General features: G+C 38.0%; 10 protein-coding genes and 4 long non-coding RNA genes across 31 annotated transcripts in view; 7 read left to right on the top strand and 7 right to left on the bottom strand.

The window, feature by feature from the left end:
* Positions 1–7,859, top strand: part of LOC113666912 (dihydropyrimidinase) — a 15,374-nt gene extending 7,515 nt beyond the window's left edge. For both annotated transcript variants that reach the window (XM_027182715.2, XM_089201322.1), the window contains exons 8-19: positions 231–311; positions 636–749; positions 1,151–1,313; positions 1,534–1,603; positions 2,286–2,386; positions 2,757–2,797; positions 3,184–3,267; positions 3,757–3,843; positions 4,112–4,204; positions 4,391–4,477; positions 4,875–5,046; positions 6,484–7,859. In XM_027182715.2, the coding sequence (XP_027038516.2) occupies positions 231–311; positions 636–749; positions 1,151–1,313; positions 1,534–1,603; positions 2,286–2,386; positions 2,757–2,797; positions 3,184–3,267; positions 3,757–3,843; positions 4,112–4,204; positions 4,391–4,477; positions 4,875–5,046; positions 6,484–6,572 (1,182 nt within the window). In that variant the 3' untranslated portion in view covers positions 6,573–7,859. The remainder of the gene's footprint in view (positions 1–230; positions 312–635; positions 750–1,150; positions 1,314–1,533; positions 1,604–2,285; positions 2,387–2,756; positions 2,798–3,183; positions 3,268–3,756; positions 3,844–4,111; positions 4,205–4,390; positions 4,478–4,874; positions 5,047–6,483) is intronic.
* A 256-nt stretch (positions 7,860–8,115) lies between these two features.
* LOC149048631 (uncharacterized) lies at positions 8,116–8,484 on the bottom strand. Its single transcript, XR_016185153.1, has 2 exons — positions 8,346–8,484; positions 8,116–8,232 (listed from the first exon to the last, which is right to left on the bottom strand). It is a non-coding gene; the product is annotated as an uncharacterized LOC149048631 (long non-coding RNA).
* A 3,011-nt stretch (positions 8,485–11,495) lies between these two features.
* On the bottom strand, positions 11,496–20,371 carry LOC113666940 (carbonic anhydrase 3). The gene is made up of 8 exons (XM_027182740.2): positions 20,106–20,371; positions 15,614–15,671; positions 14,820–15,115; positions 14,626–14,721; positions 13,881–13,962; positions 13,504–13,670; positions 12,750–12,809; positions 11,496–12,122 (listed from the first exon to the last, which is right to left on the bottom strand). The coding sequence occupies exons 1-7, from the start codon at positions 20,295–20,297 to the stop codon at positions 12,756–12,758; spliced, it is 945 nt and encodes a 314-aa protein (XP_027038541.2). The 5' UTR covers positions 20,298–20,371; the 3' UTR covers positions 11,496–12,122; positions 12,750–12,755.
* A 12,375-nt stretch (positions 20,372–32,746) lies between these two features.
* Positions 32,747–45,677, top strand: LOC113666911 (neuralized-like protein 4). Of its 2 annotated transcripts, none has more exons than XM_027182714.2 (15): positions 32,747–32,854; positions 35,701–35,943; positions 36,383–36,665; positions 37,214–37,347; positions 38,100–38,349; positions 38,452–38,719; positions 39,378–39,531; positions 39,824–40,254; positions 40,678–40,890; positions 41,885–42,272; positions 42,753–42,833; positions 42,970–43,108; positions 43,629–43,744; positions 44,167–44,314; positions 44,796–45,677. In XM_027182714.2, exons 2-15 carry the CDS (start codon positions 35,703–35,705, stop codon positions 45,007–45,009), a joined length of 3,060 nt encoding a protein of 1,019 aa, XP_027038515.2. In that variant the 5' UTR covers positions 32,747–32,854; positions 35,701–35,702; the 3' UTR covers positions 45,010–45,677. The 2 variants fall into 2 exon arrangements, with proteins under 2 accessions (XP_027038515.2, XP_089057447.1); XM_089201321.1 differs by having other exon boundaries at positions 32,774–32,885.
* Positions 45,678–48,668: 2,991 nt separating this feature from the next.
* Positions 48,669–51,505, top strand: LOC149048630 (uncharacterized). Its single transcript, XR_016185418.1, has 2 exons — positions 48,669–48,902; positions 49,219–51,505. It is a non-coding gene; the product is annotated as an uncharacterized LOC149048630 (long non-coding RNA).
* A 12,599-nt stretch (positions 51,506–64,104) lies between these two features.
* On the top strand, positions 64,105–74,116 carry LOC113666943 (adenosine receptor A2a). 5 transcript variants are annotated; one of them, XM_089202223.1, is made up of 3 exons: positions 64,105–64,517; positions 70,833–70,975; positions 72,328–74,116. In XM_089202223.1, exon 3 carries the CDS (start codon positions 72,383–72,385, stop codon positions 73,238–73,240), a length of 858 nt encoding a protein of 285 aa, XP_089058349.1. In that variant the 5' UTR covers positions 64,105–64,517; positions 70,833–70,975; positions 72,328–72,382; the 3' UTR covers positions 73,241–74,116. The 5 variants fall into 5 exon arrangements, with proteins under 5 accessions (XP_089058349.1, XP_089058348.1, XP_089058351.1 ...); XM_089202222.1 differs by having other exon boundaries at positions 64,105–64,526; XM_089202225.1 differs by lacking the exon at positions 64,105–64,517 and adding an exon at positions 65,842–66,086 and having other exon boundaries at positions 70,833–70,970.
* A 551-nt stretch (positions 74,117–74,667) lies between these two features.
* LOC113666913 (trace amine-associated receptor 5) lies at positions 74,668–84,063 on the top strand. 5 transcript variants are annotated; one of them, XM_089202217.1, is made up of 3 exons: positions 74,796–76,822; positions 77,463–78,092; positions 78,497–84,063. In XM_089202217.1, exons 2-3 carry the CDS (start codon positions 78,045–78,047, stop codon positions 79,376–79,378), a joined length of 930 nt encoding a protein of 309 aa, XP_089058343.1. In that variant the 5' UTR covers positions 74,796–76,822; positions 77,463–78,044; the 3' UTR covers positions 79,379–84,063. The 5 variants fall into 5 exon arrangements, with proteins under 5 accessions (XP_089058345.1, XP_089058343.1, XP_089058342.1 ...); XM_089202219.1 differs by lacking the exons at positions 74,796–76,822; positions 77,463–78,092 and adding an exon at positions 74,668–74,778; XM_089202216.1 differs by having other exon boundaries at positions 74,796–78,092.
* Positions 84,064–86,112: 2,049 nt separating this feature from the next.
* On the bottom strand, positions 86,113–99,004 carry LOC113666931 (uncharacterized). Of its 3 annotated transcripts, XM_089202213.1 has the most exons (9): positions 98,911–99,004; positions 98,171–98,231; positions 97,551–97,730; positions 96,674–97,059; positions 96,090–96,293; positions 91,450–95,390; positions 90,734–91,104; positions 89,502–89,634; positions 86,113–88,590 (listed from the first exon to the last, which is right to left on the bottom strand). In XM_089202213.1, the coding sequence occupies exons 3-6, from the start codon at positions 97,726–97,728 to the stop codon at positions 95,052–95,054; spliced, it is 1,107 nt and encodes a 368-aa protein (XP_089058339.1). In that variant the 5' UTR covers positions 97,729–97,730; positions 98,171–98,231; positions 98,911–99,004; the 3' UTR covers positions 86,113–88,590; positions 89,502–89,634; positions 90,734–91,104; positions 91,450–95,051. The 3 variants fall into 3 exon arrangements, with proteins under 3 accessions (XP_089058339.1, XP_089058340.1, XP_089058341.1); XM_089202214.1 differs by lacking the exon at positions 98,171–98,231 and having other exon boundaries at positions 98,911–98,978; XM_089202215.1 differs by lacking the exons at positions 98,171–98,231; positions 98,911–99,004 and adding an exon at positions 97,900–98,010.
* Positions 86,998–94,715, top strand: LOC113666933 (uncharacterized). Its single transcript, XM_027182733.2, has 4 exons — positions 86,998–87,163; positions 91,351–91,745; positions 92,845–93,027; positions 93,508–94,715. Exons 1-4 carry the CDS (start codon positions 86,998–87,000, stop codon positions 93,808–93,810), a joined length of 1,047 nt encoding a protein of 348 aa, XP_027038534.2. The 3' UTR covers positions 93,811–94,715.
* Positions 99,005–100,215: 1,211 nt separating the features above from the next.
* Positions 100,216–114,871, bottom strand: LOC113666929 (uncharacterized). 4 transcript variants are annotated; one of them, XM_089202211.1, is made up of 11 exons: positions 114,654–114,871; positions 114,387–114,538; positions 113,608–113,694; positions 112,809–113,051; positions 111,680–111,719; positions 111,080–111,279; positions 107,984–109,975; positions 107,033–107,575; positions 105,356–106,312; positions 103,823–104,392; positions 100,216–100,855 (listed from the first exon to the last, which is right to left on the bottom strand). In XM_089202211.1, exons 2-11 carry the CDS (start codon positions 114,463–114,465, stop codon positions 100,788–100,790), a joined length of 4,779 nt encoding a protein of 1,592 aa, XP_089058337.1. In that variant the 5' UTR covers positions 114,466–114,538; positions 114,654–114,871; the 3' UTR covers positions 100,216–100,787. The 4 variants fall into 4 exon arrangements, with proteins under 4 accessions (XP_089058337.1, XP_027038532.2, XP_089058335.1 ...); XM_027182731.2 differs by having other exon boundaries at positions 114,387–114,534; XM_089202209.1 differs by lacking the exon at positions 100,216–100,855 and adding an exon at positions 101,528–102,909.
* Positions 114,872–116,291: 1,420 nt separating this feature from the next.
* LOC113666903 (uncharacterized) lies at positions 116,292–121,552 on the bottom strand. The gene is made up of 8 exons (XM_027182707.2): positions 121,332–121,552; positions 119,617–119,916; positions 119,075–119,326; positions 118,396–118,569; positions 117,999–118,100; positions 117,651–117,814; positions 117,003–117,350; positions 116,292–116,712 (listed from the first exon to the last, which is right to left on the bottom strand). The coding sequence occupies exons 1-8, from the start codon at positions 121,372–121,374 to the stop codon at positions 116,485–116,487; spliced, it is 1,611 nt and encodes a 536-aa protein (XP_027038508.2). The 5' UTR covers positions 121,375–121,552; the 3' UTR covers positions 116,292–116,484.
* Positions 121,553–123,379: 1,827 nt separating this feature from the next.
* Positions 123,380–124,802, bottom strand: LOC149048629 (uncharacterized). Its single transcript, XR_016185152.1, has 3 exons — positions 124,671–124,802; positions 124,493–124,579; positions 123,380–123,519 (listed from the first exon to the last, which is right to left on the bottom strand). It is a non-coding gene; the product is annotated as an uncharacterized LOC149048629 (long non-coding RNA).
* A 1,105-nt stretch (positions 124,803–125,907) lies between these two features.
* LOC149048628 (uncharacterized) lies at positions 125,908–127,969 on the top strand. 3 transcript variants are annotated; one of them, XR_016184997.1, is made up of 3 exons: positions 125,908–125,993; positions 126,432–126,561; positions 127,802–127,969. It is a non-coding gene; the product is annotated as an uncharacterized LOC149048628 (long non-coding RNA). The 3 variants fall into 3 exon arrangements; XR_016184999.1 differs by lacking the exons at positions 125,908–125,993; positions 126,432–126,561 and adding an exon at positions 127,499–127,710 and having other exon boundaries at positions 127,783–127,969; XR_016184998.1 differs by lacking the exons at positions 125,908–125,993; positions 126,432–126,561 and adding an exon at positions 127,505–127,710.
* A 10,074-nt stretch (positions 127,970–138,043) lies between these two features.
* LOC113666901 (splicing factor 3A subunit 1) overlaps positions 138,044–141,164 on the bottom strand; it is a 34,079-nt gene continuing 30,958 nt past the window's right edge. Inside the window, exon 18 of the mRNA XM_089201890.1 lies at positions 138,044–138,131. Within this exon, the coding sequence (XP_089058016.1) occupies positions 138,093–138,131 (39 nt within the window). The 3' untranslated portion in view covers positions 138,044–138,092. The remainder of the gene's footprint in view (positions 138,132–141,164) is intronic.

The following is a 141,164-nucleotide window of genomic DNA, read 5'->3' as shown; positions in this document are numbered from 1 at the left end:
TAAATTTAAAGCATTTGTTTTGAAGTTTAAAGCATTTGTTTCATTTGTCCTCGAATGTAGGTGACAAAATCTCTAAATTTTTAAGGTGCAACCTTATCTCACATACATGTACTTTTTACAAAACACAAACTTACATCTTTGTTTCCCCTATGATCTGAGATTTGAGTTAAAATATCCTTTTCCTGTTATTAAGATATGTTTCTCATGTTTGTGCTTTTTCACTGGTACAGATGTATCACTGTTACAGCAAATGCAAAGATATTGGAGCCATTGCACAAGTTCATGCTGAGAATGGAACTCTCATTGCTGAGGTGATTTATTTGTACATGTAATTGACACAGTACATCTTGGTTACACAGTAAAAGAAAATTTGGGGATTTTGATTTTTGATTTTGGAGCATTTTTGGAAACATATTTTATTAAAAGTCTGCCAAGAAACCACACTATGCTTGATGCTGCGTCTCCAGTGTAGTATGCTCTAGTCTTAACAAAACTGTTTATTTGATGCCATCAAGATATACATGTGTATTCTGAAAAGGTAGTTTGTTTTCATTTAATTTTGGGATACAATCCATAATTTCAGACTTTCATTGATGGAATCTTTGAAGGTAAGCTGTTATCCCGATCTCTTGCAGAATGCAAAGAAGGTGCTTGCTCAAGGAATCACTGGTCCGGAGGGACATGAACTCTGTCGCACAGAAGAAGTAGAAACAGAGGCTTGTCTGCGAGCCATCACCATAGCCAATCAGGTGAGTTGGTAAATAAATTCCTTGATACAATTTTGTATTTTGCAACAGTATCACAACAATTTGTCATAAAATATTTATTCATTACAAGTTTGAAAGAGAAGAAGAACCCTCTAAAATTTTCCTTTCTCTCAACATATGGCTTTGTTCTTGTTGCTCAGTTAGTAGTAGTGCTCAACTAGTGTCTGTGAGGCACAGGAGTGAATCCTGTCAAAGCCTAAATTTTTTTCAGGCTTTTCTGTAATTGCTAAAATTGCAGTCCACTTTCAAAGATCATTTCTTTACTTAAAAGTGTTATAAATTGACAATGGATAATGGCAACTAAAATATTCACCTTGACAATTGTGAGCTGGTGAATGATTTTCACACAGTGTGTTGTATTTTTCTTCAACTTTCTGCTACAGCTAAACTGCCCCCTGTACATTGTTCATGTCATGAGTAAGAGTTCAGCTGATGCTATTTGTGATGCTCGGCGAAGAGGCTGTGTTGTTGTAGGGGAACCAATTGCTGCAAGTTTAGGAACTGATGGATCAAATTATTACCACAAGTGCTGGAGACACGCAGCAGGTACATAAATAAATCATTCCACTCCTATGAACTAAATGTAAAATCTCAGCTTTGTCTTAAGATATTCATTGTGTATATGTAGTCTTCAAGTTATCACTTGTTGCAAGGGTTTTTTTTATTTATTTTGGCCAACTGTTCATTCCGAAAATCATTTTAAGGGCTGCTCCTTTTTTAGGGCTTTTGGTATTTTTAAGATAGCATACATAATTTTTTATTTCAGGTTATGTGATGGGGCCTCCTTTGAGACCAGACCCAACCACGCCTGGTTACCTCATGGATCTTCTTGCAAAGTAAGTTTCAAACTTTTAGTTGTGCTCCTTACACACATGTTTGCCATGTAAGCTTAGGTAAAGAAAGAGACTTTTGGGTTGATTATTGGCAGGTTATGTTAAGGTGTGACCCAGACTTGACCAAGCAGCTGTGCAATTCCTTGATAATTGGTCAAAAAAGTTTGGTTTTATATCAAAGTGACATTTCCCAGGTGTTAAGTTATATTTGTCATTGCATGTACTTGTGTGCTGAATTATGTTTTGATAATGGATGGGGAAGATACTACTCAGTCACTTTTGAGTGCCAAAGGTTTGAGAGATTTCAACCCACTCAGAGTCCACACAAGATAATTCATAGCTACCATTTGCCATCATAGTGGATTTGGTATCTGATCTATGTGACAATTTGACCCTATAATCCCCAGATGTGATTAACATGTTACTTCTCCTTATAATTTCCATGCATTATCCAGCAAAGTTAGTGAAAATACTAAAACTTATTAGATAGAAGTTGCTATCTTGATCTAACACCAAATTCTTGTGACTTATTTACAAGGAAATGAGTAGCAGTTAGAGAGGAGAATTGACAATCATATCTCAGGAGTTAAAGTTTTAAAAGTTTTGGATATACATCCTCCACTTAACAACTATATACCCTATGTATTTGTGCTTTTTATAGTTATGTTTCTGTTTATTGTCACAGTGATGACCTTCAGTTGACCGGAACAGACAACTGTACCTTTAGTGCAAATCAGAAAGCTCTTGGAAAAAATGATTTCCGAAAGATTCCAAATGGAGTTAATGGTAAAAATGAAAACATAGTTACTACACTCAAAAATGAATTGATGTGATCATGTGATACATCATTACATGCAACTGCAATTGAGAAATGTGAAACCAATGTTATTAGTGTAGCTTATCAAATGATTTCAAATGCCAGGGAAAATTATAGTCTGAATTTCAAACTTATGAATTGGTCCCAATTGTATGATGGTATATTGTATACTGGTATATTGTATACTGGTATATTGTATACTGGTATATTGTATACTGGTATATTGAGGAAGTTGCTTTGGTTTTCTCGTTTTTTTTCTCATTTGTCCATATGTATCATCAATGTATCAATCTAAAGTTTAAAATTGTTTTATATTTTCATTGTCCTTCCTTGAAACAGGAGTGGAAGACAGAATGTCTGTAATTTGGGAGAAAGGAGTGGTGAGTATGTGGGGCGCACCAACCATATTTTGTTCAGCACTTGACAAAATAATGCTCCTGCGCTAACTCTACAGAGTTATGTAAATCCTCTTGGTGTTCACTACTTGAATCACTTTTCAACACGCTGGAACATCATTTTCGACAATTGTGAGACAAACAGGATGGATTTTTTTCGTGGCATTTAAGTTAACAACTGTTCTTGATCTTCAAAGCTCTGATTCTGAGAAGTGTCCGAGCGAGTGCAAATCTGGAAATCTCGTATTGCACTCGATAAGTTACTTATGTTTGGGGCATTGTCCAATCAAGAAAAAGATATCTCGTTAAGTTAAAAAAAAAATTGGAGTATAATGTGAATCACACTTATTTTAATCTTCCTCTCCTTACAGGCATCGGGAAAAATGGACCCATGTCGGTTTGTTGCAGTTACCAGCACAACAGCCGCCAAGGTATTCAACATCTATCCAAAAAAGGTAAATGAATTACCCTTTATGTGCTGTTCATCAGCCTATTCCGGGTGCTCAATTGGTAATCGGAGAGCCATCTTGGCGTAGAGCGAAGAAAAGGAGGAAGGTGTGAGTTCGGGCGCTATCCGTCCCCGACCACCCCTCTTGTTTCGCTATGCTCTGTAACTGCGCCTCGTTTTCTTTTCGTCCCGTTAGTTAACTGAACGTCCGCAACAGGCAGTTGTGTGTGGGATTGTGGATCTGTGGAGCAGCTGCTCGGTGCAGCATGGGACATTAGTCAGACTCATTGTCACTGAGCTACATCGTTCTTAGTTCGATTTACTTTATTTTCCAGTCGTAGACAGGAAATTTGCGCGCAGGAGGTTACGTCGAAAAGCTACTTTTTACAATACATGTGCTAGCCAGTAGTCTTTTTGCATGTGCCATTACAGACTAAAAGTTTACAATGATTGTATAATTATTGCGTCTCACTGTGTGAACGTTTTTTTCCACAAGGGCCGTATTGCTGTAGGGTCTGATGCAGATGTCGTTGTGTGGGACCCTGAGGCCACGCGAGTTATATCTGCTAAAACTCATCATCAAGTTAGTGATACTACAAGTCTTAAATTCATTAAGTCCTATGAGGTAGAAATAGTTTTGTTAAACTTGCCTTTGTCAGCCTTCACATCATGGTAGATCTTAATTTCCACAGCAAGGTGTTCCTTCGACAAAGAAGTCTAGAATTGTCTAAGTCAGTAATTGCCATCAATAGGACTTGTTCTTCCTCTCGTTTTGTTCAAAATTAATTGGGAAATAGAGAAATATTTGAAAAATGAATGAAATGCACGTTTTACTTTACTTTAACTGACAGGCGGTAGATTTCAACATCTTTGAAGGAATGGAATGTCACGGTGTAACAGAAGTCACCATCTGTCAAGGAAAAGTGGTTTATGAACATGGAGAGGTTAGCATTTTGCTATGTTTACTCATTTGTAAGAAAATAAACTGTTCTTTCCCTTTTTTTTCCTTTTCTTCATTCGTTATCTCTGTCATCTATCATTCCATCCGCGTGCTTCCCGCGTTTACTGGTGCGAACGCTCGTATTCTTTTTTCGTGCATGTGGTTGTTAACTTTATTTATTTCTTTCCAGCTCAACGTAGTTCGTGGATCGGGACGGTTCATCCCCACCCCACCCTACCCCTCGTATATGTATGGCCGGATCTTGAAAAGAGATGTGGTGAGAATTGTCGATAGTTCTGAAAAGAAAGTATTTATTATCGTAGGGGATGGATGGGGTTAATGGTTATAAAGGATAAACATCTTTTGAATGTTTTGGTTGCAGGAAAAATACTGTAATTCGAGTAAATGAGGAGTCGGTGAGGAACCTAGTTGTGAAAATGATTTCGAGCGAATCCCAGTTAGATCTAGGTCCCATCAAATTCCTTGTAGCATTTGATTGACTCTGTGCTATTTGTTCGTTTTGTATGATATTATTTGGAAGGTTTTCTTTAGTTTCTCCTTTTAGCTTGGCAGTCTCCGGTGTCTTACAATTACTTAACTTTTGCTTGGAGCGAAATCTGTCTCTTGAAGGTGTAAACGAAGAGGCTGATATGAATATTAATCTCTCATTTCAGACTCGTAAACTGGTCAAAGTTGAACGAGAAGCGTACAATGGGCCCGTCATAGAGATACCCTTTGCCGAGCCCATACCTGTTGTTTCCCCGTCGCAACGCAAACAGAAGCAACAGGAGCAGAAGAAAAGTGGTGCCGCGAGAGACCTTCACAAGTCTGGCTTCGAGCTCTCTGGTGAGTGAAAACGAAGGGCTCTCGGGGCACAAGCGTGTGGCTTTATGTTGGTCGTCTCCAAATGCCTCCTTACCGGAACTTGCTGATCAAACGAAGGACATTGTCCCGTGAAACCTCTTGATTTATCTTCGCAAAAGTTGCTTGCTTTCAATATCATTTCGCAGTAATTGGGTGTTGGATAATCATGAAAAAATTAGTTTTTGGAAATTACGGGTATGGATCACGTTTGATGGGTACTGGGAAATATAATAAAGAACGTAAATTAGGCCTTGCATGCGCGTGTTGTCTGCCATTTTCCCTTCGTAACACCGTAGGGTTTTTTCTCCTTGTGTGCTTTGACTACCTTTCTCGAATACCTTTTTTGAGAACTTCAAATTTTCAGATTTCTTTATCGCCATAAGTTCCCACCAATTGTTCACAATTAAAAACGGATTGTAGATTTTGTTAACAGAAAAAAAAATTGGAAAGTTTGAGCGAAATCAAATTGTTAAGAAATAAAGAAACAAGGAAAGAGAGACCTGTTTTCACTTCGTTTAAAGTTCCTCCGCCAATTTAATTTTCTTCAAAAGTCATCGTTATTTCTGAGATATGCAGCGTGTTGACTGCTGTTATAACACAATATTTCCCGTCGTTATGAATATTTTCTTATTTTTTGAATGTTGCGAATATCAAAGAATGCTTAATAATGGTACAGTTCGACAATATTAAAAAAGAGAAACAAATAAGAAAGCAAAAGAGAATGAAACAGAAAACTCCACATCAATTGTATCAAAAGCGTCCTCTTTCAAGACCCCCGCTCAAACCACTGTGCCAGTGGCGGACAACGCGTGTGCGAGGGAAAATTTTAGATTGAAAACCTTGCACCCCATCGAGCAGAAAGTGTCAATCAACACGTTTCATCAACGCTCCGTCTGAAGCCTTTGTCTGTAATGTAAATATTCTGGATTGGCTCATAATTTTATGTAGTGAACTGGAGTATGGAGGGTCTAAAGTTTGCAACTCTTCTTTCGTTGAGGGGAAATGTATGCCGTCTTCTTTACACATGACTAACATCGAAAGCAACCCTGTGGGTTTAATAGTTGCTATTGAAAAAAGTTTGATTGCATCTTTATTTTATGTCATCGCTCTATTGTGTAAGGAATAATTGTGAAACTGGGACTTGATCTTGTGTCTTAATCTAAAAGTTTTCGAGGTCTCAATGTTTGTTGAACTACCTGCTTTTATTTTAATGTCCAAATTATCCTCTGAGGTATTGAACAATGCGAAGTAGGAATCTTAAACAATCGTTAGCGGATATGGTTCCGATAAAAATGACTTCCGGAGCCCGGGACATGCGCAACTTTTTAGGGTAAACGCCCCTTCCGATGCTTGCCTGTTAACTGAAGTTGACTTGTCCATTGTGTTTTGACAGTTTTTGTGGGTCGTTTCTATCATTAGGTAAACAAGATGATGATAATGTGCCTGGGAGATCTTCCACTCGTGTCTGTAAGCCGCCTGGTGGTGGTTCCTCGCTGTCACTGAGCTGAAAAGACTCCGTACTCGACTTCTTCGAAAGCAATTTACCATATAACAACATTTCCAAGGGAAATCACATCTATAACGAGTTCACCAAATAACTAGTATTGCTGAAGTTGGTGCATATTCATGGCTTTGGTGAAACACTGTTGAGAAGTACATATATAAGTTTTTGGTCTTATTTAGAGAGTTGAGCAGTCTTCAGCTAACTTTTGAGTTTTATCTGGATTAGCTCAGTTTACTGAACTTTAACCTTTGATTGGTTTGGAAACTTCAAACACCCTCTTGTCAGCCAGATTTCACGCGCTCGAGTTAGCGCCGAATTCTTCTGATTAGTACATGATGATATATACCTTTTGATTGCTCATTGTAAACTACTTCGCCTTTGCGACACTCGATAGGAAGTCGCTCTTATGCATCGACTGTCAGTAAAGTCAAACTAAACTGTTATTAACATCAGCTCAATGGACTGTCTGGCGCACCCTTTTTTCTTAACATGTTAACCGAATACCTAGAGGAGGGTAACGCAGTTGTCGTAAACCAGTCTAACTCGTTATTACAGATTTGCTTTTGTGGCCAAACGGGTCAAAACTTAATTTTTAATCTGTTGGTTGTCTTCTGTAAATCGCCTTTTAACAACAGGGTGTGACCTAATATTGGAGACATTTCAGAGTAATTTATGTTTTGTTGGTAACTTTGTTAAAAAAATACCGAAATAATTTTTTTCTGCACAATTTGCTTCTCAGATCGGAAGAAGTCGTGGTTACTTTTGCCTCTCCGTAAACATAGAGCGTGTTCTCTTATTGTAAAGAATTGTGGGAGCATCAGGGGTTGTAGGCCTCTTGGTAAAACTTTTTAGAAATCGAGCCAGTTAAGGAACTCAAGAAACAGAAACAGAAATCATTGGGTAATGCATATATATGAATTTGTAGTCAGTTTCTTTTGTTAGTCTTGAGAGAAACCGGGTGGCTTAGTGGGAAGCGCTAGATTCCGGCTTTAGAGGTCTGGATTCGAGCATAGGCCGTCTCAGTTCGTCTCGCCACGATTAGAAGTGGGTACCCGAAGACTGTCAGGAAAGTTCGGGGCGTAAAACCTGGCTTCCCGGATAAACCTCATAGGGTTGAGTTTTCTGGATCGTTTGCGGAAGTAACCTTATTTTAGAGGCAGTACCTCACATTTTGTAAAAAGAGTATCTTCACATTGCCAGTGACATTAGAATACTTGGAGTTTTCTGTTTCTTAGGACATTCTACACTTAACAACGTGTCTAAGTCTTTAAATAAAATTAATTCATGTGAATTTTTCAAATTTGTGTTTAGTTAAAAATTCTTTGCATGAAAATTGTTACAACCTTTGTAAGGTGTGTTAAGCGGGAAACAACGCAGAAAATACCATCGCAATATTTTGCAATGGGTAATGCGCAACTCAAAAAACCTCACTGGAACATGGTTTACGGTAGCTTGGGGGCCTCTTTATGCAACCCCGGGTTGAATCATTGTTGGTATTTAGTTTAAAAAAAATTTAGAAGAAAGTTTGGAAAAAGTGTTTTCATAGCATCACACATGCTGTTTTATGGCTGGTCGAAGGATCACCAGAAGCTTATACTAAGTCTTGACGTCTAAATGCTAAAATCTCCAATCGTTTCTCACGCACTGTGGAGCCTTCAAGAATTCTGTAGAGAAGAAGCAAAATTAAACCAATGATAGAGTGATTGAACGAATGAAGCAATAAATGGATGCTCGATTTAATGCCAAAAAAAAAAAAAAAGATAAAATGATCGTTTACCTGATTGACTGAGATCGTGATTACTTCTTCCATCAAAAAAAACGTCAACACAGTCAACACTGGATAGGTTCCACCAAGTTTCCTCGATACGCATTGTTTTGCGCATGCTTGTGAAACACCGGAACCGCCAACTGCTTGAGTGAGGCAGTTGCTGCCACCGAGTGATCTGAATGAGAGGAAAAACCTTATCGATTTGTGAAACGAGAAGAGAGAATTTTTCTGTCTAGAACTGGGCAAATTGACGAGTTCTGTGATGCGATACAGGAAACCCTTTGTTAACCGGGCGGCCACTTGAGCTTCATAAAAGTTTCAATCATGCTGCATGCACCAAAATTATGGAAATAGACATCATGTGATTAATCTCTCTACCAAGAGCTCTCTATGAAGGAAACGATTTTCCTTTCATTAATGTGGACTTGAATGTGGACTTCTCCAACTGTTCGGCGACTAAGAAGTCCTCATTTTCGACAGGAATACGTTGTTTCTGCTGTCACAACTCAAAATAGGCTGCAATTATGAGTATTGAAGCGCCTTACTCTCACTACGCGAAATGTAGTCCATAAAAGAGCAAAGTTTTCTATTTTAGGGTTGTTCGCCTCTTGTTCATCCCCTGTAACCTATAAAATAGTTAAATGTGAAATTGTGGGTTGTATATTTTTTTTAGAATGAAAGAAAAAGATGATATTTCTTTGGTATGTTCGATTTATTAAGTTTGTTTTATTTAAGCCAAACCACGAAATTGTTTGAAGGCTCTACTGACCTCCAATGGCGATGTTAGATAATGGTCAGTCGGTGCATCCGGCTGACCCGAAGTACGGTTGAAGTGCACGGCATACTCCTCTGTGACCGTGGCTAGGAAAACACGATATTTTGGAAACAGTCTCCTCGGAAAAAAGGGAATAGGCTACTGCAAAATTAGGTTTTTTTATCCGTTCTGTGCCCCAAGGACGAAAATTGGTTTAGAGATTTGGGACCCTGATAATGGCATTTAAAATGAGGCAAGAGTGAAAGACTTCTGTTCTCGCTCTGAACAACAATATTGTCCGTCACCGGACATTTTGGATCGTTTTTGTAACGTACAAAACCTTCAACTGTACTAAAGAGGCCACAAAACTCGATTTCGGTCAGGCTGAGAAATTAACAAAGCAATGCGATAATCCAAGAGAGAACATGGCAGGCTAAAAAAAGTTGATTAAAACGGACTGTGTAAAATGAACCCCAAATTTTGCACTTTTTAGCCTAAAAGTGACAAATTTTCATGATGCACAAACTTCGCGGCAGCTCTGTCAGTGGCCCCTTGTACAGTAGACATGGAAATGAAACTGGTTCATGACATATGGCACTGTTAAAGATCCTCCAGACAATAAAACCGTTTCCTGATCTTTGGCGAGAAGTTTAAATGTTGGTTTGTGATTGTGGAAGTTGAAAAAGTGACCAGATACAGCCCCGTTGCTCTTGTCAATGTGAATTTGAAGTGGGTATTCAGACTTGACGTTAACTGACCTCAGATCTAGATGCATCTCTTCTTCAACTTCGTCATCCACTTCATTTAACAAGGATCATGTAATTATAAGGGGTTAAATACATCAGGATGTTTGCATGATGCTTAAAATTCAGTAAATATTTTCAACCTGGTCACTGTGTTGGAACCAACACAATGACCAGAGCACTGCACCGGTATCGCAGAGGTCATGAGTTCAAATCCCGCACAGGCCTGACTTTTTTTCAGGCCTTCTTTTCACTACTGCTTAAGTAGTGTTCATAACTGCGAAGATCGCTTTCACACCAACTACCTATCCTTTATAGGTTTGGAAACTTGGCGCAGCCAGCGAGTGGTCCCCAGGAAGAGCCGCCCCCACCCCCCTCCCCGCAGAGAGTATATTTTATTCTTCTTCCCTGCCCGTTCCTTTATTTGCGAAGGCAAAAATCGATTTAGCATTTTTTATATAGCATAGCACTGCTTCATGTATTTCTGGTGTTTGCTCGTAAAATGTTATGATTTAGAGGTTAAACTTGGGATTTTGATCAGAGAGAGAGCAAGTCTTCGAAAAAATGTCCGTTCAAGCCTGTACAATTCTTAAACAAAGCTTTTGTCTGAGGGGCAATGTATTTTTTTCGTCATTGTTTTATTTATCTAAGAACTGTTTACATAATGAAGCATGAGGGTTGTTCGGAAATCTTGTCCTAGTCTTTTCCTTCACTTGTACTTCGTCTAGGCAGATGGCTAAAGCTCGAGACATCCACCTCTTATAATTCACTCAGGCGGTCTTTCGACCTTTTGTCAACCTTGAGAAGTTAGTCCGATGGGCGTTTTACTCTCCCACTGGCGTAAAGAAACAGTTTATTCAGAAACATATTAAGTACATTTTCCCTATGATATTATTGTTTTCGCTGTTATTAACAAAGGGCTGTATGCTTCATAAAAGCATGAAGTCTCTAGAAATGTTGTTGTTGTAGTCGTTTTTAAACAAAGGGTTACGTGCTTCATGAAACAGAGAGCCTCTGGATATTTAATATGTCACATTCTCAAGGCCCAATAATCAGTGACCAGATCATCTTATAGAAATATAAAGAGGAGCGTGGCTAGCCTCTCTTTAAGCACTGTTTTCAGAATGTTTCCTGTTTACTTTAAACTGCAATATTGGCGTTGTCAAACTTCAGCAGGTCTCGAAACCGTGCCTCTCCCGACTTTCATTTACTAGAAGGGCACCTCTAACATTTGGGTTACGAAGCCTCATTTAGGGTGAGGTGAAAATTGTTTTTGAAAAAAGGGAAAAGAAACAAAGCGATTCTCGCGAGGTCTGAAAAAGGTCAAGCACCGATCAATAGGTTTTGAACCTGTGTTATTCTTAAATTAGTAAGGGACCACAAGAGATTATATTTTCTTGAGCACCATTACCAACTGAGATACGATAGCAAATTTTGGGAGCGAGTAAAGTTAGGTTTTTTAATTTCTCCAGCTTCGTGTGCACGGCCTGCCATAGAGATGGTGGTTTCCTTCACTGGCGTTGTTTTGGTGTTGAGATGGTAGAGAGTTTATTCGTGCCGCAGATAAATTCCTCATTACTCGCTCAGGTATGCAATCGATGATTTCCCGTCAATGTAAAAAAAATTGTTTTAAGTATGAAGAACCAGAAAAAACATGAACAACATTAAAAACCCACCTTTTTAATTACATAAGCAAAATTCTACATTCAACCTCTCTTCTTATGGTCAGACTCAATACTCAGCCATTCTACCAATTAGTTATGTTACTTTTGTTAAAAAATAAACAATGGAGGTGAAGTGGCAATATGCCATATTTTCAAAGATTTCAAAGACTCACGACTCGACGGACAATTTTCTCCGCAGGAATATGAATGATAAACAATGTTCTAACTTTTTCGGAGGCTTCCCTCATAGCTCGAGTTTTAAATTAAGGGTCGAAAAATTCAAAACTCGACTTAAACTGCATAAAAAAAATCAAGTTTAGTGCTATTTTTTTTCAAGAGGATCTGGGTTGCTAGCTATAAGTTTGGCGCAAAATGAAAAAAATCCTGATCGCACGAAAACGCACGAATGATTTTCACAAGCATCGAGAAAGGTAATGTTAATTTGTTCCATCTCAGCGCCAGGGTTAGAAGTGTCGTTTACTTCAGCTGTGGCATTTCAATGGTCCCCTTTTTTGGTTTTTTGTTTTTGGTATTGGTTTATTCCTTCAGTGTTTCCACCACCTAGTGGTCCAGTCGTTCAGTGTTAAAAAAATTCCAGCAGCTGGATTCGAAAGGTACTCTTAAACTGCGTTAAGAATAGAAGAAAACGATTCAGCGAATTAAAAAAAAATATTCAGATGACATCAAAGAAAAATTTTAATCTGTTCCCTTTCCCCTAACCCCTACCCACACTGTAATGTTAGGTTAGAATTTACAAAACTTGATGGAGGCGTTTTCCGCAAAGGCTTCTTTACTGGATTTTTTTGGTTTCTACAAATTGACCTGAACTTCTTTGAAAGAGAAAACACACACCTGGAAACTGGATTTGTGTTCTGCAGGCGGTGCCCTCTGCTTTCAATCTTTCAAAAAAGCTATACGGCGATTTTTGATTTTACATCAATTCGCCCTTTAGTCTCGGAATTAGCCCAGGATTGGATCGTTTGATTTGGCTATGTGAATGGTTGTGACTGAAAACTCACATGATCTTCTCAACCAATCAGTCGCAAAGCTGTAACACATCGCGACTTGTTCTGTCTGGCGTCCATTATGATCACTTTGGATTTGCTTTTGCGACTTACAGTCCACGAGTCAGAGTGTTGTATACGGGTAATGTATCCTTCAAGTTAAATATTTTAGGCTGGGTTATGGTCAAGAAGTAGGTGTACCAGCTCTAAACGTTACTTCATTCATGTATCATGGTTTCTCGACTTACCAGATCTTAAAACCCCCAGTCATTTTCCTTACAGTGTGGTGCCTTCCTGAATTCAGTCAACTGAGCAAGAAAAGAAGAAGAAAAGAGCACTGGAATAAAAACGAGTGAAAGACCAAACTATGTTAGAGTGTGCTAAACTCTAACGGCTTACGGTACCCGTTTACTGTCGTTCTCACGAAAACGTTTACATTTCATTCCCTTCTGTACGTATTTCTCTCAGAGATGCTTTCATATATCTTTTCTCAGTGGAAATCAAAGCTTGCCTTTTTATTGTTCATGAATAGTTCTGATGTTTCTAGACCTCTCCCTTTCGTACCCTACAGTTAGGAATAATTGTTGAGTGTATCGTGGAATCATTGGTTATGGAGAATATTTTAGACAACAGAAAAAATGACTTATTGAGAAAGAATGATCTTATAATTATAAAAGAATTCCAGCATCCCTGCCTTAGGCTAGTAGAAAATAAGAGAACACTGTTCCATTAATAAGTTTTTAGAAAAAAGTAACAAGGAGGCATCTACAACAATATTTAGACGCCGGCATCCCAGCAACCTTTGCAGTAATTTGTGCGCTCCATAGCTTTGAACTTCGAAGGGACAGAAAGAGCTGAAGGTTTTTAAGGGAGCTCTACTACTCGTCCCCTCGCTCCTTTTGCTTTCATCGAACGCTCGTAGCCGTGAGCTACGCAGCTACCAATAACAATTCAGTCACAGCAAATAGGCGTTAAAAAGTTGCTGTCTAACCGGTATTTTACCTGTTTAACGGACAATTTAAATCGTTCTTTCATCACGAGAACGTCCACACAATCACTGCATTGGATAGGTTCCACTAAGTTTCCTCGGTACGCATCGTACTGCCCATGCTTCTTTAAAACAGGGGCCGCTAACTGTTTGACTGACGCAGTTGTTGGCACCGTGTGATCTAACAAGGAGGAAAAACGTATTCTTAACTAAACGCCTAGTTTGGTCATAAATATCGAACAAGCACATGCCCAGGCTCTAGCTCTCGCTTAAGTATAGTGTTATACGTATGAACACCTTCGTTACAGGGTGGGGGCAGTGGAAAGTGGAATTCTCAAACGTTAGACTACGGTTTCCAACCTAGCAATGACTTTTTCCGAACAATTCTTACTTTCATTTTGTGAAATGTAATCCACATGAGATAAGAAGTGTGCTATCTGATCGCTGTATGTGGTGTTGAAGCCCTCTCCGACCTACAAAGCCAGTTGAAATGAAGAGTTGAAGTTAGAAACGAGTTCCTACACATACTCATTCTTGATTTAGAATCAACGGAAATCGATAGAATCCTTTACGTTTTCCATGACCTCTAAGAAAGCTTGTCACTGTTGCTTTTTCTCTAAGATCTAAGGGCGCTTACCGTTGGTTTGAGGTAATCAGGTAAAAGAAGTTGTTCCCAAAAAAAAAAACCATCCAGGACCGATAAGACAATTCTTAAGTTACACTCGCTTCTGGGAAATTGGAAAATTATCGTTTATAAGAATTTTGAAAATCTCTCCTAAAGGCTTTGCTTTTAACTTGCACCAAGAGCTCATGTTCGTAAACACATAATTTTGCTGTTTTCGCTCCGTGGAGCGAAAATGAAGAAGCATAAAGAAGCGCCTTTATCCTGAGCAACTAACTTTGGTGTCTGGGTGTGGGAGGGGGGGAGTGGAGAAGGAGGAAGAAGTTCTCAACAACTTAAGTTCCATTCGGAGTTAAGATAATTCATGTTTTATTTTGGCTGGTAACTGTAAATGTTTCCAAAGGAAAACTCAGAATATTTTACGGACGTAGTTCATCTTGAATGAGCCAACAATCTTTTGAGATCACAGTCTTAAGAGGAATACAGAAATCATTTTAAGAAAAATACCACCGACCTCCAAGTAAATTGAAATGACGGCAAGCCCATCTTCAAATTTGTGCATAGCCTTGTTATAAGACTGATATTTCTCTCGGAAGAACACTAGGTGTAACTGCAAATAAATGATACAGAGCAGGAATATATGCCTGTTAAAAATGCTCACGACCTCTCAGAGGTTTGGAACAAACTGGTTGAAATGTTTTCGTTTACCTCGCCAGGTACTTGTACCCGATCGAGCGTACTGAGCTCAGCCTCCGCCCTTGTGCAGTAGACATGGAAATGAAATTGATCCATGACGTATGGCGCTGTCAACGACCCACCAGAGAGTGAAATTGATTTCTGGTCATTGGTGTCCAGTTTAAAAGTTGGCTTATGGTTGTAGAAGTTGAAAAAGTGGCCTGATACAATTCCGGCTTCCGATTCAATACTTATTCTAAGCGGGTTCTGAAAATCCGTGTTGACTTGCCTTACATCCAAATGCATCATTCCGACAATGTTTTCATCCACTAGAAATGTAGATGATACAACTTTAACCTTCAACCCTTTTTATTGCTGGTGTACACCCCTAGATCTGCGATGAAACTGCGGCAGAAACTTTCAGATTTAGCAATTGGTACATCTTTGCTCAAAACTTAAAAGAAATTGCCCTAGAGAAATCATCGTTTGGCTTGAGAGTACCATAAATGACTTGAAAGGCTATATCACTAAGGGAGATAAAAGTCTAGTTTTCCCGGATCTCAGTGATTTCAATTTCTGAGCTACCAGCATATTCATTGGGTTCAGTTCCATCATAATTTGTTCAGCAGTGAGTTTAAATTTCACCAAATCGACAGAAGGACGATAAACAAACAAAAGGATATAATGAAGAAATAAGTAAACCAAGTAACAGAGAAATAAGTCACGAAGGTCAATCAGATAAAGAAATAGACATACGAGAAAACGAAACAAAAAATGTAGACAGAAATAAAGAAATTCATGTATTGATCATGCAAAATAGGACTCACTCATTAGGTCTTCCACAAGCCGTATGTCTGCAGAGCTCGAACTAGCAGCAGATTGAATCTAAAAATTCATAAAAACAAATCAGCTAGCATACTAAGATCAGTTTTGATTGAAGCAAAAGTAATGTAGGGGTGCATTCATTGCTTCAGTGCCAAATTCTGAGCTGCACGAGTATGAACAGTAGGACAACAGCTTGATAAGAATTATTTAAGAAAAGGGGAAGTCAGTCTTAAAGATCATCTGAGGTCAATACAGACCTCTTTTTTTTCGAATCAGCAACTCTATACTTGACTTGGTTTTTATGGAAATCGCACTAATATTGGTATGGTCTTGTTTCAATTACCCTCAGAAAGTCTCAAATTATGTAAGATATTTTAATTTTGACCGAATGTTGTTTTCTGCTCTGTAGTTGTAAGGTAAGCAAGATCCCTATTCAGCTTCCGTTCTTTGGAATCGTTTGGATCTGATGCGAGTGGCTTCGCAATGAAATAGAGAAATCCCAACTTAATTCCTATTGTAAAAGGGACACGTCGAGTGATATCTTAGCGTGAACTTTGAAAGCGTCTGGTGCAGATTCTTGTGCAGTAAAGTTAAATATTTACGTACGTGTGATCCCGTGGTAAGGTTGCCATTGACTCAAGTGAGTGTTCGGAGCTACAGTATAGAGGCCCCCTCTACATGTATGCGTTCGCGTTTGAAAGCAGAAATTATTTTCTCCGATTTGGCAAAAAAATCAGTCAATGAAAACGCATCATTTCAAAAACATTCTCCAGAGTGAAGATATTTAAAAACGCTGTTTTGTTGTCCGCGGGTGAACGGATGAAAACTGTTTATTTTTTAACACAATCACGTCACAGTGTTGGGTCAAGTGTTCCCCTTGTTCCCCGCGCACGAGAATTAATCCCGAAATTTCTCGATTAACATTTGGTTTTTTGCAAATGGATGGAGGTTGAGTAAGCACCCCGAACGGGAACAACGACGACTAAATTTAAAGGGGTCTGCCTAAAATTACGTTAGAGAGTTTAGATCCACGTTTGGTGTGTTCACCGCAAATCTAAAACCACGCCATAAGCTGTTTGAGGTTAGAAGTTAGAAGTTTCGAGATTTTCAGCCCTTTGGATCGACGCCTACTTTCACCTAATGACAATCAATATGTGCACCGACATCTTGAATCACAGGCAGGATGGAGTTCCTTCATTTTATACTCTAAACGAGGCTAAAAATTTGGTTCTTTAGCGTCCCAAAAGGATCGGCTAGAAAACAAAGAACTCATCTCACATATATTTATATGACATGCGTTAGACCTTTCGAAAGGGACGAAGAAAAGTGCCGAGAGAGTTGACTTGCCCAAAACTGCCGTGCCCGAAATTAAAACGTGGACCGCAACGGCGAACGTGACCGCTAGAGTCTGGTCACGTGACTCTTAGCAGTCTGCAGTTACACGGACGCGGGGATCGCTTCCATATTCGTTTCTTCAACCGCAGTTCACATATATGATTTTTATATATTTACTTAAAGCAATATATTCTCAAGGGAAAAAAGCGAATATTCCTAAGCGGGCATGATGGGCCCATCCTTCTCCTCTTGAATGGAGAGAGCCAATCGCCCTTTACATCTTTTCTCCACAAGGGATATTATCCATAATTTTTTCTATGCATTTCCTATGTTTTGGACAAGGATAATTTGTCCAACAATGAAGAGCTTGTTACATGAACAAGGAAGAGGTTTAGACATTGGTAAAAAAATTTCGAAAGGACTTACTGACGGGGCTGACTTAATAGTCCAAAAGAAAAGACTATTTCCCTTTTAGCTTTTAAGGCGGGAAAGCGAAAATACCGAAAAATATAATTAAAAGATATGAATGAAGGCTGCCATGCGCCGTTCGCGTGACTGTCATATAGGCTGCACTTACCCACACTCGTCTGAATCAAAGTGCTCTGTGAGCAAACTCGTGAATTGACACATGATTTTTTAGATTATGTTTAATGTTATCTGGTTTAGGGAATTTTGTGGTTGATTGTCATATCTAGAGTACGAGCAGTAGTTCAGTGTTCGCTAATGTAGCAAAGAAACAAAGTAACGTTGGGATAAGAAGGCATTACAATTGAAATGATCATGCTATTACATTTGACAAGGTGGATGATGTCATGTGTTTTAAACGTCTATCATTTTTGTTTCTGGTTCAAAAGAAAAGGTTGGAAGTAAATGTGGGTGAAAAGTGAAATTTACTGTCTTTCGTTGTAAATATTAGAAAATCAAGGCAATACTGTCTTAATGAAAACATTAACGATTCCCTCTTTATCAAATGAGACAAACGGGAACGAGTTTTGAGTGATATAATTAAGCCAAGCCTGCCACCGTCATTTTGGATCTCCGCCTGGGTAGATTTAAGTCACGTGCTAGGCAACGTATAATCAATAACAAGATAGAATTTAATTTCAGGCCTAGTTATCAATTTCGTGGTGTGTAACTTTCGCATTTTAGTACGTTGTATGTATGTTGAATCTTCAAATTGTCTTAAAAACTTAAAAGAAAATTTTTCTTTAAAAATTCACTGAAATCGGTAGCTAAAATTGTTTGTTTAGGTGTTATCTGATTTTCGTGTTAACTTGTTATTTCGTCAGTCGCCGGCATCTTTTGTTGCTTCACACAGGAAAAACACACGCGACGAAACGTAATGATTAATTTTGTCCTCAATCTCACGCTATAACAGAAAAAGCTTTTGAACATCTGTAAACTCCGAGCGCTTCGCAGTAAGTGATATTTTCAATGAATCTTCGGATTGTTTTCAAGTTCAAGGATTGTAAATTACAATTTTATGAAAAACGAAGGTTGTTCTGTTATTTCAGTGTGAATCCTTGCATGCCTGCCAGTCGCTGGCGCCGCTTGTTGAAACTAAAACGAAAAAAAAAAACTCTTTTAAGATTATCATTGGCTTCTTTTTCACCCCACCACTATTCTTAGCAAAAAAGGTCGCCATTTCGTCTGTTTATTGCTCGCCAAAAACTATAAAATGCACTCAAAAGCCTAAAATCTAAAAAAAGTTTACAGGAATCGACCAATCGAGCGAGCGAGCGAGCGAGCGAATTCCATTCCCCACATCGTATCTATAACTCGCTCTTGCGCATGCGCGCAATTCACGAGTTAAAAAAGGAAAATAAAACTCACTCGAACTGTTACTGGATTTTCCTTTCAAGCGAGAAGGGGGTGGAAAGCTGGACGCAAGTTTTGCAACAGAACCAAAATTTAAATCAATTTTTTAGCTAAAAGGCTAAAATACTGTAACAGCTGACGAAAGCCTAAAAGCGTTAATGATCTAACAGGGAGGATTAGGTGCGGCAGGTTGCTGTCAAATAGTTTTTAGTACCTGTCATAATTGCCACTCTTTGAACAGGTATAACTTTTTTCTTTCCATTTTGATGTAGACATATTTTTTATTTATTTTACTTTTTGCAGAGGAGATTTCAGAAGAGTACAAACATATTAAGTACATCCGGTATTAAAATACTGAGCTTCCTTTGATATGAAATAAAAGACAAGTAACGCTACCGCCTTTCCTCACTTCCGGTCTCCTGTCAAGTGTAAAATTGGAAATCCTCACGACTAGACATTTCGTTCGCTTCAAATCCAATCTAGGGGTTCAAAGTAAAAAAAAATGCGAAAATCTCGCCGAACACTGCTCCAATGCCACCTTTACTGGTTTCAACCCCTTCCTATTTTCGCGTTCTTGCTCTCACGTGAAAGAGATATGTCTGCCAAATCACGCGCAGGCAATTCGTGACCATTCTTCCTCTATCACTGAGCAAAAAGTTATCGTGCTTGAAAACGCTATGAGTAGATGTTTTCAAGTAGTTTTAAGTTACTCCTGTATGGAAAAAAGTCCACTTCGCGGAATGTTTTCGCCTGATGAGCACAAAAAATTACGGAATCTTTCTCCGCCAAGAATACTGATATGTCACGCACGTCATCTGCTTAAGATATCGACACAGAAGATGTTTTTACCAGCAAAAGCCATTTTTATGAATTGAATAATATTTGAATGAACATGACGCTTTTTTGAGTTTTGTCCGTATTTCGCTCATATTATTCCTATGATGTTTTGCTTTTCTGTCCCCTTTATATAGCAAACTCGTTTGCAAACTTCACAGGTATTTGTCCTAGCTGGTCGAAACAACAGGGAACGAAGCAAGGTCAACGAGCCAGTTTGAGTCGTATAAATTTTACCCAAGCTGAGCTGCTTCAATTCGTTTTCATGTCTTTCATTGATGCAAAATACTTACACACGGAAAATTTTCATCAATAGAGCGGAATATTGATATGATCAGTAAATGTATCTGTAGGACTAAGCAAAAAAAACGTGTATCTTCGATGTCGAAGTTGGCTAATAAGACATCTGACATCTGCGTGTCTCTAAAGAGATGTATTTTAAAAATTTGCTTTGACTTCAACTCCGCTTTGTAATGGTTCCCAATCTATGAAAAACCGATAACTCACCGGCAAATATGACTCCCGGTCGGGACGCCATCCGTTCGGTGCATTCAAACTCTCTGATCTGTCTGTGCAGCTACAATTCAGAGAGTAGAACCTTTCGAGCCTACTAGTTTGTTGATGAGACATTTTGGCGCTCGTGAAGAATGAAATGTGTCCAAAAATGACCAGGAAACATATTTCGCGAGCACTATGCATTTTGCTTGAGCGCAAGGAAATGGTTGAAAATGAATTTTTTTCTTTTGGTCCACCCAGTATGATATCCGCAAATAACTTCAGTAGCCAATAAGAAGGTCATCATCTATAATTATTTGCGAGGCTATCAATAATTGATTAATTTACTGTGCTTTGATTTGATTCAAATGCCCTGTACTTATCTACAGGGTTGATTTACTGTAGATTTCCTGAAGGGCCCTGCAAATTGGTTATCGAAAGTTTAAAAATGAACATTAAAAAGACCTCAATGCTAATATCTCCAAAAAATAAACCTTCTTGCTTCCATATCGACGTTTCCTTTTACCCTTTGCTTCATGCGGAGAAAAGGAAATATCCCAGGGGAAATCCCTTATTACATGCGTAGACGCGTGTATCCTGCCATACCAAGTATGATCTACAGCGTGTTGAGTATTACAGTCTCTTATGGATTATATTTCTGGACTGGAAGCCCTGAATAAGGAATAATTGGTGACGAAACACAGTCTACACGCATGGTCTGCTTTACGAAATAAATATTCTTTTAGAATATGTTAGACTTGGGTGGATGTGGTCGATAAGCCACACTCCATATAAATTTTTGGTCTATAACGGTTTTCTTGCTATGATTTGTTCCTAGACAGGATTAAGGTTAATGTTCCAATTTGAGTTTTTTTTTCAGTTTTGTTGTTTCCACCCGTTGAAATATTGCAAATCCAAGGCCATCCTTGCTATTCTTTCTTCTCAAGCAAGTACTTTGCTCCAAAGGGAAGGCGGGTTTATGAGTCACATGATTGAAACAATTTCGTGACTTAACTAAGTCAAAGACTTAGAAAATTTCAATTGATGGATCAAGAAACTAGCTTTAATAGTTTCTTTATGGATAAAATAAAGTACATACAAAGAACTTATGTGTAGCTATTTAGAATTATTCAAAACAACTGTTTTCTGCTCCTTGGGCGCACCGAACCATGTTACTACAAAACAGAAAAAGACGGAAATGAGGAAAATGAAGCGCTCTTGCTGATAAAAAGAAGATGTCTGAAAATTAAATATAGCATGAACCTGTGCATAAACATGCTCGGTTTTTGATGTGGTTTATGATGTGAGGTGGCGAGAACTCTGTGTAGTTTGTGGTAAACGCTACATAACATTTCAAGGTCATTACTGATGGAGGTAGTTGTTAAATTTTGCCTCATAAAAACAGGCAACGTCCAAAGGGCTTAGGCTTATGGCGGATTTGACCATGACTGCGTAATTTAGGTCACGGAAGATTTTTTCTTCTTTAAAGTATCGTCTTGATGGAATAAACGGGTGGCAAAATTTATTTAGAGTGGTGGCGATACGAAAGTCGAAAGTAGATCCGCTACCACGCACTCCGCACTTTGAGTTTGTAAATCTTAAATCGTTCAAAAACAAGCCTAGTGGCTATCGGCTTACAAAAATTATTTGTTTTCCGGATTGGCACAAAATTATTTTATTTTCCGGATTGGCACAAAGGCTAAAGTACAGAACTGGTGTCTTTGCGAGTCACAACTCTTTGTTGCACTTGACGTCTGAATACACTTTAAGCAGATTATATCGATGTCTTTCGATTTCGTGAAGATATTTTCCAGACGGAAAGGGAAATGAGGAGACATCTTATCCTCGGAGGCGTTATTGTTGATATTATTTTGCTGTCCAGTTAAAGCTGTTTTGCACAGGCAAGATTTCTTTTAAAGTTCAGTGGATCAATTGCAACTTAGTGTGACTTTTTTGCGTACTAAAAAAAAACCAAAGCGTGGTATGTTGTTTAAATCTAATGTCGACTTAAAATCGATTTATCCGATTTCCTGACTTTTTTCCGCTGTCTAATTATTATGGAGAGTAGAAAAAATACAGTAGCAACCTTCGAAAGCAGTAAAGAAAGTATAACATGAAGAAAAAAATGAGGTGGTGTTTACTTTAAAAGATTGAATTTGTTAACTTGGGAGTGCTCTCTAAATCGAGTCCAAGCTGAGTCCAGAAGTTGAGATCCAAATATAAGAGAACTTACTGATGTTACCTGCATTTCTAGATCAAAAAAATTCTCATTTAAATTTGGCGACTGATATATGTAAAGGGATCATGTTCTACAGACAAACAGAATAATATGAGCGATTAAATGAAAGGCAAGATTTAATTACAGTAGAGAAAACATCATAAAATTTCCAAACTAACAACCTCAACTCGAAGTAACATTCTGGAACATCGGTTTTGGTCGAGTTCTTCGGACATCAATTATCACAGTCAAATTCTTGTTGCTGGTCAAAGTTTTTTAGAAACAAAGCTAAAACTTCAACTGGCAGAAGTAACATCCCTTGGAAGCGTCGCATTTTTTTAAAGTTATCGTCTGCAATGCAGTCCAAATTAACGTTTACTTTACTTTCACATGTTCTTCATGTGACCAATTAAGAAAACAGTTGAGTGGGCTCTCATGGCTCGACACAGCGGTGGTTGCTATGTTTACTAAATTCTTTGTAAAATAAAGGCCCCATTAGTTCTTTGTGTGAGGAAGCTGACACGCAAATGTAAACAGATAGTCGCCGGTGAACCTAGGAGGTGTTCATCAACTATTGGTTCATAAGGCTAGGTAAATTAGCCGCCATAACGAATGTTAGTTCGCTTCATCTATATAGCTTGTCTCTTGTTCGGTCTCCATCTAATCTCTGTTCGAGTTCTATAGCGATTTATTTACCTTTAGAAAACTTGTGTCTATAATTAACTTGTTGTTCAAAAGGATAAGTTTCTAAAGAAACTGTGGTGCTTCGCTCTGACGAAGGGCTAACGCTCGAAACGTCAGCCTTAGAAACTCTTTAAGGTGGCCAATTTGCATTATCAACTCAATTGACAAAAGAAAATGAGCTCATTGCTTACTAGCCCACTGACAGCTTAGTTGTTTCTTTAAAGGTGAAGTATTTCTTTCGTTCGTTAAGGTAAAAAAAAAAAACTAAAAACTGAGCAATTCCAACTACAGAAACAAGCAATAAATTGCTATGAAATAGGTTGTTGTTCATCGTGTTAGTTTGATGATATTATAAGTTTGTTCTGTTGTCTCACGACAAAGTCACTTGATGTGGAACGCAACGTTTCGACAGCTTACTGCAAGTCTTCTTCAGGCGATGTGGTCGACTGGTTGTGGCACGGCATTATGTATCATGGTGGTCTGTTACAATTGGTGTAAATTCCTTTTAGATTAGTTTCCATCCTCGCCTGTTTTTAGTCCTGGTACCGATTGGTGCAGTTGAATTTAGTTGTTATCATCATTCGTTGCCTTCAATGTGACCAAGGCAACAGTAGGCAAAATGCGGTAAGAGGATATAAGCTCTTTATATCCTCTGAAAGGCGGTCGCTGTTAAATTCACATTTTCTTTAATCGTTCTACACCGCTCAAAATTTAGTTCAAAACTCGTCACTTGCACAGGAAGTATACAACTCCTTGTCTTTAGGTTGTTTTTAATGTTAAGTTCATAGCGCCAATTTTAGCTGTGAAATTTTGAATTACAACTAAGCCACGTTTGCAGCTTTATTATCGATGCAAAACATAGGCATACAAAAATCTGCATATCGAAGATGATTTAGAGCCCTTGTTCAGTTACTCTGTTCTGCAACAAGCGAAACCATATATGCCCAACAACACGAAGAAAATGCAAAAAGCCCTGAAAATACCTTGAACAAAATGACTCTAACAGGATCTTACCAGCCGACTAAGCCCGCGCTAGTGTATTTCGAGATGCTGACATCTACTGAGATGAGAACATCGATCGAAATAGTTTCATACCAACTTCCCAACAACTTCCCAACAACTTCCCAAAAACCCATCAGACCCCCTGAACAAAAACTCCCTAACTAGTCGCTCAACCTAAGATGAAGTGGCAACCTGTCGGAAACTACTTACCACAAAATCAGACAAACGGCCACCTAGGATGTACGGAAAGAGTACTCCGGAAAGCGTACTCCGACATCCGTCAGAAGGAGGTCATCTCGGGTAGCTTTCCGATTACGAAATCCGAGCTCGCCCGATGTTGTCTTCGTGATGAAGGCCCAATTTAGCATATTAGACCCGAAAAACAGAGTAGAAACGAACACGTGCTTCGTTTTCGCTCATGACTTCGTATTAGCCGTAAGATATTTGCTTTTTTTTTCCGTTGCTTACATATATTACAGAATCCAAAAAATTGTTGCGATGCCTCCTTTTCACGGATTGCCGATTACAACTACAACATAGTGACACCTCCACGAAATCTGTCAAAAGGAGGATGTTAAAACGCTAGAGGTCATCTCGGGTAGATTTCTGATGACGAAATCCGAGCTCGCCCGATGTCGTCATGAAGGCCCTATTTCGCATTTTAGAGCCGCAAAATAGAGTAGAAAGGAACACTTACTTCGTTTTCGCTCATGACTTTGTATTAGCGTTAAGATATTTGCATTTTTTTCAGTTGCTAACCTATATGACAGATTCCACAAAATACATTTGACGCCTCCTTTTCACGGATGGCCGATCACAACTACAACGTAATGACATCTTCACGAAATCTGTCAAAAGGAGGATTTTAAATTATAAATTCAACGCAGTTAAATTCAGAGTTTAAGCGATATATTGTTATTTCTAATATGGTAATTGATTAAAAAATTGTACATTACCTCGATTGGACGGAGATTAAGTTTGAATATAATGTAGCAGGCGATATTACTTTTGTCGACAAGGATAATCCGTGACTTGTCTCACCTATTACATTTACTCTATCTGCGTTGTGCCATGATCATCATTGGAAATATTCTACGATAATATTTTTTACAATATTTAGATGAGGATTTTCAATTCTAAACGCAAGAGCGTACTTAGGGAAAGATCTACAAGAAACAGATTCTCATGAATACATTTTAAAAATTCGTTTAGCTGACTTCTACATAGATAAAAATTACTACATAGATATATTTCACTTCGACGATTATCTTAATAAACAATTAACGGGAAGTTCTGAGAATCAGTTTTTTTCAGTTTTGACAGATTTCGTGGAGGTGTTACTATGTTGTAGTTGTAATCGGCCATCCGTGAAAAGGAGGCATCGCAGAAATTTTGTGGAATCTGTAATAAAGGTAAGCAACGAAAAAAAAAAAAAAAATATCTCACGGCTAATACGAAGTCATGAGCGAAAACGAAGCACGTGTTCGTTTCTACTCTGTTTTGCGGGTCTAATATGCTAGATAGGGCCTTCATCACGAAGACAACATCGGGCGAGCTCGGATTTCGTAATCGGAAATCTACTCGAGATGACCTCCTTCTGACGGACGTCGGAGTATGCTTTCTTATCAACTCTGCCCACACTCCTTTAAATCGTGACGATGGCGGTTTGCTTCCTGACGGCTATTTACACCTCGTCAGAAAAAAGGCCGCTAATTAGTGATCATATAAAAGGACCTCTTGTTGCAGCGTTTAGATCACCCCTGATGAAGGCACTAGATAGGAGTGACGAAACGTTGGGTCTATGAATTGTAACTTCTTCGGTTACATTCATTAAATCTGCAAACCAGAGTAGCATCAAACTATGTCTGATTGTCCACCTGGTTGCCGTGTGAACTTTAATATAGAACAAAAGAACTTCCCATGACAGTTCCTGAATTGAAAAGTACGGTTTATCTGCTCCCTGAGGTGGCTTGGCCAATCATAACGCAGAATGTAGCTAATACAGGAAATCGCCTGAAGTGTTTTGAGGTGGCCTCCGATGCGCTTGGCTAATTTCGCGCCTTCTTTGGTGTCTTCTTGCAAAAAACTGCTGGACTGTTATATTTATGCAGGACTGTCGTATAATGAGCAGGAGAATCACCGAAATTAAGCTTAACAGATCTCGATTCGTAACATCCATATTGCTCTGTACTTTTCCTGCCAATTTGTCAGGTCAGTGAACTCATATCTAATTATATTTGACCCTGAGGAGAGTCTTTTTCTGTGTAACCGCATCCCTAATTGTAACATGAAACCTGAGCTTAACCAAACCTAAGCCATTTACCCTCCGTAAGGCCCCAAACCCAAGGTGTGTGTAACCACCACTATTTTACATGTAAAATCAATAAAACTTACTCACATCCTGTGTGTCCGTTGTGGTTTCCGGCGTTCTCTGCCCTTTTGAGCTTGCCTTTCCATCATTGTTATTCCTGTCAAACGACGAAGTCAAAGCTGCACACTCCGATTTTGACCGTTGTCCACACAGAGGTGGTTTGCGCCCCGAAAATCCTCCCGTTCGGCATTTTTCTCGCCTGTAGTTTTAGATCTACGATCACTGCACCTTGAGACATGTCTCAATACCAAAACTCCCTGCGTATTTCGCTGGAAACGAGCGTTTTAACCTGCATTTCCAAGTTCGCTTCTCTCTGGCTATGCTCTTGACAATCAGACTGGACACGGCCACGGAAGAGACTTGGGTACGAGGTCAATTTTCTACCTCGAGTCAGACCGCGAGTGGTACGGTCATTTTATCCGTTGTTTATCTGTTTTAGTTTCAGCTCGCTGCCTGATTGGTTGGTCAGGACAATAGATTAAGGCGAGGTTTCTCTGTGGGGATGGGATAAGTATTGTACATGTGATGGAAAAGCAAGCTTAAAACAGCAGAAATCGCCAGAAACTACAACGGACACACAGGATGCGAGTAAGTTTTATTGATTTTACGTGAAAATGTTCGTATTTCGAAATATTTATAATTGTAAGTCGACCATATTTCGTTCCCCATACTATTCCTAATAACGTGTTCAAATTTTCTGCGGTTCCTCTCGTAACTTAACACCGAGTCACACAATGCGTGACGCTTTCATGAAATATCTCGATACGTGAGCTTGGACAGCCTGTGGTTACAAAAAGCTGAGATACCATCGAGACCTAGGGTAAACAGCTTTGCTTACGACCTGTCTGCTTTCTTAGCTGACAACCTGACTCCACCGAAAGATGACGAAATTCAAGGCAACGAAAACATTACTTCCTTTGAGGTAGAATCGCTTTTTACTAACGTGCTGATCTACAGTAACACCTGGACAAATTGCCGTCCTTGCAAATTTCTGTCTGAGATCCATATATTTCAAATGCAACGGATCAATTTACGAGCGCCTGGATGGAACAGTCATCAGCAGCCTCGTCTCCGCGGTTATACTGAGCTAACCTTTACATGGAAGACATTGGGGAACGAGCGATAACAACTGCACCTCACAAACCAAAGATCAGGAGGCGATATGTAGATGAAACTGAACCATCTTAGATCGAAGCAATGTTTACGGCTTATTAATTAAAGCATGTAAACAATCAACAGCCTACCATCCACTTTACTTTGCAACACCACTGATTCCCTTTTTTATTGTTTCGGCCTATATTTGGATAAATACCATAGCTACCAGATAATCTGTATTTTATTGGTTAACACACCCTCGACCACAATCACGTGATTATCCTTATCTATCATTGTAGGTAATTAAGTTCATATATTTTGATAATGCAGTTGTGTAGAGCACTCGGTCTGTCTGATTCACGCAAGAAACACTGCCTTTCTTGACATGTCAGTCACTATAGACGCCGAAGGTTTGCTCACCACCAACGTGTACAGAAAACCTACTCAAAGCGACCAATACTTAGACCATAACTCTTACCACCCTCATTCAGTATTGTTATGCGTATAGACACTCAGGCCAAACACTTCCAAAAAAAAAACATGAACTGTATCTCAAGAGAAGAAACACCATCTAATTTTGTTGCTAGCAGATATCAGCCCTTATTGTGCGAAAGATCACTAAGACGAAAAGATAAACCCACGCCACCTTACGAGTCCACTGCGGCTCTACCCTACCATAAAGATGTCTCAGAGATTCTTCGCCGCTGCTCATGAAGCTAGGCGTTTGTATTGTTTTTAAATCTGACCCGACGCGCACTCCGTGTGACCCAAAGATCTCATCGCGTTAGCAAAACGGAACGGCCTTGCTTGCTAAATCCCTTGTGGATTTTGCAAAATATACATCGGAGAAACAAGAAGAGCAATGTTTGAGAGAGGTAAACAACATGATAGAGATATACGGCTTGTTCGCACTCAGAATTCGGGATTTCAGAACACGCCAATGAAACGGGACACGTTCCTGTTTGGAACCAAGTTAGGTTTATTGATTATGACCCTCACTGGTACGCAAGTGGGGTTCAAGAAGCCATCCTAATAATATCAATAAAACTACCGGAATCGAAATTCCTGAAGCAAGGATACTTACTATCAAAAAGCATAACAACTGATCATAAACAAAGTGGACCTGAGATGGGCTACATCCGATAGTCGGAATGATAATGACGATCGAAATACTCTAATGAAAGCATGCCAAAATTACAACAAACCAATGTACTATAAATGGCGTAAACTTTCGACCTCGTCGCCTAACGAAGACTAGCCCTATAGCGGTTAAAAGGTTGCGATCAATGCAATTTATTAGTCTGCCTACATTGTAAGACAAATTATCAAACTCTTTCACTTATCAATAAACCACGACGAGCAGCAAAATTTTGTATGTCATACCTTCCCACCGACGCTGCACCACAGTTTCTTTAGAAACTTAACCCTTAACCCATTTGATTTTGAAATGAGATATGTTATAGAGCGAGCTCCAAAACTGGTGAATGGTACAGTATTTAGATTACTTCTCGTTCTCGAGTGTTTTTTAGGAAGCCCTACCTTCTTTTAAATGTATAGATCTTCGGAGAACGCTTGAAACCATGTGGCGCTATTGAACAACTCTGTTGCTTTACAGTGCGTCGAAAATGTGTTCACGTTTGTACCTTTTCGCTATAGATTATCGCGTTTGTGAAAATAGCTGTGTATTAATGCAATTTAACGTGAATGTTAATGCAAAGCTTGTTAAAGAAATTCCCTTAACCTAAAGTTTTTGTCAATTTACTGAAGTGTTTCTACAGCACTTTTACTTCAGTTGATTGTTGCGCGTTATTCAAACGGTGCGGATACTTGTGTTTTTAACGCTATTGACGGCTTCTAATTATGCGAAAAGCATTAACGAATCTACTTTTGTGTAAATGAATGATCTTTGGTGTAGGTGAAAACAGTTTGGCGCTTTCAGTCGATCTTTCGCAAAAATGAAAGAATGTTTTTGTAATTAAACAGAGAAAGGAGTACATTGTCTTTAATTCTAGAAAATGTTAATCATGATAAGTGCGCGCGCATCAGAGGCGTTCAAATGATCTAAAACTTAGTGAAGCTAAACAGTGGCAGTTAATCGAGACAAGATGACTGAGAGAAAGGAGAACAAATCGTCTATATTGTGTGTATTTCTAAAGATTCTTCACCTTTTACTGCGATGCGTTGTCGTTCTTGTCGATACAGGACTTCGCTGTTCGCTTTGGTGTTACGGCAATACCAATGATGACACAAAAGCCAGAACTCACATTGAGGAAGAATTGATATCGATCGTAACCCAAATACAAAGGACGTCAACTTTCACCAAAGGAGAACGAAGCAAATCCAGAGGTTATCAGTACTGTTGTCATTCCCAACTCCGACCACCTGTAAACGAACTTAAATTTAAGAAGGATGAAATGTGGAGACACAATCAAAAATCCACGGTGACACACTCGCCGATACAATTGGATCACAGTGCGGGGAAAGGATACTTTCCAGCAGGCTTTAAAAATCATTCTCCAATTTCCTTCAGTCCAGAATGGAAAGAGAGATCATCCAAAATAAGGAACGGAGTTAAGAGGTTACCAAAGCGCAGATCTTGTATCCTATACTCTATTGAAAGCAACGAAGATCTTACAGTAAGCAACAATCCATTCATAAATGCAGAGGTAGAAGTGCTCACTAAAATGATGGAGAAACTAGATATTAATAACGAGAAACATCAAGAATGTTTCAGCCAAAAAAAAGTTGCAGTGAATTTGGTAGACAAAGGAATCCTGCGTAAGCACAAGAAACAAGAAGTTAAAACGGAAAACAAAAGTTGTTACGAACGCATAATGTATTCGGCCAAGAAAAGCGAGAGTCTGGCAAAGAAAAAGTTAACAATGAAACCTTTAAAGAAATCAGTTCGGTTCAAGGGCGTTACAGAAGAATAAGACAGCTATAACACCGCAGGGATTCAGGCGTTACTGCACTTCAATCCTTTATATTATACATTATGCCCCAATCCTGATAGTGACATGGACGAATAAGGGCAGGAAGATTTTTACCAAGATGAAAAGATGCTATAACTGATTACTATTTAATGTAGATACTACTTAACTTTAAAAATGTATTTTGATCATAACATTCCTAATTACGGAAGAGTAGGAAAGAAGTGCTGTTAATCTATATCAGGTAGTGTTTGAGTGAAAAAAGGTGGATTTCTAAACCGCGCAATAGTTTTCTTCCTTAACGTTTTGTTCAATTATATTTTCCGCGGTCAAACTAATTATTATTACTTTCACATGTAATGACTAAGGTTGTAAATATTTCTGTAGGTCAGAGACCTTTTTTCCCCTAATTTATGATACAGTAATTTTACATTCTATTTGGATCGGGCAGAATGCATACTGTTCTAGCGAGATTAACTGCATTGGCGTAAATGTGATAATCTGTAATATTGGAGGCGAAGTGCACACTCGTTGGCTTTAATTGGACACGATTTTTGGCGTTTTACATTTCCACAGGGAATATTGCCGAAGCTCATTTACTTGTTAGGGCAAGTTTAGAAACAAAGGCCTTACTTTTTGCGATTGTTTCATTTAATCATAGTTCAGCCGCGAAATTTGAAAGCTGGCTTTTCACATTGCTAAAGCCTGCAATGGCCGTTTGCGCCCGACCTTCCGCCAAAGGTAATTATATAAAAATAATGTGGCTGAAAATTTTGAAATCAACAAATCCCCTTTGTGTTAAGAAGGTTTTTCTTGGAGCATTGCACCTTCAAAAAACAAATTGATTCATAGCGAGATTTTGCATCTCGCAAATCCAACTAAGGATACCGCTGGAGCTTTAGAAAAATTTCTGGGATTTACCTATTTAATTCTTTTTTTGTATTGTCATTCCGTGTCTTGTACGGAAATAATGTTTCCACGCTTCTATCGCGGCAGTCATGTCCCACCCAGCCCTCCCAAGACTTTTTACTTCCGTCACGCACGGTTCAAGTGAAGTACACTTTGTCGTTATTAACCTGTTATTGATGCATACTTCCGGCAAGTGTGTTTGTTGTTCTGTAGTTTATGGAAAACAAGTCTTTTCTATTGCGATTGTTAGGTAAAGAACATTCTACTGCAAATTTATCCGAAAAAAAGTCGTTCTTGGAAGCCTGCATTTGAAAATCTTAAATTGAACAACATTTTTAGCCAGTGCAACCCAACTGAACAATGGTTTGTAGTTATTAAGACCCTCAAACTTTGTAAATTAACTTAATTTGTCGTTACGGATAGCAGGCGACAGGTTGGGTGACAGGTTTCAGGCGACAGGTTGGGTGACGTCATAACCAGGGGTCGTGAAGCCTTAGAAGTGTTGTCTTCCCAGAGGTACCAATAGGATAGAATGTTATCTTCCAATTTCTAAACAACGAGGTGAAAAAAAAACAAAGCCTTGTTAGCCTACATTTGGATACAAACAAATACCTTAATGGTAATCAGAGCTAAAAAAAAAAAACAAAAAAAAGAAACAGATGTTAGCGCGCCGCCGGAAGCTCTTGTAATGAGGCACACACTTTTACTTTATTGTTTTTTTTCAACCTGCGCTACAAAATTCGCCGAAAAAGAAGGACTGCTCGCATTCTTTTGCTGTTATCGCCGGTTACGCTGAATGAAATCCTGTAGTTTGATCCTGAGATGTTCATACAGATTTGAATAGCTTAAGCTCTCTAAACTCAAATACAAAACAACTCAGACCAATTTTTAAAACGAGTTACTTTTTAGAGCGTGGAGCGATCGCTAATCGAGACAGAATCGTTTGCCAGATGTTAGCCGTTTAAAATGTTTAGAGTATGGTTTGTTCTAGAAGCTCTTTTCTTTTTAAAACGGGTAACATCTACAATTCATGGAGCCATTATTAAAGAACGGTTGGAGTTTACTCAACAGACTACTTTGCGTAATTGTGCTCTCACGCCAGAAAAATGGCAAAAAATTTGAAGTCACCACGGCGAAGGAAATTAATAGGTACGAGATGTTTTGCAGTGTGTTACGAGGAGCGAGCTTGTCAACTTTTGAAATTTTAGATGTCGCATGATTTCAAAAAAGGGCCTTTTGCAACTTTGATTATTGAGAGCTCTCAAATTTTTTTTTAAAAAAAACTCTTCTGACGCGAAATGCCTTGTGCCGCTCTCACAGAGATCGCCACTTAATACTTGTTAATACGTAGTAAAGGGTGCATGATTCTTGGTAGGCAGGGTGTATTTTCCGTTGTCCTCTTAGGAAAACTGCTGGACTTTCAAGCCCATGCCTTTCCTGTTGTAGATGCCTGCAAAGGACTGGGTTCGACAGAACCCACTCCGCATCCCGGAAGCAGCTGAAGTCCGGAGGGACAAGAGCTCTTAAATGATTTAAAATTTTCCTCAAACAGGTCAGTTTATTATCTTAAAGGCATGAAATAGGTGAGTGAGAAGATTGTTTTACTTTGAGGCTGAAGGAAATCGTTACACGACAGAGTGTTTATGTATAACTTTTGTTCTTAAATTGTAACTATCTCGAAGGATCGAATATTGTTGTTTGTGGTCGTTTCATTATTGAAAACAAGTATAAGCTGTGCTCGCTTCTTTAAGTTTCTCTCAGTTTCTTTCAGTGTCCTAGTTGATTACTCGAACGTTTCATTTCTTGAAACTATTCGAATTATTCGTTGAGATACATGCAAATTTCTCGATATTTCTCTCGAAATCAAAACCGAAAGGCAGAGACTCCTAACAATATAAACCTTTACTGTGTATTAATTGGCATTTATAAGGAAGCAAACACGTTAAAGGCTAAACACACGCAGTATCATAGTAATCGAAGATACAGACGTTTCTAGGTATACTACTTTGCTACGACGATAGTCATGAAGATCTGTTTGCTCTTTCAGAGTAGAAACTGTCTTACTCACTACTCGCGTAATTACAACCTTGTACAATTTTATTATAAATGACCGTAACTCTATATTTCGACACAAGTCGACGAGAAAGGAAAATAAAAGGAAAATTCTCAAACAAGGGTACGGAAAATAATTAAAACGATAGAGAAAAAATATTTCAGAATTTGGCTTTCTCGGAAAAACCGGGTGCCAATAAACAATAATTATATTTTATCTTGAATAGCTGAGTCACGCACTCTGTACAAGATCACGTACAAATTCTTTGATGAAAGTGAAATTTTGTCGAGAAATACTGACCTGTTTGTACAAAATAGCTCAGCCACTGATTGAAAGAAACAGTTCATTTGATTTAAAATACAGAACATAGAATTGAATTAAGCAAAGTCTTCTTGTAGGATACAGTCTTCTTAGCATGACCAATCTTCTAGACGAAGACTAGAAGGCTAACCGAACCTGATGTCAATTAATTGGTTCTCTTTTTGCTCGAACAAATGCAATTCTCTGTCGCCGCACACTTTCATCAGCTGGAAACTGGTGAGGGCTAACTCTGTCTGCATTTGCTTTGCTATAAACATCACTGCACAGCGCTTCCCTGGTTTTCGTGCTTTTCGCTGAAAATCCTGTTGTTTTCCGTTCACATTATAAATGTCATTACGGCTAAGAGTGGTACAGTTTTGAATAACTAGAGCTTTGAAAATATATATATATTTTTTTAAAGTTCAGGTCATAACTTGAGAAACATTACGTGCCTGTTAATTCCGTCCCACGATGTGTCGCTGACTCGATTCGTTTTTTTAACCAAGGTACTGCGTTTTATACTGTAGTTATTAGGCAGTCTTATGACATGTGCTTTAATGGATTCCTCTCTCAGACTGTCGGCTTGTTTTATTTACGATAAACGAGCGTGAGGAATTTACTGTTTATTCAGCTGACAGTGGTACATTCTTGAAACGAGTAACCTTGCAGACAAGATGTATTTCATCGTGTTTTCCAGTCGCAAATGAGAAACAACGCTTAAGTGTGGCGCTCATAGTAAGGCGTTTTTTGTAACGTCGGTTTACAACATGTTTCTGTTATTAAATGGTGGCTTGTACTAAAATGAAACAAATCTTTTTTTTCCGCTCGGTACCAGCTGGATAGTGAGGGCGAAGTTGTCACTTTCGGAGTCTGAACATGACCCCACACACGTGTGACGTATCACATCATGTGACCTGGATCGGAACGTTTTCAAAATGGCCATCGATTAAGCGTAAAAATTGGGTTTTTGCACAATATATCGTTCATTTGCTCATTTAGGATTCTTTAGCCTAAGAGGAATGTAAAGGGACAAAGAAAGGAGAAAATGTGCCGTTAGTTACACTTTAAGGCTTATTTTGAGCTTATAAGGTGCTGTGATCAACGTGATATTTCTTAAGAAGCTTTCGACTGACTGAGAAGTCTGGAATTTTTTCTTTTCTGTGTCGCAGCCTTTCCAATGAAACTTCGCCGGATTTGATTAAGCTTCAAAGCACTTCTGTTCATGAATTTCGGCGGTTATTTGTAGGAAAAGCCAATTCAGCAGCTATTAGAATTGCTTTAATTTTTTGGACTGCTGTACCAAGCATTATGAAGCAAATTTGATGAAGTGTGTAAAAAACGAGTGCGAGGATTTGATCGTGGTATCCAAAACAAATGAAACAAATGAAAAGCACGAGGCTGCTTCGGTCGAGTGCTTTTATTTGTTTCTCAATATTTGGATACCACGATCAAACCCGAAGCACGAGTTTTTCAGATTGCTTCTCAAACTGCCTGTATGAATTAGCACCTAAATCATAACACTATTGTTACGTTCTTTTTATTGGTTGGATAATTTTGGACATCATTATCAGCTAAATTCATCTGTTGTCTCTTTGGGGTTTCTTTGGGGAATTCAAAGTGTATGCCAAATTTATGGTAGTTTTGCTCATTTAATTTATAGCTCCGTGGTTAGTCAGAGCTTGATTAAGGCAGAAAGTAATGCAGTTAACCGTTTTCGTGTCCCAAAAAGTTGTGAAGAAGAAAGTAAACTGCTAAAGGAAAGTTTTCCCAAATCGACTGTTAAAGTAGTTTTTCTTATTTGCATTTCATGCTATGCATGAATCTAGATATGCAATTCAGGGGGTATAAACAAAAGGTCACCTAAGCAGGGTTACTCGTATAGAATCTCCCACAACAATAATGCCCGCTAGCCTAATGAAATTTGAGTAAGATTTCCAACTGACCGGTTTTCACCCGAGTTTTAATGATTCATTGGAGTCATTGTGGAAACAGTAAATCTGTTATTTTTGTGTGGTATTTATTTCGCTCGGCTTTCTGCTTCCTAGAAATGGGTAACGAACATTCTATAGCCCTTAATCAGAGGCGTATGCAAAGAAGTCCCATCGACTCTCTGTTTGAGCGCGCAGTTCTTGATGCTCTTCGTGAAGTAGCCGAAGAATCATCGGTGCCATCCGAGCAGATTGAGCATGCGTGGGACCCCGAAGATTGCTCGCCCAGGTTCAGAGTTTTGAGTGACAGGTTGACAGCTAGGAGACTTCCCTCACCTCTTACCACAGATGGCATTAGAGGTACTCAAAATCTAAACATTAACAATGTTATATTTTGTTGAAACTAGTTGATTAATTCAGATTCACCAAGATGTATGATGGTTCTGACCGATTTTCTTCAGTTATCAATATTATTAGCTTTTATTCTTTAACGTTGATTTGAGTGAATCTTTGAGGCAGCATTGTGACCAGCTTTCTCGCGTCTGATCTGCTGACTTTATGGTATGGTTTGTGACTTGATGTCAAATAAACGAGTTTTAAAAATTTCTGAATCAACTAAACTGACACCCGGTCAAAACTGTTTTGCCTAGAAAATAAGGTGGCAAAAACCAGAAAACAAAACGAAACAAAGCTGAAGAGCAAACAAACATAAATAAAAGGGCTTCTTGATTAAGCTCTTAAAAACTTGCTGCAGCTTTAATTTTCTGAAATATCTATGAAACAAATTCCACCATAACAGGAAAAAAGGGATACAGACAAGGTCGACACGTCTGGGAAATAACCTGGGAACGAGACGAACGAGGTTCCCACGCAGTCATCGGAATCGCTCTTCCTCAAGCACCCCTTCAGTGCCTTGGTTACCAACCACTGATAGGATCCAACCCATCTTCGTGGGGATGGAATTTAAGCAAGAAAGTGACATTCCACAACGGACAGGAGGCTGCTTATCCGGCCAATAACCCGGGATTTTTTGTTCCTGATACAGTTTACTGTATACTGGACATGGACAATGTTACTTTAAGGCGAGTGGCAAGACTGCAACCACTTTTACACAATCCGCTCCTTCCTTTTTCTTTTCAAAGTGTTTGTTGTCTCTAGTAAACATTAGGTTGTCTTAAGCTTTATGCTGGCAATAGATAAGAGTACCGTTTACAAAATTCACGGCCATATAATTTACAGCACTTTCGGATTATCCCAGGTTTACTCCTTTCGATTTAAAGCGTATGGACTACAAGTAAATGATCTAACATTTTGCACAGACATCGACTGATGTTGGCTAATAAAACTTCATCTGACTAGAGGTATTATGCTTTGGTGAGTACCCTTGTCCAGTCGGCAGTAAATTAAGAGATAATTTTCAAATGGGGTTTTTGTATTTCCTGCGCGAAAAGCGAGATCTCTTAGTTGTAAATGATGGACGCTGTTAGAATGGATTTATCGTGTAAGTTTGATTTTGAAGATCTCTGCTTTAATTTCAAGGTTTGGTTTTTATGGGTTTTTTTCAAATTCTTGTTACTTCTTGATTGTTTTGAATTCTTTACTAAATTATTGAAACTTGTTTTTGATTCAGTTTTGCAACAGAGAACACTTATCTCGGGGTGGCGTTTCGTAATTTACCTCGTCATCCGCTGAAGCCTCTGTGCCCATGTGCTAGTGCGGTATTCGGCAACTGTGACATCAAAATGAGGTATATGGGAAGGGGAGGTAAGTTCTGTTTCAGGAATAATTCAAGAAAAAATTGATTGTTAAATCAAAGAAACGAATTCTTTCTTACCTATTTTGTTAGTGATATTTTAGTAGCTAAAAGAAATCAATAACCAACAATTTGCTTCCAATATTTTGAAGTCGAGTTACTTGCACTTGCTTTCACGACAAATCGTGAATTTAGTATCAATCTTCAACGACACTTAGTTTAGTTTCGTGAAGTGTAAAGTGGAATTCTTCGTTTGCAAATAAGTTAACTGGGGGATCTTCATATAAGTTTGATTGACCTGGGTAACTTGGTTCCGAGATCTCGCCCCATTATTTTCTTGCGTTTACATGTGAAAGTGAGGCATTCCGAGATCAAGATTAGAAATGCTCTCACTCCAGTTTAGTTCACGTAAATGAATCTGGCAACTGCGCCATTCGTCTCAGTGACGGAGCTAAAATCTACCATAATTACATGAACGTAAGACAAAATTCCTACCGCGAGGTTATAATTATATCAGGTCTTTTCCCCGGGGGCTGTAATCCAGTCACTGTTTTTGGGTGCAATGATAGGATGGTAAAATTAATTATAAAATAGTATGATATAGGTCACAAATCACTAGAATATTTTCCGGGTTGTTACCGTTACTCAAACTGATAAACATTTCAATAATCGCAGTGTGGTTCCCCGGCACTTTGCTAAGCTTCATCGTTTATCTAATATTTCCATCGTGACATTAACAAAAGCTTTTTTGATTTCTTTGAAGACACCTTTATTGCTAAGTTAGAAGCATCCAAAGAGAAAGCCTCGCGCCCGTCTACTTCCCCTGCAGTCAAGTCCCCACCGGAATCCCCTGGACCCAAGTCTCCTCCCCAGTCTTCTAGGACTACCTCTCCAACCCAAGCTCCAACTTTCTCCAATGACTCTGCGAATTCCTCGGAGTCATACAAGTTCGCTCACAATTGTGGAGATAAAATTGCTGTAATGCTTGCGGGGAAGAAAGCGAGGAGGATCGAGTAAGAAAAAGTTTTCGTTCCCTTTTTTTTAAGAACCCTGCATTGAACTTTTCCTACTCGGATGTTATGTTTCCTGGTAGTGACAGCTGTAAATATTTGCAGTGCCCTACAAATTTTCAACCATGGAGTTGTGATGACTGGAAAACCTTTAAAAGATGATGAGCTGTTTGAAGTACGCTTGGACAGTAAAGTGCCAAAGTGGTTTGGCACTCTAGACATTGGGGCCACAACAGTCTCCCCCGAAGGTCTGGAGTTTCCTCCGTCGATGGATCGCTTTGGACAAGGCATAACATTTGCACTCTGTGGAAATAAAATACTAAATAACGGAAATGAAATGACTGAGATATCAAAGGATTTGAATGATTTGACGGTATGTTACCATAATCAGCCACCAAAGACTGGGAACTTTGCAGTTTTTTTTTTGCTTCCTTGTAATATTGCTATTTGCTTCCGCCACCCTACCCCTAATAAAATGTTATGTTTTTCACTTTTGCGACTGCATTGAAACATCTTTAGGGTCTAATAACTGCAGATTCCTCCATAAGACAGACGTTCCCATCGTGGGGGGGGGGGGGGGGGAGGGAGAGGGGCACTTTTGCGTACCATTTTCTCTATTGAGTCATCTTTTCAGCTTGATCACTAGATATTCTTAGTGGCTCAGCCTTCTTTACCTTGGGATATTGAACAAAGTAATGTGATCAGAGTGAGTTGCAATTTTTGTTTTCGTTGAAACTTTCGCGTTTCATTTTGGCAACTCTCATCGCGACAAAGTCATCGTCTTAGCTTGATCACTTGATAGTCTTAATGGCCAGCCATGTTTACCTAAGGGTCTATGTAATACTTCTTTTTAGGGCAGAGTATGCAGCAAATATTTTTTCTCAGAGTAGGTAATGAGCTTATGTAATATTAACTAAAAACCAATAAAACGACGTTGTAGCCCATAGTACTTTTCCCCTCAATTGTAGTTTTCCAAAGCGAATCTAAAACAAATTACTTTTATTGATCTGGGAAACTCTTTGCCTTAACAGGTTGGAGATCGAGTAGGGGTGATGCGCAAGTCAGACAATTCCTTGCATTTTTTCATAAACGGAGTAAATGTTGGCAAGCAGGTCAAAACCCTTCCACGTGTTCTTTACGGAGTTGTGGATGTATTCGGTCAAGCCGAAGAAGTAACCATAACCGGTTCGCATTTTTCCTTTCTTTTGGTTCACTTGCAAGACTTTCAATCACTATTACATTCTAAGGAACCTTTGGCTGAACTCTAGACTTCAGAATTTAGTCATGATGGCAGGGGAGAGCCTGTTTCCACTTATTGCTCGCAAATCAAGTTTCTTGCATGCTTCTGTAGTACATGTCTCTCCAACCTTAGCCGCCTTCCATCTGTTGATTGCTTTTTGTGGTTCTTTACTTCTTGTAGGCCTTTTTGTGAAACACATTGTTTTTCGCACTCAAATGGCGCTTTTTTTCCCTATAGGTGGTACAGCGGAAACTCAAAGCAGTAACCAGGATGAGGTGGACTCTGTCTCCATCATGGTACGCATGCACAACGTCATCAACATCATAAAAGATGGGAAGTTTGACGATATTTTGTCTTTGGTGGGAAAAGTGGCCAAAGATATTCTAGAGCCTTATTCCGAAACAGACAACAGGCAGCTTCGCTTAAAGTATGGTGACCATTTGTCGGATATCAGTGCCCCTCAGTACCTGACCGTGCTTCTTCGCCGGGCGATGGACATGGGGATGGAGACTAAAGCAGGCTGGCTCGGCATGTACGTTATTCGCAAAGTATTTTGGAATTATGCGGACGACAGCTTAAAAATGGCGAGAGATTTGGGACGAAGCGGGTCACTAAAGATTATGTTAAATGATTTGGACACCTTTGGCCCGAACAGTTCCAAAAATGAGGTAAAATCCGGTTGAACTATTCCTTGAGTTGCTCAGCAGGATTAAGTTTAAATAGTCTTCATCATTCCTGGTGATTTGCAAGATTCCTCGCGTATATTTGAGAAAGCTTTTAGAACAAACAATTAAACACCGATGTCGGAGTTACCGTGTGCACCAGGGGACACGAGAAATGACTGTAGGTATCTATATTCCCCATCTGAAATTGATATTGCCTCAATCAATATGCCATCTCAATTGATGTTAACGTCCACGAACTTTTACAGGCCTTGCAAAAATGTCATTATTTTTTTTACATGCTTGTTACGTTGAGTGCATGTATCCTTGTCCAACTAATTTGTTTTCACGCAATAGTGTTTTTATTATGGCATACGATAAATGATAGCTTCGTCATTGCTTACTTTGCATTCAATTTATAAAACACAGAAAAAGAAATTCCTGGTTTTTTCTGCGATGAGTATTTTGCACAACTGTTCTAAAGCTGCAGAAAATCGTCAGATCCTACTTGATCTGAGAGCGATTGAGAGGATTTCGCCATTCCTGAAGGCAGATGATATGGAAATTGTTGTGGCGGCGATATTGACACTAGCATACATATCCTCCGATGACCAGAAAAAACGTTTGGAGGCAGAGAGCAGAGTGAGTATTAGTTATAAGCCTCATTAGCGGCTGGTATTAGATTCTGAATATTGGGATCGGGTCAGTTATAATCAAATGCTGGAGTAGGAACTGAAAAAGCTTGAACGAAGGAGGTACGGGTATACATAAGACTTACTATGAGAACATTGATTGGTCTAGAGCATGCAAACAATATACAATAACGTGCGAGGTTGATATGATAACCCAATGTCTGCAGCAGATATTGGCTTATCATGTGCAATTCAAATTCTGTCTTGTTTCCAAGTCCCTCGTCCGTGAAGTGTTCTCAAACTTTTGCAAACTCATAGAGAAGGGTCTTCTTTTGCAGATTGCGTAAAAAATCTATAATAAAACTATTACTGAGTTCGGGTCTCGTAAAATATCCTGAACTATCAAATCTCGTGTTTGTGTCATCTGGCTCAGCCCTCTACTTTGGCAGATAACACAGACCTCGGCATTATCATATCTCATCCAATAACTTCTTATCATCAACTCAACTGATGAAACCAAATTATAATTTAAAAAAGGGGTTCTATTTCATGGGAAACCAAATTTGTCACTTTTTTTTTCTTGTGTATGGGTTTTTTTCCTTGGAAACCCTTAGTATAAATGTAATTTTCTTCATTTACTCAACCTCAGGAAATACACTGCAATATTTTGGGTCAGTTTTGTGAAGTGTACCTCACTCCAGCTTTTAGGAGACCAAAAAATTTCAGTTTAAATCTTGGCACGTCCAGGTAAAAATTCTGCGATCAGAAATTCTGCGATAGGTACTCAAGGGAGTGGTTGGCCTTTTGATGTGCAGTTTTAAGCAAGATCTGTACATGAGCCTATCTTGATAATTTTTGAACGACTAGTATATTTGTACTAGTCGTTCAAAAATTATCAAAAATTGGAAAACTATTAAAGTTAAACTTCATGTGAGAGAGGAGAAGAATTTGATTGAACTGAGGTATTGTTATGATCCTTACGATTTCGCCTTGTTGTCCATTAGGTAATAAGCTATCTGATTGGTATGTTGCAAAATGCACTGAATCAGTCCGACCTAAGAGGAAGATTGAATGGGAGTGCGTGGTCTGCTCAAGAAATCGCAGATGGTTTGGGTAACTTGGTGGTGAATGAAAAGAACATGGAGGTTATGCTAGAGAGAGATGTTGTTCCATTAATGATATCACTCCTCGAAAAAGGTGGGGATACTGAAAAGGAACGTGCAGCTAACACCCTTTGGATTATCGCAAAGACATCGAAAGGAAAAGCAAAGATAAAGGAAACTGTAGCTGCTACAGAAGAGCTAACTCGCTTAAGCAAAAGTTCCAACCAGTCTGTGCAGGCGGCCGCCAAGAGAGTCCTTCTTGAGCTTGAGGAAACCACCTACACCCAAGGTGAAAGTCCAATTCATTTTCTTTCATTTATAACGTTCAAAACAGTAGAATCATCTGTTGTAATTTAGAGATAGAAAAAAGAAATACTAATTTATTGACAATTTCCAGCAATGCAGAGGATGAATTCCTGCGCTTCAGAATTTACTGTGAATTGCAGATCTTACAAAAAAATCCAAACATTCTGCATCCCAAAAATATGTTTTTTGCCACGCTAAAATGTTTTGCTCGCTGTCTTTCATACTCAGGTGACTACTTATATTAAATACAAGTAAGATAGAATAGATGTGGGTGGCAATGATCGTTGGCATTGAGGGACTGAGCGATAGCGCTTAGCGAGAAAAACGTGACTCCTTGCTCGGGCGGAACGGTCGATCACCGATCCCCGGTTATGTTGAAAGCCCTTAACGTAGCTGGCTGAGAGTGTTTAAAATATTGACGTAGAGAAATTTTCCTGATTCGACCTACTTTCTGGTCTTTCAGGTTCGGCAAATAGACATCTAAGAACACGTTGTGACTATCAAGAGAAATGTCGCACATTCAAGTCAACTCTCAAGCTTTCAGGTAAAGCGCCTCTGTAACTGAATGGACCTCTTTCTAAGATTACTACGTTGTTTTAAGAGAAATTTCTATGATGTTAATAATTTTTTTCAGGTGAGTTTGGCTCTGAGCCCTTTTTACCTACATAATTTTCTTTCAGACGTCTTTTTTGACCCAAAGTTTGACAGATGTTTCTGTACAGAGTGTCACGCTGCCCGAGGCGATAAACTCTATTACACTCGAGGACAACCAGCAAAGGACTACGGGATTCCGATAGGATGGTGTCGCTTTGGACTCAAGTAATTTGACTAGGCTGACCAGTGATCTGTAGTATAGTTGTGTAGTGAAAATTGATCAGTGACAAACATGCATGCAGTTTTTGTTTCTGTTCAAACTATTGTCGCTGTCTTCAACATCATTGTAGCTTGAGTCTTTTGACACATGTATTTTCCTAATTTTTCTATTTTTACTCCTATCACTCGTAAAAGTAGAGTTTTAATAAAAGTTCTTCGAATAACTCAGTCGCTTCCTGAACTTACTTCAACAATTCTAAGAGATATCAACCATTTGAAAATCCTTTCAAGTTTTGTGTGGACGTATTCTTGAGTTTAGTCAACTTCCTAAAAATTCCAAAATGTCTTTTGCTTGAGCCACTTTTCGACGAACGATGTGGGGCGGTGATGGTAATGCTATTGAGTTGTTTCTTTGGCTTTCAAGACGAACACCTTAAAGGGTGGAAGTTTTGGATATCACATTGTTTCGAAGTGATTTAGATGTTACGAGTGATTATGTAAATAACATCGTGTAATTGCTTTTCAGAGTTCATCCTCGAGCTACAGCCCTGGACGTGTTTAACAAATGGCACGTAGCATTCCATGGTACAAAAGTCGAAAGTGTAAACGCGATCCTGGAATGCGGTGATCTTCTCATCCCAGGCATGTAAATGTTGCTTAAGTATAACAAGCTATTATAACAATCAATTGATGACCTCCTTTCAGGACGACAAACGATATGATTTGTTTTTATCAAAACCGATATGCTTCACTGTTTACTTCAATTATAATGTTTATTTTTACAGTTTTAAATCTAGCTAGTTGTAAATTTACCAACGTTTTCTCTAGTGTAGTCTTGAACATGTGTTAAAATGTGTACAGTATTACTGTCCTTACAATACCAGTAACTCCGACAAGAAACCCTCTTCAACGAATGATGTTGGGCGCAAGAGAACGAGTTCCTTTGGGAGAAAAAAATGTTTAACTCATTGTGCAAGTGTTAGTTAAGTATGGATCCCTTTTTGAATTTCAAATCTCGACTTAACCTTTCCGCAAAAATGGTTTGCTTTTTGTTACATCTGTAGGCGATGTTGCACTCGGAGGAAGAAAATTAAGTGAGGAGGAAGGACATTTTAATGACAACAGAAAACCGACAGGGTTTGACACAAAACAGATCTTTGTTTCACCGAGTGTGCGCTATTCGGGACACAACTGTTATGCAAAACCCAAAAGGTGACCATAATGTTCTTATATACGTACTTTACAGATTACCACATGCTTCAAATTTAACAGTCATGTAACTTTATCACAGGAAAACTGTTAGAATTAGCCTTATCTGTTATTAGCTTAGCTTATTAGCTTAGCTGAGTAGACTTTAAAGAAGTATATATCCCTAAGGACCTTGGAGAAGATGCTCACATCTTATCCGAGAGAGGGTTCCTAGTATCTTATATTCTCAACGGGTCTAGAGCTTTTAAAACTCACAATTAAAACTATTCTCGAGTTTCGTCATTCAAAAAAAAAGCCAAAACCTTTTATCAAGGATAGTAATGATGAGAATGTGATGTAAGTTTGTAAACTCTTATTGTTGTCGAACATATTTAAAAAGGCAAAGGTTTGCTGTAGGGTGAAAAGGCGAATTAATGTGAATATCTTCCTCTATGAGTAATTTATATTCGTATCTACTTTATATCATCGTTCTTTCAAATTTTAGTTTTAGCCATCCATCATTACACAAAAGTTACAGCACCAAGGCAGTTCTTCAACTCTGCATCAACCCAGACAGCTACCAGGTTGGACCTCAGACAATCGGTGCTACGTCTGAGATTGACCCAAAGTTTAGTAACCAAGAAATCGAGTGGTCTACTAAGGAACGTGGCTCGATTATTCTTTATGGACTTCTAGTTAAACTAGATGAAGAGAATTAAGTTCATTTTTGCGATTCTTGCACCTGCCATTCATTAAAGGGGCTCGTTTATCAATGGGACATTGTCTAGTTCAGGATATCTCTTAATGAGGTTTCTACTGTGTGATAAACTTCCTTGTTAAGTCAGTCTGTTTCTTTTCAAGAGATTTACTATGTACCGTGTTTATTAAGATGTGTGAGGTAAAACGGTAAAATTACATTGTGAAGCATAGTGGAACGTGTGTCATGAATAAAATAGTCTAAAAGTACACAAAATTGGTGAAAAGTAAACAAAGGGATTGCTTACAAACTGTGAGGCTCCCATTTAGGCTGGTTGGCTTGTTTCTCCATAATGTTTACAATGACTATTGAAGACCGCTGCCAACGTTAAATTTTACTAGAGGCTCATAGATCGCCACCTTTTGCTAGCCCATGAATAAGCTCGTTACAGCAGGTTTAGACGCAGCAGTTGTTTTTGCTAAGAGTAGAGAAAATGGGGCAGAAAACCTCAGTGGTAAATCCATGTTGATCATTGTTAACCTATATTTCAACTCAGTATGTACTTGTCAATGCAATGTGGTCACATAATTCTAGTCAGCGACAGCAATGATCGGTTTAGTTACGGTAAAATCCAAAATGTAATTGTTGTAGTTATTGAGTCCTTTATTAAAAGAAGTTGTTCTCTCTGTCTATTTGTCACTTAGTCTTTAATGTCTGACGGATTCTGCGATAAGCAGAAAAAGGGGTGCAAGACAAACCTACGTTTAAAGGTTGGAAAAACTACAATTCGCCTTCATTCCGTTCCGCCCACGAATTGGTTTTTTTTTCGGCAAGACTTGGTTTTTGCCTGTACAAGATTGTTAATGAGGCTGGGAGGGGTTGGTACAAAAGAAGAACGTAATGTAAAGACGAATGAAATGAATATCTTATAATTTGCGTCTTTCGATCCAAGTGATTCAATCAATATTATCAATTTCGATAGAAAGAGAAAATTAAACATATTGAAATAACCTGACATCAAGTTTTATTGAGCTTCTTTGCTAATTCAGTCAAATCTCCGTGGTTGAACGACAAATATTAGGTAAAGGTTGGAACAATACTTAGCTTTTTGAAACAACATTAAAGATCCATGCTTGTATACGTTTACTACAGTTTGATCCACGCTAGTTTCTTCACTATTGCAATGAAGACTCGTAAAAAATAAGTTGTCCTGAATTATTGGACTGTTAGAATGCATTGCTTCCATGAAAAAAGAAAAATACTTGTATGTTTGATGCTATCAAAATCGGCAAGGAAAAGAAAGTCAAACATGTTTTGAGTGACAATGGTTGAAATTTTCAAAGCGTACGTTATTCTTCAATAACTCAGAGCAAAAAAGGGTAAACGAATCAAGCAAAGTACGCATACAAGAACTACATCCTTCGTGGGAAGGAGTGAAGGACAATCACCTTCCTCCTTATCTTGTTCAAGTTACTGGAGAAGGAAATACTTGTGGTGAAACTTATATCAAAATAGCGACTTCTCCTACCTGCGAACGAAAAAAATCGAGAAAAGAAAGTTTTGTAACCTTCTATACCGATAATTTAACTAGTTCGTCATTTTATTTGTAGCCCCTTATGCCGTGAGTTTAATTTCTTCATTTCATTTAACGCACCCTATGCCGTTACAACTCAAACAACCCAAACCATAAACAAAAAACAAAATAGCTTTACTATTGGGAGGAGGCGGAGGTGGAGGTGTGGTAGTGCCTGTTTGTATTGAAATGACAATAAATGTATTGAAAACATTTTTTGTGGGAACATATCTTTTCTGGCGTCTACTTAATGTCAGTATTTGGAATTAGTTTACAGCTGTCTGCGTATGTTTTTATTTGTTTAGGTCTTTATATTTTCCAAAATATTTGTCGCGTTAAAATATAATAAATAAATATTTAGACTATTTATCCAACTTATTAAGGAGAAAGTTGATAAAATTGAAGGGTGATTCACTCGGGTCCTTGATCTTTGGAATAATGCAGATATATGGTGGGAGTAAAACTGATGACGATTCTACCGTGCGAGCTCATTGTTGATGAGCTATTTCATACTTCTAAAAAAATTTTGTCTTGCTTTTTTTGCTGTAGAACGACTTGATGCTCTTTCTTAGGGTGGTTATTTGACTGAAAGTGTTATTTTTTCAATTTCTTTCTTGTTTTTATTGCCGAAAGTTGCGAAGCGTCGCAACAAATTTAATATTTTATGCTCGAAAGTTTACAGAAATTTCTTTCTTGTTTTTATTGCAGAAAATTGCGAAGCGTCGCAACAAATTTAATATTTTATGCTCGAAAGTTTACAGAAACTTTAATCCTCAGTCTCAGAATTCGAGTTAAAAAAAAAAAAAAAAACTACTTAACGCTGTCACGTCCAATTTTGGTGTTTTATATTATTATAAATTCCTTATGGTTTATCGATATGACTTTTCCTTAGGTAACCGTGGAAAAAATGGGAGAGCTCTTTGTATTTAAGTGAACAGTATTTGGCTCAGCCCGAGCTAGTAAATCAGCGAGTTAAAAAGCACCGTTTACATGTATGGTTCATACTTAAATGCGCTGCTTTCTGATATCGTTATTCGCTTTGTTCGTTTTTTTTTTCTTTGATAAGGTTCATGTGTGGATACTCCGAGAAAGTCGCAGGCGGAGGAGCCATAGAACTTGTGGCGACGGGAGTAATCATTATAGGTAAAGAAATTGAAATATTTTTTAAATGTATTAATTTGTTTTATTGACATGTCCCTCATCGAAAATGTGATGTGATTCATATGTAAGTGCAACAATCAGAGCTTCAGCTCAAACGCACAGCACAGGGATATGTGCTGGTGGATGAGGAGGTGTCATTCGCCTGAGAGCGCGAGACCTACATCGGTATTTTGGTCAACTTGTTGGTTAACAGTCAAGTTTGGTTTGAAAGAGCGCTATGATAAATAGAAACCTGCCAAGTTTGTTACGGGTTTTATTTTGGCCACGCAAGATGGCCGATTCATTTAAAGTTTACACAAAAATAAATCAATTATCAACGAATTTACACCTGATAAGACAGAAAAGATAAGGCAGGAAACAATACAAAATAATACAAAGAATGAGACGGGAAAGAGAAGGAAGGAAAAAGAATGGTCGAATTTTCTGAGTGTGGAAGATCAGGAGACAAGTGGAAGGACCTTGCGAAAAATGCTCTTTCTCATACTGATCACTGAATACTTAGTAATTTTCTATCAAAACTCTTGACTATTGATCAAAGTACCTTCTGTTTTTTATCAGAGTCACCAGACAGTCTTACATCTTGCTCAATGAACTTTGGAAGTTACGGCTCTTCCCCTTCTAGGTTGAATCTTCAGCACTTCCTCAAGCAAACGCAAAAAAAATAGTTGGACTTTACTCCATCTTATCTCATAAGTAGCTTGTTGCCTTTGCTTTTGCCCGTTTCTAATTCTATCCGGGCATTTAGCAGTTTTTAGCAAAAACATCAGTACACTTAACTCACAGGTGGTGATGGGAGAGAAAAGAAAGAGAGACGGTGGAAAAGGAAAAGATGAATTGAATGGAAATGCTGTCTATCCTACGGCTGGCGGAGCAGGAGGGGTCATTCAGATAACAGTACCTGAAGGGCAGATCGCTGCTGAGACTTGTCGATGATAACAATCATCAACAGTGCAGCGTCAAAGCAGAGGATGGCCTTTTTCCTTCTGAAAGGTAACTTAACTAAACTTCGAATAGATCGAGGAATTCGAAGCGAACTACGTTAAATTTGGAAAGCTTTGTTTGCTAAGTGGAAGCGTGTTACAGTTCAACGGGCAGCTTGTTCAACATTCGTCCGTGTCGACGCGTAGATGGAAGCTGGCAGTTTTGATCTGTTTTAAAGCTTAACCTGCTCCTTTATAGGAGTAAGTATGCTTCCCTTTCCAAGATAAAGCAGATGTTGTTTAGTAAATGGTTTTGATCTCTGAAATTCATAAAGATTTCGCCCAGGAAAGATTATGCAAATTCACGCCTGAAATTAAAGCGAACCGTAATTTGAACTTTTGTTTACAGAAGTTTGGGTGATATTTAAAAGTAAAAGTAGGTCTTCTTAAAGCGAAGACGTTGTTCAATGAAGGGAATTTTATGTATGTAAGGGTTGCTTATTTACTGGTCTTTTTCATTTCGATATCGTGTACCGTTTCTCTTGATTTAGAGAACAATTCCATTTTGTTCTTGTAGCCGAACGTTAACAAACGAACTGAATACATTTGGAACCGGGCTGGAATCCCGTGATTTTAACGTTGATGATCACAAAGGACTAAGGACAAAGGACAACCACACTCTGATATAAATCTTCTCCTCAGGCATTCAAAACAGCTTTGTGCTCGACAAAAATCAGCGCAGTAGAGACTTCATTAGGTACGCAGCATTTGTGATATTAGCCATCAGATACCAAGGTACAGAAAACAGTGTTGAACCTCTGCGAAAGCGATTGTTAGGCCCAATTCTACTTCCACCAACTGGACGTATTGGCACTCAAGCACCCATTGTGGCTACTTCTCAGGGACCTAGTGTATCCAATCACGAGACTGAACCAGCTACTCCTACACAAGAAGCACGTCCAGAGACAGCATTTGAACCAGTAACACCTACACGATATTTGATTCAATCAAATGAATTTTCTACACCAGCAAGCCGTCATCGCCCTACAAAACAGCTTGCAGAAGGGAAAAACAAGAGAAGGAGTTTGTAGGACGGTGGAAGACAATTTGTTTCCAGACCACTTGTTCAGAGGCTCAAACAACAAAACAGCAGTTTTTTGGTGGGTATTTCTCTAGCTGCATCTTCTCGGCGTAAAAGCAGTAGCGATACTTCTGATTTATGGGATGGATCGTTAACTCCTCAAGATACCATCACATTAACCAAATTAACCCGTGACAGCAGTACTAAGAAGTCTGTTTATGAAACTCTAACCACTGACCATACTACAGAACTCAATCACATCTCCAGCCTAGAAATTGTGCAAATGTAGGATTCAGTAAGTCAGAAGGAAATATTTAGAAATTTGAGGAGAAAACTTCCTGGATATTTTGCTTCAGAAAGGCAAACAGAAAGGTTAAGAAACAAACGGCATAAAGAATTTGACATTGTTCTTCAACCATCAAGGACCACAACTGGATGGCGTATTAACCCCAAAAGACTCTATCAATGTGTCTCCATCGCTCATCCTTGGATGAGGGAACTAGATAGTGAGTGGTGGCGCCTGTATGGGGATACTCGCAACTTTGGAGGGCAGAAATCAGTGCTGATATCTTTGACAAGCATAAACAATGAGGCCATGTTCGATGGCTACAGCTTTCACAGCCCCGAAGAAAACTGCTGGCCTGTGCACATCTTCTATAGTCCAGACTCACGTCTAAATCTTCAACTTCTTACAAGTTATTCTTGTTTTCTCGTCGCCATATTCCCACCAATAGCGTAGCTCCATTTTCTGCATATAGACCCACACACAACCCACAATTCCTTCAATCGCTCAGACGAAGGTCTAACGCTCGAAAGGTCAGCCTTTTAACTCCTTACGGCGGCCAATATAAGTTTCCAAGTCAGAATAGTCACATTTGATCGCAAAGGTAAGAGCCTTTATTTGAAAGTGGTGGCTCTTTTATACAACTTAAGAGAGGATGTCAGCATCCATCGAACAAATTTAAAATATTGTGGCAAGTCGCCCAAAATTCGTTTCTCTCCTACTTTCATATTTTGCTGCCCAATATGTTCTAATAATTGTGGTGTAGTTTTTTTTGTGAAAATATACTTTAGTTTTCGAGAAAAAAATTTTTTTCGTTCGACCGCTCAAATATGCAAATTTTCACCGTGAATATTACCCGAGTTGTGTGACCTTATGTATCGAATGTACGAGACCTACGGTATTTCTGTGAACATAATCCTTTGTTTTATCATCTAAACTTAATCCCCTGTCGTTATTGAAGCTGCCAAAGAAATATTTATTTTTTGGTGAATATTTTTGTCCGACATACTTTTCCTATGTCGAAAAGTAGCATCAAAACAAAGACAGTTTTAACAATGACCGATATGACACAATCTACTGAGCTTTGAGCTTTTAAAAGACCAAAGGATGGCTATAAAGTTACTGTAAAAATTTCCTTGTGTATTTGTGCTGTTCTATTATGAGACGAACTCAAAGTCCGGCAAAATTTACTTGATAGCGACTATGAAATGTACATGGTGCGCCTACTTGTCGCCATCGTTAATTGACATAAATTACTACAATTTGTAAAAAAGGCCAACATAATACTCTTACCTTGTTTATTTATGATTTTATTAGCCATTTAGATTATTATAATACGCCTGGGTATTACTTTTTGACAGGAGCTCAGGTTTTGCGTTGTGTTTTCCCCTTCCTAATTTATATCATAAACTAGTCACGCAATAGTTGATACTGACACAAGTGAATATTTACCATTTATAAAGATTTTCGTTTACGTTGAATTAAAAATATTAAAATATGTGCTTTCTTCACTAATCGTTGTTTCAGCGGTAGCGAAGCAGTTAAGAGCGGGTTGTTGCTTAAACGCTACTGAAATTTTTAGTATTCAGACAGGCGAGCAAAGCGTGATGCTCTGGGAATAAAAACTTTAAGGGGCCTTTTACATGATATCCGAATGAGTTTTGTACAAGAACGAGTTCATACCAGTTGCCACATAATAACCAGCGTAACATTTATTCGAAATGAGTCATTTCTGAGGTAGTTTATTGGGGTTTTCATCACAGAACGAAACACTCATTCTGGACGACCTTTTCTACCTGTACAATGTAAACGCGGCACGGCTCTCATATTTGTATGAATCCTCTGTAGGAGCGAGGGAAGCATTGAAAAAGACAGAAAAGGACATAAAGACTTGTTTTTACAGGCTAATTGTTGCCACTCCCACACGGATAAGACTTAAGCACCTTTTATAATTTTATAGCGGTCGTTTTCGAAATTCCAGGCGCGCATCCCCGCCCTCTTATGTATAGGGGTTCCCCGGGGGTGCTAATACGTGCAGCATACCGGTACTTGACATTTAGCAAGGACAAATTCTGATGTGATTTTGGCGAAGAGAAACATGTTTTGTCTGCGTCTAGTCGCTAGTGCAGAAGGGCCCTTTACCACCGTGTGCATAATTACGCGTCCCCCCAGACGGCGGAAGACGGCGGAACAAAGTGTTCTGACATTACTTCAGAAAACTCCGCCTCTGTCTGAATTTTTGGTAGCCTATTGACCAGTTCCCAATCGAAACTTAACTCTGACGTCACGCGTAATTTTGCTCACGGTGGTAAGTAGCCTACTTACCGAAGCCAGATTGTATGAATTTTCCAGACATCTTAAGTACTATCTGTGATACACGCTTGCTAATTCCCCTATCAGCTTTTGGAATCGACTTAACCCTACCTTTACCATGGCCGGACATTTCTTTTGGCACCCTAAATCTACTATTGGAACCACGATTCCACCCAACACCGAGATTTGATCTGTGAGTGGGGCAATTTGTAAAATCATCGATATCTTTTGGCGTCTCGAAGATGCCGGTGTCCCAGCGTCTATCTAGGGGGTCCAAATCCGCCAGCGGATATGGACCCCCGGTCCAAATCCGCTAGCGGATATGGACCCCCCTCCGCAAATTTGGACCCCGCAAGATGCCGGTGTCCCAGCGTCTATCTAGGGGGTTCAAATCTGGGTCCTCTAGATTTGGACCCCCTGGTCCAAATCCGCTAGCGGATATGGAACCCCCCCGGTCCAAATCCGCTAGCGGATTTGGACCCCCCTCCGCAAATTTGAACCCCGCAACAAAACTGAGTGAAAACATCATCCTTAACGTTCTAGTCAAAATGGATGATACTTTACGTTTCAGTGCGTACTAAAGTATGTTTTTAATTCAAAACATGCGTGTCGTTAATGCATACGAACTGGCATCCCGTCGGATGTTTTTTTTGACCAAGGGAAAATGGGCAAGAATTTAGTTTAATGTCTGGAGTGAGGTCGTTTTTTAACCTTTTACACGATAGTCGAACACCGCTAGATTCAATAAGAGACAAACTTGTGACACTAATTTATTTTGCCATTGTTCAATGCCAGAGTGTTGGGACGACATGGTACAGTGCGAGTTGTGCGAAGAAAGGTTACACATGAGCTGCGAGGGATTTAAGACTGCCCCGGAGGGCAAGTGGCTCTGCATTGTCTGCAGACTCTAGACGTCTTCGTAATTGTTAAGGTGTTATTTCGCATCCCTCAACAGTTAATAATCGTTAAAATTAGAAAATAAGATTGAGTTCGATGTAATAGTCTCCACTTTTGTTAGGACGTTAACATTAATGTTGATTTGCATCTGAAAATAAGCTTAGAGTTCCAATAGTTCAGAAAAGAAACATTTTTACTTATCATAGGCTTTACGAGCGACTTGTTATACGAGTGGTTTCTTCGTTCTTCTTCAAAAACTGTTTAATGTTATTATTTTAGAAAACCAGACTGAGTTATTTTTGTGACTGGACGCAATAGTCTCCACTATTGTTATGACGTTTCGTACCAATGTTGATTCGCATCAGAAGAAGCAAAGATTTATTGTAACAATTTCAATAGTTCGAATGGAGTAGTTTGTTCACATCTAATTCTTGCGTTTACTGTATGACTCGCTATAATGAATGCGGTAGAATTGGAACGAAATGGCTGGTTTTTTTTGTTTACTTTTATTGAGGAAATGTTGTGTTGTGATTGAAAAGAACATCGAGAAAAAAGCTTGCAAATAGAATCAGGTACCAAATATGATACAAAGGATGCTTAAAAGGAAAGTTTGATAACTTAACCCACAAGTTCCACCGGCGAACGATTTCACTAAATAGCAAATCTCCATGTTAGCATGTAAGATGAGACGCTTATAAAACAGATCAGTTAGCTAAATCAGTATGTAGCTTGTCAATCAAATTGACCATTGTAACCATACTTTGACTTCAGCCGGCAAAGGAATCACTGATGGATCTGGACATTTTATTTTTCTGAATGCAGTAATTCCTGAAAGGTTTTTCTACATGTCATGCAAAGAGGAAAAAAAAACCCCATCCCTTGGTATTTCGGAGGTTGACTCATCTTTGAATTTCTGTGTCACGCTTGTCACGCAACTGATATAATAAGTTAGAGAAGATATATAAACTGGAACTCAAATCTGGCTAGAATGTGGTAGAGCATAATTAACGTGATCATTGAAACAGCTAATAAAATCATAAATAAACAAAATAAGAGTGTTATGTGAGATTTTTTTGCAAATTGTAGAGATTTATGCCAGTTAACTGTGGCGACAAGTAGGCGCACCATGTACATTTCATAGTCGCTATCAAGTAAATTTTGCCGGACTTTGAGTTCGTCTCAAGATAGAACGACACAAATACACAATAAAATTTTTACAGTAACTTTATAACCATCCTTTTGTCTTATGAAAGCTCAAAGCTCAGTAGATTGTGTCATATCGGTCATTGTTAAAACTGTCTTTGTTTTGATGCTACTTTTCGACATAGGAAAAGTATGTCGGACAAAAATATTCACCAAAAAATAAATATTTCTTTGGCAGCTTCAATAACGACAGGGGATTAAGTTTAGATGATAAAACAAAGGATTATGTTCACAGAAATACCGTAGGTCTCGTACATTCGATACATAAGGTCACACAACTCGGGTAATATTCACGGTGAAAATTTGCATATTTGAGCGGTCGAACGAAAAAAATTTTTTTCTCGAAAACTAAAATATATTTTTATAAAAAAACTACACCACAATTACTAGAACATATTGGGCTACAAAATATAAAACTAGAAGGGAAAACAAATTTGGGTGACTTGCCGCTGTTTGTTTGATTCATGTTGACATTAGCTCTTAAATAAAATCGCTGTTAAGATCACCTGGTAGAAACGAAAGTATAGAGGGAGTATAAAAGGGAGATCAAAGTCTGGAAGCATGGTTGCTAGTAGAAAGTTTACTTTCAATCAATGGAATTTTTCAGAGATGTCCTCAGCTTGGTATATCAGGTTTTCATTAAATGCCCTTTATTAGAACGCGACGTTGATAGTTTATCTTCTTTTAAAAACTCTTAATTATCCTTGGCATATTCTTGGTAAAATAGAGAATCACGACAACATTGCTTGTCATAGAGCTGCTTGGTGTTGTGTACGATCACAAAGTATAAAATTATTCCAATCTTTCTGTTATTGTACAGCTAGAGGAAGTTGCCCTTAACTTGACTTCTGTAATGAAGATGAACACTACACATTATTTACTTAAAATGTCTTTACTTCTTGGTATTATATTGGGTGGGATAGAAGACCCATCCACTTCTACTTTGGTGAGTTTCCTTTATCTTTGAATACCTTAGGTCATTGAAGACTTTAGCTGTTTAACTCACATAGGATTATAATGCTGTCAAAAATAATTTATTGAAGGTCTACAGCTGTTTCAACAAAGTAATCGTGTGATATACCTTTTAGTCAACTTCTAAATTATGAAATTAATCCATTTTTTAAATGGACGTTTGCAGTCCACATTAATATAAAATGTTCTTAAATCTGTGAGATGACCTTTCGTCAATTAAACTCCGAAACTGGCGGCTCATTGCAATTTTAAAAATGCTCACATGACCTTTCAGATGTGTCTTACAAATATTTTAAATAAAATTGTGGAGAATGTTGCTAAAAAACTTAGAGCATCTGAACCGGGACCCAATTTAACCTTGAAAAAGCATTGAAAATTCTATTATAAAAAATTTGATTTAAAAAACCAGAACAGGATGTGCTTTAAAATGGTATGCAACAGAACATTGGGAATATTTGCTTAAGGAAAAGTTGACCTGTTACTTATTTCTTACAAATAAGTATTTCAACACCTGATCCCGAGCCTTATGGTATAGTTCAGTTCAGAATGACTTATGATTTATTTTCCTTTGCAGAGTTTAAACGCCACAAAGACGCTTCTCTCTCTGATAGATCAGATTAGCCAAGGATTGCGCCTGTTGTTTATAAACGCCTCGCAGGGGGAAATATACAGTGAAGATGCAATATTTGAGCATAACTATTATGTCTTACTCAGAGGTGTAATTAAAACCATCACAGTTGAGGCAAGGAATATTGAAGGAATATTAGCAGAGCTTATCCGTGTATGTTTTATGCTTATCCCTCGTAGATATGAACTACTCCGTTCAACCCTTTCACCTGGGACCAAACTAGCAAGAGGGTGACGTCACATGTTGCGGGACTAGAAGTGAAAGACGAAAAAGGAGACATTATAAAAACATGACTGATCTCTCGCGGAAAATCGGATAGACGGAGATGTTACTCCGGAGAGTTAGGAAAACGAGAGGAAATAGGGGGTCGTTTGGTATTATTCGATAAAATCATCAAATACCTTAGGACCAAGCTTTTTTTGGGCCATTCTGCAGTTTCCAGAGGCATCGACGATGTCATAGATAATAGCTGTGGAGAGCCATCGGAAGTCAATGAAAAGGGTAAAAAGGAGGGTACATATTAGAAAAAGTCGTTACCGTTTACGCAGCATCGTAATCCTATTCCTATCAATTGTTTTTTAAAAGAAGTATAATGGCTTGATTTGATTGGGATAAATCACACTCCTGGTGATCATCTTCCTGTCGCTTGTTGCATGAACTTTGTTAAACGCTTTTAAATAGTAAAGGGGTAAGTTTCTAAAGAAACTGTGGTGCTGCGTCGGTGGGAGAGTATAGCAGGTAATTTAGTGTTAACAACTGGGTTGAAAACGTAAACTAGCCACCGTAAAGGGTAAAAAAGCTGACGTTTCGAGCGTTAGCCCTTCGTCAGAGCGATCTGACGAAGGGCTAACGCTCGAAACGTCAGCTTTTTTACCCTTTACGGTGGCTAGTTTACGTTTTCAACCCAGTTGTTAACACTAAATTACCTGCTTTTAAATAGTAACGAGGAAGCATTACTTACATATTACGTGGCACTAGTCTAACATCGATTGCAGAAAATTGTACATGTAACTGGCTTAAACATTTCAACAACCCGTAAGCTACTTCAGAAGTTTAATCAGCTGATGAATATGCGGCAAAATTATTAAAAACTTCATAAGCAGTGGGGATTCCCCTCCTCCGATTTCTTTAAACAATACAGAGTTTATTCTAAGGAAGACTCCTCCCCTGATACCGTGGAACTTCATTTAGCCGGAAAGAAGAGATTCTGTAACCTGATTTAGGTTAACTGAGATGAAGTTGAAGAAGGAAATCCTATTGCTTATTTTCTGTCTTATATTCCTACGATGTTGTCTAAGTATTCGTGTCAACGGATGTTTAGGTTACTATGTTACACATTACAGTCAAATCACAGCTCATGTACCAGAAAGTCCGAGGAGTCTGACTTATCTGTGACGGAATTAATTACAAATTGAAGCTGAACTGAAGAAACCGCCAAAAACATTCATCGATGACACAAAGGAAGAATTCATGAATTTACTTTCGAATTAGCGTGATTTGACGTCGGTGTAACATCTGATATTTGCGTGATTTTTCCCAAGTCAGCTATGTTGACTAAGAATATTTACACGATGGCCTAAACTACCAATTAAAGCTCTAAATAGTTTCTAATCGAGTTTTCCTCTGGTGGTTAAGAGGAAAATATGATTTACAACCATTATTTGACATAACTAATTATTGCTTTGTGCAGGTGGAAAGGTTGACTGAGATTTCTCGATAAGCAAAGGATGAAAGGCCAACCTGCAGTTTGCATTTAAGTTACCTAATTCTTGAGGTCAATATTATAAGTTGTTTTGCAAAGATTTTGTAGTATTATGAATCCTCCCCTTTCTCCCTCTCAAACCACTTTGGTTGCCAGTAAGAAAAATTATTTTCGAAATGAATTTGCATTTGAATTTGCATTTGCAAATGTGTCTTTAAATGGGTTGACTCGCGGCCTTAAAACAATTTTTAATCAACTTAAATCCTTCACAAAATGTAACTCAGAAAGTTAAAAGTGTGAGGTGTTTGTTTACTATTGAATTATGAATTATTGGTTATGCATGGAACTTTCCGTTATTTCATATCTAAATTCTCGCAAACAATTTTTTCGTTGTCAGACGATGAACGAGGACTTCAGTCGTACTTCAAATACGCTTTCGGTAAGACCAGATTTCCACACGCAATTGCAGCAAACAAACGAGTAAACTCCCTTCAAGACATACATTTGAATTTACAATCACTTTCCTTGCCATTCACTGACTAAACATATATATTCTTCGTACAATAATCATCGATGGGAGTGAATATTACTTTTGGTAAGATCATCAAGTGTTTTTTAACAAAAGGTTGTCGTGAAAGTCATTGAACTTGAGTTTATATGCCAAACCAATACTATTTTTTTGTTTTTTCAAAAGTGTCCATGCACTTTTTTTTCTTTCGCGTTTTCTAATTGACCGGTGTCGGATTGTGACAGATACTTGATACTTACAAAGTTTGATTTGAAGCCATTCAAATCACCTTTATCGTTCTCCCAATAACAATATTTCGGTGAAGTTTGCATTTCCTCTGTTTGAACTACCATTTACTCGCTCAAAACTTGTTCAGTTTTGAGTGAATCTTGCCATAATTACGTAAAGCCCTAATTTATTCAGGATTTTTCAGCAAGGATTTCGAAACAATCAAGAATTGTTGCAAAACAATTAAATCCCGACCTGTTACAAACCTGTTTTCACATGGATTATGATATCCTTGTTCGCGGCTCTTCAAGTAAAGGTTTTGATTAAAAATTGTTGTCATTTAATGACCAATTTCACATCATTTGGAACGATTTGATCACATTAGAACAGATTGTGCGCTGAAAGCTTTTACCAAGTCTCTTTCTCAAAACTTCCCTCACTTACCCCCCAGGCCGGAGTTTCAGGAATAATATAATTTATCTATTGACTTGTTGGACCTTCTTAAAAGTCGTTTATGCTTTACATCAATTTGAGCTTCAAACCTATAACGCCCAGGATCAGGGAATCTTCATGACCATTTTCCTTTTGCAATTTAGAGGGCGCTTTACGAAAAAGCGAAAAAAACTGCCGCATTGTCGAATGAAAGAGGAGACACAGAATTATGGCTTTTTATTTAAAAATGTGTGAATTATGATTAAGGAGACCAATGCGAAAAGTTTTGAATTTTTTATTGTTAATAATTGAATAAGGTCTAAAGATACATTGGAAATGTTTCATTGTGAGCGTTACACGAGGAGACAGTCTTGACTTTTTGTATAATGTACCATTTTTTAAGGCTCAGTTGTTATTTGAGTGATGTTCATCCACAAATTATTATGTTTGCCCCGAAAGACTTACCATCCCATTTTTTGTTTCAAATTTACATCAAGAGGCGTAAATTCGTAAGTTTTCGGCTTTTAGTCTGGAATCTTTCAAAATAAACAACATATCATGTAAGAAGTGAACTCAGTTTCTCCGTTGCCTAAATAAGCAAAAACCAGAGCGAATTCTCCAACGCTCACATTTAAAATGAATAAGGCAAGAAGATTAGATACGACCGTTGGATAATTCCATGTTGACCTGAGAAAAATATTGAAACTTTTTATCGATCGGCTTGGAATCTGATCGATTATAGTTGGTGCGATTTATTCACGAATCGCACCATATTTTGCTCTAAGTCGCACCTTTTTCCGAGCTAATCAGAAATCTTTACTGAAACACAAAAAATCAGATTTCATGGCTTTTTTAAAGTAAAAAATCAAATTGAGAGAAGTTAAAAGACAACTTTTTCCAGATAATGATGGCTTTTATAATAAAGTTTGAATGTAATGCGGGCTGTATTGGTTGAAAGAGCGTGATCTATCAGAGTACAAAACATAGAGCTAAGCTAAAGCTGTCTCACCAACTACCAAATTGTGTTGTGTCCGATCATTTCCTTGACTTCTCTCAAACTCTTTTTTATTAATTGAAAATGAAGTTATGGAGCAAGCGAGCCGGAAAGTAGCAACAAAAGAACCAAACAAAGGTGTGTAAATATGCCATTTCAAAGAGAAAGTGAAATGGACAGTCTAAGTTATGAAGATTTTCCTGCTCAGTTAGATCGCAAACTTACGTATGGTGATAAAAGTCAAACACAGCTAACACTCGTGTAGTATATAAAGTTTTATGTTTAAAAAAATAAAACAGAGTAAAACAGGAATGATGAAAAACATAGCCAAACTGACATAACTGTAGAATTCATACTAATCATGACGGTGTCAGAGCGACTGCGATCATGCTGTGGCCCATTGGGGCTGGCTCATTATGGCGATCTCCGGTCATCGCAGTGAAGCAATTCTAAGAAATTAAAACGACTGCTCTTCGAGTGAACAACCAAGAGCTTGCTCTGATATCCGTTCCAATGCGTTGAGTGGAAGTCCACATCAGTCACAGCAGTCGAGTTGTACGGCGCTGTCATCCCGAACAATATTAATGTTCCTATAAATTTGGCTGTCGATCATTCATAAAACACACGCCTTCAAAAACGTGCGCGATTTTATGAGCCACATTTCGGCCGGATTTCACTGAACCGACTACGTCTCGTATTTCTCCCTACAATTCTTTCGTGCTCTAGCCGCTTCCTGTCTAGGCTTCTCTGTTTGTTTATTAAACGTTAGGTATACCTGATAAAACCAAGTTTTCGATAAAAATGTGAGATCTGAAAGTTATCTGTCCAGCAACTTGCTTTTAATTTCAAAGCAGTAAACCTTGCCACTTTGTCTCCACAAACTACCAAACTACATTACCTGATAGTCATTACCTGATCGGTTCTTGAAGACCGACAAACGCCAAATTTGATAGGTCTATCTTATGCATAAACGTTGTCAAAACGAGATTAATGTCATGTAGTATATTTTATTGGACGATTCCTTGTTTGCATAATGACATTTAAATGAATACAAAACTTGAGATTCATCCGGTGCGGAAGCTTTAAGATAACGATTGCAACATTTCTATTAGTTTTCCTAGTACTCCAGACATTCTTAAACAATTGAGACTTGTTAGAGCAAATATTGATGATGGTCAGTAATCCTTAAACTCTTTAAGAGGTTAATGAAGGTATTTTCGAGTCTCACCTAATTCATTTTAACAGGAATTCGTGTTCATTGCTAAGTACTCAGTTGTTTCCGTTTTATTTTTGTAATTTGTAATTCTTTGATTGATTATTTGACAGTAGTTTACTAATTGACAGCAAAATCCTGCTTGTAAATGAAGCTCATAAAGAGATAAATAAATCATGTGAAGCGAACAGTGCACCGTTTTTGAAGCTTTTAAACTGCATTGTAGATTTTAAAATCAAGTTTTCTGATAATCAGAATTAAGTTGAGTTTTAATCTGTAGCACTGGGTTAAATTTTCGCTCTTTATGCAAAATACTCCCTTGACTCATACTTTCTTAATTTAATACCGAGTCGAACATGGCGAAACGTAGTATTGAAAAGGTATCGTTCGTTTAATGATGTAGCCATATTTTGATGTGGAACAAAACGTTTCGTCGATTTGCTTTAATAGAGCTAGTCGAAATATCGTATTCCATATAGCCAGAGTTATAAAATAAAGTTAAAAACGCCACTGTTGACAAACCTATTTTCTGTCACGTGAAAAGATATATATGTTATTTGCCGGCTGGGAGGTCCGTATGGTGAAAAACTGTGACCGAGGTCTTGAAAATACTGCCCGAGGCCGTAGGCCGAGGGCAGCATTTTCAAGACCGAGGTCACAGTTTTTCACCATACGGACCGACCCTTAGCCGGTAAATAACATATTTATTGTTTTTAAACTTGACGAAATTCTCTCCGAAAGAACCCGAATGATTTAGGGCTGTTAATACGGCAAGATCTTCCATAAACTGAACAATTTTTGAGCGAGTAAATGGTAGTTAAAATAGAGGTGAAGCAAATTAAAGAGAGATGCCTCAGCGAAACATTTTCATTTCCGTAACGATAAAGGTGATTTAAAAGGCTTCCAAACAAACTTTGAAACATTATTTTTACAAGTATCTGTCACAATCTGACACCATAGTTAGTAGAGGAGACCTAGTCTCCTCTACTAACTATGCTGACACCTGTCAATTAGAGAGCGCGTAAGAAAAAAAAAAGCATAAGAGCATTTGAAAAACAACGGAACTAGTTTGGCAAGGACTGTCACGACAATGTTTTCTTCAAAATCAGTCAATAATCTAACGGAAAGTATTATTCACTCTCATCGACGATTCATTCATGTACGAAGATTTACCTCTGTTCATTAAGTAAACGGCGAGGAAAGTAATTGTGAGTAAATTCAACTTTTTTATTTTGAAGTTGTGAGAGTTCGCTCGTTTGTTTGCTGCAATGGCGTGTGTAAATCTGGTCTTTCCTTCACAAAAACTAAATTCGAACGGCACACTCCAACGAGACACAAGGGAATTTAATGCGGCCTTTTCTCAAAAAATTCCTTCAGTTTCTGTTGTGTAATTTACGGTACAAATGTCCAAATTGAACGGAATTGGAAAGACTCACCGGGAGCCTATATTTGTTGTAGAACTTAAATTAAAACTTTGCTCGCTCTTTCTCTACTAACAATTTTCTCGAGAAAATTCAGATATTAAATTAAAGTTCCATCGTTCAGTTTAACTGTAATCAAATACCTCACGTTTTAACTTTCTGGGTACTTTTTGTGAACGATTAAAATTAATTGCAGACAGTTTTTAGGCCGCTTGTCAACCAACGTAATGACACTATTGTTTATACAAATTCATTCTGAAACCAATATTTTTCTGTCAACCAAAGTGATTTGAGAGAGAGAAAAGAGAGGATTCATAAGTTATTTATCGGCTTGAGGTAGTGACCGACTTGTTTGCTTTAAAATACTGCCCAGCCGGAAAACGAGGTATATTTATGAAAAATGACAACGAAAGTTGGGATGTACTCGGCGATTCACGAAAGCGTTACCGTGGCCCGTGGGCAGAGATAGGAAAATACTGACCGGGTAAAGAACCAATCAGATTGCAGGATTCGTTACCGTGCCCTCTAAAAAACAATAAAAAATGTTATTACGCCGAGGATCATCAAACCTTCAAAAAATTTTCTTTAGACATTTGATGGTTGTTTTGGGCAGAACCTGCCGCAATTGCTGATTAAAAACTGTGTAAATAGAATTACGTGTGTGTTTTTGTATTGTCATTATTTCAATGTTACCTACAATATTAAGGTGATCGAAACAAAAGTTTGTGGTCTTTTCCTGTTAATAATTGAATAAGCTGAAGAATACGCCATAAATAATTGTATTAAAAGATCTCACGAGAGAACGGCCGATGATGTTTTTATGGAACAAAATTGCTCCTTTTAGTAAAGCTTGTTATTTAGAATATTATCCTTTAAAAACTAAAATTTTTTTTGCTTAGCAAAAGACCGTAGGATTTTGTTTCTCCAAGTTGACAATATTGGGCGCGAAGCGGTAAATGATGGAGAAGATAAATGATTTTAATACTTAGAAGGTAAGTCTTCTATTTCAGTCTAAACTCCTTAAAAAGTGAGCCACTACAGGATTAAAATCTTTTTCTTATGCTTAAATAAGCAATGACGTTGACGTATGCTTCGCATTAACGTAGCTAAGAAGATTAGATCTCTCCAACTGTAAATCAAAAGTTATATTGCGCAGATTACATCGACAAACACCAAACCTTGCCGATCTGAAAATACTTCTCGATCAATTTTTTTCTTGTGGCAACTTTTCAATCGTGAATATGTGGAAAGCGCTTCTGCTTGCTTGGAACAGTTCGCTGGAGAAAAGGATTGATTCTACTATCTGACGTCACAAATTTTCATTGTTTTATTTAACAAATAGAGAAGCCTTGACTGTGCTCTGTTCTGTTGTAAAGCACTTAGGAAGCGGCTAGAGCACGAAAGAAGTGTAGGGGGAAACACGAGACGTAGTCGAGTGTTTCTCCCTACTTCTTGAGTAGAAGTATTTATAATGAAGAATCCGTTAAATTCCCCAAGAATTACTTTCAATTTTCAAAACAAATCTTATTTCCAAAGCGAATAACAGTGTCGTCAGCATACTCTATACTCTCATAAAGCACGCTACAATAAGCCAATCAGAATCCCTGTTAGAATGGTTCAAATAATCTGATTGGCTGTACAAGACTAAAGCTGTCAAAAATGTCAAACCATCAAAGTTCAAAAACCATCAAAGTTCATATTCTGCAATAGTTTACAAACTAAAATAGTTCGGTATGTCAAATTTAACACTTTTGCCTGAAGTTTTTTAGTTTCTAATACAGGATCTGAAAGTGAAATGTTCAGTGAAATTCGGCGCAATCGTAGCTCACAAAAATATGCAAGTTATTTCACATGACAAGTAGAAAACAAACTGTTCAAGGCGAGTGTATTATGAATGAACAACAGCCGAATTCACTAAGACAAAAAGATCGCTCGGAATGACAGCGCCGTAAAACTCGGTTGCAGTGACTGATCTGGCCTTCCACTCAACGCATCGGAAAGGTAATCAGGGTAAGCTCTTATTTTTTCACTCGAAGGGTAGTCGATTTAGTTCCTGAGGCTTGCTCCACTGCGATGACCGAAGATCGCCATGATTAGCTAGCCGCGATAGACCTTAAGTCGCTCTGACACCATCATGATTAGTATGAATTTTAACAGTTATGCCAGGTTATATTTTTCATAATTCCTGTTTTTTTCTATTTGAAATCGAAACTTTATATACTATACAAGTGTTAGCTGTGTTTGATTTTTATTACCGTACGTAAACTCGCAATCTAACTGAGCGTGAAAACCGTTAAAAAAACTCGGACTGTCTATCTTGTTTTATCTTTGAGGATTTTTGTCTCTGCTCACGTTACAATAACGTAAATTACTGCGCCTGGCATTTTTGCAAACCTTTGCTCGCTTGTTCCGAAATTTCACTTTTATTAACGAAAGAAAAGCTAGAAAGAAGTCGCGGAAAAGGTCGGACATAGTACGATTTGGCAGATGGCGTGACAGCTTTAGCTCAGTTCTATGCTCTTTCAACCAATTACAGTACGTGTTATATCCGAGCTTTATTATAAATATCGTTCTTGTGTATCAAGCACTAAAAAAGGTGTACAAATTATTCAATAGACCGCACTTTCTATCGTTTTACTGGCGTAATAGCTTACTTGAGATGCTGGGAAAACACAAGAAAAGTTTGTAAATCACGAGCTGGAGGCGAGTGACTTACAATATTTTCGAGAATAACATGAACTATCCTGCTCGAAATCTATTGAACTTGCCAAAGGAAATTAAGTCGCCTTCAAGACGCTGTATGCTGGGCGTGTTAGCCTTGAGTTATGACCAATTTTATAGCTCTATGGAATAATTTTTCGATTTTTCCAAGCCCTGATTGCTTAAAAAGCAGTAAAAGTTGTTGACACACGACTTCTATATATATTAAAAAAACCTCCAAATCACTTAAAAAAAACATTTTTTACTAGACACTATAGTATATAAAACAGCATTTAAAAAGCAAGAATCATAACTTTTAGTTGCATTTTGCTGGATCCAATCTGTTAATGATATTTAAATAATCTAAAGAGGCGATTTAGAGAAACTTCCGGTGAAATAATTTCTTAGTTTACTCCCATAACCATTAATCTTAACACAATGAACGTTAACATTGTACAATTCAAACCGTGATCAATTTTTATTTCTTTTTCCTTGCATGTTTTTTTATATATCAAATTGGCCGGAAAACAGCTGAAGTTAAAAGATAATTAATTTTACTCACATCACGTTGTTTGCAATATTATGCATTAATTTAAACGTAAATGTATTAGATGCATGTCACTTTCTAAAGAGAGATCAACTATCAATGCATTTAGAATAAAGGAACTTCTAAAGTCGTCAATGGCGTTTTAGGCGGCAGGCATGAAACTGCGAGTTTTTAGCGTATTGAATTTCTCATCTCAGTTTGAACTAAAACAACTTTTCTGCCAAGAGCGATCGACCAAAAGAAAATCACTTGAATGCCATCTGGAATTCATAGCCGAGAGAACAACACGAAATATGGTGAAATTGACGATGCTGATGTTTAAGGTAAGCCGTTGATAGAGTAAAAGTTTATACTATAATTACTAAAGTAGGGGAGTTCAAAAGACGATTAAACTGAAAGGTGGATAGCGTGATGGACCAACAGCAAAATAATTTGAACACGTAAAGTTTTGAATCGACAAGGAATTTAAGGTTATCGTCTTCTGTACCATCTAATGACAAGTCCAAACGTATTCCTGTGGCTCCAGGTGGCTTGAAGGGCAAAAGGAAACTCTAAGCTTTTTAAAACTAGCCAAAATCATGGAATATAAATGGAGTAGGCTATACGACGACAGGACGACTCTTTAATCAATAAGCAGCTTTTAAGTACTCTTCACAGTTTTGAGACCAAACGACTCGGGGAATTCAGCTTTTGGATGCCTATGTTTTTCATGAAAGTGACAGTCATACACTCTTTCTTAATCCTAACCATATATTTTCACTAAATTAGAACTGACTAAAACACAAGCCGCTATAACTGCACCACTTTGTTCTATTCCGAAGAAACTTGTCGAGCATGAGAGGTTGGCTTAATTATAACTAGATAGTAACAGTTACAGTTGATGTTTTGATGTTTTCTTATATAAATTATACCGTCAAGAATAATTGAAAATTAGTTGAATGCCATGCGGTATTCAAACTTCTTTAAACAATCGAGCGAAAAACGTGAAATCCGACAGAAACCTGACGTCCAGCTTGTGCTGAATGAGACACATAGGCGTCCGTGTATGACGAGTCCGAAACAAGTGCAAAAAAAATTAATATAGTGATAGTCAAAGCAAGAATTTATGTTTTGGATCTTTTTCAATTATGGCAATCGAAGTGTCAAAAAGAGTTACTGAAATAGAGACCTTAAACGATGCTTGACCAATATATTCTCATCCGTTCCACTTGATGCACATTCATTCAAACATACTAAATATTCGTCGCATATATTTAAAGAAATATGTTTTTCTTAGTCAGACCATAAATATGGATGACTTAATAAAGACCTAGGGTCGCCTTTCCTTGACACAATCTTATAGGTTGCGGTGGCTTGTATAGCAAACAGACATGTTTAAATGCTCAGACTGAATTGTCAGCATAAAGGTATTTGCATTACATGTTTCGCAGGTGGACGATTCTTCGAAACTTTTTATAATGATTTTTTGGAGATCTGGTACGAAACCTCTCAAGAAAGTCAGTTTCTATGGATGTACCGGCGTTTTCTTTCGTCGAATCTGATATTCTGCTTTTGCTAAATTTCCTCCGGTTTGCAAGCTTATGGAAAGAACAGAGGTTGAAACAATTTCGAACAATCTGTATATTTGACATATGTCAATCGTCGGCGTGCTCCCCCCCATTGAGGTCCTTCATTATCATTTTTATGGAACGTGATCTTTCGGATTCCCAAAATTCCCCTCACAAAGGGAGAAGAAAAACGTTTGGTCTTCTTCATAAAATGATAAATGTACTTTTTTCGTCAAAATGTAATTCTAAAACTAATTTGTCACCCTAGAAAACAGGTTATTTCGATATGTTGTCACCGCAAAGTTGGCTAAACACTCAGAGTATATTTAGCTGTCGAGAAAAAAAATCGCCCACCAAAAGAGTCATAAGAATGTTAATTTCGATTTAAAAGAATTGACGTTTATGATTGTTTTACTTTCCTTCATCTAAACCATGTTTTAAACGAAACTTGATCCCCATAAATTGAATTTCGTCCGGTAACCACCAGGCGGAAAAACAAAGAACTTAATTTACCAGCAAGAAATGCCTAATATGCATCAGACATCAAGGTTTAGTAAAAAGGTGGATAAATTCAAGGAAATAACAATCTAAAATATATTATCTTATAAACAGTAGGTCTACTGGCAATAAGGACTCATTCTTTTGAAATAATAATCGCGAATGAACATGAGCGGAGACAAATGAACAAAAAACAATTGTTTTGAAGGTACGTGCGATGTCTGTTCTCGGAAATGAGATATGATCAATTTGTAAAACGAACAATCTCTAAGAAGAAGAATATTTCAGGGATTTAAACTCACTGTCGTCAATATATATATGCAGTTGAGCCAGAAAAAAACCGGTTTTAGCCTAATATAATAACTTATTTCCAATTTGATCTGACATATGAAATACCCGTTTCTCAATCGCTGAAAAAAAAATTGATTAATAAGAAACAGAGGCATCAGATAAGAACCCATATGAAACAGATCGTGAAAGAAAGACCTCAGATTATAAAGTGTGGTGAACCAAAAACAAATAACCGGTAGATCTGTGTAAATGAAGCTTTTGAGTTTTCATAAGGAAACCCTCAAGCTAATGCTATTCGGAGAAATTATTATTTTCCGGTTCCTTACGGAACGATGAGACGTCCCTGTCATCAGTGAAAAAGGCCAAATTATATTTCTGCTGGAGGAACGACTTCTGTGCTTCACCTCAAGTGGGTTTTATCGTCAAACGACTCGCTGCGGCGAATTCCAAATTCCTTCATTTTCCTTTAATGCACTCCGCACCAGTTCGTTAAAGCGCATTCTTTTTTTTTTTATTTCTTTTATTCCAGTTTCGTAAATATCCTTTTCGGGCCTTATGTTAATTTCTCTGCACTATATATTTAGTCTTTCACGCCTTTTAAGTAGTTCTTTGTTTTTGGTTGTGAGTAATATCGTTCCGATCAATGGGTTTGGAATATTTCGGTTCCCCGACCCAACTCTCAGTATTTGGAATTTGCTTCTTCCCCTTCCTCTGCTCTTCACTTTTTTTCGGCACGAATTGATCAATTGCTGAAAACAAGGGTGTTCGTTCGAAGAGGGCCGTCGCCTCTTCAAAAGCGGTTGTCCGAGATTGTCAACGAATTGGTAAAACGCCCGGGAAGCGAGTTAGTAAAATCTATATACGATTTTTATTGAAAAGCAAGAATGGAAATTTATGACCTTTTTATTCCAATCTTAATTAAATCTGCTATAAAAGAAGGTGAGTGTTATCAATCATCTAAAACAAAGGCGAATTGACAAAGAAAAGAATTTCACAGCAAGAAATGGCAGATTCAATTCTAGAGATGGTACACCGGGTTCGGGCGAACTGAGGTGAGTAAAGCTTGTTTCTTACGGAAGAAGCTCGAGAGAAAAGAAAAGGGGAAAAAGGGAAAAAGAGCAAATGCATTTAGATCGAAAAAATAAACGATGTCACAGATTTGAAAAACGGTTCACCAGAGTCGTCAACTGATCAATGTTACATTATGAATAAGCTTGTGAGTACCTCCAGTAAAATCAACAAAATGGAAGACATAAAGGTGGTTACCTCAATGGATGTAAGTCTGAGAAGTTATGTCATATCCCCCTTGAATAACAATTTATGTTATAAATGAAGAGGACTTGGCAAAAATTTTTGCTATATGTGTAGGTTTCAACATTGAGATATTTTTAACACTTCTCTAAATTTCCGACAGTTTACATTAATTTTTTAAAGCTTTTGAATTGGATCTTCATCAACCTGTTTTGTTCTGTAGACGTAAAATTAATTCAAATTACCGCGGTGGCTTGAAGAAACTTTTGGTTTGGCTTTATAGAAAAGTAAAGATGCATTCGTAATTTAAAACGAAAAACTTCAGCTTTCTTAAACGTTAAAAATATTAAGAGTAATAAGCATACATTGGATAGCAATATGTAGTTCATGTCATGTGAAACACATTAAGACTTGAGGCTTCACAATAGCGGTGCAGGTATCTTTCGGTAAAAAAATTGTCCCGTGTTGTTTTCAAGGAATCGCCACAAACTAAGTATCTATAGAGACGATATTGTTCACCGGAATTTAAAGTAAAAGAAATCTGCTTATTCTTAGTGTTACTTTAAAAGAAGAAACGAGTCGTGGGAAGTACACAACCAGCTGTCATTCCATGTAATTAACTGGGTTCGAAATTCAATTTCTGTATTTAAACTGCACAGTGTTGGTCAGCATTCAGTAAGCGCTCAAAGCGAGTCAAAAATACTACGTATTGTTATTGGGTTTCTTTCTGTAGACCTGTTTAGTTCCACAACCTCGTAATTAGCCAGCCCTTTTCCATTTACGCACACTACGAGGAATTTTCTAGTATAGGACTGAAATCTGTAAAATGTGATTCAAAGACATTCTGTTTAGTTTCGCTAGAATTCGCAAATTCTTCATTATTTTTTGAGGGGAGCTTTTTGAAGCATAATTGGGGGATTTTTTATCTTACAAATCTGTCACACAATGGAATACTTATGAAACACCTCCTGTCGTGAAAACGAGAAAAAAAAGCCTGATTTCGAAGGAAAACAATAGCATTACAGTAGCACTCTATATCGTTAGCGTCTTTGATGGGTAATCTAAAGAAAACCAAACAGAGAACTAATCTGCAATTCAAAGAGGGGAACTGTGGAAAATTTCTTTGAATTCTGACGAATTTCGTTCGAAAAGTATGAGTGTAGAATCCTGTTTATATAGAGCGAGCGTTACCTATTTTTTAAGTAGAAGAGTGCATTAATAGTGACCTGTGGTTCCAACCAAAGTTTCATTTTTTCAACTTTAAATGAACCAAGACAAAGGTCGCTTGATATCGACACTTAACTTCTATTCATTCTCAGGTGGATCATCCACGTAAATCAAATATGTTTTGATTAAGCCCTCCGGAATTCCTGGGGTGATCGATCGAAATTAAAATTTAGCACGCGCTTAAAAACCGTCCACAGATATCAGCGGGTCCATGAATTTACTCAAGTTTTAAAATCCTTTTTTTTTTCCCCACAGCTGAATGAAGAGTAAAATTGCACGGAGATTTGTACTGCTCTGTCGAAAAGATAATTGTTTGAGAAGCCAATGGTGAAGACAGCCATCTGAAACGAAACCAACCGATGAAATCACAACTCTTACCATCAGCGCAGATAAGTAAGGTGAGCTTATTTTTATAAGTTTTCAGTCTGTTATCGTTGTTTTGGGACCGAAAATTGGCACCATAATAGTTTTTAATTCGATCCTTTACGGATGCGTTGTTACTACGTTGTCTCGATATTTTACACATTTTCAAAAAATTCGATTATTTTTACCCTTTAGGAAGAAAATCATTTGCATATAAAAAATTAGCATTTGTTTTTCTCGAGAAATCGTTTGGTACATTGCACATACATAAACGGTTTATTGAAATAGCTCTAAAATAAAATTCAAATGTTAAACATCATGTGAAATCTTTGCACGTGGACCTGATCCTGTTACCCTTAAGCTAACCTTAGGTAATTGAAAGAAATATATATATTCCTTTCGGCCCCCCACGGGGCTAGGAAATTCATCAAAAAACGGAGTTTATACACAAAGGGTTGGCAATATTTATTCGACCCTTTCATAACGTTCTTAGCGAATATGTTTCCGTCAAAACATATTTTTTTTCCATATTTATTATGTGTCTGCACCTGAAAATTAACACAATAAAGTTCATCGAAAAATACGACTCTTATTGGAGATTGGAAGTTCATTCTAAGGTGCCTATTAGTAAGCTAACGATGAGGTGTGATAATCAGGTCAATTCTTAATGGTCTATTAATTATGTCCTGCGTCTTTTCACGACGAGAAAAGAAAAACTCGGCGTCTTCAAGCGGAATCAAACCCCTTCCTCTTAGCCTGAGTTACAGAGAGCTTTATACTGCGAGAGGCCTCTGCGTAAAATGTTTAACGAGATGTTTTAATTTTATAACTTTTTTTTGTTTCTGTTCAACACACACAAAAAATGCATTTTTCCATTAAGGTGTAAGTGGCGCGAAGCAGCAGATTGCACATGCGATCTCTTCATAACTATTTCATTCATCATGATTAAATTATTTTTCCTTTCGCGATACAAGTAAACGTTTATGAGGTGTTGGGCACTCTCCATTAGGGAAGGGTAAACGTTTTTACGATTTTTTTCGATGACTAAAACTGTTTGATCGAAAAATCTGTCTCCAACGAAATAACCGTGCGCAACCTACGTAACCCCCGGCGTGAATTTTTGTCACACGGACGCATGACGATCATGGCCATTAAAACCAGATTGTCTACGACCCTTGACATACAAATAATTGTACAAATGTTGTACATATCCCGAATTTAAGATCTGTCACGCGAGAACTGGTGGTAGGGAGTCAACATTAATACTACCGAGTTAATAAGGAGAATAGACTATAAGTATGCAGCGAAATTGTTGGCGCATCGGTTTGCGGTTTTTCATGTCTTTGTTTGATTCCTCAAAATAAGTGCATGTGTTTCATATTTTTAGCCCGTGAAGATTAGAAAGTAGGAGATCGATAAATTCACTTCAACCGTGCTAAGAAATGTCTGCTGTGATCAAGAGCCCAATCTGGCTACCAATCTTTACTACGGAATTTCTTGTGATAGTGATAATCAACGTGCTCACCCTGATGGCCTTTGCTAGAAACCACCGTCTACGCAATCGCAGCACATATCTAGTGATGAACCTGACCGTGGCCGATCTATTGGTGGGTTGTCTTACTGGCCCTGCGTTCTTGCTCAACACGACTGAAGAAAGTGTTAGATGGCGAAATTACATCACATTTGCTGCCTTAGTCACATTTCCGTTTGCTGCCCAATCTAATCTTTCGCTCATTTGCCTGGAGCGCCTGCACGCAACAGTTTTTCCTTTCAGGCATTGCTTACTTGGAAGATGGTTTTATTGTAGAATCATAACAGGCAGCTGGATTATTTCCTCAGTGATGGGCTTTGTGGTAGCCCATTTGTTATCAGAAGGCTCTTATGCCGCAGAGTTCTCCTACTTATCGGCTTCATTCACGCTGTTCAATACCCTTGTCCTTACAGTATCATACAGCATTGTTACGATCAGTGTCCAAAAGAGCCCTCAATCCCAGCATCGTGGAACATCAGCCAAAGAAAAAAAACTAACTGTGACATTGTTCATTGTCATTGGAGTTTCTGTTCTCGCCATGATGCCTGTTACCCTTTACAAGTTTCTGCCAATCAACATACAAACAAAGCTAGCTTCAGATCGTTACAAACACGTTGGCTATGCAATAGATGTGATATATTTCACCAGTTCCATAGTAAATCCTATTGTATACGCTATAAGACTGAGGGAATTCAGAAACACAATACGAAAAATTTTAGGAAAGCAAGGAGAAGCTGGTGTGGACTTTACATCGCGCAGTGCGCAATAAAGTGACTTTTAGTGGAAACACACTCGTGAACATAAAGGAACAACAATTCAAGGGCTAACTACAATGGAAAATTTCTGGAACAACGACAATGTAAGTTCGAAATGGAAAATGAACAGCTGTTCCGTCCTGGCTGTGTTCGCTCTTATACGGCGTGTCAGCCTGAAATAGAGTAGCCTGTATACATATTATCCCATGAATGAAAAATGACTCTGTTTAGATAGGATTCTTTGCATATCTCAAATATATATATAAGTATTCTCGTGCATGGTGGGTCTCGCAAAGCCACTTTACTCTAAAACATTTTGGGTTTATCAACTGAGTTGATAATGTAAATTGGCCAATGTAACTTACATTATAAATTCAGGGGATAAACCAAATTATCTAATAATACTTCCACCCCCCTCCCCTCCCCCCTCACAAGCAGCACCAGAGTTTTTTTAGACACTCACCCGCTATTAGGTCGTTTTTATGGCATACAAACTGCAATAAGTAGAATACGTTGAATCCGAAAAATATGCTGTCGTTAAGAAGAATGATTTGCTTGTAAATGTTCGTTCAGTCAGTAAACTGCAGTGTAGGCAAATGCTTAACACAATGACTCTCTTTTATTTTGCTTGTCTTTGCATACGATAAATGGAATTTGCGAGGAACGGCAAAAAACGTTCGCATGTACCACTAAACTTTGCAAAAGAAGTCTTGAACCATGTACATATTTGAATTTGCTCGTCTGTACTAAATTTATGGCAAGACCGAACGTATACAGTCGTTACTGAGAATCACAAATTGAATCAAACATAACAATGAACGAAAAAAAAAGTTATAAACTGTCATGACTCAACAAAATACAGCTGTAACAAGAATATCACTTCTCAGAAATACCAAGTATTTGTGTTGTTATTTTAGGTTTTTTTTATCGAACCTTTAAAGTACATTTTCTGTTATGGGTGTCTATGGGACGCTAAAAACATCATTTCTTACCTTTTGCGTCTTGATATCGCCGTTCTGTATATGTTTTTTCATCCTTTAATGACTATTGACTTACGGGAGATAAATTTGTTCCGCCACATCACCACCTGTCATGAAAGGAAAATTTATCGAAGGTGATGAATTTTAATTTCGAAGGATTGTTTATTAAATGAATTGTCACGAGAAAACGTGCATCAAATTATCAAAAGTCAGTGCCTTTTCCTTCTGAAAGAGAGCTGGCAATCGAAAGTCCTCGGCGAGTGTACCATACTTCGTCAATGACAATAAATTGAAAAAAAGGAAAGTAACGGAAAGTAAAAGACTTTTTTATAAGTAAAACTATTATTTAACATTTAAGACATTTAAGTAATCAAGTTGTCATGTGGCCTTAAAAATGAACGAGATATGACGTTGCCGTTTGAGGCCGCTTTTCATTTCTAATGTAATAAAACTTAAAAGACAAAGCGCTTCATATCAGTCAGAAGTCATGCTACGTGAACGTGAAACCTGAGACATGAAGTTTAATCCAGATTCCGTTAAGGATAAATCCCCTAATTAAATGCGTTGCAAAGGTGAGTAACAAGTAATTTCTTTGACGTTGAAAGCCTTTCACTCGAAATCTTAGTAATGTGACCGAAGGCTCAAACGCTGTTCATAACAATTGTTATTATGCCGCGTTTAGGTGAAACGAAAAATTCAGAAACACTGAGATTACATTTTACCCTAAAAAGACTTAAATCAAAGAGAGCCAATCATCCTCCTTGCTTGGGACATAAAACCTCCTCCATGGTACAAAAGAGACAATTCAGATGAAGTAGCTATCAGGAATTAATTTCAAAAAGCGCTTCCGGGGATGGATAAAGCATATTTAATATTAGGCTGGAGGTCAATCTCAGCATTGATCAGAATCTTTTTAGAATTTTTCTCTGTTTGTTGAAGCGACTGCTACAGGAGCGTTCACCATGACATTTGCAACAAGCAGCAAACGAAAAGCGGGCAAAAGTGGACATTTTGTAGTCTGTTATCGGCCGTTGGTGCACCAAGGGTAATTCATCAGTGTTGCAATGCGCATCCTGTACTGCGTATAGATATCACGTAGAAAAGGCGAATAAGCGCGCATGCATTCCGAGAGCGCGGTATTGCTTTTCAATCAATGGACCTGGTAAAGAGGTACAGTGGTCTTTTGCTCTTGAGCGAGCACGGTGACTGATATTTTTTATTTCATAGTTTTGGCTTACATGTATCCCCCTTTAAATTGAAGGGGGAAAAAGATATATCTATAAGCGTGTTCGAAACTAGTTACTCGAGGATGGAAATTATTACCTTGAAAGCGACGATTCGAGGAACGTTTTGAGTCTATGTCGTTTAAAATTGCGTGATTTTTTCCACAAATTTTATATCAAATTGTTTCATAGGCTCGAGACTATCCAACTATGAAGTTTGTTTTCAAGTGTTAGTTTAACAACCTTTGCTTGCAGCCGCTGAAAAATGTAGTGTGCACCAATGAAATGACGTGCGTAATTTATGCCAGTACAGGCACCAATGGGGTAGGTTTCGCCCATCATATCTTAAACAAGCTCTTATGTTCGTCTTCCCGTGACCTTCACAAGTTAATCTTTGTTTGATTTCCATGGAGCGGCTACACTATTTGATCAGGATATGGTTCTACTGTAGAAGTATCATGAGCAGTTTGTTGATAACCTTTATCGTGGCTTCTGCAATGGTCTGTTCAGACTTCAGAAGATGTACATCCAGAATTCTTGAACGTACAAGGTAGACTGATTGTGCTTTTTCTCATTTGTGTCGCAGTTTCTCATATCATGGTTATTTTAGGAATCCAACATAGCATTCATTCTCCACCTTGTGGCTCAATCCTCAAGGACAGAAAGCTTGCAGTAACAATTTTCATAGCTACTGAAGTTTCTGTTGTAACCATTCTGCCATTTGCCATCTTCTTTTCTCTACCAGTTGCCGCTTAAGAACAATTAGCCAGTTTTTCAATCAGGCTACACTAAACTACTCAATTTCGTATAATAAGATGGCTTATGGGCCGCAGGATACATTTTACCTTGTCGTTTTACCTTCGTTACTACAGTCCAACCCCAAGAAGGTAGAGCACTTATATTGGAGAGAAGAGTTTCAGGAAAAAATAATAATTTGCGAGTGCCTGTCAAATTACTCCGCGGTAAATGATATCCTTTGAGTACATATCAACCGACAAAAGTGTTCTAGGGGATGACTGAATTATGAAAGGTATATAAAAAGAGAAAGGAATGAAGATGGCTTTTAGAGGAGTAGACAATTATGTCTACAGGGATGGACATCGCCAACTGCTTGGTCAGGCAACAGTCATAATTTCCGATCACCACAAATTTCCAATTTTCATGAATATTGAATCAAGCTACAACGGAATTGTATTATTCGTGATTCTAAACTGATTGATGTTTGACGTTTTGGGCCGTTTTTAATTACTGGTTTAATTTAAGTCTAAAGTGAAACGAACTTGATATCGATCAACTGTCATCCTGCATGAACATAACAAATAAGAAAGAAAGTTTTAGTCAGATTCAAATTAAGTCCAACAGAATAGAACCCTAGTTGGAGACACCGAGGAAGGTTAGTTGGAAGTAATTTTCATAAGTTGAAAACGTCTCGACCGAAAGTGACGTGTTCTAAGCGTCAAATTCTGTTCATAGCAGCTGCATCAATATTCTAGAATATGAAGCTTTCAGCGAAGCTTTCTAGAGATTTATTCTAAATTCTGTGCAGGATTATGTTTCTCAGGATGAAAACGTCACAGACAACATGCAAAAAAATCGCTTTATCATACAATCGGCCGTACATATGTAAATTTGGCTGAGGTTGCTGTCGTTTAAGCTGGTTGAGAAATACCTCTCTTTCCAAGTCCAAATAAGACAGTCTAGGTGAAAGAGCCGACCTATCTTATACTACCACTGGTCATGAGTAATTTCGTCTGCGGCGCATTTTAGAATTCTTGTTGTGGCCTTCCTACGAATTTTTTAGTTCAACAGGAGTTGAATAAGCATGAAAATTGCGACAGCCCGCAAAAGAAGGATAAATTTCCGTTTGTTATCAGACTTTCAGGCTCCAAAAATGTTTGCGTTTCTTTAATTAAGAAAGTCAGTCTCTTTTTATATTGGATCGATTTCACCATTATTAGGATAAGCAAAAAAATAACCCTTATTTTTATTCATTGTTTTAACCGTGATTATATTCTTATACCCGTTGCGTGTAGGAGGCTAGGTCATGACTCGTGATCGCCCTTTAGGAACCAAGAAACTGGTGAGAGCGAAGCACCACTAACCTTCGACGTGGTTGCCATTACCATCGTGTTTTTATGTCGCTAAGTCTTCGAACACTGGTCTAAGAGAACTTCAGCTGCCTGCGGCGAGGTTTGCTTGCGTGAAGCATAAAGAACATATTTTTAAAAGGGATTCAGAAAACAAACATTTTTCTTTTACAAAATTTTGTAAACATCAGTTATTCGTTGCCGGTTAAAGGAATCTTCCAGGGCGCTTGCGGCTTCTCAATCGTTCGATTTTTAACAAAGGTTGCATGCCGTTGCAGACTTTACGAAGGTAAAAAGCCACTTCACCTCGCGTCATCATGGGTTTTACAAGATGCAAATGTATGAAATGAAACTGTCTCCTCAAAAGTGCTGTGTTTGTCCTTCATTAACATTGTTAGTTCTATATTTTAAGTTCCCATAGTTCCAGGATAAAATGCTTTAACTTTTGAAGGCGTTTCCATATAGCTCCTTTCATTTGCATGCGTGAACCTTTTGATGGTTGCTATAAAGTATGATTGACCAATCTGCATGAAACTCGACGTAATAGCTGAGCAACGCGACCTGACGTTTCTACAGGTTTGTTGATTTTCAGTGTGCCTGTGCGAGTCGAGATCTGAGCCCCTTTAATTCTACAGGATATCTTGAAAATTAGCTTGCAAGGAAGTAGGTTTATAGGCACCCCTGCCTTGACATGTATCGTTGTTCACTTTTATATATGGATGTAAATTTAATGAAAATCTGGCGAAAAATTATGCGTCCCCGACCGGTTGCCCATCAAGGAATTGTGTTGCCACGTGCAGTGTCAGTTCTTATTTTCATTGAAGTCCAAAAACGGTAAAATTTGCTTAACTAGACGACATAAATTACTAACTGCCAAAGTACTGCTTGAAGATGTTCCCGTTAACAAGGTTTGCAATTCAAATAGTCGTAGTCTTACAGTTTTCTTTTTCATTGCTTATGTTTATATTTTTTTATGCTAGCTTGAGAGAAATCACATATGGCAGACTAATATATATTGGGCTCAGTCATCCAAAGAGATGAGCACGGAAGACCCTGTACACAGCAGTAATGCCTGGATTGTCTTATTTATCGCCGAGTCTATCGTGATCGTGATAAGCAACGCCCTCACTCTTTTGGCATTTGCTAAAATCCACCATCTACGCAAGCGCAGTACGTACCTAATAATAAACTTAGCTGTGGCAGATTTGTTGGTGGGCGCCCTGACGGTGCCCATTTCAGTACTGTATTTTCATAAAGATGAAGACCGAGTCGTCTACTTAGGAGTCCTTAAAACAACAATTATATTCATCTTCCCGCTAGCCTCGCAAGTGAATCTTTGTTTGATTTCCATGGAGCGCCTACATGCAACCCTTTTCCCATTCAGACATTGCTTGATTGGAAAATGGTTTTACTATAGAGGTATCATGGGCAGTTGGTTGATTAACTTCTTCTTGACAGCTATTATGGCTTGGTTGGACATCGCAGACATTCATCCAGAGTTCTTGTACGTTCACGGCACATTGATTGCGCTTTTTGTGGTTTTTATCGCGGTTTCTCACATAGCAGTTGTCATAAAGGTTCAAAGCAGCCGTCACTCTCCACCATGTGGCTCAATACTCAAAGAACGGAAGCTTACAGTTACACTTTTCATAGCCACTGGAGTTTCTGTACTGACTATTCTGCCTTTCGCCATCAATTCTGCCCTGCCAGTCGAAACACCAGATAGATTGACCAGCATTTCGATCCACACTGACTTGGCATTGGCGGCACTTTATCATTTGAATTCAATTGTTAATCCTTTCGTGTATGCAATACGATTGCAGGAGTTTAGAGATGAAATCAGGAAGCTTATCACTAGATGAATCAAAGCGGGTGGTAAACCGAAGAAACCGTTCAAGTGGCAAGGCATAGAGATCATAAAGGATCGAAATGTAGAGGTGGAGCAGGTGACTTGCGTTAAGGATTATGATAGGTGGCCTCGGATGAATAAACAAGTTTGCTCTGTCACGAAGATTTCACTGAATTAGTTGTAATCATTATACCTCCAAAAAGGTTGTAACATTATTATGGTCCTTGTAAGGCTGCCGGTTCATTGTGGTTTCGACCTATTATAACTTCGTATCCATCCAGGTTCAGCGTATTGAATTAAAAAACTCTTGCGATTAGATCAAATGTTTAGTTAGCAGATTTGTTTCGATTCCAGCCTAAATTCTGGTTCACGTTTTGGTGAGTTTGTTTTACCTAGGTATCATATATCATACCTTATTAAACAAGAAACTTTCTAATGAATGTCTCGGTCTAAGCGAATGGCCTAAGGAGGTTAGAGAGTTTAAAGGCACAATTCAGTCAGTTGTTGTTAAGAACAAGTCTCTGTAAGAATCAAACAAATTTTAAATATGTAAAATCTCTGCGGGCCTGCCTCTACTTTTTATAGAGGCAATTCGCGAAAAAAGCTCAAAATCAGATATTGTATAATTTGGCGATGTTTACATGTTCTCAACAACAAATGTCTCAGACAAATAAAACATGCACGGCTTTGGAAGAATGTTATCTTATGAGCAATATCCCGAAGAGAAATCTCGCCTCTGGTTGTCACCTTTTAAAAAAAATTGATCAAACCTAAAGGAGGACTACTCGACGTAACTTTAAACATATACCTCAAATCGTGTGCATATCATCCAGATTCCGAGTGCTGCACCTTCTTTAATGGAATTTGAGCAACCCGAAGTCCTCTGAAGATACACTGATATACCTATATGTCATTTGAAACATGTTGAAGTCGGCTGATCTACACTAAAGTATCCTCACACCGATCATTGTCATAAACATGTACGTTATCACGATGGCGTGACGCTGTATTTCTCCATGAAGTTTCCGTCGGTCGCTCCAAAGAAGACAGGAAATTGATATTTTTCATTTTCCGCTTTCTGAAGGAAAAACAACCAAAAAAAAAAAAAAAAAGAGGAAAACTTTGATTGAACGCTCGTAAACACTGAGAATCTAAGAGTATAAATCGTAACTTGTCAGCGGCTGTACTACAGGTAAAACCCAGTTGCAACCAAATCAATTTGAACGACATAGGCATCTCCTTACAAAGAGCAGATACGGGCAATTATCATTTCCTTGTGACAGGAACTAAGATATTTCAAATCATCTGAAAACTGTCAGAAAACTGTTAAAAAATTTGCATAAGATATGACGAGGAGAGACTTATCACCGCCGCAGTGCTATCGAGTCAATCAATGTTTCCTTCTATGTCTTGATAAAGAAAAAATCATAACAAAGTTCGAAATAAAAGATTTAATGAAATCATAATATCATAATTCCACCTTTCAAACAACTTATTATCCACACGCAAATCGCAACTTGTCACTTGAACGAAACTGCCCATGGTTAATATGTAATCCGGATTGCTTCATGTCCTTCAGGAAAAAGAACAGCGATTTCATCACCATTATTTTCCAAACTTTTCTCCCGGATATCTTTTACAAGCTTAAATAAAGATGAATATAACGCAATCTCCCAGTAATTTACACGAGAGGAAGTCAACGGTCTCTTTAATTTTCCTCTGAGGTGGCCGGCTCACCAGGAGGAAAAAGGAGATCGTTCGGTCTAATAACGTTAGTCTGTGGAGACCATCAAGCTAATAGCTGAGAAGATTGTGCCCTTTAGTTGATTAGTGACAGCATTAATTATTTCAAATCTGTATTTCTCGGTCCAAGCGACATCAAAAATAGTTCCTTTGTAATTTTGTAAGCACTTTCTATAGCATTTTATTGTCAAGGGAAATGAATCTCAAGGCTCAAAGCCAATACAACGTTCGAGCACGTGAAAGACTCCCTGAATAAAGCTAAATTTTGGAAATTGATTGCGATGAAATTCCTGTTCCGTTTTCTGTACTGCAGGGATACTGAGTAGTTCAAAATCTCCACTTTGTGATGATTTTCGCGCGAGTAGTACAAATTGCTATTGTGACGACTGGGTTGTACATGTAGTACTGCCGCTGACAAGCTGCGATTTCTGCTCTTAGATTCTCAGTGTTTACGAGCGTTCAATTGAGGTTTTCTTCTTTTTTTTTTTGTTGTTTTTACTAAGAATGCGCGGAAATCTGCTGATACATCCAAAAATGTCCATTTCTCGTCTTCTTTGGGGCGATCGATGGAAACTTCAGAGAGAAATACAGCGTCACGCCATCGTGACAACGTACATTTTTATGACAAATGACCGGTGTGAGGATAATTTCGTATAGATCAGCCGACTTCAGCTTGTTTCAAATGACATACAAGTATATCAGTGTATCTTCAGAGGACTTCGGATCGCTCAAATTCCCATGAAAGAAGGTGCAGCACTCGGAATCTGGATGTTATGCACACGATTTGAGGTATTTGTTTGTAGTTATGTCGAGTAGTCCTCCAAGAAGTTTGATCAATTTTTTTTTAAAAGATGACAACCAGAGGCGAGATTTCTCTTCGGGATATTGCTCATAAGATAAATTTCTTCCAAAGCCGTGCATGTTTCATTTATCTGAAACATTTGTTGTTGAGAACATTAGATGTAAACATCACCAAATTATGCAATATCTGATTTTGAGCTTTTTTCGCGTATTGCCCCTATTAAAAGTAGGGGTAGGCCCGCAGAGATTTTTACATATTTAAAAACTAAAATATTATAACCAGCTAGGTGGGTAGTTTCAGTTCCAGAATCGGTGTACTTTTGGAGAAATTCAGATAAACGTTTTCCCTGTTTTACCCGACAACAAAAATGACCGAAACTGTACCGAGATGAATAATCTCTTGGTGTGTGATGTCACTATGTATGGTAGAAGTGCCAATTTGTAATGTTGTATTTAGCTTGAGATAGAGAAATAAACATTTCACTCTTTTTTTGCGAAGTTTTTGTATGAAAATGAGGCTTTGAGCCTCGAACAAGCAGCCGTTGTTACCATGGCAACAAGAGTGCTGCGACCTTTAAAAAGGGCTTTTTTATGCATCCCCCTGAGTGCCTAACTGCATGCAAAATTTGAAGGGAGGTTGAAAATTTTTATTTCCCCAGATGTTTGATTCTCACAGAGACTTGTTCTTAAACGAACTAAAAGCTAGTTGGTGGGATTATCTTTTATGCGTATTTTTACTAGAACAGTCACTCTGCCCAGGCCTGCCGATTATGACATTAGTAAAACCAACGCGCCACGTTAGTCATTTATTATCTCATACTCGGTGCGCTCTCGTAGAATAATTGTTAAATATTCACTATTCTTTACATTACATATGTAGTTGACTTCTCCAAAAGACGTATTGTTAATTATAATTTTGATTTAAGGATAACGACATTCACATTTTTAAGAATTAAGATGCTGAGGGCAGTGCCTCAGTAAGCTGTTATTTTCAACTGCTTTTACACTTAAAAGACGTTTCTTATGTTATCTGTACAGACTATGTGCTTTACTGAGTCTTTTTAATCATAGGAAAATATAATTTACCCAAGCCTTATCCAGGCTTTAGTGACCGTCATCAGTAAGTACGGCTATTATAATTCTAAAATTATGGTTTTATTCACAAAATGACAGGCTACATAGTCACATTAAAAATAAATCAAACAGTTGATCAGTGAGGCAAAAGGCCTAATTTTTTTGAACAGCCTTGACTGTGCTCTGTTCTGCGGTAACGCACGCAGGAAGCGGCTAGAGCAAGAAAGAAGTGTAGGGAGAAACACGGGACGTATGCGAAAAAATTTCCCGACTTCTTGAGTACTCTGGTCGCTTCCTAAGTGCTTTACAACAGAACAGAGCATAGTCAAGGCTCCTCTGTTGTTTTTATAATAAATAAAAAAAATATAATTTTCAAAACAACCTTCATTTCCAAAGCGAAAGACAGTGTCGTCAACATGCTCTCTACTCTCATAAAGCACGCTACAATAAGCTACTCAGAATCCTTGTTAGAATGTTTCAAATAATCTGATTGGTTGAAAAAGACTAAAGCTGTCAAAAATGTCAAACCACCAAAGTTCACCATCTAAAGTAGTTTACGAACTGAAGTAGTTCGGCAGGTCGAATTTCTGCCTGAAGTTTTATTAGTTACTTATACATAATCTGAAAGTGAAACGTCCAGTGAAATCCGGCCTAATTGTGGCTTATAAAAACACGCAAGTGTTTTTCACATGACAAGTAAAAAACAAACTGCTCAAGGCTTGCCTTTTATGAATGAAGGACAGCCGAATTTACGAGAACATGAAGATTGCTCGGGATGACAGCGCCGTAAAACTCGGTGTGACTGATGTGGCCTTCCACTCAACGCATCGGAAAGAACTGTATGCTGTTAGTTATTGACTCGAAGGGCGGCCGATGTAATTTCTGAGGCTTGTTTCACTGCGATGACCGGAGATCGCCATGATGAGCTAACCCCGATGGACCTCAGCATGATCGGAAACGCTCTAACGCCGTCCTGATTAGCATGAATTTAAACAATTATGCCAGTCTAACTATATTCTTCATCATTACTGTTTTGTTCTGTTTTGTTTTTGAACACGAAAGTAAAATTAATATACTGTATGAGTGTTAGCTGTGTTTGATTTATTTTACTGTACGTAAGCTTGCAATCTAACTGAGCGTGAAAACCTTTAAAATTCAGACTGTCCATTTCGTTTTCTCTTTGAGGATTTTCGCCTCTGCTCATGTTATAATAACGCAAATTATGGCGCTTGCCATGTTTAAAAACCTTTAATTGGTTCTTCTGTTGCTACTTGCCGGCTTGCCTGCTCCGAAATATCACTTTTAATTAACAAAAAAATCTAAAGAGAAGTCCCGGAAAAGGTCGGACATAGTACAAACTGGCAGATGGCGTGACAGCTTTAACCAAGCTCTATGCTTTGTACTCTGATAGAGCGCGTTCTTTCAACCAATGAAACCGCGCGTTATATCCGAACTTTATTATAATCTGTTTCATGATCAGTGCAGTGACTCATGTTTGTTTTCTTTTTATGATTTAAATAAGGCTGACATGGCTTTCGTCGCCTCGAAGCAGTTTAAGTCGTGCAAACATTTTCACAAAGCCGGCAAAGGACTGGTCCTATAGCAGTCTTAAAAAACCTCGAAAATGGGCGTAACAGCAATGTATGATTTTTCTTCCGGATATCATGAAAATCTTACAGCAACGCATACTTAAAAAAGGAGACAAAGACAGTCCTTTATGCATGCTTCGAAGTTCCCCATAATTTCCTAGCAACTACTTTTCAGTTTGTCGATAATTAGTTTCAAGTCTATTTTCCGCGTTTCGTTTTTAAGGGTAAATGTCACTCAGCATCAGTGAATGAATCAACTCTTGTATCCTCATTCACGACTAGCGGTGAGTTAAATCTTTTACTTTAAAAGAATATTTCGAATTTTAAATCACAAATTTAATGGAATACCTGGCTTGTTAGGTATTCCAGTCGAAAAATGGTTATTCTCCAAGTAATTGCTATTATCGAGTGAAAAGGAGAAATATCTGCATTCTTTTTTTAAAAGAGACACGCTCTTTATTTTTTCATTGGCATGAGTCTTAAATTTGAAAAACAATCCTTAATTACGTGATAGATAATATGCTCTTAGGCTCTAACTTAAACCGAATCTTCTTTATGAGAGCCATTCTGCATAAATCTAAACCGCGACTTACGGTTACAATCCAAATATCTAAATTTAGTTTTATGCAAGTAATCTTCAGGTCTTATCTATAGTCACACAACTGATCATGCTTGCTGCCACAGGCCAGGAAAACATAAGGGAAAATGAAATTTCTCAATTTTAGGGAAAGGTCAGGGAATTTCACTTTGGGTCAGTGAAAATTTACATGTTTGTCAGAAATCAGAGAAAAGTTAAATTTTATGTAAATATAAAATTGTTTATCTTGTCTTGTCCTGCGCTTTTCATGATAAAAGATAGTGACACTTTCATTTTTGTGATGTCGATGGTGCTCATGTACATTGTTTAGTACAGTTGACAATTCCATGACCAGCCATCCTTTCCCCTTGTTATGAAAGTTCAAGTCGGTTTGTGCATGAAATCATTTTTTCTTTTGTTCTTCCATTTTCGAATCTTTGAAATTCTTTTGTATACTTCACAAACGTGAAAGGGAGAATTAGCAGAATTTTGTTTAATGAGGAAGTCAGCGAAATCCTTTGTCATAAATACTTTCCGATCTACGCAGCAATGATCACTAATAGCGGAGCTCGCAGAGCGTAGCCCCATAATTATACAAAATGGTAGTAGTAACCCATCAAGCCGAAAAAATTTGGACATATGACCGTACGACCGTACGATCGTACGACCGACCGTACAAGGTGCCACTTTTAACATGCGTGGTCAACTGTACCGCGGGCACGCCAACGCCACGGCTTTGTCCAGTAGTCCAGTGGTCATTGCACTGGGCTCCGAGTTGGACGACCCGGGTTCTAGTCCTGGCCGGGGCAAGGCGTTGTGCCCTTGAGATGTGCGGAAAAAAAATATGCGAGCTCCGCTCCTAGGCTTGGCTAAATCTATATATTATCATTCCTTTACAAATGCAACTGACGGATAAAACGAGCTCATTTCTAAAGCTTATATAGAAAGTATTCAGTCGAGATTACTGTCCATCAATTATTTATTATTCTCCCGTTTCCCGCCCTTCTCATTAGGCTTTACTTGAAGTGATGACAAGAAGTCAGATTACCTATATACAATTATTCATTTATATTAAACTGAAGGTGTTTATTTCAAAGGATGAGTCTTAACTGCTCACATACTTCCCCAGGAAGTATTTCACCATCACGGCCAGTTGTATTTTCTAAAATCATTCATAACAATAACATAATTGTTTTCAGGGTCTCACAACTTACAGTCGCTTTATAGAAAAAATTGCGGTCAAAATAGTTTATTTATCGACTATACAAAACAAACGAATTAATACAAAACCAAGTGAAACGAAGCGAACCTAACAAAGTGATAGCGGTAAAAGACGATTGACTGAAACATGCCGTAGAACTTTATCTGAACTAAAGAAAATAATTCACTGGGCCGAAATATACAAAATGCAAAATAAAACTTAATTTGTAATATAAAAGAAGTACGTAATATAAGCCTTATTAACAGAGCTACAAGAACGCGAAAACTAAATTCAGCAAAAAGCGAAAAGCACGAGCAAAGACAATTGAGTAATCCTAGCCTACAAAAAACAAAATCCCCGACGAGATACAAGTGGTAAGGTTAGATGAGATGAAAAATAAATTAGATAGAATCTGTTCCCCAGTTTCGATGAAATGATTCTAGATCTATATATAATCTAGAGAGGGAGATAGAAACTCTGTCTTAAATCGATATTTTTTATGGAAATAACTGTCTGCTTATTTTAAGTTAAATGAGTGATTTATTTTCAGGTATCAAGAGTAGCTTCACCACTGAGAACTATGCAATCGATATCGTTTCACTTAACATAAGATTTTTAAACTCTCAGGAAAATTTGTGAGGACAAAAATGATGAAAATTCGCCTGTGTACTCTCAAATGCCTTGTTATCTTACTTGGGGTTGCAAGTCTGATGATAATTGCAGGAAGGAATTTGTATCAAGAATCATTTGTAACGGAAGACAGCAATATTTTCAAGGAGACGCAGGTTGCAAAGCAATTTTTCAACCCCCTAGGTATGTTATTATTTGATGATTCAAATAATTTTTGGCTTCTCCAGGATTTTTTCGGAATAGAAAGAAATTTGAGTCCGAAAATTTGATAAAATGACGTAATGATCCTCGCGTTCAGCGACGTATGGTGATTGCAACACCCGTGTCACATATTCTCATAGGGTAACACCCAATATTTCTCAATTGAGAATGTGGGTAGTACTCAAGTGAAATGATCATCTGAGCTGTCTGGTGCGGTACTAGAAGACCGAGTAGTTTCGCTATTTGCTTTGATCGTCATTTTAAAGTTTACCCCGTTGGTTAATTTCGCGAGTTATGAAGAAGTTCAAACCTGTTTCTGTGAAAACAATTGTCCTCTGAAGAACTGGGAAGACCGTTATTCATACTCCGTTAACGTTCAGCTCAAACACAGCTGGTTCTCAGCCGAACCAAGGAAGCTCTTCGCTCCTTGAAGCTGTCGATGACCCCGACATTCCCGTATTTTCACCTGATAAGGCTCAACATTCTGAAGCTCATCGAAGAAACTACAGCTCCGTAGCTAACTGGGAAAAAATACGGGATAAACTGTTCACAACAGCAGTGGGGGAAGAAACTCTCCCGGAGAAATATGTTTGTGCCGTATGCAAACAACGAGAGGCGACTGTGCGATGTCGGTACTGCGGCCCGAGGCAATTTTTTTGTTTAATCTGTGCTCATGATCTGCACGTGGAAAGGAATCAATTCCACGTTCTGGAGCAATGGAAGGTATTTATCAACCACTACTTGCATATATTCCAATTGTTTGTATAATTAAAATATGGAAATACAGCTGTCAAACCTCAATAAGCTGATGGATTAACGCACTGTTTTGTAATCTCTATTAGCAAAGTTTTGCATTGATGACACGTATGCAGTATTGCATGTATTTAGAAAACAAGGACAAATCTATAAACTAACTGTCCTGTTTCAATTTCTTTAAAGGATAACAGATTCATTCCATTATTCCCTAATCCTGGTGCAACTGGATCCGGCCATTCTTGTTCTACAAGAATCCTCAAATGATTCAAACTAATAGATGCCTTCGGTAAGTTGGACACAAAGTCAAAGCTTGTACAATGTTGACTTTCGAAAGCAAAGGTAAACAAGGTTTCAAAACGTTTGCAATTGTCAGAGGTTTTGAAGACAAATGCTTTTGCCCAGTGTTGGTGCTGCACTATCTTCAATGATTTACGATTTTATCTTCATTGTGTTTGTGTGTGTACATCCCTTGCTTCTTGCTTCTACATATAGGTTACCAGCACCTGAAGGAAGTCGCCGTCTGTGACTGTGAAAGCCATGCGGTTACTTTGGTACGTTGTCAGTTCTGGCCAGGTTCACCTGAGAGACCGTCCGTGGGCTTCCATTTTAAATTAATAGACCTTGCTAAAAGTTATTACTGCACAGTCAGGTGTCTGTAAAGAAGTTTTCAGAATTGATTTTGGAAATGACACCACCTTTGCAGCCTAATTTTGTGAGTAGTTTTATTATAACAGTGGTGTTCTTTATAAGACCAGTGTTTTTTAATATACTGATAGATTTTCTAGTATGAATAAATTCTTTATTTTTAATATAATATTGACATGAATGAAAGTGATCCTCGCAGTAATGTGCACTACTTAGGCAGTAGTGAAAATAAGGCCTGAAAAGAAAATTCAGGCCTGTACGGGATTTGAACCCATGACCATGTATCGCAGAGGTCATGGGTTCAAATCCCGTACAGGCCTGAATTTTTTTCAGGCCTTATTTTCACTACTGCCTAAGTAGTGCACATTACTGCGAGGATCACTTTCATTCACGTCTTTATCCGCAGTTCAAATATGACTTTCATATATTCTTAACCATAATATTGACAATTGCTCATTTACATTCTGGAGAAGGAGGCAGTGGTTCAGCGCATCCAAATGTTTGGAGTGCTGGCCTTCAAATCTTAGCAAGTGTTGAATTTAAGTGCTATCTATCCTGATATTCTAATTTCCAGTTACACCGCACATTGCAGAAATCTTCATGACTGTTAGTTTTCCCATTTAAGCCAAAAACCCTGCAAATGCCGAGGCCATCAAGTCACGTTGATGATCTTCCCGTGTGCTAACAATATTGTCTATATCCCTGCTTGAAACAGTATTTGAACCCAGGACCATACCCACAGCTGTATTTAATGCTAAATCCTATTTAAGAATGTAGCATAAGCCACAATTGACTGCACGTGTACATGTTTAAGTATGGATAAAAGAGGAGTGAAATGAAAAATAATGACAATATCGGTGTTGTAAGAAAATGACTGAGTACATGTAAATCAAATATATTTTCCTTCTAATACAAGTACCTGTGTTAAAGAATTCAGCACAAAATAAATTGTAAGAATTTGGTCCTTTGACACCTTTGATTCTTTTTAATGTGACATCTGCAGAAGAAGATGATTCTTGTGGCCTTTTTCTTTTCTGATTCCCAATCCACTTCTGCAAAAATCATTCAGTGTAATTGTTATATTACTCATTATGTTAAAATTAGTATTAATAAACCACTGATGACAACTGAATAAACATGCATAAACTATTTAATATTCATTTTGATCAAAGACCATAAGTGTTATTATGTGGAAAAGGAGAGGAGAAGAGGAGAAAGAGGAGGTTTGCATCAGAACTATTGAGAAATACTACAATAATGCCTGACCATTAGTTACAGTATGGTTGAATAATAAAAATAATTACAATACAACTGAACTATCTTAAATTTGTACAGTTGAAGTCCTCATCTTTGCATATGATCTTCTTATGTTTATAATTTTTTTGAATAAAAACCTTACATTTCGGAATTCAATGGGTTACCTTGAAAGGTAAATACACGCGTATGATGAACGTGAATGATCTTTAGCCTGAGTAAAGCAGAGTTAACCGTCTGTAACTGTACCTGATCACGATCTAAAACAACATCTAATAAACTTTAACCGTTAGGCTATTATTGACGTATAAATGCATCTACAAAAATTGAATTTAATTGTAACCTGTGTGATGCAGGGTATGTGGGCTATACTCGTGGTCACTTACACGATCGCGTAGAAGGGCACACAAGGAAATCATCTTCTATCTACAAACACTACCACCTCCAGCACAATAGTGAAATGCCTGAACGCTTGATCGAGCAATTCAACGTCATCGCGAAATGTAACGGCAAATTTGATTGCCTTGTTAATGAAATGTTGTATATTCGCATGCGTAAGCCGACACTGAACGTGCAAACGGATTCCATCCGCGCCAAGGTGTTTGTTTAAGCCGTTCATTCTAATTTATGCTATTCTTGTACCTTTCCTTATTTGCATGTTTTTAAACTAGTCTCTTGATAATGGAGTCACGATGACCCCGAAACGTCGAGTAATAAATCTTTCCTGGTTTTTTCTATGCCTTTGCTTTAGCAAATCCCTGCTGATCAAGTGTTTGAAAATGCATCTACGATCTATATAAATTGCTAGTTTTGCTTGATTCGTGGAATTATTGAGATAAAATGAGGCACAACCTGGTATAAAGCTACAGCTGAGGTTAACAAAATGATTAAGCTTACCTCGACTTGTGCCTTCGTCAAACCAGTGTCCGTTGACGCTTTTAAAACCATCTCCTTGTACATGGTTCCCGTTCCAACCATCCCTTCTTCGAAAAAGCGCTCTAAAATACCTCTCTGTCATCTGAGATACGAGTACGTTTCGCCATTGTATTTCCTCACGAAGAACAACTACTATCTTGCTGGAAGCTTACTAGAAGGCACGTTGTGGAATTTGTTACTCGCGGGCGAACGCGGATTATTCCATAAAGCGACTTCATTGGCTGTTCTAGACAATGCTTCAAATCAGCGGCATCAGACGGCTCAGACGACCCAGACGATCATTTTACTCGGGTACTACCCACATTCTCAATTGAGAAATACCGAGTGTTACCCTATGAGAAAATGTGACACGGGTGATTGCAAATACCAAACTCGAAAAAGGCGAAGGTCTCTGGCTGGGGAAATTTCGTCATCGAGTCTGCCTTTTTTTTAAATTGGCTTTCACATGTTTCCAATGAAAGACCCATGCCCTTAATTTTTAATTAGGTAAATTAATCCTTTACGGATCGTAAATTGAGTGCAATCTTGCACCGCCGTAAGCTTCTCTTCTGTATCTCATTCCTGATTTTCAATGCTAGGGACGTCTTGTAAGCCAGAGCCTCTACTTGACAGCATAGCAAGGCTAAACGGAATGTTTGATGATCTCAAGACATTCGTGATGTTTATTGGATACTCACAGACTATAGAGAGTCGTACTGGCGCCATATTGGATGCACATCCTCAGATTATCCTTCCGCAAGAGTACGATGTCTTAGGGAACTGGAAAATGTATCAAAACAAGAAGCTCAGGGAACGCGGCAAGCAAAAGTATATGCTGTTTTTCTTCTTGCATTATCTTTCTACTTTTCAAGCTATTTTTCGAAACCAAGCTAATAAACCAAGCCAGTTCTGGGTATGGACATCCAAAGTCGAGAGTGCTCGGTATTACCCACTTTCTGATACATGGCAGGGGATAACAAATGGCAAGATTAAGGTAAGCTTAAGAACAAACTAAAAATGAATGTTAGACATCAATCAAACAAATTACAAGTAAATTTTCTTAGACAAAATCAATGTTCTTTTAGTTTTAAACCCATTAACCTTTTCTGCATATATTTGACACAGAAAGACAAACAGAAAATTTCCGATTTTGACTATTAGGTGCTTTTGTGTACATACGTCTGTGAAAAGATGAAATTATTAGCAGCTTCATCAATAGGAATTTAAACGATAATTTACAACTTTTCACCGAAGTAGAATTAAATATCTTCCACTCCCATTGACACTGAGGTGAATAACTGTTTTAGCATATACCACAGGTAACCAAAAAATTCGTTCATCTCTGTCAATGTACCAAAAAATGATCGTAAATTAAATTACTGACGACTGATTTTGTCTCTTCGGCTCCGTAGCAGCCGATCAGCGCGCACGAAAAGCGCTATTAACCTGTGTGGTATATGCTAATTGGGGTTAGATAGTAAGCTACTAATTCATCATAATTATCGACCTCTTGAATGTGAATGAGAGCGAGTTTTCAATGAAGGGGCCTAGGAATTTACCCGACGGGAAAACGATGTCAATAACTTCCTGTTGTTGTTCACATTTTTTAGCCTTAATTTGCATTGATATGAAATTGGTCCATCCGTTAGATACAGTATTGCTCAATTTAAGTTCGGGAGAGTAATTTTCATAGACTTGAATCAAAGGCATTGACAACTGAAAGGCATGAATCATGAATGATAAGTTCCAACTATTTCATAGCTAGTTTTCGCACACTTAGATAATCAGAAACTTGTCTTTCTCCTAATTCTTGGGAAATATTTTTATAATGCTTTTATCGCCTGGAATGCTTTGACAACCTGCATAATTCACCAAATGATACCACTTGTGTAGTCATGTATAAGGATAATCATAGAGCAGAAATTCTAGATTGATTCCATGCTGGCTTGGTAAATTTACAATCAGTTTAGAAACGTCAGTCGTCGAAATTATTACTCGCTATCAACAAGGATTAATGATTTTCCTTTCGCCTATAAGTATACGTGTATAACTGACTCATCGGGTAAGAACGAAACCATTAACTTTTCTTGCAGGTTATTGGTGACACCAGTAGTGGTTCAACCACTAGACAACTTACCAGGAACCAAGGAAACTTTACCGTGCTTGAAGACATCCAAAATGTCATTGGTATTCCACTGAAATTTCTTCACACTATTACAAACCCATACGAAGTTATTGCTTTGAATGTAATGAGACAGTCCAGATCTGCCGTAGAGGTGAGCCACGATTGGTCATTTGTTTGCAATTGAATCACCGATCAACTTTTCTTATATTAATTAAGGTAGACAAGAATGACTGATACCAAAATGGACGAGATATGAGGCCGTTTCCATTTTTACGAAAATCATTAGACAGATGAAAATTTTCCTACTTATGGAGCGGAGCAATTGTTTTTTCCTCCAACAGACTGGAGAAAAGACATGTTCCTTTCGAAAAGGTTTTTAAAAGTTTATTTAGGGATTTAATTTGCGCCAAAAAAAGCCAGAAAAAAAAACAGTTAATTAAATTACTAAAACGTCGAAAAAACTTTTGAGGAGTATCTTTGAAATAATCACCATTTTTTTCAAGAAAATGGAGATGTTCGTTCCCACCGTAGAATACTGGTTTTCCTTACAAACGGGGAGAGCTTGTAATGTCTCTTTTTATGCTGAAATGTAGCATTTTGATTGAATTTTCCACCTTTATTTCATTACCAGATAAATGACGCGAAGGATGTTTTCGCCCTTGTGGAGACAAATGCACAAATAAGGAAATTATATGGTGATGCAGTATTAGACATTTTTACGGACGATTATATCAATAATCCAAGGGAGACCATGATACAAATTTGTAGATTCCTACAGGTTACATGTTATAATAGCTATCTCGATAAAGTTGAAAAAGAACTTAATAAGGAGTCGACGAGGGCTCGGGATCAGGTGATTTGGACCGACGAGGAGAAGGAGTGGGTCGCTGCAGAAATAAATAAGTACTCTTTCCTGAAGTCTTTTGAATTTTGAAACTTTCATGAACAAGTATTTTATTGATTGATGGTACGAGGCCTTAGACGAGTATTCTAGTTATTGTTTCGTAATTTTTCTGGTAAAACAAGAAAACATTTAAAATTGAGGAGATTTTGAGTATTCAAAAAACATCTTAAGAGGCAGGAGCTCTATAGAGGGGCAAGGACATACAGAATAGCACTGGCGTTCCCTCCTTCCTAGAAGTGTAGAATTTTATCAATTGACCCTTAAGGACAGTTTTTAACATATACGAGGTGAAGCGGGTCGTATAGTTCATCATAGCAATTTGCTTAAAGAAAGAGTAATTTGCCTTAGCGCCGCAATTGCTATTGTCTGTTGTTGAAGAACCTTAGCAAGGCGTTGTGCAATAAATTAATGTAAGCAATGGGACCAGACATTTCAGTTGATACTCAAACCTGACTCCAAAGTGTCTAATCCTTTAGCTCCCATGGGTGACCAAGACAGAATTATTCTTTACAATATCACAACAATATCAAGCTGACAGGTGATGAGGACAAAAAAGAATACCAATTAGGGGATCAGTAGTTGATCCAATACCTAATTGTCCGAACTAACATCTAATAGTTACATGACCCACAATAAGGAGAACTGCTTGTGAGATCTGGGAGTTAAAGGGTTAACAAAAGTGTTTGATCTTTGGATACTTTACCTCAAGCGAAAAAAGACGCCATAGCTATGTTAATGATTAAGCATTTCGGATGCAGGTTAAACATTTAAATAAGTCACACAGTAATCAGTCACTCGGTTAGTCAACCGATCAGTTATATTGTTATAATTTAGTAGATTTGTCAATAACGTAGTCTGTTAGTTAGTCGGTCATGCAATTAAACCAACTTTTTCCTTATGTATTTCAGTGGCTCGCTTCTACTCTGTTCCGAAAATTAAATTAATTAACAAATTAAAATGTACACATCTGCTTAATGCCATTCTATCACTAGATAAAATATCTCAGTCACAGCATTGAAAATGTCGCTTCTCTATAGTATGAACTGTATTTTTTACGTTCTGGGATCGGGAACCTTAAAAAAACGTGACGTGAAGACGAATAATATTTTTTTAAAGATTCCAGCAAATTTCGACGGCTGCGAAAGTTAGTAATTAAGGACTTCAACACGCATCGACTGAGGAGTCAGCTGTGACGTTAACAATCATCATACTAGCGTATTCCGACAACTCGGGGGGACCCAGGTAAGTTTTTTGCAAAGTTCATTGTTTTATCAGTATTCCCCTTCAAACCTGAATGATTGAAAGAGTGAATATTTTCTCATCTCGTCTTGAACTCTCTGCTTCTGTTCTTCAGTCCACGCCACCGATGTTCTTGTAATAGACGGTTTCCCATATAGGATACTTTCAGCTTGTTGAAGATAATCGCTCTTGCAAGTGACGTCAAGAAATTTACATACTGCCATCATTGTTTCTTTAGGTTTTGATATCAGTTCGTGACTTAAAATATCCAATACTGTGTCATTGCCATACGTTTGTCGAATTTTTTCATTTGTCTCAACCAGTTCGAAGAAAGACTTTATAAAACCATTAAGCGTTGCTGGTTTATTTATCTGTGTGATAAACACATATTAATGCAAGATATTTGATTGCGAGGTTTCACATGCGAAATCGTAGAGAGGACAAACATTAAATTTATCAGTAAATTAGCTATCAAGATTGTGTTCTTTTTAATATTTCGCAGCTAAACACCCAGGAAGGTTAGCAAATCGTGTGGTAGTATAGTCTGAGCGTCTGGGTAAGTGTTGTCCTGAGAAGGACTATTGTCGGAAGTGGTAACTGACGTTTCGACAACTCGAGCGGAAGTCAGGTGACAGGAGGGAAAGTAACAAGTTTAAGCACGAGAAGTGGCTTATACTGCTGTCCACCTTGTACATCAGCAGGCCCGTATTCATGCGGCGGGAAGAACCGGAAAATGGAGTGTCCGGGAAATGACTTATGCCATCATTGTACAATATTCGAATTTGCGCGTTTTCACTAACCTGAACTAGAAAAGGAAGGGGAGGATTGTGGTTTCCTAAGAACAACTTTAGCTACACTCATGATAAAAATTGAAAATAGAGATGAACGTTTTTACTGGATCAAGTTATTTTGAGCACCATAGATTATTCCCCATTTTCCATAAGTTATACTTTTACGTTTCTAATTACAGCAAGAGATAAAATACGTAGGTATCGAAGGACTGATCCCTTACAACGGTGCTTTACGTGCTATGCAAATTAACTTTAATCGGCCGAAGGATTAGACCTCACCTTAGGTAATCCATCGCTCGCTTTGCGCCTTAAATTGAAAAGCCTTAGTACCCAGGTGGAGATGACGTCATAAGGATTTCTGACCACGTGAAGAAACCTTAAAGAAATGCCAAGCGATTCATTGAGTTCTTTAAGAGCAGCAAACTTTTCAGGTTTTTCGGTAAGTTCCATTGTCGTTCCACCTCCTTTCTTGTCTCCAATAACCTAGATTTCGATTCATAATAAGATAGATTATCTTGATTGTACATCCACTAAAAAGTGAGAACGTTAAACCTCTGAGCGTGTTGGTCTTATTCTGTTAATGTTCCATTGGTCAATATCTACTCAAGTTTAGCTTCTTCAAGATGATTTTCTTTCTGCAGTACTATGTAATACTTTCTGACGTCTTTTTTTTCTCATCAGACGGCTAGATGGTTTTCACCGAAGATAACGGTAATTGGATAAATTATTTCTGAGCTTAAAAACCGTAATTTTTTCCTTGTTTAGGATGCTTTTTTTCTTGTTTTTGGATGATTTTATCCTGGTTGATTTTTGGCTGCACAAGTAACAAAGCATTACAGGATAATAGGATGAGTAAAACTTACCCTAAGTTTGTCATTGAATGTCCCTTGCCAAGAGCCAGGGACATTGTAAGAATATATGCCATCGTCAATGAAGACAGGTTTTTCTGCTCGGTTACCAAAGGTGGCTTGCCACGTGGATAACGAGTGCAGATTAAAGAAAAGGAGATATTTCAGCAAACCGGATTTCTTGATTGCTTCTTTTTGAAAAGAATTCCAATGCTCTATGATATGATACTCGTGAGGAATTATTATTTCAGGATGAGCATCCAAAATAGCTCCTACAAGACTGTGAGAACTTCGAGGGTAGCCAATGAACATGACAAATGTTTGAACATCATTGTAGAGCTCATACAGTTTGGTTAAGCTGTCAGGAATTCTACCAGGAAGACATGGAGAGTCTCGAGATCCTTGAAGGAAAAAAATCCTTTGTCGGCGAGAAAGGTACTCTTTACAGGAATATTTCGCTGTTATAAGTCTGTATATTGAGACTGAATAACAGATCCTGCCTCTGCGCCTTAAGTCCACCCTGCCTAAGCGACAAAAAGAGCTGGATGGTAGAACAAGAACTTCCAGCCGACTTTCGTTTTCCAGAGGTTCATGATTCGTGCTACTTTTTCAGGTACTTATGACGCAATATGTATTTGTCTGCCTTTCGCAGACAAACGTACGAGAATATTTTTGGGCCACGCAGAAACTAACACATGTTTGATTTTTGTGCGCGAGTTTTACTTTTAAACCGAACGTCATTATCAGTGTACTTAACGTTTGCTTTTACCACGAAACCAATTTCTAAAGACTAAATTATTCCCAAGTGGGCCTCTCTCCTAAGACTTTTTGATTTCCATTTACATCTGGCCACTTTGAATCGCTATTTCACCTACTAATTCAAATTACTTACCCAAGGAGGATTTATTCGTAGAGAGGTCTTTCAGAGGCGATGATGTTCCGTCATCATTTTCATCTGATCTGTTCCAAAGATACCATCCAGTTGTGAGTAGCAAAAGAGTCAAGACAACAAAGGTATTTTTAAACCATTTCGAATACTTAAAGTGAAATATCATCTTTGCATCGTGCATATCTGTTGGAAAGAAAGAAATATTTTTTTAAAATAAAGCGAGGATTTGCCCCATTCCTGGCACATTGTATTCCTCGATTAATCGCCAAGCGCCACTGTTTAGTAAACCTGCCAAATTTAAGAAGGTGAAGCAAGCAGAATTTATTTTACAAAGTAGTCTGAGGCCACTCACAGATTCTATTGACGTTTGAACTTAAGGATTTTTTTTAAAAGCAGTGAAACGGTGAGACCACGTCTAATACATGGCACACATATCGAAACGGTTTCGTCAGTGGCATTCGTTGACTATGAAGGCAATCGGCTATCAAAGGCTCGACTTTCTTTGAAAAGGTTCTTAACTAATTTATTCAAAACGCAAGTGATTTCCAAATCTTAAAAAAAACGCTATTAGCAATAAAAAATAGGAGAATATAAAGAAAGCGGAAAAGATGAACAATATTAACCTGATGGTTTGAAATGCAGTTCCGATTAAACTTTGGATTCTTAATCTCGCCGTTACGAACACTGAAATTAAAAATCAAGCGCTGGTAATTATGATAGTTTATGTAAATTCTTATGAATGCGTGTCACATACAGTTCTTTCGTGACGGCACGAAACAGAAGCTTAAAATGAAAAATATTCTGAAATTACGAAAGCATTTCTTTTAGTTCCACTACTCAAGGTCCCTCTTTAAAATTACGTTAGTTTCCGGTAGGAACTTGTAACAAATAATACACAATTATACTTTATAAGTAAAATCGCGAAAGTAGGCGTTAAGCCAGCTTCATAAGCCTACTTGCCTTAATATTTTGTCGGATAAAGGTCTGTAGCATTTGTGGCCTAGCATTTTCTAGAGGAGGAAAACTTCCAGTCACGCAACGAACTGTTTCCCAATTAAAGAATTCAAAGCAGATCATGTTGAATAGCTCTCCTTATCCACAGAGTTTTCCTGCTTATCATCTGGGTTTCACTTGGAAGCTGACAGAGGAACTACTGATAAGATGGTCAACTTATAATTGAAATCAGTATCCTTTTTTTAGTTAAAGGTAACCTGTCACGAAATTGGAAACCGGAGGAAATATAGTTTTCCCCCTCTATAAGTCCCAGAACTCTGTACAACTACTCAACCTTCCTTCCAATTATGTGCGTGCAGAAAAAATATATCTATAATCGATTTAGAGGGATTAAAGAGCTTTTACTCACCAAACGATTCGCCTGTAAGTATCACTTTTGAATCTTGATTGAAGCAAGCGTCAGAAGAACGTTCTACGTGATTGCCGATTGAGACCAAGTGCTTAGCGACCAAAGCGAGTTACGAAATATGCAAATATCAAATAAGGAAAGCGCCATAGGCTTTTTTGTGTTAGATTTCCGACAAAGTGTCAGCTTGATATTTGCCTAAAGCAATAAATTATATCTTTTTACTTTCTCTTCCTGAATAGTTGCGTGGATTTCAAAGAGACTCCAGAATATGTTAAAAGCTGTAGCTCTATATTTGCAGTAATGCGAAAACATTGAATACGCGTGTAATTCTAAGTAACTTTTAGAAATTCAATTTTTATATTGCTGTATAAAATTGCTGTATAAAAAAAAAAAAAAAGATGACTAGAGGAATAAGAATAATTTATTATTCTAATCAAATCCCTTTATCGCGCAAAGTAAATTCATTCCAAAAGCTTTTTTTGCGGCTAACGATATTTCGTCACAAAAGATAATGAAAATTAAAAGGGTAGATAGCTATAGATGAAACGCAAAACGTATTTTTTTAAATTTTTTTGCTCAGTAAATTGTTTGACGGTAGAACGACCGTAGTCAGCCAAATACTTTTAACGTCTGCAAAAGAATTAAAAAACTCTGTTTTGCAACGAGTTCGACCAGGAATATTGTTGATTAGGCATAACGATGTGATTTCAACACATTTCATGCAAATTTACCTGTTGGAATAACTACCTAGTGGTAAATAGTTTGTGTATGCATTTAGCAGCCTTTTCACAGGTGAGTAGACCACGAGTAAAGCATTATCCCCTCAAGTTTTGGATTGGACGATCAACGGCAGTCGAGGAGATAATGTGTTTGTTTTTGATGTTGTTGTTTACTTGTCTTACTATCTTTTTTCATCTTTCAAACATTAAATGATGGCGAAAAAATTTTTTTTGGAAAACCATTTTTAATCATGGACCCCAGGATAACTCTAAGCATATATCACAACATCTTTTAAAAGTAAAGATGCAATTAATGCCCCACGGCGTAATATTGTGCTGACATTTAAAAGAAGGTTGCAGATATTGGGTAAAAAGGTGGGAGAGTATGAGGAGAAAGGTTGGGGAATACACGGGGTAAAGGTGGTGATTATTGACAGAAAAAGTCTAAAGATAAGTTAGATGGGGCAACCGTGGGGAAATACTGAAATAAATGAAGAACAGGGAAGTCTATCCAACGATAGAAGTTACTTCATTTTTTAGTGTTAAATGGCAATTTGACAGTATAACCAACTATTAATTAACTCTCTTTCTCGTAGTTAACAAATATTATGTTTATTGAGTCGTGTCAAATATCTGTTCATGACTATCAGGCCACCGGTGAGATCATTTCTTTGTCTCGACTTTCGACTAACGACGTTTCAGATTTTCGTTGACAAGTTCTACGGATCAGGCCTTAAGACTATTGATTCCCTAGATTAAACATACAAGCCTCCCGAGGACTTTGTATGTACAATTCGGCCCTTATATTGATTCTATAATGTAACGAATAGATCAAGTACATTGATTTTATCCAAAGAACCGGTGCAGAACTTAAAACATGCACATTTACCAGTCGATAATTTAAAATATCAGCCAAATGTGATTCTAAATTACTAAGAGTAAAATAAATTGAATAAAGGTTTTGAGGGTAGTTATTTATCTTAATTATATACCTCTGGACAATCAGTTTTCAACTTTGATAAGTTATAGCTGCTTATAAACGCTCCTCGTATGTGTGGTGCATTATTTTGCCAAAGTATGGTATAAAACAAGTGATATTGGGGGCGCTGTGATATCAGGTGAAGGGGTGAGACTGTTTCCTTGTTAAAGATATTGGATCTAGTGAGCGACTTCTGCCAGGAAATGATACAGGCTTCCTCTTCTTTTAGGAATATCTAGCTCTTCACCTGAAAAAAAACCACAACGGAATATATGATTTGTAAGTGAATCTTCCTGGGCGATCATAAGGCGAGCACATAAAAGAAAAGAAAAAATCAAAACTTGTTTATTTACTGTGGATCTAAAATTGTTAGCTCATAATTAAACACATTTTTCTTTCAAACAAACCCACTATTTAAAGATTAATCATGGCAGTACTGATCGTACAATGTAAACTCACTTGTTACTATCAACTTTTCCTAAACCCCGTCATATGAAAAAGACGATATCCTGTTTGAGTATCTTATAGATCTCTTCCTTTTCTGTTCATGCAAGTCCTGGAATTCTTCAAAGGATATCTGTGTTGAGAGGCACACTTACAAGTTAACTCAAGATGAGCAAAATGCTGACGCGTCCTCTTTCTTGATTACTCACAGAATTTGAGAAAAGTAATTTCTAAGCTACCGTTTAAAATTGCAAATTTAAAGAGGTTCAATATTATTAGGAGAATGTATCGGATAAATAAGTAGGAAAACAACGATAGCTATTTTGCAATGTTTTGCGTCTTGACTCAGCAGAAATTCAAAAGTTACCAAAAGTTGAGAACGTCGAAGGATAGAGAGAAGGAATACCGACTACGAAAGGCTAAGTTGACATGGTTAATAGTATGAATAAAGTTCAGCTCCTTTAAACTCCTTTACTTGAAATGTGTTTTTATTGTCAATCATAATTTTGTTTCACGAAAAAAAAATAAAAGAAAATACCAAAAAAAATTACTTTCAAAGTACTGATCTTTTGAATAAGCTTTAGTTAACTATGGAGTGCCAGACTAATGCTTGGATGCTTGCACTTTCACTCCTTATTGATGGGTTTAAACTGCCTTACAAAACGAGTCGGGCTGTAGCCATCAGATGTAAAGTTATATCTCGAGCTTGTAAAATAAAACCTGTGCAAACTTAGTCACGAAAAAAGTTACTGACAATGTTTAAAACTGAAGCTTAATGTTCTTTTGAAGTTAGTAGTCCTATTGAAATAAAGGGGCACCCATAGACTGCATTGTTTTAACTTTGCCGCAAGCATAAAATGCTCAAAAGGTGAGATGGTTAAAAAGGACTGCGCATTTCTACCAAACTACCCTCGGCCGACCGTCAAGGCGTCAAAAGCAGCTGCTGTTGCTAGAAACCAGCTTTTTATCCTTTTTAATTCCTTCTTCCGTATACAAAAATGCCGACTATTCTTTTGCTTTGATAGCAGAAAAACAAAGTAAATTTAGGAAAAACACCTTAGAAATTTTGCATAAGATAAAGACCATTTCTAACGGAAAACGTATCTTGGCCTTTTCTACTGCCCTGCTCGGTGCTTCCTTAAAAGTAATTGCATCTTTCTTACAGGTGAATGGCGATAAATCTGAAGGGACATTACCCTGATTTGATTGGAGATGTAGCATAGCCAAGTATCATTATTATTAATAAGGTAAATACTCATGTCTGCTTTTGCTGGTTATGCTTTGCTTGGCATATTTTATCCTGCAGCTCAATTACTTTATCTTGTAGCTCATTAAATTTAGTCTTAATCACATGATAAGCAGCTGGTATTGAAGCAATATCACTAAGTTCGTTTGTGTTGTAAACTGGACCCAGACCCACAGAAATGACCGTCACCCCTGCTCTGTGAAGCGCTTGAGCGGAAGCTTGGACATTGTCCCGCGAGGTGCCTCGTGTGAGCACAACAAGAACTTTGGGGACATTTATCCGACTGGCCTTATCAAACAACTTTTTACTTGCTAAGGCCAAGGCTTTTCCTGTCATGGTAATGGTTCCAGGATACTTAATGTTCTCAATAGCGAGGGCTAAATCCCGAGGGACGGAATATTTGTCGAAAGGAATTGACAGTGTGGGTTCGGTTCCAAAAGTGACGGCCCCAACCCGAGTTCCTTCAGGGGAAATGTGAAATCCTAAAGAGACATTTTTAACAAAGTCCAGCATTTTCTTGAAGTTTCCTTTTCCAAGAACCTCGATACTCCTTGCACCATCAATAACAAATCCGAGGTCGGAATGGCACTTTCTCTGGGTCTGTAATCGAGCTGCAAGCAAACATGCCGAATGATTCTAATTAGTCTTACGATTAGAATGAGCCTTGAAGACAATTTAAGTTAATAAGAGAATTTGCTGTCTTGCGGATAGAGTTACATTTAGCGGCAAAGCGTCGGAATGAAGTCGCACCATTCTATGACAAGTTAGCAAAGCGATGTTATTTGAGTATGTTAGAGGCTAAATTTCTGAATAGATCATAAAATATCTTAAATGATAAGATGCTTGACACTGCAGTGAACGTTAGAGATTGACTACTAAGGATGCTGAGAAATCTTTGTGTGTGGGCCACTTGACGGACTTCTATGAAAAACTTCTCGTCGATATTTATTACTTGCCAATTAATGAAAAAATTGAACGTGTGCCTTACGTCTCGTCGATTATGGGTATTAGGACTGAACATAACTGTTCAACAAACTGATCGTAGTTTGATCAAAATGAGTGGGTAGAGTACTCCAGTAGGTTGCATTCCCTCTCACTTCTTAGTAACTTAGTTCTACGGCATTTTGGAATTGGCACTGATAGGCTCTAGAATTAACTCATGATGTATCACGAGTTAAGCTTACAGGTACATCCCATAAGGCGTGTGTCCCAGGTTCGCATATTATGCCAGTGAAACCAGATACACTGGGTCTAAATGTAAATTAAAAGAGTTATACCTTTAAAATAAGGCCTACATAGGGGACGTACTCTCTTAGCATGTTTTTCTCTTTTAACCAGCTATCCAAGTTTTCTGCTTTTTTCAAGAATTTCTGGTACCGTCTTTCAAATTAGAGTATGTTTCCCCACTTATTTAACATTCAAACGCATCTTCACTTAGTTTCGGTCTTTCCCACACGTACCTATATTCACGTACTTAAATGTGGATAGTCATTCCAGTCAAAAGCTATATCACAGGCTGCTTACCTGCCCTTTTCGCTGACTGACATATTTCTTTTTGAATTTTTCCCATGAATGCATCGGCATCATTAAATGGAGCTAAGAACACGTGACTGCTCTTGGGCTCGGAAGCGATGATATCAAGTTGTGTTTGATTAACATTGCTACCTATGCCAAGGCAGAACACTTCGATACCCCGCCTTTTGAGTTCTATGGCAGGTCGACTGACGTCATCAGATGAAAATCCGTCGGTCACCAGAAGCAGCACCTTGTGTTTTGACGTGGGAGGCTGACTAAACAATTGCTTTTGAGCCACTGTGAGAGCCTTTCCTATTCGTATCTCAAGGTTTGGAATACTAGCGTTATCAATAGCTTGATCCATGCTCTTCTGATCGAGGAATTTGTCGAAGTGTACCACGGAAGGTTGTGGTGAGCCTCCATACACTACCATACCGACACTATTACCTTGAGGAGACACAGGAAATAAGTGGGAAACTTGCTTTACCAAATCCATCATCTTGGCTGCCTGTTGGGTACCACGACCTTCAGAGGAAGAAGAGCTATCCAAGACTACTCCAAGGTGGACTTTACCACACTCTAAGGGCAAAAACATAAGTAATGATATCACATTAATATAACGAATATCGATAGGAATCGAGAAAAGAATATTTAATGCTCTGCTAGTGAAATTTAACTGAACAGAGTGCGTTTTACTACTGAGCTAGGGTTCCTTCATAGTTTTTCTAGCGAGTTGTACGGACAAATCTCAAGTTGATTCCTCAGAAAAAAAATTGTTTGTCTGGAAAACTGCAATAAACAGATAGTTGATCGTGCTCACCTAAGAGATATGATGGACCATTCTTACCCCATTTTTACCTGTATTGGAACTAATCACGAGCGTCATTTTATTGGTAGCTGGAATACTTGATGAGCAGAAAGTCTCGAATGTATGGAATAATGTGATATATAGTTTGTGGAAAAGTCACGTATTTTGAATGAAATCGCTTCAAAACGTTTCTCGAGTTATTACTCTCAAGGTCATGATTTGCATCGTCGAGTAACAAGCTTCGTGTGCACTTCTATACGACAATGTTTTTAACCTATTCAATTTAAAGGAGGCAACTTTTATCGCAAAATTATGCAATAAAAATATACATCACCGTGCTCGTTCAAGAGCAAAACACCATCTTACCTATTTACCTCGCCTACTAATTGGATAACAATTCCATGTTTTTGGAATGCACGCGCTTGTTAACCTCGTAACGTGATTATGAAACGCAGTACAGGATGCACAGTGCAATACTAAGGAATCACCTCAATTGCTTTCTTGCGATTCAAAGAAAAACAACTTTAACGAGACTTTCGGTAGTATTTAAGCTATGTGAGATAAACATTTCAGTTCTTCAACAAAATTTCTTCTTAGATTCCCTCAAAACTGTTTAAACTGAGACCAAAAAAAAAATAATTCTGTTAGGAATAGGGAGATAATTAGAAAATTCGTTGTGACAATGGAAAAATTGCAATGTTTTTTGTGTTTTATACGAGGCTTCGAATTCTCACCATGACTGTTTTTTTCCTGTTCCTCGGTCTTAAAATTTTCTGCAGCTTTTCCAACTGCCATAATCTTTGAAGGCACTTTATATTCTGGTGAAAGCTCATATTTCTCTTTGGAGTAACGTTTAGGATAATTTGGTCGCTCGAAGGGCTTACTGCTGATCTTTACGTTAGAAGGCGCTTCAGTGCCAGGAAGTATATGAGGACCAGAGCCCTGAACTCTTTCGTTACTGAGTGCTGTTGATTTAAACGAATCACCCGGAGGACCGGGTGCTCTGTGTAATGTCTGACTCTGATTTAATGATTGAGCAATACTTGCGTCTCCTTCGTCCTGCGACTGATAATTCTCCTTGATTCCAGTGGCAAAGCGATGGTATTCTCCACCGTGTAAATGTTCTAGAGTCTCGTTATACCGACTATCTATTACACTTTCCGTTTGTTCGTGGCTTTCGAATCTACGACTCTCATCCGAATTTGTCGTAACATCCTTTGAGCCTTCATCAGCAACTTCATGTTTATTCTCAGGGAGTGAAGATGGTTGGGTTTCAGAATGTAATGCCTCCTCGTCTTGACTAAGTTCTCCCGAGGAAACAACCTTGTTCTGATACTGCTGTTCGTTTCGAGAATCCATTTTGGAAGGGTGAAGTCCACTAGAGATAATTTCTGTTTGCCTTTCCGAATTACTGCCTGTCTGCCCAGCTTGCTGATCTGCTCCTCCTGGACCTCCTGTGGATTGAAAGCCTTCAGTAAAAGGTTCTTCCTGGAAAAGGGGCCTCCTTTCAGTATCCGACTGTCTATATTTTTGAGAATATCTTAAATATTGCTCGTGATGATGGTTTAAGTCTGTAGGTACCGTTCCACTGTCAGAAGTGTCTTTGATGTGATCAGAAGAAGGCCCTACCTGGCCGTTGTACGTCTCACATGTGCAAGGAACTTGTCTGTCCCGAACGATCCCCATAACATCTTTTTGTTGATGGAAGAACAATAGAGGAAACATTTGGTTAGACAATTTACCTATTGCTAGTCTCTCCTAAGAGCCTCTCGTTAACTCAATTATATCATGATTATTAGTCAAGACAGCGTAGTGAGGAAGCTGAATTGAACTGTGTGAAGTTATTGAGAAACTGGAAAACTTATCATATTGATAACCGTATTTATAGTTATCTGTGCGTTGCCACCTTTTCCGGAGAAGTAAGCTGTGGTGACATATCAAGTCACATATCTGTTTGCATCTCATGCAAGCCCCATGTAAACCCTGTGTCTCGTCATACAAACATTAGATGCATACATACAGTCGACACACGCCCTGAGGACACCTCGCTATTACGAACACCCGGCAATTGCGGACAAGAGCCAGCCCCCCGACGAAAAGCATAAAGAAATGACTAATAAACTCCCGTTATTACGGACTCTAGCTATTACGCTATTACGGAAATACGGACACTTTCATGCCCCCCCCTCCCCCCCTTCCCCATTCAGCGCGACGTTTCACTTACATCTTAATAAAATTTATATGTATGAAAAGCATGGATTAAGAGGTAAAAAATATAGAGAAGGCATACTTCTGGCCTTTAAAGAGAGTATTTCACATAGGACGGGAGAAAACTATCTGCAAAACCTGGAATTATAAATTGGAAAGAGGGACAAATATTTCTTTCCCTCGCCCATACTCTACTTTCTCACCTCTACAGACCTCCTGAACAATATCATCCATTGCATTCGGCAAAGTGTCCAAGAAAGCGGTGAAAACGTGTTCAGACTTTGGCTCTGAAGCAATGTTTATCAGCTCCCTTACATTAGCCTGTTTACCTAAACCAATAGCGGTAATTTTGACTCCAGTATCTCTCAACTCTTCAGCAGGTGCAACTACATCGTCAGCTGAACTACCGCTTGATAACAGAACAAGAGCCCGTGGGGCATCTTGGCGACCGGAAATAGCAAAGAGATTTGTTTTCATTTGCAGGAGGGCACTTCCGGTGTAGGCTTTTCCTCCGATATACGGTGCGATATTAACGGCATCGTCAAATTGCCTGAAGTCGCTGAGCCCTTTGAGATCTAAAGCTGTTTTTACATCATCACCAAAAGCCATTAATCCAATATGGGTGTTTCTTTTGTCAAATCCACGGGAGAAGATCTTAATGAATTCCAGAACACGAGCATAGTACGGCTGTGGAATATTACCAGAGCCATCTACAAGAAAGGCGACGTCTGCTTTGGCGGAGCACTCTGTGAAGCGAAAACATTCTTGGGCTTATACAAATACACTAGGGGCAGCGAGGATTTATTAGTTTTCACGGTCACCATCATCTGGACATCAATTATATCCGGCTTGATGTGAGGAGCTGATATCCCCTTGATTACGGGGAAAAAAACAGAGAGAAAAACAGAGAAAACCTACTGAATGTCCCCAATACGCGCTGTTTAACCAACACGTTGTTAAGCTACTTAGACTGTCGTGAAGGTTTTGCCATGCGACTTGGTGGTTAATGATTAATAACATGATTTTAAAAAGCAATAATACTTACCAGTGCTGCAATTGACTTCTTCCGACCAAATTCCGAGAGAGAAAGTAACAGATGTACGCTAATAGGAATAGCAACACAGTGATGTGCACGGATAGGATGTGACTCTTACCTTTCTTTGGACACAAGCAATCTTCTGCTGGCTCTGTGTTATAATGGTTCGACGTAAGACTGGTTCCACTTTTCTCCTGGGACTGCTCTTTATTTTCTAAACTGTAATGCTGTTGATTCATCGTAGCCTCATCCCCACTCTTTTCAACTTCCTCTTGAACTTGCCCTTTCGAGGTTTCTCCGGTGTACGCCTGTGGCATGCTCGAGTCTTGGTATCCGAGTCCCATGCCTCCATCGGGACTTACCGGGCTTTCAGAGTTAGATTGTTGTATTACTTGAGCATCCTCTCTTTGAGAGAGATCACTAATTCCTTGTATGGCCTCATTGTCAAAAACTGGTCTTGACTGTTGGCTAGCATCTGGTATGGGTAACTCTTCATTTTCTGGTCCATAATCTTCTCCTATACCACCTTCATGATTCTGCATTGCACTGTCTTCCCCAGGACTTGGGGACTCTTCTCCATTTGCTGGCCCATAATCCATTCCTCCCAATGTACCACCTTTGTTAAGGTCCACCATGGGCACCGGTTCTCCTTCAAATGATGACGGCTCCTGATCTGACTCCTGCTTTTCATTTCCTTCACCTCCTCCATTTGATTGGAATGCTTGTCCCTTACTCAACGCAGAAGGTTTGCTCGACAGTTGCTCTTGAGGGGGGTGTTTTGCTTGTATAGCAGTTCCCACATCTTGCTGGGATTTAGGATTTTTCTCTGCTTTCTGTGTATCTATTCCAGCAATGGGCTTTTCTTTGGCCATAGGCATAGCATTTCCTGTCTTGAAAACATGGTGTGAGTCATCAACTGATCCCTCAGCTCGTTCTCCGTGTTCGACGTACGCCCCTTGCAATTTGCTTGATGTCAGTTCAGTGGCTCCTTCCTTCTGCCCAAATGCCTGCTTTTCTTTGTCAGACAATTTTTGATGGGAAGATATGTCTATGTCTTTGGAGGGCTTCGAGCCAAAACTTGATTCCGTTGGCCTTTTCTTTGAACTTGCAGATGGAGATTGGTGCATTTCTTTTCCTTTTTCATTTCGAAAATTTTCCTTGAACGTTGTTTGTTTTCTCTGCTCTCTTTCCGTGTCCTTTTGTTGAGTGTGGTGAGTCTCTGTGTCCTGACTGCTTTTTAATTCTGTCATTATATGGTTTCCACTGGGTTTATTCTCCAGCTCCCCACTGTCTCTCGCAGAATCATGAAGATGGTCAGAATAGTGCTGCTCGTGAGGTCTAACCGAGTTGTTTGATGAAAGATCGGTTTTCACTGTTTCTAGTGACTGGCCAACCAAGCTAAACCCTTTTGAATTTCGTGAGCTTTCGGCTGCAGTCATTTTATTATTGTCCATAAAGGCTGGTCTATTTTGCTCTTTACCATCATAGTGTTCATTTGTTAAAGGTGTTTTTATTTTGGGAATCAGAAAGTCATCTGCGGCCGGCCCTACGTGATTGATTGAAGGGTTATTCACTCTCGAAGGAGCTGTTGCGGAGGAAAACTTTTCCTTATTTGAATTGTCTGCATCAAAAGGTTTTGAGCTCTCATAAAAATCTTTCATGTTCCTTTGTGCATCTGAATTTGATGAAATACGCAATGGTTGCTTTGGAGTGTTAATCTCAAACGAAACACCCTTTCTCGGCATACTTGGCGATTCATTTGAAAATTTACCTTTGAAATTTTCGGGGTTTTGACTAGAAATGGCTACAGATTTTTGAAACGAAGCAATTTTTTTGAAATCTTCTCGAGATATTGGCACATACTTCTCCCCTTTTTTAGGGGACCCATTAAGGTTAAATCTGCTTGGTTGATCTTGATTAGGAGATTGTCCCATATAATGTTCATGAGGCCTGCGTTCCTCTTGCTCTCCGAGAAATGCATTTCCTCCCTCCTTTGGTGAAATTTGGCCACTAGGACCTGAATATTGACGCACATGACGCCCTGCCTGGTTGCCATTCTGGAAGGAAGATTTTGAAATGTGCAATTCTGTAGCACCAACTCCAAAGTCCCCTAAAGCGAGAATAACAGGCGATATCAAACAAACATAATTTCAAATATAAGAAATACCAAACAAATAACGTTTACCAATAATAATGATTACTCGTTAAAACTGAAAAAACCAAATGTTTCAAATACTAACATAGAGTGTACTCGAAATTTAAAAAAAAAAACATTTTTTCTCCAATAATAGCTACAAAAACAATCTTTTCTTTCAAATTCGTAAAATAAAACTAACGGCTGGTCCGGTCTGCAGTGAGTAATGCTTATCTGGGCGGGCCAGTCTTAAGATGAGATAATCCTAAATTACAATACTTTTTTGCAAATGATGAAAAAGGAAAAAATTCAAACGGCTTAGTGGAAGAATTAAATATAGAAAGGAGTTTCAAAGGCTTTATGAAATGTGAAACAATTGTGCTTCTGTGGAATGATCTCGTGTATGACAAGAAAGAAATGTACTCTTTCGAAAACACTCCAGTAAATTTTAAAGCTGACGTTTCGAGCGTTAAACCTTCGTCAGAGCGATAGCAATCGCTCTGACGAAGGGCAAACGCTCGAAACGTCAGCTTTTCTACCCTTTACGGTGGCTAATTTAAGTTTTCAACTCAGTTGTTAACACTAAATTACCTGCTATCTCATTCGATAGTCTGGCACAGGTTCTTGAGAAGGAATTTTTTGAACCACAGGGTTCATGTAGAAATTGTTAGACGTAAAAAAGCGTGTCTTGTAGGAATAGAAATCAGATGTTTTCACAATTAACTACGTCTGTTAATGGGTGCTGAGGCAGTGGTAAAATCATGCATAAATTTCGTTAAATAGTTATTATACAAAAAGTGCAAAGGTAAAAGTTTGGCTCTACTAAAGATGAATTGCGTGTTCAGTTTTCTTTGCAAAATAAGTAAGGCGTTGTGCACGTTTCAGTAGCAATAATTGTTTGTTTAGGCGAGACCTGACCCCAAACGGTAACTTAACGACTTCTTTTATAGCCAGATGACCTTCGTATTCTGATGTTAGGTTGTCTAACTGAAAAGAGCTACTTGCCAATGTTAAGAACTGTTTAGCCATCTATAAGTTCGCTTCTTCTGGTCGTCGTTGTCTCACTTTTTACGTTCTTACCTTTGCAAACTTTAACGTTGCAATCTTGACTCTCTAGACTGGGACCCAAGCTCCTACAATCTTGTCCGCCATTGGACGGAGCTGGATTAGAGCATTTACGCATGCGCCTTCTGACTCCACCGCCGCATGACTTGCTGCATTCAGTCCAGGAAGACCAGGGGCCATAATCGCCGTTAACACTCTTTTTTGTGTCTAAAAAACTGCAGATACAAACAGGTTCCGTGGGATAAGACTAGTGTTGATAAACATACTTTCAAAAGGAAATTTTGAAAAAACAGCATAAAAAAACGCACAAGAAAAGTGTCAAAAAAAGCTGCCAAAAATAATCTGTGAATTGATTATTTGTTTTTCAAGGTTGCTCTGCTCATATATTAAGTGTTTGGTTTGGTACACCTTTGAGTATTCGAGCAGTAACATATTTCCATAATTATGTCAGTTCCCAGTACCTAAATGGTTTAAGCAATAAATTTCAAAGACAGAGGTTCCTTAAAAATTCATCAGAGTTCTAAGTATCTGCTCAAAGCATAGTAATTCACTTTTCTCGATACAGATACAGTTCACTAACTATAGTCAAATTCTCACATGAGAGTGAAGTCTTACCGATATACTTGTATACTCCAAGGCCCTCCTTTACCATCACCTGCAAACAAAGAAATCTATTCAAAGCATGTCCACCTGCACTACGGAATGAGTTCTCTAGGTTACTACGAAGGCCTGCTATTTCGTCTCTGTAAAGATTAGGCTCATTAACGGATAATCCTGCATTACAGTACTGGGCTAACCATGTGGTAAGGCTATTTAACCATTCTTATCTATGATGAGCTACAGAATACTTATTCGTGATTGACCCAATCAACTATGTATCTGAACGATCCAAAAAACCTAAAAACAAAAGTATCAATTTTGGCGAAGAGATCTGTCTCAGTGGTGAATTAGTTTTGAGAGTGTCGTTGTCGGTGAGAACGAATAAGAATCACCTGGTGACAATATTAGCCAAAGGTACCTTCTCACACGCTAACTTTGCCATTATACCACTGCCCTTCTCTGTGCACAGTGTGTTCATTTTAGGCATGATGCCGTTATCCATTTGTCTTGTTAAAATGCCATAAAATTCGCTACTAAAACAAGCATCGACGCCTTGTTTATGCGATCGGATAGTCTGATTTAGAATCTAACTTTCTCGATTAACTCCAATCTGGCCTTCTTTTTCTTATTTGTTCTGGTAAATCTAGTATTTAAGCAAGGCCGGCTTTTTCTGGGGGTCAACGTTTATAAACAGACTTTGTTATTCTGTCATTTTAAAGCTTATTTTGTTGCAACCCATCCTCTGAGACCAAGGACTAATCGCCTGAGACGGCGCTATTTCTCCCTCACTCCTTTCCTCTATTCTGAGAATTTTGACGGATCAATCCAAAAGATTAAAAAAAATCTATATGTTGCAGCAGAGCGATTCAATAGAGAGTAGTGTCTTCTTACTTAGAGCTCAAAAACTCAAATAAAAGTCAGTAACCAACTCAGGGTTTTAGGGTTAGGTCCCCTGAACCTTAAATCTTGAACCTAATGTGGGGCCTTAATCATACAGCCAACGTTTATTCAGATGCCTCCAACCTTTATGTAAGGCCGACTTTCAATGAGGGTCCGGTCTCTGATCGAAGAAATACATCTCGTTTTCCTCCTGCCGGATATAAGTTTTATATATTCGTTTTCAAATTTCGACACACTTTGTTACCTCTACAATCCTTAGAAGCTCCATATCTGCGATATTCATTGTCCCCAACAGAACTCGCAAAGCACTGGCCTCCATTCTCGATTCCGAATATCTTACGACCCTTATCGAGAGCCGCCTTTGCACATTTGTACAAAGCATGCCTTCTGCCTTTATAATTAGGATCCATTAGAAGATAATGTTCTCCTTCGATTGTTGGTAAGCCTCGCGCCCATGCATCTCGCCAGCAACCCAAACTTTCAAACCCTATAAGTAAAGCACAACTCGTGATGGCATGTCACCCTCTACAATGATATACCCTTAAAAGGATACTACAATATCGTAATTTGAGATAATTTACTTAGGCCCTGTTTCTTTTAAATGTACAAAGTTTTAATTCACAGTATTTACTAACATTGATCTCACTGAATGACAGATCATTGTCGAGTTTCGGTCCTTAAAATTGTAGATCGTTGCCCTTCGTCCTTTCGGTACAAGCATGAGGAAGTGAGCTTAAGAGTATATTGGCAGATTTTTGCATGGTCCCAGCATAAGATACATACTTTAGTCTTATTAACCCTGACACGAAAATCCTACTGAATTACTAGTACGCCATCATAGTATAGAAACGTGATGCAGCTCAGCTCGCCTCATATTATACGCAATAAGTACCCCTACGCTGCCGCAAAATAGATACATACACAGAAGTATAGTTACGGAAGGAGCGTAAAAATTCAGAGGTTTAGAGGTTCAGAGGTTCCGGGCCCCAGTAAGAAACGCATAGTGAGCCACATAACCTCTGTATCGACGATATATTACTTACGTTGGTCATCAATTTCCAGTTCCCCGGTAATTTGTTGCCTTTTCTCCAATTTTTCAAACACTTTGTCTTCGCCAGATGTGTTTTTCTCTTTGTAAAGTAAATAAATCAAGTTTTGATTAAGCTCAGCGATTATTTACCTTTTGGCAAATCAATATTACCTCTAAAGACTAGACTAATAAAGTATAATCCCTCCAAAAACGGTTCTATTTAACTGCGTAAACGAATACAGGATAATTCCCTTGTTGCTTTGGTTCCTCTGGTAGTTCATTTTCGATCCCTTAGAGGTCTTGAAAACATTCCTTTGGAACGCTTGGACGTGAAGCACTCAGATTTGGAAGATATTATGTCAGACGAACCCAAAGGGTCATTCATTGTTACAAAGCAAGGTAAAGGCTATGGTGTATTTTAATGGATGAAACTACAGCTTTCACAAACTCTTCACAGTGTCTCAAAATGAATGTCAGCTAATAGGTCCCATCTCCTTCTTTCTACAAAGCGAGTAAATGTAGGAGACTTAAAAATGAAAATACTACAGGACTATTTAAGAGCCACAGTTATGATAGTGGGCGTGTTCATTTTAAAAAATTAGGATTTGATTAAGCATCTGGAAACTAATAGGTCTATCGAAGGTAGTAAAAGTCTTCTCGCTTCCTTTGTCCTGACAGCTCTGAAAGTGAATTGCTCTAAAACGCATGTGAAAATACGTATCATAGCTCAAAGATACATTTTATAACATTTTTTCTTTTGACCGGAAACTTCGACACAAAATCATCACTTACCTTTATTGAGCTTGTTCATGTACCTGCCCTGCACTTTGGTACAAATCACATTCGCCAAGAGTAAAACAATGGCCCACATGTTGTAGTGTCTTTGCTCCAACAGACGTAATATTTCAGTCTTAGAGCTTGAAGCGACCCAAAGATATTTCTAGCTAGATAGATTACACAAGTTAACGAAAAATAATAAAATCATATCTAAGGAAAAATCGTAAGACGGTGAACGTTGGCAAAAAAAAAAGGAAATTAAAAGAAAATGGGCTTACTCACCAGTTATGACCAACACAAATCTGGCTGTTTTTTCCTTCCAATCAAAGGAATAAGGCACTTATGACTTTGACTTTGAGAATTTTGTGGCAATTTCGTTAAGTTGTGAATTCCAACATTGTGCTAATTCTAAGAAGTAAATTTCCCTTTCCACGACACAGACCGTCTTTGCCTCGTTAGCGAGAAATAGGTTAAAACTAAACTTTTCGTGAATTTTTCATGAGGAAGTTCTGAAATATTTATGGCTAATAACCTAACAACCGTAAAGGAAACCATAACATTTTCGCTTTGACTTGGGTAACTTAATCAGGTATGCGAAAAATCGATAGAGATCGACAACTTACGACGATTATTCAACAAAAATTGCGATGGAAACTGGAACGAAGGAAACCCACCCCTCACCGATAAGTAAGGTTTGTTTTCGTCGAAAGTGGAATGAATTCCCCAGATAATTACAAGAGGTATGCTAAAGTTATGCCCGATATCTTAGAGGAGATCAAAATACAACTTCTCTCATACGATCTAATACTTTGAAAAGAAGACTTGTAACAAGAATATCAAACCTTTACATCAAAATGTAAGGTAAACCGCAACTACATTTTGAATTTCAGTTAAAAGAAACGTCATGGATTTTACACATAAATCCTTCCTCTTTTCTACAAAACAAACTATTTTGAATATTAACATTTCCGATATCCACAAAACACCCCATAAGATAAGAACCCTAGAGATAGCGCTAGTTGACTGGTGAAACGGGTGATAAATGTTCCAAACTATTGAGTTCAGTGATATGTCTGTGAACCGGAACCTGGTGAAATACATGAGACGAATTAAAGTCCAGAGGAGACTGATGCTTTATGATTTATGCCTTAAGCTGGCAGGAGTTTTAGTTACTGTTACAAACAGTAATAAGTGCGGAATCGTTAACTCCGAATTTGTAAAATCTGTTCATTGGAAAATTATTTCATGGTAGTTGAAAAATTAAATATGAAGAGTGGGCACCTTGCTTTGTACTTGGTAAAACTGAGGCATCAGTGCTCTTAAAATAGTTTTCTTTATATCATTATTGCAGTCGGAAAATATTTCGAACGATGGACATTTTTAAAACAGATAACGAAGTTTAACTCGTTAAGGGGCTTTAAGGGTACTCTATTAGGTATTACTTCCATATTTGGTCAATTCAAACGGTTGACAGAAACGGAGAACATGATGTTTAGCATGAAAACATACGTTGAGGTGTGATTTAATCGTTGCACAAAAGCGCCGTCTAACTCCAGGGGAATGAGAACAAACGGCAACGTTAAAGTTACAAAAACTTTATTTAACATTCGGAAAATATCACAAATTTTTCTACACGAACCAAAGTTAGAAGTGCTATAAGTGGAATTTGTATTCTTGGAGCAGAGATGTAACTTACTTGGAAACAGTTCAGCCCGATCGGATAATGAAGTTAAGAAATCGGTTCCCATAGATTATCCTCTGATTTGGTTGATCGAGGCGTCTCTGTTCTATTGTTGTCAGCAGACACGTTTTATGTCTATTGTGCAGACAAGACAGAAGAATGATTGAACTCTCCTGGGGGGTGAGGGTGTGAGGTTACAGTAACTCATTGCGCGCGGAGTAAATAAAGTCACGAATCAAGAAAGGAACTAAAAATTAATATTTTATTTCGAGAATTTTTCAAAAGCAATTATTTTCTTTTCTTATTTTTGTTCATGTTGTCAAGTCTAGAATTAAAATGATAAATATTCAGCAAATTAAAAAAAATATGATTTCGAACAAAGTATCAAAGTTGTACTTGATGTGTCGTTCTGGAACAAGGAAACTTAACTTTTTAAATTTTAAGGCCAAATCCTTCGGGATTCCTCCGTCTTTTTTTTTTTATTTCCTGGCTAACAAATGCTATCAACTGGTCCTCCGCTGCTCTCTGCGCTTCTTCGTTGTAGTGCACATGATCTAACGTACCATTAGGGTATGAGGCGGTCATGGAATACACATCTAACACAGGGATACCAGCCTTGCACATGCGACTAACTGCATACTTGTGGAACAACTCAAGTCTCTGAAAGATACATAAGGGATAACTTCGCTACTTAACGGATTTTGATGGAAAGTGTTTCGCAAAAGATTTCACAATTTAAAAGCCTCTCCTGGCTGCAGGAAAAGAGTTAAGTAATGAAGTTTTGCTGTTTTCAAATAAACGATTTGTACAACATAAGAATCGGATATCCTTTTTCCTGTAAAAGATAAATTTTTCAATCTCTCTTTAGAAAAAAGGAGAAGACCTAGAAAAATCAGAAGTATATTTAGCAATTCCCGTTTTTCATAACCTATCGCGATCGAATATCACACCTGATGCGTATGAAATCTCCAATGGGTTTTGTTCCTAAGCAGCTCAGCATACATTTTGTGAACCATTTCCTTTTCTATAGAGGTGGTCGTCTTCCAAATTAGGATGGGCATGTTTTCCATTGTGTTATCTAACTTCTTCTTTACAAGTTTCACTACATTGTCTATAAGGCGTCTGTAAGTTGTGAAGTTAAGTGATACGGAGTAATGAACACCAAGATTGAAGAGAAACACACTGTCTTGTGTCTTTAAGTCTGAAGAGTTGAGAATCTCACTCATATGTTGCAGGATAATTGTCTCGTCAAAGTCATTCGGCTCGAACTTTGTCTTTGCTTCTTTTTCACTTGTCAGCTGAAAATTTCATAAAAAAGAGCTGATCATTCAAAAATCCCAATCAACAACCTCGGTGTCGTTGATGCAAAGTCAGCCATTTTCTTGACTTTTTTAAAGAGTCCACTTATAAAAAAAAACCCGTCAAATAGCTAATGATAATTTAAAACCTATGCACCACTGAGCCTGCTATATCTCCAACGACTATAGAGGTTAAAGAACTGAAACACTGAACAAAAAATAAAATTGATAATTTAATTATTGTTTCCAATCAGCGTCAATATCAAATTTTCTTGGCCTCAAATAGACTTCAATCCCTACCTCATATATCCACATGTAGGAACTGATGCACTTTTTGAAATTTTCTTGACAAATTCCTCTCGATTTAAGGGAATTTAAAAATCTTTGACTGACAGAATCACCATATATCCACAAAGTATCGGCCTGTGTTACTGAGTTTCCTTTTCCTGTTGCGGTTTCGATATCTGGTAATGAAAAAATAAAGGAAGGTCTGTAGTGAAAATTTATAAATTGATTACTTATTTCGATAGAACCAGCTAAAAAGCAAAAAAATGAAAAAAAAAAGAGAATGACGATTTGTTACAGGATCTACTTTAACGCACTCCCTTTTCATGTGTCAAGGAAGATAAATTTTGTAGGAAAACAAACCTGTTACGTACGGCAACCACTCTCTGTTAACCCATCTACCGAATCCATTCTGCACAAAGTTACACTTAATCCCACAACTTTTTGCCAAATTTTTTGAAGAGTCTGGGGAGATTGTCAAAGAAAAAATGTTAGGAAAAGTCTGACATTTCTAAAAATTTTTAATTAGTCTATATTTTCACATTGTTTCCCATTTAAGTAGATTTGATTAGATTTGATTTGTTTTGATTAAGATAAGATTTAAGTAGTTTTGCAAGTTAACTCCATCATGTTAGGTTGTCTCTTTAACTTATGCTAGTATTTACTGAGATTTGTAAGTACACTATAAATAAATAAAAACATGATCTCTATATTCAACGTACAAAGCAAAAATACTCAATCCCAATCTGGTCAAACATACCCTCTGTTTCTAAACCAACAATGCAGGATGGTGTGACAAAGGCATCAGGGGTGAGAGCGCCACTCCACGGAACAAAAAAACTGAATGTTTTTTGTCCACTTAGAGGCTGTAGGATGTAGTCATCGCCAGTGAATCCCAAGACACCATCTGGTTGATACTTTCCTTGAACCGTTCCTGATACATGAAGAAAGATTCAATACCATTCAGTTACTTTATATTTGGTCGACGGCCCAGCCTTTTTTGCGAATCGGGGCGGCTGGAGGCGTCAATGTGCCTACGGCTACATGTATTATTAGACAATATTAGAACAGCTCGCCATTTGTTGTCCAAAAAATTTTTATAAAAGGAATCAGTCGATTCTGTCAGAATTAATTATCAATTAATTTATTGAGTCGCGAATCCCGCTATCCACTCGTTTAATTTGGTGCAAACGAAAATTCTACTCGTAATCTCTTATCTCGCTCTTTTTTGGCGTCGCATTACAAAATATACTAGCGGCCTCGCAACGTTTGAGTAAGAAGCAGCGAGATCATGATAGAAAGATTTCCGTCCATGCGAGGTCTACCTTACAGAGTGCGTTGTCCATCTTGAATAAAGCTCAAATCAACTCCCTGGCATTTGGGTTGGAATGCAAAAAAAAAAATCTCCCGGTAAAGATGGATCTTCATAAATTACTTACCTATAATAAACCAATCCACCGGTGGATCCCGCAAACCATCACATAAAGTGAAATCCAGCGTTATCTGGGCGGAGTAGTTGCCAGGTTCCATTGCTAAGAACACCACCTCGTACATGCCGTTGTCGAGGTCCCAGACTTGCGGCGCAATTGATGCCGGGCCTTGTTTGATGTATACTCGCCATGCATCACCCCCAAAGCTTTTCATGTGGCCATTTTTCGTCACGGATTGAATAAAAAAACGACTGAATTGACCTTTTAAAAAATCAGGAGAGCAAAGTGATTATTGAGAACATTTTCGCCTCAAGCTAGCTTTTAAACTTTAGGGGATGAAATCGTTATTTAGCGGAAATACACTTTTTTTTATTTTAAATTTGTTATCAAGTTCTGCAGTCCTTTTCAGTTGATTACTGATTTTCATTATGTTTAATGGTAATCAACAACTTTCGCCAGAATCTTACAAGCAATACAAGATATCTGATCATAGGGTAACATTCTATGTTTACAAACTGGACCACTTTTAGGCTTTGTCTTCTTTCTTTCACCTGCAGGAAGTATCTCCCATTTTGTAATAAAACTTCTCCACGCATCACTCCTCAACTCTGAGTTTATTTCTCTTCGGGTCCAGGCAACTCGGTTCTCACACGGTTTGACCATTCCTTCCCAGTCTACACGCCATTCATGCATTCTACACCACTGATGACGAAAAGTTCTGAAGTCGTTCAAATGGGATATGTCATAATAGGGTAGCTTCCACATAATGCGAAGAATTGCCAAGGCAGCAACAAAGAGAAAAACGATGACAAGGCGTAAACGGAAGAGGCGCCCAGCTAAGCATCTCATCACTAAAACGTAATCAGGAAATGAGGAATTCTATTTAAATAATGCAAACTTCATTGACAGATTAACAAATGATGATACGAAATTAGGCCGGCTACTTCATAAAAAGGGGATAAACCAAGTGCGAGGAAGATTATCGAAGGGTTATCGATTGGGATTGCTGAAGGAAAGTTGAATCATAGTTGGGGTTATTAACTCTGGAGGGCTGGTTCACGTACTTCGAACAGACTCCCGTCAACAGATGTCAGTAACTATCTCAAAAACGGCATATTTACCACATTCACTCAACAAGCGACCCGAAAAAGATTGACCTATCATCACCAACGAAACAAAACTGACCAGTAACCACCGAATTTGGATTTACAGCCAATCCCGCCGCCACAAAACGTACAATCTAGTTTACATATACCGAAATTATAAAACTCAGCCTCTTCACGCGACTTTGATGACGGCTTTCCCTAAGGTAGTCGAAACGTTATTCGTGCTCAGGATTAGAGTTACCCTCACGATTAGAATAAATCATCAATTGCCCTAGCTTTTCACGTAGGACATACTGTTTCGGATAAGAATGGGTCATTGCTCTGAATTATCATCTTAATTACATGAAATGATCACATTTTATAATGGCTCATTTAAAAGATATGTTGACGCTGGAAACAAAGCAAATCGAGAGAACCTACTCTTACAGGAAAAGGCCCTAAATTTATCGTAATTTCGCATTTTGTTTTATTAAGAGTATTTGCCCTTTAATGTCTCCATAGAAACCGGTCTGGTACAAGAAACCTTCATAGTAGCTAAATAAAAACTCATCTTTCAATTTCTTAGGGGCACGAAATCTTGGCAATTTTCCTAAACGTAGTATCAAAACTGCGAAAAAGGAATGAGACATGCAAAAAGAATTTGCTATGCTTTACAAACAAAATGTATGCTGCGAGTATAACCATGAAATATCATTCTTAATTCCTCCCTGAAAGCTTGCGGTTGCTTGGAATAATGCCTCATGAATAAAAAAAACAAAATTAAAAAAATCTGGGTTACAGGAATTGATAACAATAATAAAACGTTCGAATATTTTAGGAAGCCGTCCCGTATTGCTATATTTAAGACTCATTGCATTACATTTATTTCCAGTATAATGTCTGCTTGTGATCTTTTAAAATTCTGGCACCGCAAGGTAAATTAACAGCGAGTTCATCAGTTCAGTCGTTTCCCGAAAAATATGAACTGCAAGATAATTTTCCCTTTGCTTGAAAATGGTAATCGTTATTTTTTTGTAGTCCATCACAATGATTTAACTACTTTCATCAACCTATAGCTGATAATCTTGTCAAACTTGTCGAGAGCGGATCTTTCCGACGCAAAACTTGCTCCTTTTACATACTAAACTACGCTTTCTTTAAATGCTGATGTTATAACTTACTATGAAGAATCCAGGTGGCGTTATAGTTGTTTGTTAATTTCATCCCAGTCCATTGAACTGTAGAAGTCCAGAAACATGGAGTTCGTGATCGACACCGGATGTACGCAGACTCAATCGTGATCGATAATACTTGTTAAAATTGAAAAATTGACGAGTGTAAGCCACGTATGACGGAGAACGAGTAGAAAGGCAAGAGAACAGGGTCAAGCTACCAATGAACCGAGAGAGTCTGGGAAGAAATCTCTGCAGCTATCCCAGTCACCAGTGCCCATCATCCTTGCAGTTTTCTCTCTCAACTTTTTGCAAATATGTTGACTGCACAATCACGGCACTAAGTTATCTAACGAGTTCAATTTGCTTCGTTTTTTTCACGCGTGGAGCCCACCGCCGGTAAGGGCTCTTTTCTGCAGGCTGACGCCCAGTTCCAACCACAAGTCACAAAATATTTATTATAACATTTTCGTGAACCGCTCAAGAGAATCCCAAACACTCTGGTTTAAAAAAAGTAAGAGACAAAATTACATGGGTTCATCTTGAAAGCAAGAGTATTTTCAACAAGGAAAAAAATTTTTATGCTTACCTTTTTTATTACAGTAATTTTGGAAAACAACGAATTACCCTTCAAACGTAAGGCCTGTGTTATAGCTGAGGTGTTTTTCCTCTAAAAATTAAGCGTTTTGACGTTAAATGTAATTTAAATCATTCACTTTTAGTATGATGTTTCTTTGGGAGAGAATAAAACTCCACGGACTGCAAAAAGTAAACTGGCCAATAAATACCCAGACGCAAATTTTTAATGGGACAAATTTTACGATCTCCCATCCTATGCAACGCTAGATTCTAAGACTAGGGAATTTATATGCAAATTTTTTAATTACATTGTCTATACAAACGAAAAACTTTACCACTGTGATTCAACTAACTCCCCTAGCTGTACATTCTGTCAGGAAGGCCTAGAGATATAGTCGTATTCAGGCTGGAACACCAATTGAGTCTGATACGATTCCAGCCAAAAATGATATTAAACAAGACTAAATTTTAGTCAATAATTATAATCTTATTATAAGGGAAAAATTGTATATACAGTGTCATACCGACTGACTTAAACTCTTACTTGAGATAAATATGAAGACCATTGTCAGCACAGGTTATTTACAAAATCATGAAAATGTACTTAACTGTTTTACACTATGCAAATGAAACATTTCATTAATTGATAATCACATCTAACTATAAAGGAAACATTATATACACTCTGACTCCCATCAATGGATTTTACTTCTTACTTAAGATAGTTATTAAGACTACTGTCATTACAAGTGGAAATCATTAAAATGTACTCGAAGGTTTTTACACTGTATAAATGGAAACATTTCAATCTATTCCCACAGATGTTCTACATTTAAACCAAGAAGGTGAGTGCCAGATTTAAAAAAGTATGATTATTCACTTAAATCACAATTAGGAGACTAGCCTAAGATTTAGATGCAGCTAAAATTTCAAATACATAATAATACACTACTTAACAAATATACTATGCAGCCACATGACTTAAACTTAATTTGTGCAGAACCTTGTTCACTATTAAATGTTTCTTGGTATGATTAACAATAACAATTACTTTAATTTATCTAAATTGTAGGTCTTCTTTGCCCTGTTCTTCTAACTCAAATTACGTTCACAATTAGGTACATTCAAAGGGGAATATTCGACCGTGTGCTAGTCATGATTTTAGAGTAAAATACAAAAAAGAGTACCGACTCACAAAACAAAAAGATCATAAATACCATTTAAGGTAAAAGAAATATGCTCGATAAATTTAACGGAAGGGTTCGCTATATTTATATCATTGAAAGCCTCCATTCAAGTCACTATACCACTGAGTTCTGATATTAAACTCAATTAAGAAAAGAACATTTGACCCTATAAAGCAATATTGCTACAAGCAACAATCGCACAAGACTATGGACCTAACGTGAAGTGAAGGGCACTGCATGATGCATCAATGATAGTAGATAATGAAATCCAGCAGAAAGTCATACCTTAAACACACTCAATAAAGGAAGTAACAAAATTGGCCCCATACAAAATGAGCACATTGTCCAAGTGCGGAAAGTGAGCTCCCAAATCATAAATGAGATGTACGCATATGACTTTGATACGCTAAGCTTCAATAAATGGAGATGAACTGAAAAAGATAAAATTGATACAGTGATAGAGTCACCGCAGTTTACTCTTGACCAAGCAGCCATTTGTTAAATAGAGTGACTGCACAAACACTTATCAACTGGCTACCAGCCAACAATCGTATCATAACTGCAAGATTCCAGTCACGGTACAAAAACCAAAATAAATTGTGACCCAATCTTGTGTACCAAGTCGCATAACCAATGCGGAAGAGGAAGACGATTTTTACCAGAAGTTAAGGGACCTCAGCCGTATCACCTGACCGGAAATTCAAGAAAAGGCGAAAGTCACCAAGGAAAAACAAAGAGTGACATTTTATGAAACGGTTGAAACGCTTAGGGTGAAAAAGACTCAACTTGCATACGCAAGAGATGGTAGTCTTGATTTCAGCAAATCAAAGTTCTAAAAAAGTGCAGCTGTATCACCTGACCGTTAAGAGAGTGTCTCTGTAAGAGCGGTCCGGTCGATTTTGCTTGAGACACAGATTTCGCTCGTTTCTCGTGTGTTGTAAGACATTCATGTACCTATACTAAAACCACAATCAGTTTGATCGGATCTCTTTATTTTTCAGAGTTTTACGGAAATTAAATTTCACTCGAGCGAAGGCTTGTCGTGACACTTTTCAAGACTTTAATTTCATACAACTTTGGAGGACAATTTGCAAAAAACTACGGAACTCAGCAAAAAACAAATACCACAGCCATGTATATTAACTCTATCTTATCTATCGAGGTGACTTTGGTAAACATCACGTGTCAATCAAGGAAACAGGGAGACTTGAATGACACCTTATCGGTTCGCCTAAATCACACACGCCAAAACCGATCAAATTCAAGGTAAATTTTTGAAAAAGTGAGGCGTTCTTAACTGATCCAACTAACATAGCTAGGAAGTAGGTGCCATAGAAAAGGTAACTACAGAAAAAAACTTTGCGGCCCGACCTTTACGAGAACTTTATAACTCCGTGAACTTACCTAATTTTCGGCAATCTCCAAGTTTGGCCGCCATTTTGAGGGACTTGTTTACATGAAGCGTAACCGATATAAATCAAGCAGGTAGATCTAAAACCGTCAGAAATACATACGAAAGCAATTTAAATGAACTTTACTTTCAATTCAAGCGGCAAAATTGGAAATTGTTCGTTAAACTTACCATCCCCATGCGACCATTTATCCCAACAATTCAAACACTACAACTTTCTGAATTCCCCTCGTCGATTCCACGACAAGAAATAACCTGTGCTACTCAAGCTTCGACTCGAATGTGAAGTACGAATCAAATAACATAGCTGCTTCATCTTCGCGGCAATATCACGCTGGTATTTTGATTTTCCGATCGACAAGAACGGTGATCAAGAATCGATCGGTTTGTTTACCTCATAAACGTGACCGCTGACCAGCTGCTGAGTGAAAACAGGGCAGATTATCAAAAGATTTTGGGAACATTCGAACATATGCATTAAAGCATCATGATAAACATTAGGATTCTCAGTCTTAATGCGAAGGCATGCTTCGTGTTGCAGACAACTTTTATTTTACTCAGTATTCTTTTTTATTTCAAATACATTTCGTTCCAAATAGTACTAGCATCAGTTCATAGATTTAAAAACAAATCTTTACCACGTAAATAAATGTGTTTAGATAATCGAGATAACCATTGAACCTATTGTATCGCACCGGAAATAACGTGTCTTGTCTTTGCCCAACTCTGAGAGCGTGGAGCGGCAAAGACGCGAGATACGAGTCTCGCGTGGAGCGGCTTCACCATGCTCACAGGATACGCGTGGCCTCACTATCTTTAAGAAAAGTAAGAGACTGCTCGAAGTCTGTATTCCGTTCAACCATTTCATAAGAGTGACGCGAGTCTTTCAATTGAGTGAGAAAGTCACAAACCCATTCTTTACCTCACGAGCGTAACCACTGACCACTCACGAATTACAATAGGCTTCTCCTTTGACGCGGAAATTGAAATCGTATCGAATATACAAAGTTATAGTGAGTTCCTTTAGATCTCCCGAACTTGTATCGCGTTGGAAACAATTACAAGTACAGGAAGAAGTCGTTCATTAGCGAGACGTTCATTATGTCTCAGGACTCCTTTTTGAATAGCAAAGATGGAAAAAACTTTGGTTCAGCGTGTGGCTTAAGTGGTTTGGTACGACTGTCTGAATGCAATGACGAAGTAAAACATCATTTGATAAGCTGCCACCTGTCTAAAGAGGTTTTTAAGTGAAAATGAGCTAATCTTTGCAAAGATTGGCCTATTTCACCTCGCTCAGGAGGATAAACAAAAAAATGTGGATTTGCCATAGGCATCGCCACACTCTGGGGAAGTTTTAGAGAAGTGCAAATGTAACATGTCAGTATCCTGATCATGATGGTATCAGGAAGCGTATCCAAGGCAGAGATGTAATTACCTTGCTTATGTCTCAGGACATTCAAAAGCTGTTTGGAGTTATTATTCCAGTGGAATCAGGTAGTCTTCAGTAATATTTTCTGTTATCTATTTTTGTCACGTGACATATCTGCTCGAAAAGAGAAGAAATTCTTTATTAGATGAAGGGTACTTAAGTACACATCACGTTGAAAAAAAATAGATCAATGTGTAAGTGCTTTTAATTACAGATGGAAATATGTACAATGTTGCTCGGTTGATAATCAATAATGTTTTTGTGGAAGATCAAATCACCTGACAACGCAATATACCTACTCATGCGTACGGTTCACAATTATTTGCGGTCAGTTTTCCTCAGTTTGTATGATTCTCATTAACTACTATGATTAAATTTGCAGACTAAAAGACCCCTTATTTGATTGAGAATAATAAAAGTAAACCGTACATGTCGGTTTTTAATTTCTGATGGATGCTAGTGGGCTTTACTTTAACTGAGAGATTTGCAATCGCTTACCTCAGCTCTCTGTGTCCCATGCCATAAGAAGCACAAGAAAAAAGTTGATGATAGTGAGTCTTGGCTGAGACAAGAAGAATCAGAGAAGAATCTACGGTCCCCAGAAACGCCACTATTAAACACGAGACAACTAAGGTAAATTGAATTAAGTGTTATTTGTTTTATTTAAAACTATCGTTCAGATTATAAGATACCCGAAAAACTCTCCTCACCGATTTTTTTCTTACATTCTGTTAATAAAAAGTTTCAATAATTATAAAGGCTTTCTTGTTGATCGTCTTAATAGCAACAGTTTCCAGGATCCAATCGGAGCAAAAGAGAGAACAATTTTCTGTGTAGCTAGGTAAGGCGACATGCCGGCTTTATACTTCTTCCGGCGTGATAACGATAATGATGACAACAATGGGCAAAAAACACCGTCCGCTAATGATGACGATCATCATAGTTATTAACAAATCTCAGTTATAGTCCTGAAAAAATCTCAGGGGGTCCTTTGAACAATCCACTTAATCTCGCCAGAAGTCAAAGTTGCCTACACTTAATCTAAGGTTCGTGCGATTTTACGACGAATTTTCAATTCCGGTGTGTTGCATGCGCGACTTTTGATAGAACAAACCTGCACGCGCCATAACTTAAAAGAACGTGTCAGCGGAATGAATCAAATCTCTATCACTTTGCATACATTCTTGGGAACAAAAAAATTACTTAGAGCAAACATTCTAAGTATAGTGTTCATTCCTTGCAATGGGGTATAAATAAAAGGTTCTGGTGGAAAAGACACCTTATTTTATACCACTGATGACAAGCAAAAAGGTTATATGGGCACCCGGTTAAAAATATTTTGATAACTCTATTAATACCAGCTCTAATTTAAAGGAGAAAGTTATGAGAATACAATAAAAGTTGTCTGTACCACGAAGCATGCCTTCGCTGTTTAGACTGATAGTCCAAGAGCTTTTTGAGCATGTGATCGAATATCTTATGACGATAAGCCTGCCACCCACCCCACCCCGCGCTATACTGTTTTCACTTAGCGGCTGGTCAGCGGTCACGTTTATGAGGTAAACAAACCGATCGATTCCTGAACACCGTTCTTATCGATCGGAAAATCAAAATACCAGCGTGATATTGCCGCGAAGATGAAGCGGTTATGTCACTTGATTCGTACTTCACATTCGAGTCGAAGCTTGAGTGGCACAGGTTATTTCTTGCCGTGGAATCGACGAGGGGAATTCAGAAAGTTGTAGTGTTTGAATTGTTGGGATAAATGGTCGCATGGGGATGGTAAGTTTAACGAACAATTTCAAATTTTTCCGCTTGGATTGAAAGTAAAGTTCATTTAAATTGCTTTCGTAGGTATTTCTGACGGTTTTAGATCTACCTGCTTGATTTATATCGGTTACGCTTCATGTAAACAAGTCCCTCAAAATGGCGGCCAAACTTGGAGATTGCCGAAAATTAGGTAAGTTCACGGAGTTATAAAGTTCTCGTAAAGGTCGGGCCGCAAAGTTTTTTTCTGTAGTTACCTTTTCTATGGCACCTACTTCCTAGCTATGAAGTTAAGAACGCCTCACTTTTTCAAAAATTTACCTTGAATTTGATCGGTTTTGGCGTATGTGATTTAAGCGAACCGATAAGGTGTCATTCAAGTCTCCCTGTTTCCTTGATTGACACGTGATGTTTACGAAAGTCACCTCGATAGATAAGATAGAGTTAATATACATGGCTGTGATATTTGTTTTTTGCTGAGTTCCGTAGTTTTTTGTAAATTGTCCTCCAAAGTTGTATGAAATTAAAGTCTTGAAAAGTGTCACGACAAGCCTTCGCTCGAGTGAAATTTGATTTCCGTAAAACTCTGAAAAATAAAGAGATCCGATCAAACTGATTGTGGTTTTAGTATAGGTACATGAATGTCTTACAACACACGAGAAACGAGCGAAATCTGTGTCTCAAGCAAAATCGACCGGACCGCTCTTACAGAGACACTCTCTTAATTCCCCGCAATCAGGATTAAGGAAAAACGGAGGAGCGACACCAAATTAGTATGACCGCTTTCCAAGGACAAATTGAAAGGTTCAGACGTACCATGGACTTTTTCATCTCGAGCTGTCCAACAAGTTGAGCCAGAACGCTCCAAAATGGTATTCCAAAATGGCACTCAGGAATTTTGCGGAAACAGCACTAGTTTGCAAGAGGGATATCAGATGACAGCTGGAGACTGATTATCGAAAGAAGAGACCTCAAAATTGGAAGATATCAGGAGGTAGATAATTCGTTGAGATACAGTCGGAACTGGATGAAAAGTGCATACAACAGGACTAGGCCATTAAGAAAGGGGGAAGGTTAGGATAAGGAAAAGATTGTCCAATTAGAAGAGCAGGCAAAATTTCACCGGCAAAAATGCCAGTGAAATACCTAAACAACCAGCCTTCAACATTTTCTTCAAGTTCACAGCAGGAGAGAGGATTAATAGGGAAGGTAATAAAAGTGCTGAAAATAACAGCAAGAATGTTGTTCTTCAGGAACTTAAAAGATTCCTCGAAAACATCTGGGTCGACGAGAAAGTTCCTGATGATTAGTGCTTCGCCGTCATCAAGTTGAGATAAAAGGAAGAATAATTGGCGTGGAAACTGGAGAAGAATAACAATGCTTTCAATCCCTAGTATCAAGTATAGTTCCTCTGAATGAACTGAAAACTCGTGTAGTCAGTCTGCTTAGAGAAGATGAAGGTGGAGTTAACAACAGGAGGTCATGTACAGAACAAATCCTCACACCACGGAGGATAGTTAAACGGTTTCCTGACCATCAGAAGCCCTGAGACACTCACCTCAGAGACTTCAGGAAAGTCCCTCATAGTTTCCCTAAACAGTCACCAAGCAGTACGGAGTACCAACAAGTACTTTTACATCTTTAGAACTGCACTGTATCGCAGGTGTCATCAGCAATTTAAAATTGTGAAAAGATTGTTTCTTTTCTCGTTACAGGCTCCTTGTGGCCGTAAGTTCTGTCATGAACAAGATATTACAAGCTAAAACTCGGCAAGAGAAGGAATCCAAATTATATAGACAGATCTGATTTTTATCCTCTAATAGGAAATTGAAAGACCCTTTAAGATATGACATACAGCCTCGAAACTAGTGGCACCAATGTTGGCCGTGCGAGGAAGGAGGAATTGAGTATTGGCGTGGTTCCTCTTCCGCTGATCTTGAAGGAAAACGGGTTTACGTATGAGGGAGAGATATGACATATGATGCTGATGTTGAAGTTTTAGTCAACTCAGACCTTGGGAAAGCGGCTTCCGCTTTATAAAGGATGAACATAGTTTGGTCATCAAAAGCAATCAGCCAAAATTCAAAATTCTGCTTTATTCCTTAGTTGTCACATCATCGGTCTTATATGTCTGGGAGAAGTAAAGGGATATAGAGAAAGTCATAGAGAAGTCATGTTTTCTTAACAATGCTTTCTATGCAAGATATTAGGGATAGTTAAGACAGATCAAATAAGAGAAGAATATGTAGAAGAAATATTGAACTGGTAGACAAAAGGAGGCCTGGAGAACCTCATTGAGAGATGGCCTGAAGGCCTTACATATCCCATGTGGAGGCATGATAGTCTTGATAAGTGATTGGATAGAGTAAACATCGCGCCAATGGGGACAAGAGGACCTCATCATTCAAGGGACAAATTTCTTTTTCCGGATTTCGCAGTTGAAATAGAAAAACTCAACCAAACTTTGTGGTATTATACTTGGCTGAAGGACAAATCTATTGCAGGGGAAGTCATTGTGGTCTTGGGGTAGTCACCTGACTGGAGGCTCCAATATGTGCTACATCAGTGGTATTGATAGCTATTTTTCTATTAAATCTATTTTATAATACATTATCTTTTATTTTCGGCCACCAATGTGACACAAGTTGTGTTCTTGAGTACCTCATCTAGTGAAGTGAATCATGCCTCAGTCTTCTTTCCGATTGAAAAAGGTAGGCCCCAATGAAAAAGGAGACACCATTTGACCTGATGATGGAAAAGAGAGAGGGGAAGTTAGTCAGGTTGGCTGTTTGTAAACGCCACATTAACGTCAATACATAGCTTCCATGAGAAAATTTCTAAGGAGCCAAAAACTCTGCTTTTAAGCAAGGAGAATTTAGTCCCTAAATATAACGGAAAATAGAAATCGAAAATCATTATGATAATATCATGTCGTTCTCAGCGTGCGAGAAAAATTTATTTTCATTCCAAACGGTTGCAAATAACAGAATAACAGTCTTGAATGGCTCTAATTACAACACAGATATAACTTTTTCCAGTCTGCCCCATTAAGAATAGTAGTGGATGAGTTTCTCCTCATCTCTTCATTGCTCCAATTCAGAAAGTAAGGCAAAACATGGTGACCTCAAATTTAAATTTAATGTTTTTGACAATTTAAAATTCATTGAAAAGTTCTGTAAGGATATGGACATACTTGAAGGTGTACTATAACTAATCCATTTGCGTAACCAGGTCCCTCGCACAAATCTGTTTCGAAGAAACATCATGAGCAAAGATGGGAGATATGGTTTACCTTCTGCAGGGCATCCCCGCCTTTAATGATCTTTCAAAGGTCCCTGAGGAGGTGGAGGCAGCGCAAATATCTCTTGGACCTTTAAGAAATGAAAATAAAATTAAATTAAAATACCTGAAATATTTTTGCTTCCTCATCAGACTACTTAAAATCATTTACTACTCTATTGTCAGAGTGTTTACCAAGTATTTTCTCATAACAATTTCGAACAGGTGATGAGATAGGACTCATATTGGCCAGAAGTTTTTAACTATGTGTAACATTAAATTGTTTTTGTCTGTCCAGGACGTCACAAACAGTAATACATCGGTAACTTGTGATCAAATGAATGAATCAAATGAATGAATTAAATGCAAAATTTTCCAAGGATAGTATTGCATTCCAAATATGCAAAGGTTTGATAAAAAGTTGGTCTTTATGATTAGCTGTAATCTCTCTTTCAATGGAAATTTCGGTAGCCACAAATAAACAATTATTCAAAACTCTTCGTATGCATACCATTTTTACTATTTTGGTCCCATCGTCTTGGGCTTCCCTCATTTTCTGTAGTAAATCATGTAAAGTGCCTTTTAGATCCACCTCCTCAGGGAGCAGGGTACTGTCACTGCAGTCGCTCAGCGTATCATCCTCTCTGGTAATAGTGGCGGTAGCTGTGCAAAAGGAGATGGTGCTGGCGATTGGGATGGGCTCGGGGCAAGCCTTGGAGCTCGTTATTTTACTTTTGAAGTCCTGGCGATTGAAAAAGCAGAATACCATAAATAAAAAACTAAATTTTTTTGTCGATAATGAAAACCCCGACACAAGGCTTACTTATAATACTGAATAAATTCAATTTTATTCAGTTTTGCCGCTCTGTCACTTACATCTTTATAAAACAGGTCAGAATTGTTCTCCACATCGTCTGCTAAGAAGTTTGTGGGCGTTCCATCGAGAAGTGTGTTACATCTAGTGGTGTTCAGGGGACCTGCAATTGCTTTGCCTCCTCGAGGGGTACTACCGTGGGCATTGTGGATAAAAACCTACATGCCATAATTAACAGAGTTCACAGATTATTGTTTTGTAGCAATATGGCAACGAAAACGGAAAGAAAGTACATCTCACCAAAATTTCGATAATAATTATTTCTTCTTTATGTTTAGATTAGTATTAGCAAGAGGAAAATGAAATTTGTAGTGGTGCAAAAATCAGGACATTAAGAAATTTCATTGTTATGGACTGAAGTGGGGGAATCTTGTTGAAAAAGTTCAAAACTTAAATAACATAAATAAACACGAACGATATGGTAACTCATTTAAATTGCTGTGCGCCTACATGTCTTCATTGTACACACGAGTCGACAAGAAATGCTAATTCAGAAACCTCGAAAGGAAATTCGATCTGTCTTCCACAAGCTAACCACGAATACAAACACCTTTCCTTATACACCGTAGTGCGGTAATCAAACTTTTTGATTCTTTTAAGGTAAGTTACGATCTTAATAACTTGGTAAAGCAAGCCGAATACCTTAATGTCTACAATTTAATTAGAAAAATAAATGGAGGCTCAAGGGTTGTATTCTTACGCCCAAAATGGTCTCAATTGTTTTCAAGCAACTCCTAGGCAAAATTTCCGCACAACCTCATACTACATTATGCATTCAGTTCTTGGATAAGGAAAACAATGACAAAAACAATACAAAGCCATTGGGAAAACAGATTTGTTTAACAATAGTATGGGGCTGTGCGGAAATTTTATCCAACTCCCACCTTATGTGAGATTGGATTACCAAATAAATGAACGAACACAACTGTTAATTAAGAATTTATTGATTTCTTTAACTTTCAACTTCTTACTAGATTCAACTGTCTTCGACAAATAAATCACAAATTCCAACGCTTATGCTCATTGCGTGCGTGCGAGACGCCATGTAAAGAAAGTATGCAACCTAAGATTACATGAAAGCCCGCGAAAAAAATCAACACTATGGTGGGGGCTTTCGCTATTCCGTCTTAATTATATATATATATATATATATATATATATATATATATATATATATATATATATATATATAAATTGCATGTTAAGGCCCCTGAGGAAGGCAAATGCCGAAACGCGTCGGGTCTTGAATAAAGCGTTGAAAACGGAAGCACATTCTCCATTGTGCAAATTATATATATATATATATATATATATATATATATATATATATATATATATATATATATATATATATATATATATATATATATATATATATATATATATATATATATATAACTAACTGCAGACAGTACTGTTTCGGCCTTCTGGGCCTCATCAGTGCAGTGCTGATGCTAGGATGGAGGTAAGACTATATAGCCACCCCAAGTGATCTCACATATGTGGGATCATCTAAGCCATGCCAGAGTGCTCAAACTAGAAAAACTAGTGAGCATGCATAATGCTAGCAGCAGTGACTCATCCTAGTAGAGTGCTCAATTTGGACATGAAAGCAAAGCTTTGTATATATATATCTAAACCTTGTAAATATTGTAAATACTTTCAGGCAAAATTAAATCTGTGAATCTGAAATCTGTAAATCTGAATTAACTAAATGACCTTATTCAGATGTTCAAAAAACGGCGAGCGGCATACATGAAAATTTAGATTTTAATCAGAAAAATAAATCGAGGGCTCAGCTTTCGTTACCATGTTCCCACCAATAGCGTCGCTCCATTTTCTACCTAGATACACACACACACACACACACACACACACACACACACACACACAATTTCTCCATTCTCCATCCGCTCTGACGAAGGGCTAACGCTCGAAACGTCATCTTCGAAACTCTTTAAAGTGGCCAATTTACGTTGTCAACTCAGTTGATAATCCCATCGATTTCAAATTGGCCGAGCGCTAAGCGCAAGGCTGACTTGAAATTTCGAGCATGATTACCCAGAATTGTACGACGCGAAGTCAATTACGAATATGATTTGTAAAGAACAAAATGCGAATGACTTGAAAATGAAAAATTTAATTTAAGAGTACATCCGCCTTTCATTGCTATTGATTTCGTTATTGGACCAGTTGATTTTGACGAGGTTTGTTTCAATGAAGACCACTCAGCCCTCAGTCGTGCAAGTCAGTGACAACAGAAAAAAATATAGAGAAAACGTAGAAGCGAAAGCTTTAAACAAAAGCGATTTTAATTACTAAGCAAAGGGATTCTGGTAGACTAGACGTGACAAACAAGTCTTGAGAGCTTTCGACCAAAAAAGTCGACGCGAGCGGTTTGAAAGCTTTACAGGCGTCTAAAAACAGACGGAAACAGACAGAAAAATAATTTTGGTTTCAGAGAGTGGTAGTCGAGAGCGGAGAAGCGAAGTTCTGTAGCAAATTTAAATAAATCACAAAAATTATTTGGTTAGTTTTGTTTAATAATCAAACATTTCACGAGTCCCTCGCAAGATGTTTTACAAAAAGCCATGGGACACTTTTTGGAGGTAATTATTTCGGGCGACTTAAAGAGTCCGGTAAAATTTCCGCTCAGCCCCAGACTACATTATGCATTCAGTTCTTGGATAGAGAAAACAATGACAAAAACGATACATTGCCATTGGGAAAACAGATCTGTTTTACAATAGTATGGGGCTGTGCGGAAATTTTACCAAGAGTCCACCTCAACAGATAGAATTTTTAAGGGCAAACGAACTTACACAACTGATACTACGTATCAATAAATGGCCCCCTGTTCCTGATCAAATTGCTTATTGCAACTTAGTACGCTTCTACACCACTGCCCTATTGTTAACAACTACCGCGAAGAAATTTTGTCGAAAGTCATCGAAGTCAAATCATTAATATTCATAAATTGTTGGTGGTCGCGAGGAATTGTCTTGGTGAGAGGAAGCGAAATGCAATATACAAATATCCAATATACTATGTCGCAAACGAGGCTTTGAAGTACCTTTGAAGTAAATGACATCATCGTACATAATAGATTATTTTTCTCGACATTCTTTCGCTTAATTTTCCCGTTCAGCCACCTACATAAAATCTAAATAATAATACAATCGAAGAGGAGTTTTCACGTTCGTTTTATGTTCCACGAAAGCATGCAATAAATTGTGTCCTCTTTGTTTCCTTGTTGTACAAAAGTGAAGGAGTCCTCGTCTATTTTCACATTCAATCACCACGGCAGGTCGTATGTGACTTTGTATTTCTGGAGTCAATGTTTTCTAGCCTTTTACAGTGAAACCAACCTTACTCCGCTCTACGGTTAAACTGTAACAGAAAAACGTCTGTACGTGTACATCACGAAACACATGAGTGGTGAGGAAAAGTTTGCAAATCTTGACAAAGCACAGTTGTCAAATTTCTTTGCATAGCCAAAGATATTTGTGTTAAAGTGTAACAGTTCCAAAGAGGAGCAGTTGCTGACGGGACCCACAAGTGCAGCAGTTGAATTCAACGCCCCACGAACCGCAAAATCAGAAGAACAAGTTCGACATGTGGCATTGAAAGCTCGACACCTAAGGAGATCAAGAAGCAAGTTTGTCAACCGAAAGGTAAAGTAGTTACGATTAGTAAATGCATGTTCGCAAATTTCGCGAACGAACCTTTCTCAGTAATCAAATTGAATCAATAATCAAAGGTGGTTTTATTGAAGTCACAGGGAGTCAATGCATTGATTCAACGTATTCCTAGAGGGGAGAATATTCACAGTTGGGGGCGTATATTTAAAATTCACAACTGAAGTTCCAAAAAAGTTTGATATTGTAATTTAGGCGTAGTATGCGGTAGAAAGAAAATTGCGCGATTTCAAAGAGTTTGCATACTTTGATTTCTTGCGTCCTTGCGTCACAGCACAGAAGTTGAGATATCTAAAGACAAAAGATTGAATTAAATCGAAAAAAGTACTTAGCATGATATTATGGACAAGCTTTATGGATATTTGATATAAACCATGAATAAAAATCAGGAATATAAGAGAGTAGAAGTAAAAGAAACTTTTTGCAAGAGGCACAGATCAAGTAGTCCTATTGTATACTTATCTAGCTAAAAGAATTTCGCGTTCTTTAGAAAGTTCCCTCCGTATGAAATACGCATAAAATCTTACAAATAAGTCAAGAACAAGGAAAGAATTGTTCGCAAACAAGAGAGAATTTTAAAAAAGGCTGATTGAAGCTGCATACGAGAAGTAATCATGTCGGAAAATGCTTTACGTACGGCGCGAGTCTACTGAGTTATTGAACTCAGTAGTGGCCTGGCTTGCCACAGTCTCTATGGTAGGGCATTGGAGGGCGGAGTTTGAAGATCTGAGGACTCAGAATTTTATTCTTCAGACTATGATCACGTCAATACGTGAGAAAAATCTCTTTCTGAATTAAAAGTCGTTCAAAAGCATTGTTTAAGAAATAAATTGTATACATATGTAAATTTATATCGCCTACTAATATTAATAATAATAATAACAATATACATCTATATAGCGTCTTTTCCCAGTGGTCCAAAAACGCTTCACAGAAGGGAAATTATAATTGAAAACTACAAATTACTTAAATATGTCTATAAAAAATAAAAAGTTGTTCAGAAAAAGTACAACAAGAATGAAAATTCAACATACCTGTATATTCTTGCGGTAGCTAATGAATTGCTTACGCAATAATTTGTTCCAGAATGAACATTGCAATGTTCATGTCAGTAATCATTTAGAGAACAAGTTAATTTCTTATTTGACAGTTGTTTTTCCACTATTGTATGTATATTTTAATTGTGCAATGTGCCTTTATCCCGGAAGCCCATTTGGGTGAGATAAAGTATCTCTGTATTACACAACCTTATATTAAGAGTAAAAATGGAACATGTCTTGAGAAAATAAATGAGCAAATGTCAGCAATAAAAGAGAAAAAATTTAAACCAAGACTAAATATATTACAAAATGAACACGTACAACATGTATTCACATAATACATGCAATTGATATAATTTACTTAATTTCCATAAATTGTGGAATGCCACTAGCTTTTCTCAATTCTTTTGCCTAATTCTCCTGCGGAAAATTAAAGAAATATAAGAAGGATTAAAACCGGTGCAATGTGATGAGTTTTCCCCCTCGTGGAGGAGGGTCATTGTGTACATTCTCCCATCCCTGCCTCTATCTTTCGCTCCTGGTGTTTCCTGACTGAACTAAAACAGGGCGCTGAATGCTATGGCTGTTGTCGCTTAACTGGAATTTCATATCTCTTTCCAACTTTTCTTTGGCTTCCAAACTACGATTCTAAGGCATACTTGTAGAATCGTCCAGTAAAGACAAATTACGTCCCTTCATTAAAAGGGAATTTAGTGCCTTCAGTTAGTGGATATGATGTAAAGTCAAACTCGTCCATCAAGTTGCAAGGAAAGCAACATCTTGCTTCAATAATTTTTTGAGAATTCCCCAGGCTGGTTTCTCTCTCAAGTCATCTGGTTCTCTGACAATGGAATTTGCTCAATGAACCAAAATTCTGACAACGGTCGATCGTGTTGAATGGTATGGTTTGAGTTGAGAAAGATTTCAAAACATCGCTATTTAAAAAAATTTATATCAGGATATCAGCCCGTGAGATAATTGTTGGGCTGAAAATGTCAAGGAGTTGGATGAAATAAAAGTAATTAAAATGTTGGCAACAATGAAACAATATGGTCATACATAGTCACTAAACCAACGTTAAAACGAATATACAAAATACATCATCATTAGATGTACTTCCATATGGGTTCTTTGTAATACTTTCCTCTTTAAAAAAACAAATTATTGCAACTTCATTAAAATTTTGATTGTTTATGCCATGAGAAATTTCATCTAAAGTGATTTAAGTTGGGTGTCATAAAGTAGACTGAAACGAAATCAGGGAGGTAAAACGTATATCATGTAATTGTTTTATTCTTCTTGTCGTTGTTAGACTATGTAACCGACTTAGTGAGGTGTGCATTTTCTCCTCCCCTCTTCCTAATATCCAATTTATATTTTTATAGTTATTGCCAGACGTGATAAAAACAAGAAAATTAACAATTTATTCAATATTTACTAATATACAAGTCTTGGTTTTACCTGATGAGCCAGATGCTCAATGGTTAGGACATTTTCTGGAAGTTCTCACCAGGCAAGGCAGAATATAATAGGAAATGGATGGATCTGTGTGGAAAAAATAAGTTGGTGGTACGATTGTATACAGTTTTATCTTGATAGCCATTGAGATCATTGTACATCAGGTGGAAAAATGTTATTGTTTTTAAAGAAGCTCCACAAGAAGTGGCTGGTGATACAAATGGTTACAAAGTAGCTTTCTCGTCTCAATTTTGAACATGTGATGGGATTAGACAAATATACTGGCCAGAAGGTTTCAAATATAAAGCATCGAATACCTTTTTGGCCATTCTGGAAAGTGAAGGGGCTAACACATCGGTAACTCAAAATTTTACTAATTTTATTGATTGAATAAGTCAACTGTAGAAAAGTGTTGCTTCACAAATATGAAAATGAGTGATAAAGTTAGCCTTTAAGATAAACTGTAAACATAGGACCTGTCCATTCGACAAACAAATAACGGTTTCGGTCTCTGGAAATTTACCAGCTGAACAGAAAATCAGGTTCATGAAGTTTTAAAAGATAACTAATGAAATATCAAGTGCATAGTGAAATTTTGCACACACTCCGAAATCTTTTAAATAGAATGATCATATAAGAACCACTCTTCCTCTGAGAGTTTCCCCATCTTCATTACGTCTTGACGCAGAATTTTCCAAACTTTATTTCAATGGAAATTTTGGTAGCCATAATATAAAATAATTAAAAACTCATTGCATGCGTACCTCTTTTATTATCTCAGTCCCATCATGTTGGGCCTCCCTCATTTTCTCTAGTAAATCCCTCTAAGTGCCCAGAAGATCCAATTCCTCTGGGAGCAAGGTACTGTCACTGCAGTAGCTCAGCCCATCGTCTTCTCTGGTGGTGGCGGTGCTTGTGCATTTTTCGATGGGGCTGCGATGAGGGTGGCCGTGGGGCTTACGCTGGGGCGTGGAACAATTTTACTGGGGAAGTCCTGGTGATCAAAAAAAGCAGAATATTAAGTAAAAACCTAACTTTTATCGTTAACAAAAATTTTTGGAACTATTCCGTTCTCTCCTGCACCTAATTTTGTGCCAAATTCTTATGAATCAAGTTTCCAACTTTTCCATGGGGAAAGTCTTGGCAAGCGAAAAAAGAGTACCTTGAATAATTAAATAATTAGCGAGAGACCAAATTCTATCCCAACTAACATGAATTCCATAATGCCAATTTTTCTGTGCACCTAAATTTTGCCAAATTCTGATGAACAAATTTGCTAGAGGTGGTTAACGCAACGACATTCTTAGAAAAGTGTTGTTTTGATCTTGCCTTCAGGACAGGGCTCTACCTCGGGTGGGTAGCCAATTTTGTTTGCTTTTTACTTGACAGAGTCAGAAAATTCCGCCTATTTATATCATCCCTAATTCATATTGGATTTAAAAACAAACAAATAAAAACAAAAGAAATTATGAACTAAAAGGTAACATAGTATCGATGAAAGTAATACACATATTGCCATCGTTTGTGGTGAGTGAGAGATTACGCGAGCGTTTCTCCCGCAATGCGTGCTTTATAGCATTACCCAAAATGTACGCCGTGAGTGCCTCTTGCCTATTTTGTTGTCGCGTTTGCGTTCTTTTGATTTCTGGACATGCCGTGGGTTATCATCCTCTGACCAAGTGGACTCGTTTTTTAAAGTTTTACTTACCCTTGAGCCATTGAATTACCAGATACTGGGACCTTCTTCAGTGCGAAAGAGAGTATTTAAAAAAGTTAATTAAATATTTAAAAATAATCGTTAAAATTTTCATTGTCAAATCCTACTATTTTACTTCTAATCATTTGTCGTTAGAACCACTCTTCACTGCTCTAATGACTTCAGCCAAGCGACGTGCCTCTAATTATTTTTTGGAGAGCGTAACGCTCTGGGGAAATTCCAGCCATTATTGTATCTAATATCGAAGGTGTGACTTCAAGTGTTGTACAGAGGTTGAGCAAATGTTTATCGGTAGCTTTAGTGTTCAAATCCTCGATCCAGTCTGACCCACCCTTCAATTTCATCATTGTCACTTCAATCGGCAAAATTAACCAAGTATCTTTCATGTTTTCTTAAGGCCACGATTTGTTCTTCACTCCATCCCCAGTACTTTACCTGTCCTTCTCGTTATATTCCACTTCAATTAAACGGTTGATAAAGGTTGTTCCATTTAGTTTTATTTCACTAGTTAATATGTTTGTGCATATGCTTCGTCACCACTCTTGTCAAGACTTGTGCGCTTTCGTTTGGTCCTTTGCTAGCGTGATTATTTGTACGACGTTGTCACATTCCCTTTGCAGATTGCCCTTTTAGTAGCGTGGAAGCGATCTTCCGTCCTCTTTGCTTGACATGATGTGTAGAGCTGGCCGGTTTATTGTGATTGTGTCGAGTTCCAGGTACAGCACCAAATCATCGCCCTCCATTGTCATTGCAAGGCGATAGGCACACCATATGCGCGATACATGGTTCCTCAGAAACTTTATATTGTCTCAACATCTTTTTAAATGGATCGCATCTTGATATATTGACGTTGATGTCTATACACCCTAAACCAACAGAATTGGTACTACATTTCGGGTGTCATTCGATTAACTTCTTCATTTTCTCACCATTCTTATGGACTGTCAGTTGTTCATGGTCAACAATGGCTTTTGAAAGAAGGATGGTCACTTGCTTAAGTTGAAGTCTCTTTTCTTTTTGATATCACAACTTGAACAACATGTATCTTCGCATTGCAGCTCCAACTCGCCCTCTCCGAATTGTTGATTAACACATCTCTCAGTCATCTCCCAGAGTAGATAACCCTAAGCACGGCCATAATTTAACAAACTGATTTTTCATGCCTTTTTCTTCAATCTTCGAGCAGCTTAGTGTCCAGAAACTCAATCGTTGATCATCTTTGGATTCGTTAACGGGAGGAAATCCTTCGGTGTTGTCACCACTTCGTCCTGCTCCACCAAATTTCTGTAGATAACACTAAGGTTGCTGGGTAACTGGAAAAGTCCTTTTATCTCACAACCGGAAGTAAATAACGGTTTTAAGGCAATTTTTTGCTTTAGTTTTAAGCAACTTAGTTATTCACA

This window comes from Pocillopora damicornis, chromosome 3 (assembly GCF_964200805.1).
Source record: "Pocillopora damicornis chromosome 3, jaPocDami1.2, whole genome shotgun sequence".
Taxonomy (NCBI): Eukaryota; Metazoa; Cnidaria; class Anthozoa; order Scleractinia; family Pocilloporidae; genus Pocillopora; species Pocillopora damicornis.
This window is presented reverse-complemented; position numbering and strand designations above follow the sequence as displayed.

What these genes read in the sequence shown, in the direction of transcription:
- LOC113666940 (XM_027182740.2), bottom strand. Translation starts at nt 20,297, where the DNA reads ATGCATAGTGCTCGCGAAATATGTTTCCTGGTCATTTTTGGACACATT. An exon ending in ACCGGGAGTCATATTTGCCG is followed by an intron (nt 15,672 to 20,105) that starts GTGAGTTATCGG and finishes ATGAATTTTTAG; the next exon opens with ATTCAATCTGCTGCTAGTTC. An exon ending in TTAAATTGTCCGTTAAACAG is followed by an intron (nt 12,810 to 13,503) that starts GTAAAATACCGG and finishes TTTCTTGCTCAG; the next exon opens with TTGACTGAATTCAGGAAGGC.
- LOC113666911 (XM_027182714.2), top strand. Translation starts at nt 35,703, where the DNA reads ATGGGTAACGAACATTCTATAGCCCTTAATCAGAGGCGTATGCAAAGA. An exon ending in GAGGTATATGGGAAGGGGAG is followed by an intron (nt 37,348 to 38,099) that starts GTAAGTTCTGTT and finishes ATTTCTTTGAAG; the next exon opens with ACACCTTTATTGCTAAGTTA. An exon ending in TGTTATGCAAAACCCAAAAG is followed by an intron (nt 44,315 to 44,795) that starts GTGACCATAATG and finishes TTCAAATTTTAG; the next exon opens with TTTTAGCCATCCATCATTAC.
- LOC113666943 (XM_089202223.1), top strand. Translation starts at nt 72,383, where the DNA reads ATGTCTGCTGTGATCAAGAGCCCAATCTGGCTACCAATCTTTACTACG.
- LOC113666913 (XM_089202217.1), top strand. Translation starts at nt 78,045, where the DNA reads ATGAAACTCGACGTAATAGCTGAGCAACGCGACCTGACGTTTCTACAG. An exon ending in GCGACCTGACGTTTCTACAG is followed by an intron (nt 78,093 to 78,496) that starts GTTTGTTGATTT and finishes TTTTTATGCTAG; the next exon opens with CTTGAGAGAAATCACATATG.
- LOC113666933 (XM_027182733.2), top strand. Translation starts at nt 86,998, where the DNA reads ATGATGAAAATTCGCCTGTGTACTCTCAAATGCCTTGTTATCTTACTT. An exon ending in TAACAAATGGCAAGATTAAG is followed by an intron (nt 91,746 to 92,844) that starts GTAAGCTTAAGA and finishes CTTTTCTTGCAG; the next exon opens with GTTATTGGTGACACCAGTAG. An exon ending in AGTCCAGATCTGCCGTAGAG is followed by an intron (nt 93,028 to 93,507) that starts GTGAGCCACGAT and finishes TTTCATTACCAG; the next exon opens with ATAAATGACGCGAAGGATGT.
- LOC113666931 (XM_089202213.1), bottom strand. Translation starts at nt 97,728, where the DNA reads ATGCACGATGCAAAGATGATATTTCACTTTAAGTATTCGAAATGGTTT. An exon ending in TACGAATAAATCCTCCTTGG is followed by an intron (nt 97,060 to 97,550) that starts GTAAGTAATTTG and finishes TTTTCCTTCAAG; the next exon opens with GATCTCGAGACTCTCCATGT. An exon ending in CGAGCGATGGATTACCTAAG is followed by an intron (nt 95,391 to 96,089) that starts GTGAGGTCTAAT and finishes TTTATCACACAG; the next exon opens with ATAAATAAACCAGCAACGCT.
- LOC113666929 (XM_089202209.1), bottom strand. Translation starts at nt 114,465, where the DNA reads ATGTGGGCCATTGTTTTACTCTTGGCGAATGTGATTTGTACCAAAGTG. An exon ending in TTGCTTGTGTCCAAAGAAAG is followed by an intron (nt 107,576 to 107,983) that starts GTAAGAGTCACA and finishes TTCGCTTCACAG; the next exon opens with AGTGCTCCGCCAAAGCAGAC. An exon ending in TGTTCAGGAGGTCTGTAGAG is followed by an intron (nt 106,313 to 107,032) that starts GTGAGAAAGTAG and finishes ATCAACAAAAAG; the next exon opens with ATGTTATGGGGATCGTTCGG.
- LOC113666903 (XM_027182707.2), bottom strand. Translation starts at nt 121,374, where the DNA reads ATGAAATTAACAAACAACTATAACGCCACCTGGATTCTTCATA. An exon ending in TGTTGGTTTAGAAACAGAGG is followed by an intron (nt 118,101 to 118,395) that starts GTATGTTTGACC and finishes CAATCTCCCCAG; the next exon opens with ACTCTTCAAAAAATTTGGCA. An exon ending in GGAGATTTCATACGCATCAG is followed by an intron (nt 116,713 to 117,002) that starts GTGTGATATTCG and finishes TGTATCTTTCAG; the next exon opens with AGACTTGAGTTGTTCCACAA.